This window comes from Chiloscyllium plagiosum, unplaced genomic scaffold, assembly GCF_037043375.1.
Source record: "Chiloscyllium plagiosum isolate Xiang-an unplaced genomic scaffold, Cpla_swu_hap1 HiC_scaffold_29, whole genome shotgun sequence".
NCBI classification, from domain to species: Eukaryota; Metazoa; Chordata; class Chondrichthyes; order Orectolobiformes; family Hemiscylliidae; genus Chiloscyllium; species Chiloscyllium plagiosum.
This window is the reverse complement of record NW_028270167.1, coordinates 16,181,192-16,325,370: the sequence shown is the minus strand read 5'-3', so window position 1 is coordinate 16,325,370 and position 144,179 is coordinate 16,181,192. Positions and strand designations below refer to the sequence as shown.

Here is a 144,179-nt window from a genome sequence, read left to right as displayed (position 1 = left end):
GTTAACGCATAATGTGAATGGTTGTGATTCTAACACTGACCCCTGCAGATCTCCACTAGTCACTGGCTGCCATCCTGAAAAAGACTCCTTTATTCTCACTCTCTACTTTCTCCCAGTCAGCCAATCCTGTACCCAAGCTTTTCCCCTAACACTATGGACTCTTATCTTACTCAACAGCCTCTTGTGTGGCACCTTGTCGAAATGGCTTTAAGGAAATCCAAACAGAGCATATGCACTAGGTCTCCTTTGTCTAACTTGCTCGTTGCGTCCTCAAAAAATTCTAACAGATTTGTCAGGAATGCTGAAGCCACGCTGACTCAGCCCTATTTCACCATGCACTTCCAAGTACCCCACAATCTCATCCTTAATAATTAGAATCTAAAAATCTTACTAACCAGCAAGGCTAACAGGGCCTTGGTTGCCTGTCTTCTGCTTTCCTTCCCTCTTTAACAGGGGTGTTACATTAACTATTTTCAAGTCCTCTAGGAATCTCCCTTATTCCGGTGATTACTGAATGATCACCACCAATGCGATTAAAATCTCCTCAGCTATCTCCTTCTGAACTCTGGTGTGTGGTCCATCCAGTCTTGGGGATTTAATCCACCTTCAGACCTTTCAGCTTCCCAGCACCTTCTCTGTAGTGATGGTCACTACACTCACTTCGGCCCATTGACTCTCTTGACGTTCTGGTATGCTGTTTGTGACTTCCACTGTGAAAACCAATGCAAAGTACCTATTCAGTTCCTCCAGCATTACTTAATTATTACTTCTCCAGCTTCATTTTCCAGCAGTCCAATGTCCACTCTTGTCCCTCTTACTTCTAAGATATCCAAAAAATCTCCAGCAGTTGTCTTTTCGATTACCAGTTAGCTTGATCTCATATTTCATCTTCTCTCCCTTGTTGATTTTTTCCATTATCTTCTGCTGCTTGTAAAGGTTTCCCAATCCTCTGGCTCCCCATGAATCATTGTCTGCTTTTTGTTTTACTTTTGTGTTGTCCCTGACTTCCCTTGTTAGCCAATGTTGCCTCATCTTCTCTTTAGTATGTTTCTCCTTCACTAGGATGAATTTCTACTGTGCCTCCTGAATTACCCCAGAAACCTCTGTCATTGCTGCTCCACCATCTTCCCTGCTAGGCTCCCCTTCCAATCAACTCTGGCCAACCCCTCCCTCATATCTTTGTATTTACCTTTACTCAATTGTAATGCCGTTACATCTGATTTCAGCTTCTCCCTCTCAAAGTGCCAGGTGAATTCTATCATATTATGGTCACTGCCTCCTTGAAGTTCCTTCACCTTAAACTCCATAATCAAGTCTGCCTCGTTACACATCACCAAATCCAGAATTGCCTGTTCTCTGATGGGCTCTACCACAAGCTGCTCCAAAAATCCATCTCGTAGATATTCCACAAAATCTGCCACCAACCTGACTTTCCAATTCCACCTGTATATTTCAGCTTCCCCATGAGTATTGTAATAGTGGCTTTCTTACATGCGTTTTCTATCTCCTGTTTTATTTTCTTGCCCACATCCTGACTACTGCTCGGAGGCCAGTACACAAATCCTATCATTGTCTTTTTGCCTTTGTAGTTCCTCAACTCCACCCACACAGATTTGGACCTTATGAATTTATTTCACTTCTTGCTATTGATTTATTTTCATTTCTTATGAACAATGCAACCCCACCTCCTCTGTCCATCTGCCTGGACATGTATACTTGGATATTTTGTTCTTAGCCCTGATCCCCTTGCAGCCATATGTCTGTGCCATATGTACGTATGTGCCAATTTCAATCTGCTCTACAAGCTCACTTACCTTGTTTCATGTAGTGTGTACACTTAAGTACAACACCATCAGTCCTGTGTTGACTGCCCTGTTCATATACTTGTCCCCTAACCTACTGCACCTGAAACTAGATTCCTGACACTTTCCATGCTCTCTGTCCTATTAGCTGTTCTGGAAATGTTAATACCTATGCTGAGCCTTCCCTCCTTTTTTCCCCATAATGTTTCATAGAATTGTATCCATTCCTCACTGTTTAGTTTACAGTCCTATTCAAAGCCTTAATAATGTAATTCATCAGGACTCTGGTGTCAGCACAATTCAGATGGAGCCCATCCCATTAGAACAGTTCTCTCTTACCCCACTATTGGTGTCAATGTCCCATGAATACAAACCAGTTTCTCCCACACCAAGCCACATGTTTACCTCTTTGATTTTGTTCCCCCCAATGCCAATTGCTCATGGGTCAGGTAGTAATCCAGGGAATATTATCTTTTTGGTTCTGCTTTATAATCTAGCACTGAGCTGCTCACATTTCCTCAGCAGAATCTCTTTCCTCTTTCGACCTATATCATTATTACCTACAACAATTGGAGCTTCCTCCTCTCACTGCTGGTTCCTCTGCAGCCCAGATGAAATATCTTGAACCAGGGCACAAGCCAGACTGCACAGCCTTTGGGACTCTGATCCTCAGAGAACAGTGTCTGTCTGTCCCCTGATTACATATGTTTTTCTTAATTTTTTTTCTTTCTCCACCATCTTGAAAGAGTTCCCTGCACCATGATCCCATGGTCGGTCTGCTCATCCTCAATACAACGCTTGATCTCATCCGCATAGGAAGCAAGATTCTCAAACCTGTTAGTCAAGATCAAGTACTGAGGCTCCTTCAACACTACCTCTTAGATCCCTCAACCCGCTTTGCTCATAATCACATCCTCCGAATCCGAGTTAGTTAACCTAAGGGATGTGACTGCCTCCTTAAACCGCATCTAGGTAACTCTCCCCCTCCCTGATGTGTCTCAGTGTTCAAACCTCAGACTCTAGCTCATCAGCTCTGAGCTGGAGTTCCTCAAACAACCAACACTTCTACAGATGTGGTCACTTTGAACCACATTGGTGGTCACCAGCTCACATCATGTAGGTACAACACATCACCTGACCTGGCATTTCTGTTTTGTTTACTTAGTTATTAATTTGAGTTTTAAAAAGTTCCCATTGGTCTTTTAGTTTGTAACCTGTAAGTATTTCCCCTATTTACCTTCAATCTGAAAGTAATTCACAGTAGCTAGTCAAATTAGTAGCTCACACCAGCCTTGCGGTTTTCCTGTGATGGCGCACTTTTGCCCTGATCCTGAGTTTAAATGTATTCTGTTAAGAAACCCTTACAAACCATGAGCCAAAAAAATCAAGCAGAAAGCTCCTCTTCCCCTCTGCACCAAATTTCCACTTTGCCTCCAAATTCCCCAAAATATATATGTCACTCAGGCTGTGTCTCAATCCAGATATGATCTTTCCTTTCTGACTGTGCAAAACCTACTGATCAGTAAACAACAGAGAATTCATCCTTCCTCATCTGGAAGGTTAATTTGGGATATCCACATTTTGGGACAGTCACACATCCAGTGTCTTGATTTCTAATGATGCTAACAGTCACTGTGCATGTATTAACATAGGTTTTCACTTTTTCTGATTATGGCACAGGATAATTTAAAAAGGAGGGTGGAGAAAAAGTAATAGAAACATGTATTTTCATCCAGAAGAACTCAAACAGCCCTCCATGGATTAAAGTGGGCAAAATGTGCCAATAAAATTTCCAACAATGGGATAATTAGTGATTTTTCTCTAAAGACCATTAGACCAAATAAATAGGAATAATAGGGAGGCAGAAATAGAAGTATACATTTTTTAATCATCTGATGAGATAGTATTATCAACATTTATTCTGTTAATGAAGCATTACTTCTGTACCAACACTTTGAGCCAATATTATAGAGTCAATTTTCTCTTTTTGGACAAGCTGAACTATACTGACATGTTGGTTTGCATGTACCAGTTGTGGGATGATTCACACCATCGCTTATATATTTGCACGTCGTTTCCAACTGTGGTTAGGAGCTAGCAGACTGTGGAAGCAAATTATATTGCCACACCTCTTCCTTTCCAAAAGCACTGAACCATTATATTGACAGCTCCCTGACCTTACTGTCAGAGTAATACAATCATGAGCAAGAAGAGTGTCTCCTATTAATGTTTAGTGTGTGTCATGAAAAAAAGCAGAAATGTGCTTTGCAGGGAGAGAGAATGAATAGATGGTAAGGAGTTGCACCACAAATTGGACAAATGCCCCTCAAACTGATGGTAAGCTGCATCATATTTATTTGAATCCTGTTTTGTGGGCTAGGGGTGGTTGTTTATTTGTGAGAAAGTTATCATGTCTGCAAACTGTTAAATGTGCAGAGGCTGCTGTTTTTTCACAACACTGAATCTTATTGCCACATTTGTGGATAATTATTACAGTGCTGGTAATATTAAGGGGCAGGGAAGACAGCATCTGTAGCTGATTAACCTTTTCATGCTTAATTAATCAATAATCAAAACAAGACATCATTGCCAGAAAACATGTACAGCTGTGTGATTGGTACATCATTACATCTTGTCATTAGAGAATGCATTACTAAACCAATGTTCGGTGCATAAATTGTTTTCTTGTGTTGATTTTAATCTAGTTAGCTGTTCAAAACACTGTCAAAAAGTGTAGTGCTGGAAAAGCACAGCAAGTCAGGCAGCACCCCAGAAGAAGGAGAGTTGACGAATTGGGCATAAGCCCTCCATCCTAATGAAGGGCTTATGCTTGAAACAGTGACTCTCCAGCTCCTCGGATGCTGCCTGTCCTGCAGTGCTTTTCCACCACCACACTTTTTGACTCTCATCCCCAGCATCTGCAGTCCTCACTTTCTCCTTTCAAAACACTGGTTATTGCCATTCCATCAATTGATTAGTTTTGCATGGGATCAGACAGTTGATGTTACAATAGAATCAAACAGTTGTTGTTGCCATGGTATCAGAGATACAAACAAAAGATTGTAAATTGGAGCATAAGTAGGTCATTCAGCCCTTCAAACCTGTCTGCCATTCAAGAAGGTCCTAACGGATCTGCCCCAGTCCTCAACTCAATTTTTAAGCCAGCTCATCATGGCTTTCAAAGCTTCACTATGTCAAATACCTCCTCTTTAAATACTTCCAGTTATTGAGCTTCTGCAACTCTGAGGTAGAGAAGAAATCTTTGCGTCTATGTTCCCTAGTTTGAGGTGCCCCCAATGACTAAAATATCTGCTCAACATCTACCCTGTCAAACCATATCAGATTTATGTATGTTTCAACAAGTTTATCCCTCATTCCTCCAAACTTTAATGAATGAAGATTTAACTTGTTTAACTATTCTTGATAAGTTAACCCATTCATCTCAGGAAATATTTGAGTGAATTTGTTTTGAAGTGTCTTCCCTATCAGTATATCCTTTCTTAAACATGGAGACCAAAACTGTGCACAGTACTCCACGTGTGGCCAAAACTCCTACAGTTGTAGCAAGATTTCCCTACTGTTAAACTCTAATTCTCTTGCAATAAAAACCAAGATGGTGGTTGTTGTCATGGCACCAGACAACTGATTTTGCCATTAGCATCACTGCCACTCTTTGGGCCTTCCTTTTCTTGCCTCTTTCTTAGAGTTATTGTTCTAGCTGTTCTGTGAAACATTAACTCTTGCTCTCTCTTCAATGATGCTGCTCTACCAGCTGAGTGTTGCAAATGCTTGACTATTTCCTCCATAGTTCCACAAATCCTGTGCAAAGTCTTGCACCTTGTCCATGTGGCTATTCATCTTTTGGTACAAACCATTTTACCAAGAAGGTCATGACAGTCAATCCCCAACAGCACCACTACAATGTTTATGCAGTGTTGTCACTGAATAACCAATTTTTAAAAGAAAAATAACATCGAGGCTCCCTCCTAATGCAGCAGTCACCATTTATTCTTGCAACTGGTGGTCCTTTCAGCATGAACACAAGTGTAGGATGCTTTGTTCTGAGTGAATTTTCCCATCTGGTGTTCCTTATCGCAGTTAACAGGAAGCTTAGGCAGAGAATGACCTATAGAGGAAATTCTTGAGTTTTCTTAAGATCTAACCCCAACCTTATGATTTGCAATCTTCCAAGCGGTTTTGGACTTATTTCTCCATTGACATTTTTGATCGACTTTTCCTGGCAGCCGCACTCAAAGTAAAACTCTATTTCCAGATAAACTAAGTTCAGTTTCAACCAGTTAGCCTTGCAATAGTAAATTGAAGTTCGATAAAATTGCCACGTCCGTGAATGAAAATGATTCAGTTGGCTTTCACAAAGGAGTCACGCTTTTATAATTGTTAGAAGTAAAGAAGCAGAAAATGCAAATGTCAACAATGATTAAAAATAAAACAACACTTCTCTAAGCTCCAGTATCTATTTTAAAAATTTGCCTTCGAAGAAAATATGTTTGCTGTCATTGTGAGTTTGCCAATAATAATATCAAATCTAGGTGTCAAGATGACAGAGTAATTTCCTATTAAAACATTTCAATAATTCAGAGACCATAAAAAGGCAGAGCCTGAATATTTAATATTTGTAATGAATCACAAGGAAATAGAGCTAACTAAATAGTAATGGGTCAATTCCTCAAAAATTAGCTAAAATTGACTACCTCAATAAAATGTCAGAATGTGAGGTGGGGATCACTGAAATGGCTAAGTGAAATTCTCTGTGAATTTCTACATTGACAGTGTTTTGCACAATTTGAAATCTCTATTTCTAAGATGATATTATAATCTGTAGAGGAACTTGCAGGTTGTAATGTTCCCGTGTGCTTGTTTCCATTTTCCATTTGGGTGGAAGAGTCGTTGGTTTGGAAGGTGCACTTAGAAAAGGATAAAGTTAAAAATCACACGACACCAGGTTATAGTCCAACAGGTTTATTTGGAAGTACAAGCTTTCGGAGTGCTGCTCCTTCATCAGGGTGCTCATGTGGTCCCCCTGTACACGAAGGGAAGTAGGGATATTCTGGGTAACTACAGACCAGTGAGCTTGACGTCAGTGGTGGGAAAGTTGCTGGAGAAGGTACTGAGGGATTGATCTATTTATATTTAGAAAAGAATGGGCTTATCAGTGATAGGCAACATGGTTTTGTACAGGGGAGATTGTGCCTTATCAACTTAATAGAGTTCTTTGAGGAAGTGACCAAGTTGATAGATGAAGGAAGGGCTGTTGATGTCATATACATGGACTTTAGTAAGACGTTTGATAAGGTTCCCCATGGTAGACTATGGAGAAAGTGAAGTCACATGGTGTGCAGGGTGTTCTAGCTGGGTGGATAAAGAACTAGTTGAGCAACAGGAGACAGAGAGTGGTAGTTGAAGGGAGTTTCTCGAAATGGAGAAAGGTGACCAGTGGTGTTCCAATATTGGGGCCACTGTTGTTTGTAATATACATAAATGATCTGGAAGAGGGCACTGTTGGTATGATCAGCTAGTTTGCAGATGACACAAAGATTGGTGGAGTAGCAGAAAGCATAAGGGGCTGTCAGAGAATACAGGAGAATATAGATAGACTGGAGAGTTGGGCGGAAGAGTGGCAGATGTTTTTCAATTCAGACAAATGTGAGGTGATGCATTTAGGCAAGACTAATTCTAGAACGAATTATACAATGAATGGAAGAGCCTTGGTAAAAGTTGATGGGCAGAGAGATCTGGGAGAGCAGATCCAATGTACCCTGAAGTTTGCTGCACAGGTGGATAGACTGGTCAAGAAGGCATATAGTATGCTTGCCTTCATTGGACGGGGTATTGAGTATAAGAGCTGGCAAGTCATGTTAAAATTGTACAAGACATTGATTCATCCGCATTTAGAATAGTGTGTACAGTTCTGGTCGCCACATTTCCAAAAGGATGTGGACGCTTTGGAGAGGGTGCAGAGAAGGTTTACGAGGATGTTGTGTGGTATGGAAGGTTCCAGCTATGAAGAGAGGTTAAGTAGGTTAGGTTTATTTTCATTAGATAAAAGGAGATTGAGGGGGGACCTGATTGAGGTTTACAAAATCATGAAAGGTATAGTCAGGGTGGATAGAGACAAGCTTTTTCCCCAGGGTGAAGGATTCAATAACGAGAGGTCATGCTTTCAAGGTGAGAGGTGGAAAGTTTAAGGGGGATACACACGGCAAGTACTTCACACAGAGGGTGGGGGGCATTTGGAATGCGTTGCCAGCAAAGGTGGTAGAGGCAGGCACCGTAGATTCATTAAAGATGCATCTGGACAGATGCATGAGTAGGTGGGGAGCAGAGAAATACAGATGCTTAGGAATTGACCGACAGGTTTAGAGAGTACATTTGGATCAGCTCAGGTTTGGAGGGCTGAAGGGCCTGTTCCTGGAATGTAAATTTTCTTTGTTCTTCGTTCTCTAAAAGCTAGTGTTTCCAAGTAAACTTATTGGACTATAACCTGGTGTTGTGTGATTTTTAATCTTGTAGCTTTGACATAGTGTAGCTATGTTACTTTGAGGGTGAATAGGGTACCAAGCAAGTGAGTTAATGTGTCTGGGATTGTTTTAAACTTCTTGACTGTGGTTGGATCTAACCTCATCCAGAAAAGTGGAGATTATGCTATCATGCTCCTGATTTGTATCTTGCATGTGGTGGAAAAGCTTAGTTACTTGACAAGGTACCAAGTCTCTGGCTGCTTTTGTAGCTTTCATTTTTAAATAAATAGTGTGACAAAGTTGCTCCTTTTCTAAGGTTATGAAATCTTTGGCTTTTTTTTCTAGAGCAGTCGTAAATGAAACAGGCTCTGAAAAGTCTTGGATTGAAGGGTTTTAGGGCCAATTTGATAATAGCTAACAGATATTGCCTCGGGCAGAAGGATTTCAAGTTTTAAAAGTGAACACTTGTCCAATGAAAGGGGAATGGCCAGTTCTCCCAGCTCAGCTTTTCTCTGGTTTGGTTTGCTTTTTAGCAATAGTATTTTGAAGCTTCTGGACCCAACGAAGCAGGTCTAGGCTGGTCCTCTCTCTTTGACTTCTCTCCTGTAAGAGCTTGTGTTTGATTTTACCTTCTGTGCCAAGGGAGTACCTATAGGGATTGTTGCAAATATTGAGAACAGCATCATTAAGTTGGGATGATCTGTTGGGTTATTGGAGAGGTTAAGTTATTCTGTATTCTCTTCTCTTCTGTTTGTGTTTCATTTGGTAATCTTGTAAATACATTCTGTTTTGTTTAAAACTAAGTGGTTTGACCAATGGCATCTCTCCTGGAATATCCAATTTACACCTGTTTAAAACCACTGGCAAGGTTAGGGTCTGGGCTACTTTCCTGAAATGTTTTGCAGGTCTGGTCTGGTCCATAACAATAGAGTGCTTACGTTTCTGGCAATGGTAATCTCCAGATTGTTGATGACTTCATAGTTTGTACAGTTTGGAAGCAGGCCATTCAGCCCATCAAGTCCACACCAAACCTCTGAAGAGCATTCCACCCAGACCCACCTCCTTATCCTATCTCTGTATTTCCCATTAATCTATTTAACTGACACATACCTGGATAATATGGACAATTTAGGATGGCTCATCCACCTAACCTGCACATCTTTGGACAGTGAGAGGAAACTGGAGCACACAGAGGAAACCCTTGCAGACACGGAGAATATGCAAAATCCACACAGACAGTTGCCCGAAGATGGAATTGAGCTCAGGTCCCTAGTGCTGTGAGGCAGCATTGCCAAACACTGAGCCCCCATGCTGCCCAGATTCACATTTTAGTACCATTGAATGTCAAGGGAAGATAGATTGTCTCTCGCTGGAAGTAGTTATTACTTGACACTTCTGTGGTGCAATTGTTTCTTATGATTTATCAGGCACGTCTAAATGTGGTCCATGTCATACCACATCCAGACCTGGACTGCTTCATTATCTGTCATGTTGCAAATGGAACTGAACACTCTGCAATCACCTGTGAACATCCTTATTTTTGATCAAAGGCCATTTTGAAGGAGCTGAAGATAGTTAGGTTTTGGACACCACTCTGAGGAGCAATTATGTCCTGGGGCAGTAATAATTGGCTCTAAAACCAAAGCCATCTTTATCTGTGCTATATATGACTCCAACCCAATGATAAGTTTCATTTGAACTCTATCTACTCCAATGTTATCAGGGCTCCTTGATGTCATATTCCATCAAATGCTGCCTCAATGTCTCAAGTCACCTCTGCAGTTCATGTCTTTTGTCTGTGGTTGGACCAATATGGTAATGAGGTTTCCAACATCAGAGGAATAGGAGAGTCGATGTTTCAGGTCAGGACCGTTCAGGAGGTTTGGGGCCAACTTGTCTAGCTAGAATCTAAACTGAGATAAAGAGAGGTGGATATTGCTGAGTAAGTGCCACGATAACACTATCAATGACACCTTGATCATGTTTCTAATGGGGCGGTAATGGGCCAGGTTAGATGTTCCCTGCTTAAGTTTTGCAGACAGTGCAATCCTGGGCAATGTTTTGTACAACTGGGTTTATGCTGGAGTTGTAGCAATACTGAAACAGCTTGATTCATGGTATGGCTGGTTCTGGAGCACATGTTTTTAGTACCAGGATGCTGGTGGGCTCATAGCTTCTGTTACATTCACTGCACTCAACCTTTTTGGTATTTTTGACTAAATATGGAAGTTTCTGAGCATGAGCCAGAGTTCCATCACCACTGGAGATGTTGATTTTCATGGAGCTTCTCCTCTTGTTAGTTCTTTAGCTGTTGAACAACATTCATGACATGATTGCGGAGCTGTGACCTGATGCTTTGTTTGTGCCTCTCTCTATAGCAAGCTGCTTCTGCTGTTTAGGATACAGCTAGTCCTGTATTGAAATTTTTCTAGATTATTATTCCAATTTTAACAGGCTTACTGCTTACTTGGCAGTATCTTCTTCACTGAGTTCAGGTTGGTCCCTTCCATTCTGCTTTCCATTGTGGTTTGAGCCAATACCAGTCAGGAGTAACATGGGCTGTGGTCGCTCGATATATAATTTCACTGAGGCCGCTCTCTCCTTTTCACTAAGTAAAGCTCCTTGACTCTTGGCGCAGCAACATTCCTTCATTTACATTTGTAACTAGCTGTTATCAAATACAGCCTCCAGAATGAATATGGAAAGGAGAGTTTAACATTGCACTGAAGTGATATCCTCTCTCTTACTGATATCAGAATCATGTGATTAGTTACATTATCAAGATTTAGATGAATCCCACTTTTCTAGTACAGACCAGAGTGTGCAGAACACTTGGCCATGAGTATTTGTTCGGAGAATGTGAGGATTGCAGATGCTGGAGATCAGAGTCCAAAGTGTGGTGCTGGAAAAGCACAGCAGGTCAGGCAGCATCTGAGGAGCTGGAAAATCAACGTTTGGGGTATAAGCTGTCATTAGGAGGGTGTTTTTATCCATCTATATAAATTCTTTGCTATGGCACCTGGAAACAGTGTAAGATACCCGGAAAAATCTTCTAATCTCAATCCAAGATCCCACCCTCGCGAGATCAGATGGATAGTCAAACATACTCATAATTGGAACCAAAACCCTCTGTCAAGTTTATGTTCCACCTAAAATATACCATGTTTTGCTTTATGCCTCATTTTCCTTGCGCAAAGTCAATGCCTTTTACATTTAAAGTTTTGACTGAAATAAGAACTCAAAGTTTGTGAGAAGATTTGTAGCTCGGGTGCTCGTTGTTGTGGTTCTGTTCGCTGAGCTGGGAATTTGTGTTGCAGACGTTTTGTCCCCTGTCTAGGTGACATCCTCAGTGTTTGGGAGCCTGTTTTACAAAACCAAGGATTGTTGAAGGATAAATTCATGTTTTTGAAAACAAATAACCTGACTTTCATGTTACCATATTTCCACATGGTGCACAAGCACTATGAGAAGATGGTACCAATGAGCTGGAGCCAAAAGTGTGTACAAATAGAGATTCAATTGGCAATCAGGTAGCTGTGGACTAATGATCAGTTATCAATGATGTCACCCAAGTGATTTATCTCAGGTGACTGAACAACTTTGGGATGTGAGCAAGTTAGAGAGGAGCCATCAGATTTCCATGACCTCAGTAACTCTCTCTCTGTTTGTTCCGTAAAATCTCATTTTAAGCCTGAAGAAAACTGATTTATTATTCCGTTGTGTAAGCCCTGACTTTTAATGAATAATCCTTTCACCAGTGTGACCTATCATCCTGTGCTTGTCGCAAACTGGTGAAAGTTTTTGGAAGTGAAAGAACAAGAAGCAGGATTCTGATCAGCACAAGAACCATCTCAGCAGACCCTGTGAACAGAGATCATTAAACAGCTTTCCCTCGCAATGCTCATTTTGTCTACTGTGTGTACAGTATAGGGAGGATATTGGAACAGCAGGCCCAAAAGGCCGAATGGTTTACTGCTCCTATTTTCTACAAGGACGTTTGAGGTTTAATCAGTAGAATTCAATGCTAATGATTCATGAATATTTACCTGTAACTCGATTCTATTTGTTTGTAATAAATAGTAATTTGTGTTCAGTACAGAGCCTGGTCCATGCTTTCTGTCAGTATAGGTCTGAAAATCAGATAAATTAAGGAATTTTGCGAACTTTATAAAATCTTTTCTCACAACGCGACACAGTAGCACAGTGGTCAGCACTGCTGCCTCACATTGCCAGAGACCTGGGTTCAATTCCCGCCTCAGGCAACTGTTTGTGTGGAGTTTGCACATTTCCCTCTTGTATGTGTGGATTTCCTCCCACAATTAAAAAATGTGCAGGTTAGGTGAATTGGCCATGCTAAATTGCCCGTAGTGTTAGGTGAAGGGGTAAATATAGGAGAATGGGTCAGTGTGGACCTTTTGGGCCGAAGGGCCTGTTTCCACACTGTAAGTAATCTAATCTAAACTAAAAACTTCAGGATTGCTTGATTTCCAGTGTGCTACCCCAGTGAAGTGTAACACTTTGATGTATAAAATGATACATTACTCAATGCAATACCAGCACAAATGCTTACAACAGGTTTGAGGACTCGATTTAAGACTAATCTTTTATCACAGAGGAAGGAAAACAAAGAATTTGTCTAATTACTGCTATTTCTACCCTTCAGGTTATGAAGGAAATCTGGGATTCCAATGCTGTCTAGCCACATGCTTTATAGTTCCTGGACAAGCTTCTACTTAATTTAAAAGATCTATGATCTCAAACAGTGATAGACATATTCCTGAGAGTCCCTTCTGTATTGTGTAATCTTGTTCTATTATATCATTAGTAGAAACAATACCATCCTCCCTGAGGTTAACAGTTAGAGCCTTTAACGCAGATGGGAGCAATTCAGTCAGACAACCAATAATGGCATGTCTTTTTCTCGTTACCTTTAAACTTAATTGCAAATTCAATATTTTGAAGAGTTACATTCTTTGAACATCACCGTTAAAAGCTATCGCTGTATTAGATTTTTTTTGACTGACTTTTAAGATCTCCTATCTAGCAGTGGGTAATTTATACTGGAATAATTAATCTTGAGAATAGCTGAAGATTAACTGATCCTCTTTTCAGGCGCAACTGTTCATTCCATTTGTATAAAACCTCCATTTAGGACTGTGATTTCCTGTGACCTGTTCATGAGAAACATTAATTGGCAGGGGAAAGCTTAGATTTGTCATAGTTCTCAGGGACACTGTGCCAAAGGAACCAATAGGTGTTGCACTTGTTTTGCTGACATAGTATGGGTGCTATATGTGCTTCCAATATAGTGGGCAATACACTCATATACATTTCATGGTAGAAGTGCCTCATTGAAAGCTGGTATATAAGCTGTGAGAAACTGTCTAATGCCTGTTTCAGGATTTTGTCTCAGAATTTGGTATTGGGTGCATGATGATCCCCGATGTATATGGCCTCTTACCAGGGATCTTTGAGAGAGATCACTGGCAGCTGCTGTTGTAACCATGAAGTTAAAACATTTGCTTGAATGTGGGGCCCAAAGGAGGAGGCACACTTTCACCGAATAAGAACAAAATACTGTGCATGCTGCAAATCTGAAACAAACACAGAAAATGCTGGAGAAACTCAATAAGTCGGGCAGCATCTGAAGAGAGACAGTTAATGTTTCAAGTCCAATTTTTCAGAATCCAATCTGGTGGATGCTGGAGTAGAATCATATTGGATTAGAAATATTAGTTCTAATTCTCTTTTGATAGATGGAGTTTTGAACAAGAGTCACATTACACTCAATGCTAACTCTGTTTTTCTCTCTCTACAGATGTGGCCAGACCTGCTTAAGTTTCTCCAGCATTTTCTGTGTGTTTTATGCCTTCAACTAAATTTTTAGTGTTTCAGAAGGCTATGGTTGAACTTGACTGCCTACCTCTTGTCCAACCCTCAGAAACAATCTGAGACCTCAACTGTAAGCTGCCTGGAGAATATGCAGCAGGAAACTGCAGGACAGTTAAATTTATGGAATCCTAATTAGATTAGGTTCCCTACAGAATAGAAACAGGCCCTTCAGCCTAACAAGTCCACACCAACCCTCCAAAGGATAACCTACCCAGATCCATTTCCCTCTGACATATCACCTAACACTATGGGCAATTTAGCATGGCCAATTCACCTGACCTGCACATGTTTGGACTATGGGAGGAAACCTATGCAGACACGGGGAGAATGTGCAAACTCCACACAGACAGTCGCCTAAGGCTGGAATCAAACCTAGGTCCCTGGTGCTTAGAGGTAGCAGTGCTAACCACTGAGCTACCATGCCATGTTAATATTGAGCCTGTTACATGCCTACCTTTGTGCTCCAGGATAGGGATCATTGACTAATCCTCAAGTTCATGGTATCCCATTTGTTTCCAGGCTAGGCAGTTAAATTTTGCAAACAAAATTCTGCAAGTCGTGAAAAAAATTATATCATCTCTTTTGTTAGTGAATATCCTGCCTTTCTTGTTCCATTGCCTTGTGTGTCTTCTCTCTGTGTTCTTGTTAACCATAATTTGGTGAATAAAAACAAATCTGAGAAAGTAACATGACTGCATGTCAAGCTAATAATGCACAGTCAAAATGTTTATATGCTTTATAGAGCTTGCTTAAATTCTCAATAATTAAATGCAATGTAAGAGATGTTTTGCAACCAGTTAGTCTTCCGTCACACCAATTTAGCCCTTTATCTTTTAAAGTGAATTCATAGGACAGGATTTAGTCTTGCAAAGGGGATTTTGCTTGCTGGCTGGAGGACTTACCAAATTAAGTGACAGTCAGGCACTTTAATGACTAGCAATGGGCCTTTCACTGGACATTAAACATTGTGGAATTTGCCATGATTGTCAATGCTGCCACCTCATTGTATGTGCCATCTCTGTCAGTCCATGGCACAGGGTGGGGCTGCTTTAGACAGTTCACTGGTACAAATGTCTCATTTGTCTGTATTATGTCTCAGGCCTGTCTAATTATCAGTGTTAGAGGATAGACCACAGTGAGTCCAAACTTCCCTTAGTTATAAAATGGATTGTTGTATGTATTATGACAGCAAGAAGCAGTTTAAATTACGAGTCTAGCATCATCACTAAGGACTTGCTCGAGCTGCCCTGAATACATCTGGTCCCTACAAAGTTTACTGCAGAGGTCCTGTCTCCACCCAAAAGCTGTGTGTATCATCATCATTTTGGATGGAGCTCATCCAAATTCAACATTAATTCTTTATAAACCCTTATCATATGCAACTAACCTCTGGACAGAAATGCTGCTCTATGAGCTGCCAGTCTGTTGGAGGCTGGCAGCTCTTTACTGAATGCAATGCCACCGTGTCAATGATGACATGTGTTGGCAATGCTTTCTGAATGGTGACATGTTCATGTGAGGACGTCGATGGAGGTGGGTTGTCCAGTTGAAGCAAAGTACAAGAGTATGTGGAAACTCTGGGATGGTACCTGGTGACCAGTTGGAGCTTGGGACTGAGGATGATCCACCGTGAACCATGTTCTTGACTATTGCTCACCATTTCCAGTCAGGGGCGTACTATTACAAAGTGTCTGAGACAGGCGAGGACAGAGGTCATGTTAACTGATACAAAAGCAAGCTGAGGAACAGCAGTGAACTAACACGGAGACTGGAGAACACATACAACCCAGGCAGAGATCACCATGCAGTCCCCCTCAAGATGCATCGGCACCAATGGAGGACCAGAATCTTCTAGCCTTTACTCTATCTCCTCAGGATGAGTGAGGTGCAGTGCTGAAACATGCTCCGTATGTCCTGGGAAACTGTGATGGAATTATCCCAGTAACTGAATCCAGATCTGAAGGCTGCAGGAATGGAAGCGATATTCTCTCCTGGAAGCTGTGAAGGTGACAGCTGCTTTAAACTTCTCTGTGACTGGCTCCTTCCAGGGAGTGATGGGTGACCTGAGAGGGGGTATCGCTCATCGTGCACCCACAAATACTGACATGAGTGATGCCGCCTGTGCAAGGTCATCCTGGTTTATATTGTTTCTCCATCATATCATCAGCCCAGGCAGGCAAACTGGGGACCATGGGGTGGAGGGGGGGAGTTTGGGAACTTTGCCAGGTGCAAGATTCCATTGACTGCACACACATGGCACTAAACAATGGAGTTCATCACTAACAAGGAATTTCCACTTAATTAATGTTCAGGTGATCTGGGATTACTGCTTCCACTTCCTTTGCTACCCTGGCAGCTGCCATGACTCCTAACCCCTGAGTGCTCTGCATACCTGTGCATTTGCTTACTGAATCCTTGCCTGTGTGCGATAGTCATCTCAGACCATAAGATATAAGAGAAAAATTAGGCTGTATGACCCATCATGTCTCCTTCACCATTGATGATATGTTTCCACCATGGGTGACATGTTTCTCAACCCCATTCCCCCGACTTCTCCTTGTAATCCTAGATCCCCTTACTAATCAAGAACCTATTTTATATGTCTCAATGCCACTTGATAACTTGGCCTCCACAGCTTCCTATGGCAATGTGTTTCACAGATTATTCACCCTCTGGCTGAGGAAACTCCCCCTCATCTCAGTTCTAAAATGTTATCCCTTCACTCGGAGCCTCTGCCCTCGGTCCTAGTCTCTCCTGTTCCTGGAAACATCTTCTACACATCCACTTTATTGAGTATTCTGTAACTTTTAACGAGATCCTCCCTCAACCTTCTAACTTCGATTGAGTACAGTCCCAGTATCTTCAACCACTCGTCACGTGACAAACCCTTCATTCCTGGGATAATTCTTGTAATTATGGATTCCCTCTCAGGCCAGCATACCTGTCCTTAGATACAAGCATCTGCAGTCCTCACTTTCTCCTAGTTTTATACGTAAGGCTGGCTTCTAGCATCATAGCCAGTGAGATCGGTAACAAATGAGAAGTTTGGGATAGTATAGTGAGAAAACTAGCTGGTCCTTGCAGAGGGAAACCCTCTTTGAAAGTTAACACTTAGGCTGAACTTCATCAGATTTTGGCTATGATGCTAGAAGCCAGCCTTACGTATAAAACTAGGAGAAAGTGAGGACTGCAGATGCTGGAGATCAGAGCTGAAAATGTGTTGCTGGAAAAGCACAGCAGGTCAGACAGCATTCAAGGAGCAGGAGAATCGACGTTTCGGGCATGAGCCCTTCTTCAGGAATTCCCCTGAATAAAGGGCTCATGCCCGAAACGTTGATTCTCCTGCTCCTTGGATGCTGCCTGACCTGCTGCGCTTTTCCAGCAGCACATTTTCAGCTCAGTTACGTATAAAACTACACAAACACTCAGGTGAATTCCATATCACTAGGAGATTTTGTTAATTGTTGTCATTTACCTGCTTTGAGGAGGTTGTAAAACTAAGATAGGTCTTATAGGTGCAAGGAAACTAATAGGTACATATTAAAAGAGATAAAATGCAATTTACAGCAATAACTTGACAAAGAAACTGTCATTTGTGGGTCAGAAAGGGTTAATACTGAGGAATGCCATAAGCCCCACCCTCTGATGATATATGGACTTGTGGGCAGATCAGTTTAGGATCTCAAAGTCGTGAGATACAACATCTGCTCCTCCTCAAAGTCTCTGTAACAATCTCTTTTAGATCCATATAACCTAAAACTAGTTGTTGATATACAGTAAACTATATCGTGTTCACTGCGAGAGACTCTTTTAGTTAGACCAGTTATTTTCCTCTCCAGCATTAGACAAGCAAGCCCTGCAGGTTCCTGTGCTTAAAGAAATAGTGACAGCAAACTTCATCATAAACAAAAGTGCACGCTGCATAGTGAGCTGATAGACCAATACAACATCGATTAATGTATCTCAAAGTAACTGGAAAGTTAATCTATAAATTTTTAAAAAGTCATTTGCAGTAATTTAATATGAGTCACTTACAAGTAATGAGTTGACACAATGATTAAAATATGATTTTTTTGCAGTAACTTTTTTTTGTATTAAGCAAATTTCACCCAGTACCTACTCTGAAGTATGTCAAGGAATATTTTTAAAATCAAAGAATGAAACACATTTTATGCAGCCCTTTTCACTAAGTGTCTCAAATGCCAATGACACTCTTGAAGCGTACTTGCTATTGTAGTGTAGGAAAACATGAACACTTGTGAAAGATAAAATTACATTTAAAATGCTGCATGAGCACAATGGTGCATTGGGTGGTATGCCAGGATGTAAGCATCAACAGTACATGGTTTGCACCTAAAGTGGAAACATTCACTCTTTATTCTTCATTAAACCTAGAAAGGAGTATTCAAGCTCACTTTGGCTGGCAGAATGTTCGTGGGACAAAATATTTTACATTAGTCGAAGCAGCCAATTTAAGTTCCTTCCTTAAGGGCTCCTGCCTGACTTCAGTAGAAGCCTCATGAATATATAAATAGAATGAGGGATAGATGAACACCAAGCCCCAGTGCCACAAGCTGTTGTACACTCTGCTGAACAGAAGCAGAAGGAAATAACTTGAGTGCTTAACACATAAACAGGATGAGGTAATGGTTTTGAACAGGTTAATGTTCAAGTTAGAGCTGAAAATGTGTTGCTGGAAAAGCGCAGCAGGTCAGGCAGCATCCAGGGAACAGGAGAATCGACGTTTCGGGCATAAGCCCTTCTTCAGGAAGAAGGGCTTATGCCCGAAATGTCAATTCTCCTGTTCCCTGGATGCTGCCTAACCTGCTGCGCTTTTCCAGCAACACATTTTCAGCTCTGATCTCCAGCATCTGCAGACCTCACTTTCTCCTAATGTTCAAGTTATATTGGCTCTACTCTCTACAGAGGCCTCACTCAGTATAGCCAGGGTGGAGATACGGAAGTTGACTACAGCTTTTGGAGGAAGCAATTCTATCTTAACCAGTTCCACAAAGTCCAGTTAATTATGCCTGACCAAGTATCATCATGCTATTACTATTGTCCACTTAACCTTCTTGTTATTCTACTGGTATTATCCTATGGTGGTTAGTTAGTCCATGGCGGTGTATCATGGGTAAGTCCGAGACAAAGCAAAGACAAGGGAGGATTAGTGTCAGTGAACTATCTCCAACAGTCCTTACCCAGTGTCACATATGCAAGTCAAGACAGTAAGGTACTAAGAGTTGTCACCTGAAGAAATAACACACATACTTCCAGAGAACAATCCCAAACTTACATCGATCAGACATCGGTGATAAGCCAGGATCCAAATTAGACTGTTAAGCGAGGAATACAAAACTTTAATTCAGAAGATGATTTTAATCTGCAATAGTTAAAAATTCGGCATGTTCAATACAATAGGAACCTCCTCTCATGGCTAAGGTTTATCTAGCTACCAGGATACTTTACAGAAGCAATCATTTATGGGTGAAATATGTTTTTGTTTAGATTTAATTATTTAATGGGAGATTAAGTGGATTGTGTGACAAAGTTATGCAAATTGATTATTCTTCTCTCGTGATCAAAGCATAAAATTGCTTGGCAATCTAGCTGTGCATTTATCAGAAATTAACTGTTATATTTGCATATTTATGCAGATTAATTAGGGGAAAATGTGCTATGGTTTTTACGTTACCATCAGTAGCTTCAAAATGCAGTAATATATCCAACTTTGCATTAAGTGCATTTTGAAACTATCATTATTTGACAATTATTTTGAAAAGTATAAAGAAGACTGGTTCTCATTATTTGCTTAAATCCTTCAGATTTGAAAGAGGTAACTCACTCTGGGACATAGTTCTGGGTAACAGGTACCACCTTGTATTTAGCCATATGTCTATGGCAGCAAGGAGTGTTGTTGTTGAGCTTCCACATGTGTGCTATAGCTGATCCTAACCTTGAATTTACTCATGCACATGCACACACTTCCCAGCAGAGGTGACAGAAAATTGATGTGAACAATAAACGCGAGCTGATTGTTTTCTCTCCTTGCTTTGCCTGGAACTACGAAGGTTGGTGGTAGTATCCATGCTGGGCTTGAGCTGCAATAAAGCAGGCACAGCGTGAGAAAATCAAAGTATTTTTCATTAACCTGCTCTGACATATTATGACCAACGTGGACCCGGACTTTCTGGCCCAGAGGTAGGGACTCAACCTCTACATGCTAATTGTCCACACAGCATGGCAATCAAATCTGAGTATATCATTCACTTCTGCACTGAACATTGCCTCTAGAGAACTGAAACATATATAATCTGTAACTTTACAGGAACTTCCAGTGCATATTGCATTCAATTTGATGTTAAGAAAAGGCAGAAAAAAAAACATCAGGAGGCTAAATGCTTCCATTGAGAATGTAAGAAAAAGTGCATAAAGTTTTTTGCCATGGAATAAGGAGAGGGGAGCATTTGTACATTTGGTACTGCCTTGGAATATCCCCTTAGGCTTATTCTACCAATAGTTTAGGCTGTGGTTGATCTACACCTTCGTTCCTTGTACCCAACCTGGGACTGGAGCATTCATAGCTCATGTTCAGAGTGTAAAACCCTGGGTGAATGTCAGTTTCCCAATTCAGCTAACAGATATGCACAATAGCTAATGTTCTTGCTTCAACAACATTTAACATAAATTGTATTTTTAATTCCCGACTAATCATACTGTGAAACCAAAGGATGTTATTTTATAATGCTATGTTGCAAAGTCAGAAGTGTACCTCACATATTTAAATTTGTTGACTTGACATTAACACCAACAGTCACAATGTTGGTTTGACATCAGGATTAATTGACATTACTCTCAGAAGTTTTAACTCTTCTTTGTAGTTTTAAAATATGAGATTCCTCTGCACATGTTAAGCACTTTTTAAAAGACTCAGTAAGTTCAGATGTATTAATATTAAATGGGCTTTTATTCGCAGCTTAATTATATAAGGCTTCAATGTTCACATTGTGGGCATTCTCTGTAATGCACTGTCTTTTGTACTTTACCATTGGAAATTTCCTTGATGAATTTTCTTTGGTTTTGCACTGCACAATGAAGAATTTGCCATTGCGTGGATTTAGTAGAGGCTAACTAATTTGATTTTTCTCAAAATTAGGATACATGATTGCTAACTCTTAGAGTTAACAGTAACCTTACAGTGTTGCCTGAAAAGGAATGGCCAGTCTAGGCTATTTGTAAGAGGAAGAGTGGGATTGATGCTGCGGGTGCATTGGGGTTGACAAACTTGTAGATTTGGTCATAAAAGCACGCCAGAAAATATTCACTACCCCTACGGCTAAAGGGATCAAAGAGTGTGGGCAACCCAGCTGTGCATTTATCAGAAATTAACTGTTATTAATAACAATTCTTGATATTTTGACACAAGAATTCAAGGTTGTATTTAAGAAATAAAACCAGTTTCCTGTGATTCTGCTGTATATCTTTCACTTTTTGTTACTCCTTATAAAATGCATTATAATTGTTGGGGTATGCTGTTGCATTGGCAAATATAAAAGCAGGTTTAAATGTGTGGAGTAGCAGCAATCTTCATGTTACTAGCTTCGTCTCATTTATCATTGTCACTTCCACAGAGATTTTATTCAACCCACTATTTCTTTCCAATTTACCTAATCTTGGTCTGAAACAACTCAGACAACAATGTGCAACTTCATTGCTTGCGTTGATGTGCCAACAATTCTTGTTTTTACAAACTCTCATCAAATTGCATCACAATGATTTGTCAGAGTGAAATCGTATCACCTGAAAAATGCAATGCTTGAAATTGTTTCTGATTATTTCACACTCTGTAATTTGCTGTGTTTCAGTCAACATTCATACCATTTGATTGTGATGTCCCTTCTACCCTTGATCTACAAATAAGCCAATTTTCAAACTAATGTAACTTTCGGAGATATGTAAGCAATGATCATCACAACTGTTCCATTTGGCACGCAATCCAATCTTGCAGTGACTTTGACTTAAAGGTCATTGATAAATTTTGTTCATGCTAGATTATTTCAACATAATTGTATATCAATTCTAATATGGGTGATAACGTGATTTAATAAAATACAGTTGGCCTTGTTTTATTGTGGTACTGTGAATCTATTTATTTCCTAGGCTACTGTTTATTAAACATTATTAAAAAAAAGATAGTTGAAAAATCAGCTTCTTGCTTTATTTATTTACAATGTGGTGGATCATTCCACCAAATCGAAAAATTAAGCAGGAATTGAAACTGCATTACAAAATTTGGGATTGTTCTCAATAGTTTCAATTTCTAAGTACACCCTGAACATGAAATGTTTTTGTTGTCTATGCTTCTAACTTTTCACATCCAGCCCCGATAGCGCTCCCCACATTACAGCCCAAAGCAGAACATTGGTGTAGATCATACTCGCTGGCAATGCACGAAACAGACACTTCATTTGCTCATCTGATTAAGGTGTGCTTGTGTGATCTCCTGTGTAGTACCCTGACTCACTGAGATGGTAGGCTGGAAGTCAGGTTTCCTGATTCTCGGAGTTGTCACTAAGTTAAAGATGTTAAAGTAAGTCTGCAAAATTCTCCAATTTACCTGTTTTTTAGACCCAGTTTGATAGAACATAAAGAGCAGGCTTCTGTGCTTAACAAGAATGACTTTTCATTGCAAGCAATTAGGCTCTAGCTGCAGGTAAACAGTTATAATTGTAGGCAGATAACATTGCTAATTAAATCTTGAATCCTTTGTTAGTACCCCTTTCACAGACAAGGGGAAAAATAGATAATTGGCAGAGGAAAATGGAGGCAGTTTGGTGATTCCTATTCATGTGTGGCTGAAATAATTTTTATGATTCTTGTGCTGGTCAGAACATTATTTTTCAGTTGTCTTTCTCCAGATGCTTCTGCAGGCTTGTAACAGACACATGGCGAGTGGTTCCCTTATAAAAGGTCACAGATTTATCAATTAGAAGTCACAGCTGATGACAACTGCTGGAAGAAATGTGAACTAGTTTTCTTCAGATCTGAAAAGGATTTTGACTGTAAAGAACAGCGAGAGAGCTTTTATGTTGGCGAAGATTAAAAATACTTTCCCTTGGCTTGTTCCCAGCCCCAAGCTGTTCAGTTACCTGAGAACCAATCACATGTTTATAGTAGGCAAAAGGCTTTTTGTCATTTATCACTTTTGGTCACTTGACCATTGTCCAATTAATTTCTTGTTGCTATCCAGTAGTGTCTGTACACAAAGCTTCCTGGCTTCAATTCATTTGCAATCAATTCAATCACTGCTTGTTCAAACAACTGTTTACATAGTGCGAACAATAAGTGTCTGGTTACTTACTTTTTAAAACATCCTGCAATACTTCAAAACACTGGTTTCAAAACCATTCTCATTAATTTCAACTCGCAAATTTAAAAAGCACAAAAATGCCTTTACACCAAGATCTCAGACATCAATTGATATGAGGTCTTGGAAGTAGCTCAGAAATATGTAAGTTGTACTTTTCTCATATCTCAGCCCATTTTTCTCTTTAACCACTTTGATTCTCCCGAACATGTGTGTCAGCTAGCACAATTTGTTTTTATCCACTTTACCACAACTTGGCATTTATGAACTTGTCACTTGCTGATGGATCTGTGAGAAGGAGCAAATATACAAAACATTTCTAGTTCGGTCAAGCTCCTTGAAAGATTTTCTGGGCCTACCCATCAGTATGCCGTTCTTCGAACAGTGAAGAAAATACATTAATTGACAAGCCATTAGTTCGATGAATGCTCCTTGTCTCCAAGCTAGGACAGCAGACCCAACAAGTTCATTAATATGAATAAATATATAAAAATCTCACTAACTTATACAGAATTATTTCTCAGAAGCAACCCAGTTACTATTTATCTTTTTTTTATTTTCATTGCTGGAAACACAGCATGTACAAGGTGTGAAGTATCAGTTTACATGCTCTTCTGCCTTTGCCAAGACTCCACCTGCTGTTTCGTGAAGTACCAACTCAGCAAAGATTGGAGGGAACAACCTTCTCTGTGTACGATTCATCATCAGGCTAAAGATCTAATGCATTGATGATCCTTTGTGCCCTGAAACCTGCCTCCTTCCACAAGTGTTGCAATATTGATTCTTCGGGATAATCCTGTGGAATGATTCAACACATGGGATTTAGCTAGTTTATTCCCACTTCAGCATGTGTTGTAGTCATTGAATGGTTACAGTATCAAAGGAGGCTGTTTGGCCTATCATATGTGTGTTGTCTCTTTGAACCAGTGATTTAAATGGTGTCACATCCCTGCTTTGTGTAGCCGTAGAATTTATTTTCTTTTAATTCTTCTATTATTCGAATCACTTTTGAAAATTTCCTCCAGTGTAGTCACAGGCAGTGAATGCTGGATCCCAACCTCTCATTAGGAGATAGAGGTTTTATTCAGCTATTGCTTCTTTTACCAATTACTTTAAATCTCTTCATTCATTCGGCTGTGGTGTAGCTTTACCAGGTTGACCATTAACTTTTAAATATGCATGGTGCTGCATCTGACATGTACTCTTGCACTACTCATTCAGTCAGAGCTGACCTCTGATGGTAATAGCACAGTATATGCAGCATGCTACTGTGAGGTTACAGATTGTGGATAAATACAATTCTGCTGATGGCCCACATAACCTCATGGAGGCCCATTCTTGATGTCCTTGCCATACATCATGATGGAGTAAATCCTCAATGTCGTACTTCATCTCTCTAATGACTGAGCAGTGGCCACTCCTACTGATGCTAACATGAATAGATTCGTCTGTAGTCGATAGATTGGTGAAGATGAGGTCAGGTCGATTTTTCCCTATTGTTTCTCTCACCACTTGCTGCAAACTCAGTCCAGCAGCCTTCTCCTTTAGGACTTAGCCAGTTCAGTCAGTAGTGGTGCTACCAAGCCAGTCTTGGTGATGGACATTGAAGCCCCCATCTAGAGTACATCTGTGCCTTTGCTGCCATCAGTGCTTCCGCCAAGTGGTATTCAACATAGCAGAATACTGATTTATCAGCTGAGATGGGGTGGTATTGGTAATCAGCAGGAAGTTTCCTTGCCATTGAGATTTTGTGTTGTCTTAGAGACATTGTTGAGGACTCACAGGACAACTTCTTCCTGGCTATATATCACTGGGCTGCCACCTTCAGAGACCCTGTTCTGCTGGTGGGACAGGACATACCGAGAGATTGTGATGGTGTTATCTGGAATTTTGCCTGTAAAGTATGATTCTGTGAGTTTGCCTATGTCAGGGTTTTGCTTGACTAGTCTGTAGGGCAGGTCTCCCAATTTTAACACTAGCCCCTATATGCTAACAAGGAGAAGTTTGTGGAGTCAACAGGGCTATGTTTAACTTTGTTGTTTCTGGAGTTCAGCCATTGTCTGATGGTCTGTCCCATGTCATTCCAAACCTCAGACTTGGTAGCAATATATAGAACTGAGTGGCTTCAGAGGGCGGTTAAGAGTCAGCCACGGTCTGGAGTCATATACATACTAGCCCAGGTAAAGGCAGCAGATTTCTTTTCCTAAAGAACATGTCTGATTCATAATGTATTTTTATCCAAATTTAACATGGGAGCAGCTGCTAAAATTGGACAGAAAGTGTGTTGATTTCTCTCTTTCATTTCGTTTCAGTTTCTCTCTTTATTCTCTCTCATCTCACTCCACCCCCATGCACCTGTGTATTCTGTTTCTGTCTTTCACTTCTATGTGTCTATCCCTTCCTCCTTTTACATCTATCTAACTCTTTCACATCCCTTTCCAAATGCCAAAGTCCAGGTTGCGTGCTCATATAAAGCAGCTTGCAGATTTTGCTGGAAAAGCTCAGCAGGTCTGGCAGCATCGTGAGGAGAAACCAAAGTTAACATTTCAGGTCTGGTGACCCTTCCTCAGACCCTTCTTCAGCATCTGCAGTTCTTTCAGTTTATAACGAGCAGATTGGCTGTTTTTAGGGAGGCATCAGAGGGTACATATTTGTGGGACAATTGGTGACTTTAAATTTTTCCTTGGGATGTAATTCTAAAAGCAAGGCAATATTTGGACAGTAAGAGATGAGTATTGGAGTCCCATTTCAGCCAGACCACCCATGAGGGATGCTAGTTTTCCTCCTGTCAAATATTGTAATTAACCAGTGGATATTGGCAATAAACCAGTTGCTTACAGAATCATCTAAATCTGACGATGGCCCACTAATTACCAAATCTATGGAATTCAAATTCACGATTGGCCAGGTGTAATTTGAGGCATAGAGTCAAGGCGATGTACAGCACGGAAACAGACCCTTCTGTCTAATTTGCCCATGCTGACCAGATATCCTAAATTAATCTAGTCCCATTTGCCAGCACTTGGCCCATATCCTTCAAAACCCTTCCTCTTCATATACCCATCCAGATACCTTTTAAATGTTGTAGTTTTAGCAGCCTCCACCACTTCCTCTCACAGCTCATTCCAAGCACAAACCACCCTCTGTGTGAAAAAGGTCCCTTTTAAATTTTTCCCCTGTTAGCCTAAGCCTATGCCCTCTAGTTCTGGATTACTCCACCCCAGGAAAAAAAAGCTTGTCTATTTACCCTAACCATGTCCTTCATGATTTTTTAAACCCCCTCAGCCTCCGATGCTTTAGGGAAAAGAGCCCCAGTCTATTTAACCTCTCAATCCCTGGGTTGCTATTTCCCAGTTGTTACTTTTATTGGCAGCTTTTCTTTGCTGATGTGGATGTGTTGCCATCTACAAGGATGTAATGTGACTCATGCAATCTTACTCAGAAGAAACAAAATGGCTGTATAACAATATGGATATGTAGATAACTTTACTGATTTTCCATTCTTCAAAAAATAAAATGATATTTGGCTTCACACTTTGTTAATACTATTCAATAAACGATATTGGATCAATGAATAGAGTGATTTGCACATGTTACAGGATAGAGGACATGCGGATAGAGTCATAGAGATGTACAGCATGGAAACAGACCCTTCGGTCCAATCCGTCCATGCCGACCAGATATCCCAACCCAATCTAGTCCCACCTGCCAGCACCCAGCCCATATCCCTCCAAACCCTTCCTATTCATATACCCATCCAATGCCTCATAAATGTGGCAATTGTACCAGCCTCCACCACTTCCTCTGGCAGCTCATTCCATACACGTACACACCCTCTGCATGAAAAAATTGCCCCTTAGGTCTCTTTTATATCTTTCCCCTCTCATCCTAAACCTATACCCTCTAGTTTTGGACTCCCCGATCCCAGGGAAAAGACTTTGCCTATTTACCCTTTCCGTGTCCCTGATAATTTTGTAAACCTATATAAGGTCACCCCTACCTCACCTGTGACTATTGATGATACAAATATCTCAGCAAGAGGCCCAGCAATCACTTCTCTAGCTTCCCACAGAGTTCTTGGGTACACCTGATCAGGTCCTGGGGATTTATCCACCTTTACCCGTTTCAAGACATCCAGCACTTCTCCTCTGTAATCTGGACATTTTGCAAGATGTCACCATCTATTTCCCTACAGTCTATATCTTCCATATCCTTTTCCACAGTAAATACTGATGCAAAATATTCATTTAGTATCTCCCCCATTTTCTGCGGCTCCACACAAAGGCCGCCTTGCTGATCTTTGAGGGGCCCTATTCTCTTCCTAGTTACCCTTTTGTCTTTAATGTATTTGTAAAAACCCTTTGGAATCTCCTTAATTCTATTTGCTAAAGCTATCTCATGTCCCCTTTTTGCCTTCCTGATTTCCCTCTTAAGTATACTCCTACTGCCTTTATACTCTTCTAAGGATCACATCTTGAAAATCATAAAGTACTTTAGCAATTGAAAAGGTAATATTTGAAGAAACATTTTGGAAGGAATTGGCATGATCTTTTTGGCGGTAAGACTGCAGAGACATCACTATCTTTGCACAGGAAACAACTTCTCGAACTCAAAGCTATACCACTAAGAAGGGCAGGCAACCACATTAAATGATTGAAACGTTGATGGGAAGGACCAACATCATGGTTTACATCATGCCAATCAGTCCTAGGATGAGGAAAAGCTACAGTGTTTTTGTCAAAATATGTAGTCAGTATAACATTTATGACCTTAGATATTTCAATTTCAAACCATTCTAAAGTTCAATGTGCATTTTCTGCAGACAGAGTATACTTAAAGATCATGAGGTCTGTGTGATGCTGTGGTAATGATGTGAAGAGGGAGGGTTCAATGTGACAGGATTCTGTCTGTCTACCTCTACCTTGGCTTCAGTTCCAGAGCACAGATAAGTTTGTACTGAACTTCATGCACTATGCACCAATTTACATAAATCATTATGCAATTTTCACCTTAGTTATATTCTTGCATTGACCTGCAATGAAGAGGTTAGTGATTCTCTTTTCTCCTTATGTTAATAAAGTAAATCACAGTTCAGTATCTGCTGAATACAGAAAAAAAAGATTTTTGCAGTTTGATTGCCAATGTCAGTGATACCCAAGGATCAACTATTATATGTAGAGTTAAGCAATTAATAAACAAGGCAGTACTTGCATGAAAGTTATGTATTTGTATTTAAGCGTGACAGCAATTATACCATTACTTTGATTTATGTGAAAAAGAAGGTAGCAATTCTTCTTCGTAAATCCTTCCAGTTAGGCGTTCACATAGAGCAGCAAGTCTGAGCAGAACAGTTTGCATTTGTTTAAATCTATTCAATGTGCACCTGTTGGATTTTCGAAAGATGCTATTCAAGACCTATCTCTAGTTAAATCAAAGGAAAGCAAAGTACTGTGGATGCTGGAGATCTGAGATAAAAACAGAAAATGCTGGAGAAACTCAGCAGCATAAGCGGAAAGAGAAACAAAGTCAAAGTCAAAGTCCTGAGTCTGATATCACTCTCCCTTGTAGCCCTCATTAAGTCATTGCATCCACTGTTCACATCTCATGTCTGACTTCTGTTGTGTATGTTTCATTCATTGTCTGGTCTGGATCATTTTTATTTAAGCTGGTTATTATTCTAATATAGAAATAGTTTTCTCTGTTGAGTTCCAATTATCAGGCTTCTGTAGAACTCATTGCACTCCTTTGAGGAACTTAACTGAAAATGTGTTGCTGGAAAAGTGCGGCAGGTCAGGCAGCATCCAAGGAACAGGAGAATCGACGTTTCGGGCATAAGCCCTTCTTCCTGAAGAAGGGCTTATGCCCGAAACGTCGATTCTCCTATTCCTTGGATGCTGCCTGACTTGCTGCGCTTTTCCAGCAACACATTTTCAGCTCTGATCTCCAGCATCTGCAGCCCTCACTTTCTTTTGAGGAACTTAAAACATACTCCTCCTTTGGTTGAGTATCAGACAGAATAGACACAGGAAGTAGAGGTGGAAGATTTTGTATTATATAACATTAAAAATAATATTACACTGTAATTACTGATTATACAGTTAGGTAAATAATACTATTAACATCATATACTCATTTGAAGCGCTTTATCTGGATTAAATAATCACATGGTGGAACTTTGAAAAATGTCTATGATTTTGAGGTGTCTGTCTTAAAGAGTTTCTTCCTTGATCACTTCTAGGGCGAGGAGTTGCTCTGGTGTTTTTTTTTGTGGCTTCATTCCTTGTCAGTTATTTCCAATTATTTCAGTTGAATACTGCTGATTGCTTTAAAGGCAAAAATAAATGATTACAATTGATGTGGGTTTGAGTTCTGTGTGACTTCATTTCAGGGTCATTGATTTCAATAGATCGCAATTAGCTATCAAAAAAATGACTGAATGAACAACTTGGAAAACAGATCATCGCGAATGATTGTAATTAAATGCTGCAGAGTATAGAATGATGTTAAATTTTCGTAATAGGGAATGCAATATTGGAAAATCTGTGTGCCTGCTGTCTCCTGTGGCATCCATTGTCATTTAGTGCACATCAACAGCACATTCAGTATCCACAATACATCATTCCTTTAAGAAGCACAAGTTTGTTCAAAGTCATGCTAGCAAGTAATGTAAGGCTAACCTGGTTAGTCTTGACGTCATGCAAATAATTATTGCACTGATTAAGTGGCACAGGGCTGACTGTTGCCTGTATTGTGTTGAACCAGCAGGGTGTAAGCACACATCACAAACTGCATGCTTATTATTTAGAGTCGTGTCTATACCTTTTTTGGTGTTCGGGCTGAAAAGAAAATTAGCCTAAGGATGAAAACCCTCTTCTGGCAAGTATTAATAACACCTTTCACCTTGACGATGTACTGCAAGGAAAGTCACATTGCCATAAATCAAATTATTAGCAATGCTATGTGATACATTGGCTGCAGGTCAATAACAGGCAGTTTAATTCCTATAATTCGATTCTCTGTAAAATAGATCGATAAAGTAATTTGCCAGGCAATACCCTTGAGTGCTTAAAAGGCAAGTGTATGTTACTGAATAATTACATGAAGCTAATTTTTATGAAACTATTTTTTGTGCACTTAATGATGGGTGGTCATCCCTTGCTTCCCCTTTAATGGTAATACTTTCAAAGGTCATTGAGTGAGACCTTGACTTTGTGTGAGAGGTTAATGGACAATATGCATTGGGGAAAGATGTTGAATTGGCTCTTAGCAATGATCTCTTGTGTTTGAGGCTATCTCACACAGTCACGATCCACTCCAATGAATGCACAGGTGGTGGTCACTCACTGATATCTTGCCCAGATTGTTTGTGTTCAGAGCTAAGTTCCAAGACCATATGTCATTCAGCTGTTACAATTGTTACAGCTGAACTGAAACTGTGCCACTCAGTAATTGTGAACTTATTTTCTAGCAGATTCACTGGAGCAGACAGAATTTTGATGCACAGAAAAGGTGATTCTAATTAATTTCTTGGAAAATCCAATAAAACCAAGCTGTTTTGAGCAAATTCATGGTTAGAAATGTGTCAATGACTTCACATATGTTTAGATAGCTACATAATGCACAGGAACCCCTGAAGGTATAAAAAACGTCTTGATCAATGTTACCCATCCCTTCAAATCTACCTAGATACTTGGCTCAGATCAATGGTAATGTAACACAAATGATTCAATGAATTACTTCCTTTCAAAGAATGTAGATTCATGTAAAGTCAGGAACATCTTGCCAAACCTCATTTCATAGAATTCCTACAGCATGGAAACAGGCCATTTGGCCTATCGAGTCCATACTCTCCCTCCAATGAACATCCCATCCAGACTCACCCAATCCCTGTAACCCTGCATTTCCCATGGCTGATCCACCTACCCTGCGCATCCTTGGACACTATGGGCAGTTTAGCATGGTCAATCCATTTAACGTGCACAACCTACGCAGACAAGGGAGAAAATGCAAACTCTACACTCACAGTTGGCCAAGGGTGGAATAAAATCTGGGTCCCAGGTGCCAAGAGAGAGCAGTGCTAACCACTGAGCCACCGTGCTACCTTTTGTGGGCTCAACTGCTCAAGTAGCAGTCTGAGAGAGGTTGTTGGTTCATAACTAGAGAGTTGAGCATATAATCTCATTTGACATTGATGGAATTGTATTCATGGAATGCTGCAATGCCTAAAGTGTCATCTTTTGGATACACTTCAAATTGTTAGTTCCAACTCCACCCCCCTCCCACCCCCATCCCGGGTAGACTTAAAATATCACATGGCATTGTTTGGAGAGGAGAGGAATTCTGCCTAGTGTCTTGGTGAATATATATTCCTAAACCAACAAGACTAAAAGTGTAGATTGCCTGGGCGTTATCTCATCCTTGTTTGTGTATGTTTGCTGCCAAATTCTCCTCACTATACCAATGATTACTGTTCTAAATTATTCAATTAATTGGAAAGCATTTTAGGACATTTTGATGTCATGATAAATTGCTGTTGAATTGCATTGAAAGTTGTTTTAAAAAAAAAATCATTTACATCCGCTAATACCTTCCTGCCTCACTTGGCCCCAGTTTTCTTTATAGCTGGTTATGAAACACTTTACAGTTTTCTTATAAGATAGGAAGTATGTAATTCCCGTACAATACAAGAAGGATTAAAAATCAATTGGGATTTGGCAGCTGACTAGGCCTCTTCCTCTTAAAAATAAGAAAAACAACACTGATAGCAAACAGAGAAAGCAGTATGAATGGTCAAGGGCTGATCTGTGAAACCCAGTGGAGAACTTTTGGCCTTGATTCCCCTCCTTTGTTTGGTAAGATGAGAGCAAACCAAATGACGCTGTGATTCACAAATAAACAAATAACAATTAAATCAAAAGGCAAACAAGCAATCACAGTCTGCGAGAAGATTATTTTTGCCATTGAAATAACAGTACCAACATTGGATATGTAAAAGTTAGCTGTGTAGTTAAGGAAAAGGTTTTTTTTAGGTTATCTCGTCAAGCTGTCTCCAAATGTTTTGATTCAATTAATAATGTTGTGAGTAGAAGTTATCACTTCAGTGGAACCAAAGGGATACATGAAATTTTGTCAGCCAGGAAGGTATGAATAAGTGTAGGTTCATTAAAAATCATTTTATGAGCTGAACATTGGTCGGTTGAATCACAGCTAACTTTTCATAATGTTATATGTTGAGGTCTGCATTGCAAAGGTGTGGTAAATTTCAAAAAATTGCATCACCTTTTAAGAAGGTGAAGATGTGTAACAGTCTGGGTTTAATACTGATCAATAATGTTTAATCTTTTGAAATATACTGTAGGGATAAGAGTTTATTAATTATTGAGCTATTTATTTTGGTAATGTAGTAATCCTACCTTACAGGATGAGATGCTTTTAAATCTGTTCAATGTAAAGAAATCCAATTCTTGGGTTTGGATGTGGTGATTTGTGAAAGATCTCTACCTAGACCAAACTCCATATACTCTTTAGCAAGAAACATGGTTCACTCTTAATAACACAACCTAAAAATTGAAACCATGATGTGGAGGTGCCGATGTTAGACTGGGGAGGACAATTCAGAAGTCACACAACACTAGGTTAAAGTCCAACAGGTTTACTTGAAATCACAATCTTTTCGAGCTCTGCTCCTTCATCTGGTGGAGGACTTGAGATTTCTAATAAACCAGTTTGACTATAAGCTGGTGTCCTGTGATTTCTAAAAATGGAAATGCCTTAATTTTGCATTTACTGTTTGAATTACATGGAAAAATAAATATGAAATGTCTGATTTGTATTCAATGGTTAATGCCATTTTGTTTGTTAACATTTGTAAATTTATTGTACATTCATTACATTCCGAAATACCACCACTGCATTTATATGAACAGTCTTATTGAAAATTACTTGGGCCACCTCATGTTTAACATTTTGCTTTCTTGCACTAATACACTAATAGTAACTTTGATTTATGTTATTATGTTTTGATTCATATTTATAAAGATCATCCGTTGAGCAGTAAGGGTTCAAAAACACCGAATAGCTAATTAAGTGTTTTTAAATTGTGTTTACAATTAAAATGTTGGCAAGGCAGCGATTTCTGCTCAGAAAGTTCCCACGATTAGAAATGTGACAATGAACTGATCCTCTGTTCGTTCATTGAGTCACAACTATTGTCAGGACACCAGGAAAAACCTGCCCACCTTTCTTTATAATAGTTTCTTATGCATCTACCTCAGACGGTAGTAGGGACTTCAGTGTAATGTTTCATCCAGAAAACCGCTCCTCTGACAATGCAGCACACCGTCGGTGCACTCGGACCCAAACCCACAACCTTCTGAGTTAGAGATCATTGTGGCACTAACTGAGCCTGGCTGACAACTAATATTAATGATATCATATTGCTACCTTGTCATTATATGATACACGCGTCATGAAATAAAATTAACACAAGGTTGAATTTGTTGTAGAAAGGCCTGAAAGGGTTAATACATAACTGAGTTCAGTAAACATCACTCACCATAATATTATCACTGGGGCTCCATCAGAGTGAGAAAGACGTTTGTAGGAAATAGACCTAAGACTGATGTGCTCTTTGCAGCCTCTGTAGTTATATAGCTCATATTCAAGTAATTTGTAGTTAGTTGCAATAATGAAATAAACTCCATGTTGTTTACCCAACAAACTCTTCTCATTAGATTAGAAAGATGATCTTATCCAGGCTGGAAGGAACTCAAACACAGCAGACTTTACATCTCTGATGTACTTCACCACTTCTTCCCTAGATAAGAGTTGAAAGATATTTCTTAAATAATTGCTTTTGAATTTTTTTCTGATACATGTGATTTCAATGTTTTATGATTGGCCATTATGTTGCTGGAGGAGAAAGTGAGGACTGCAGATGCTGGAGATCAGAGCTGAAAATGTGTTGCTGGAAAAGCGCAGCAGGTCAGGCAGCATCCAAGCAACAGGAGAATCGACGTTTCGGGCATAAGCCCTTCTTCATTATGTTGCTGGGTCAAAATCCTGGAACTCCCTCCATAACAGCATTGTGGGTCTCCCTATACCCAATGGACTGCAGCGATTCAAGAACACAGCTCATCACCAACTTCTTGAGGGCAATAAATGGTGGCCCAGCCAATGGCACTCACTTCAAGTGAACAATTTTAAAAAATTGGACTCAGCCTTTTGAAAACCTCCTCTTTGGGTTAATTTAACGTCCACCACATTTTCTCATTTAAACAAATATGACAAATTAAAAACACCTGGAATATAAAATATCATCATCTGCAGTAAAACCTGATCCTCTGCAATTTGATGGATTTGAGCTCAAGGAACAGTGACTGGGATGCAGTTAGTTTGAACTGACACAAAATAATGAACCAGTATAGATTTGCTGAACATGCCATTGCAGCTATTCTCCTGACTATGAGCACTTAGTGAATTATATTGGCAATTACCAAAGGGACAGCACAGTAACTATCTTCTACCACATTCACTGTCTGTTTCTAAACTTGGAAAAATTGAGTTCATACAGTAGGAAAAATGTTGAAGGATTAGAAACAGAGTATCAGGTTAAATTGGACTTTCTGTATTCAACTGAAATGGAATAGATCTTACTGTACAATGGAGCATGTTTCTATTTATACTGCCCTCTGAAGGAAATGAAAGATTGTAATTTATTTATTTTTAGACTGGGGTATGGAAAGGTTATTGTATTCCTTAAAAGGTTAAACTTGTATTTTTCAGGGCCTGCCATACCACATCCTCAGTGTGCTTTCAGCTATTGTCAGATTTTCTTTCAGAGTCACCCAGGTAGGATGCACAACTGCAAATTGCTAAAGCAGGGGGGGATAAAAAGGCTCTGGTTTCAGGACACATCAAAGCAACTTCAGTATTTTACATAATCTCCATGTGAAGGGACGTTTCATCCTTTGTTAAAAATCTGATTAATTGCTTGAAGGCTGCTTTCTAAAGGATTTATTCATCCACAGTAATTAACCAACATGGTAACGTTTAAAATACTAGGATGTCAACGTTTGCATGTCCGTTAGGGCATAATTGATCTGTTTTCATTCTAAACTGTAATCTCTCACTCACTTAACAACACAACGTGGCCTGCAAGGCTTTGATAGCCAGCATTATTATAACCTCATTTACACATTTGGGTGCTGATTATCCCATATACCCTGCTGTTTGCCAGGTTGTTATTCCTCACATAATATCTTCAAAAGCAATGTTCAGTCAATTATAATCCTGCATATTATGAAAGACATCAGAAATGGCACATAACCATTTTTAATGAACCTGTTGAGAGCTGAGGGAGGGAAGTGGATTATTTTCTAAAGGAAAGCATTAAGCTATATGAGTTTACTGATGTGAATTGTGCAAATAAACTAAAATATTGTGCATTTTTTCTTTGATTCTAACAATATTTTGAATATTTATTCTAATCTGTTTTCTTAGATATTTGAATAGTTTGCAACTGCTGAATTATAGAAAAGTACATTGTGCACTGTGGACAAACAAATCAACCTTGTTTTGGACTTGGTACCATCATAAACTAGATTGGGTCTAATTTTCCCCTCAGCTTTTTAGACATGAGCATTCATTGCAACACTATAACATAGTTGAATGAGGTGGAAACCAAGGCAGATACTTTTCTAATGTAGAGCATGAATAGAAATGGGATTGAACATCAACAATTTTCATTCAACCTAAGTTTTAAAGGCTAATGTCTCTTCAGAGAGTATACTCAGAAATACCAATCAGATTTTGGATTCTATTTTTTTTATTCCCTCTTCCTTTTTTTTCCTGGATGTGTTCATATTACTGTTCTCAAGGATTGCCCTTTGATATTATTGATGTGACACACTTAGAATGCCAGCCATGTTTTGCGCCCTGTGGACTACTTTTTTGGTCTCTCATGATTTGGGTTGAGGTGAAGGCTGAGAGTTTCTAGTGACTAGTAGTGCTTTGGAAACCCTTTTGCAAATGTACAAAGCTAACCTGCTCACTGCAATGTCAATCTGTAGTTCACTCACATACTCTCAGTTAAACCTTCAGCATTTTAATTATACCTTATCATTTCTACAATGTTGTCCTGCTAACAATACCTCTGATTCACAGTTTAGTCACACATAAGCCATTCAGTTCACAATTTCTTAATTGTATGCATCTGTAATTGTTCCATTAGTTGCACATTTGGAATGGAATTTAAATATTCCTCCACCCACCAGTGTTGGTTTGAAGGCAAAGGTGGGCATTTGATTGGATGGGGGAATATCCCATGACTTTCCTGCCTCTATCTAGCACAGCAAGCCTCACGGAGAGATCCTATCGTGAATGATGAAGAGCTGCATCATGGTCCAGCTGATTTTCATTCAGTGATCAGGATGCAATTCACCACACAGAGAACTCAAAACGCAAACCTGGTTTGCTTTGGGTTGTGGGTTTCCAAGTGGTGACTATTCAAAGGCACTTGTGTTTGATCAAGGAACCAACATCATGGAGGAGTTGGGCCACTAAGAACCAGCTTGGGAAGGGTACCCTTTTTTCCGTCTCCCATCCCCAGTCAGCCACGCTCCTTCCACCCAGTCCATTCCACAACTCCAAGTTCACTCTTGATCATGTGTGGCTATGTCTACTCTGGTGGGGGCAATGCCAGAAGTAGCCCTCACTCCTGACAGGCATAGGCAGAATCCGGCCTATGATTGGTTAGCAGCTCTCAGAGATCAGAATTTCGACCCACAGTGCCCTAATTGCCAGGAAAGCCCTGGTGCTGGCCAACAAATTGCCTGATGGACATTAAAGTATGGCAGACCTTACCCAAGTGATCCCATACAAGGCTGTCACCTATTTTCCCACCAGTGGGCAAGACACACAGCACTAACATTAAATTCCAACTTTAGATGTGTTTCCATTAATCTTGCTGCCTTGGTCTTCAGTTGCAAATAATTGCAAATACCCTCTAGTCCAGCAGAATTGACAGACATTTATTTTCTCACGTGGATACTCCAGAGAGAGTTAATAGCTACAAAAGAGCCCTTGTTCTTTTTTGTGGGATATGAGCATCACTGCTAAGGCAACATTTATTCCTCTATTTCATACCCATGAACTGAGTGACCATTTCAGAGGCCAGTTATGAGTCAATCCAATTATCCTGGATCTATTGTCATATGTAGGTCTATTCAGGTAAGGGTGGCAGATTTTGTTTCCTGAAGGACAAGATTAACACTAGAATGCTATTTAATATCTACATGAAACAGGATCAGTGATATGGCTAAGGACAAGACTGGGTAGATGTAGGAAGAATGTGCCTGATAACAGGGGGTGGGTCCAAAACCAGGGGGTCACAGTCTCAGGATACAGGAGTAAACCACTTAGGACTGAGATGAGGAGAAATTTCTTTACTCAGAGTGGTAAGTTTGTGGAATTCATCACAGAAAATAGTCGACGCCAAAACATTAGGAGAAAGTGAGGACTGCAGATGCTGGAGATCAGAATCGAGAGTGTGGTGCTGGAAAAGCACAGCAGATCAGGCAGCAACTGAGGGGAAGGAGAATTTACATTTCGGGCATAAGGTTCCCGATGAAGAGTTTATGCTCAAAACATCGATTCTCCTGCTCCTTGGATGCTGCCTGAACTGCTGTGCTTTTCCAGCACCACACTCTCAAGGCCAAAGCATTGTATGATTTCAAAAAGAAATCAGAGCAGAATTTATACACTAAATGGTAAGGTCCTGGGGAGTGTTGCTGAACAAAGAAACCTTTGAGTGCAGGTTCATAATTCCTTGAAAATAGAGTCGCAGGTAGATGGGATAGTGAAGAAGGTGTTTGGTATGCTTTCCTTTATTGTTCAGAGCATTGAGTGCAGGGAGATCATGTTGTGGCTGTACAGGACATTGGTTAGCCCACGTTTGGAATATTGTGTGCAATTCTGGTTTCCCTCCTATCAGAAGGATGTTGTGAAACTTGAAAGGGTTCAGAAAAGATTTACAAGGATGCTGCCAGGGTTGGAGGATTTGAGCTATAGGAAGAGGCTGAATAGGCTGGGGCTGTTTTCTCGGGAGTGTCGGAGGCTGAGGGGTAACCTTATAGAGGTTTATAAAACCATGAGGGGCATGGATATGATAAATAGACAAAGTCTTCTCCCTGGTGTGGGGGAGTTCATAACTAGAGGGTATAGGTTTAGTATGAGAGGTGAAAGACATAAAAGGAACCTAAGGGGCAACTTTCTCACACAGAGGGTGGTGTGTGTATGGAACAAGTTGCCAGAAGAATTGGTGGAGGCTGATACAATTACAGCATTTTAAAAGGCATCTGGATGGGTATATGAATAGGAAGGGTTTAGAGGGATATGGGCCAAGTGCTGGCAAATGGGACTAGATTAGGTTAGGATATCTGGTAGGCATAGATGAGTTGGACCAAAGGGTTGTTTTCATGCTGTACATCTCTATGACTCCATGACTCTAAGAAGTTGGATATAGCAGTTGGGTCCAAGGAAAACAAAGGATATGGGGAAAGGCAGGAATAGGATATTGAGTTGGAAGATGAGGAATGTTTGTCAAGGAGTGGCAGAGCAGGTCTGATGGGGCAAATGACCTACTCCTCTTTTTATCTATATTTTTATGTTTAATGGAGTAGTAATACATTGAATTAGCCCATTACTCTGCAAAACACTTTGAACCCATTTGAAGAATTCATTTCCTTTTGCAATTTGATACATCTTATTGTTCAAAGAATTGTTCCTGTTTTCAATGGAAATTCAGGAGTAATCAATTTATACTCCCAATTACCATAGCCAGGAATGCATGTTGAGCCTACAAAGACCACATCTGGAATATTGTGAGCAGTTTGTTTCCCATATCTGGAGAAAGATATACAGGCATTGGACACAGTCCAGAGAAGGTTAATTAGGTTGATCCTGAGTATGGATGGAATTGTTTATGAGGAGAAGTTGTGTAAGTTAACTCTGTACTCATCAGAATTCAGAGGCACCTTCCTGAAACATATAAAATTCTTTGAAGGCCTGACAGGAGATGCTTTGAGATGTTTTTCTCAGTGGGGGATTTTAGAATGAGAGGGCTCAATTTCAGAGAAGGGATCATTCATTGAAGACTGAGATGGTAGTGAATCTGTGGAATTATTTATTGCAACAAGTATACACTCCAGTAAACGTCACATTTTTTAAGGTTAAATTTATGGGTCGACTGATACATGGATACTACTTTTGAGGGGTTGAAATTTCTGCTATAGTCCAAAATACTATACTATTAGCAGAAGCCCAATTGATATCTAAACGAATAAAACAAACACAATGAATTACTGTAATTGCTGCTACACAGTTATTTGTCTTCTCTACAATTTCAATAACTTTCAGTTTAAACACTGCTCTATATCTTTTGCTTTTTCTGGAGGGCATTTTTACACTAAATGAAGAAGAAGTTTCAAAACCTCAGTTATGTATATGACTATATTCCATACGCGTTACAGGGAAACTGAACTCTGCTGAGCTGCATACATCTCTGACCTGATGCTTCTTAAACTTTCCCGCCAATTTTTTCCATTTCTCTCAGTTTTCTGACATCTGCTGTTGTTTTAGTTTTCCAAACTAACATTTTATTTCTGATAAAAACATTATCAGATATTTGATTCTCATGCAGTCACACCAATCATTGTCGCTGTAACATTTCTGCTCAGGACAATACCTTGACTCATAAATGTTGATGTTAGCTGTGAAGGACTACGGTCGATGTTTATACGAGATATGTGGAAAATTCCAGATTTCTTGGACAAACATAGGTGATCGACTTTTACATGAGATCAACTTTTACTTGAGTATATATGGTATTTCGATTCAAGGGTGAGTTGACAATATTTAATCAGTAAGGAAATCAAGAGTTAGGAAGTGGGGTTGAGGATTGTGAGACCAACTAGGAAAAGACAGAAACCTGAAATTTCCTGAATAAAGACTTTTCTTGTGTAAAATAATGGCTCTGAAACGGTTAATTTTCATGACCGTACACGTTCAAACTGATGTGACACATGCAGTTGACAAATACCACAAGGAGCGAATAAAACTCACTGGATGGCACAGCTAATTTGATGGGCTGAATGGCCCACTTCTGCTCCTACACTTTTGGCTTTATAATACATTTGAAATTTTGGAGCATATGTTAGGAAGGATGTGAAAGCTTTGAAGAGAATACAGAAGAGATTCACTGAAATGGCCCTCAGGACAAGGGATTACTGCAACTGTCAGTGAGGACATGTGTGGAAGGGGAATCGGGCTCCCTGTTTTGCAGACAGAGACCTCCGTTATGTGTATGGATGGTGTGGTTGAGTGGAGGGTAAAGCTGTTTCCTCCAGAATGCCAAAAGGGGCAATGCTATCAGACACAGCCAGCCTGGACAAAAATAGCGCCCAGGGTCAATGCAAAGTCTTCAAGGTCAAATGTAATGCACAGTAAGAAGAAGGTTCTGCACTCCGCAAGGATAAATACCACCATTTTCTCTCTGCAAGCTCATACACTCTAACTCTGCCATTGCACATGCCTCTCATCAATGATTGTTGACTGCAGCTCCTACTGCTGCATGCACCATGCCCATTCTTTGGCTCTCATTCATCTCATCCTCCCAAACTACTAACCACTTTTTACTTTGCACTTCCTATGTGTACCTTCAAGAGCACCTCAACACTCTACTGTCCCTATACTATGATCAATACTTCTCCAACTCTTCCATAACACTTCCATTATATTCAACATCTTCCATTGTGTCATTGCAGGAAAAAAGTTCTCATAATCAGTTTGAGAGGGCCAAGTCTAGTAGCAGACATTAGGCTCCTCTCTGCGTCTGAGGAGAAGATGCTCTAGTTGATGAGAAAAGAGGCTGATTGTTCATGTGAGGATGCCAGGAGCAACCAACAGAGTGGATGTCATTGTGCTGTGCTGCATTCACTCTGATTAGTGCCAGTGCTATTCCTATATTGAACAAGCATTTATTACTTTTTCACAACCAATTCCCTCTCTTCCATTATGCAGGTACCAGTGAGATTCTGCCTGTGATGCAGATGTCCATGCTGAGTGCAAGCCTGTAACTGGGCAGGGCACTCTAAGAGGACATGGATCCTCTGAGCCTAAATGGCCTCAGGGATGACCAGCCAAGTCTTCAGGCCATCAAGGTCAGCCACAGAGTAGGCTCCCTCATTCCAACTGCAGATTTTGGAATCACACTGAGACAAAGTAGGAAGGGAAAAGAAGACAAACAAATCTATTGTCGGTAGCATGAGAAGTACTTTATTGTAAATAATTTTACACCTTTGTAAGTATATGTCTATTCTTATTCTTATCTGACATTCTTAAGTCTGCTGTTGGGATGTTCAGGCTTGGTGGGAAGGTGGCAGGTGTGGAGGGTGGTTTGGTAGAGAACACGGACTTAACAAGGGAGTTGCGGAGGGAACAGTCTTTGCGGAATGCAGATAGGGGTGGGGAGGGAAACATATCCTTGGTTGTGGGGCAAAGGATAATGCGTTGTGTCCGGAGATTAGCGGGGTGGAAGGTGAGGACTGGGTGAGGGATGGTTGTTCTACCTTGTTGCAGTTGGAGCGGTGGGGCTCAAGAGCAAAGGTACAGGAAGTGGTGGTGATTTGCTGGAGGGTATTGTTGATCATGTGGAGGGGAAATTGGTGTGGTTTTGGGTGGAATGCCCTTTGAGGATCGATTTGACTCAATGGGTCAAATGGCCTGCTTCTACACTTTAGGGGTTCTCTGATTCTAAGAAATGGAATCACAGTGGGAAAGAAATGGGAATCACTGCATTGCAGATGATGTGTTCATGGTCTTAGAGTGTGTTTTGAACCTGCAGACCCTCAACACTAGAGAGAAGGAGCACCACTGAGTCAAAGCTGACTATTAATGTGTAAACAATGCCTACATTGTAGGCATGGGACTGTCATATGGGCATGTTATTGTTCACATGCTGCTATCCTTCACAGTAATTTTTAACATATAGTTTGCAATTTAGCATTTCTTATTTCCTCCATAGGCTGGAAAGCACAGTCAATTATGCTATTAGAAAGAAAAGAAAATGCAAAATTGAGTTATATATTATGGTCAAACAAATGGCCTCTTCAACCACCTGTAGTACTATCCAAACAGAAATCAAATTAAAAGATCACAAAGATTTAATGAAGAGTATTCAGCTGAGTAAAAAGAAAATTATACTGATTCTGTAAAGAATTTGTTGCATTTCCTACAGTTTTGATTATTAGAAATGGTAAAACATAGCATAAAACTGGCGGACCAGGCCAGTGAACAAACACATCAATTCAGACATAAAATGCTAATATTTCAGAGGGGAAGAAACATGTCCCATGTAAAAACTGAAAAGGTGATCTCTGGAGTGTAAAAACAAAAACAGAAGTGACAACTATGCTGCAGATTGATGATAGAACGGTAAAGTTAATGGTCAATTCTGAGTGTGTGAGAGATGTTATTGATGGCTGCAGTTTCAAGAAAATTGAGTGAAATGCTTGTTCAAAGCTAAGATACACATAACAGCAAATGATCAGGAAACTCAGGAAGCTGTGAAGTCTTGCTGGACTTATCAGAAAAATAAATAAAAATCAATGACAAACCTCCCTATCTCTTTTGACTGCTAGTTTTAACCCAAGAAACAGAGAGGCAGAATCATGGAATGAGAGAGCGCAGAAGGATGTCATTCAGCCTATTGTACCTGTGAAGCTCGAGCATAAGAGGTGGCCATCTTACTCTATGATATTTGATCAGCAGTCAAAGACAGTCAGTCTGTTAGTCTGATTGTGATTCTTCCAGTCAACTATTCATGTAACAAAATAGTACACCGAGGAAGCATACATCTGGACTGTTCAATTCCCACTTGCTCCAGAGGTGTACTATAATACATCTGAACAAGTTATTAAAATATCTGTAACTCAATTGCATATGGATGTCTGAGATGTCAGGTTTGTGTGTATAGTTGTTTGTTAATAAGCTTCCAGATATCTGATTCAATATGAATCCTGCATTCTCTTTAGTCTACATTCTGAGGATAAATTTGTCTGCCTCCGTCATATCTGCTCCCAGGAAGAGCAATTCCACTCCAGGACAACCCGGATGTCCTCCTATTTCAGGGACTGCAATTTCCCCTCCACGTGATCAACAATGCCCTCCAGTGCGTCTTCTCCACTTCCCGCACCTCCACCCTTGAACTTCACCCGTCTAACCACAACAAGGATAAAACCCCCCTGGTCCTCACCTTCCATCAGGCTAACCTCCAGATACAGCATATTATCCTCTGCCACTTTCACCACCTACAGACTGACCCCACCACCAAGGAAATATTTCCCTCCCCACCCCCAACAGCATTCCGCAGAGACCATTCCCTCCGTGACTCCCTCGTTAGGTCCCTGCCTCCCTCCACCAACTTCCCCTCCACAGTTTCCACCTGCCTTTGCTGCTGTAGGAGGTGTAAAACCTCCCCCCTGCCACCCATCTCCGTGCAAGGCCCCAAGGGATCTTTGCACATCTGGCAGAGACTTTCCTGCACATTCAAACACCTCATCTATTACATCCATTGCTCTCAGTGTGGTCTCCTCTACATCAGGGATTCAGAATGCTAAATCACGGAATTTTTCAGGGAACATCTCTGGGACACACACCAAACAACCCCACTGCCCTGTGGCCAACCACTTCAATACCCCTTAAACTCCGCAATGGACGTGCATGTACTGGGCCGTTTCCACTGCCAAACCAAAGCTACTTGCCAACTGGAGGAAGAGAGCCTGATCTTCCCCCTCGGGCCCCTTCAACCACCTGGCATCAACATCGACTTCAAATCTCCCCTTCCCCCATCTCAGCCCTCCAACTCAGCACCACTGTCATCCCTGTCCCTCTTCCTTCCCACCTATCCAGTCCACCCTCTCCATCGACCTATCACAATTATCCCCCACCTGCATCCACCTATTGCCTTCCCATCCAACTTTCCCACAGCCCCACCCCGCTATTTATCTCTCATTGCCCTTTCCCCTCCCCCCATAGTGCTGATGAAGGGCGACTCTCCTGCTTCTCTGTTGCTGCCTGACTGGCTGTTCTTTTCCAGTGCCACCCTGTTCAACTCTGATTTCAAGCACCTGCAGTCCTCACTTTCTCCTAACATATAGAAAGCCACAAAGAAGCATTTTCGAAAGCCCACTGAATTAATTTACATCACCATTCTGGCTGTGCATTTCAGATGCCAATTCCTAACTCTCGTGTCAACAGCCAGTCAAAGCTCATCAGCTCCTTGTTTTGAAGTGCATTAGAATAAAATCTTCTTCATGGAAAAGGGGGTCAAACAGCAACTGATCCTCCATCACTTAAAATTGAGGTTAATAGAGTTTGGTTTGGTAACGATGCTAGCAGATCTGGATTGAAGGTGGATATATGGCTTTGGGCATTGCAGATCATCTCCAATCTTATCCAATAGCAGAACAAGTTCAAGGGGGCTAAATGCAACTGTTTCTGTGCTGCAGTTTTCCACAGACACCACAAACTGTGTCCACATGAATACAACATGGCTATCACAGTGAAGATTAATATTTGTTTGACCATCTGCGATGAGAAGGTAAATTGCTGTAAGTTGAGACATCCTGCAGAATGGCTTGTCTATCCTTAATATCCACTGTCTCAAACCTGTGCTCTTTAAAATGGAAAAATGCACTTTGTTTTGAAATATAACCCTTAAACATATTTCAATCATAAAATTGTTTCTTGGAATAAAAACAAAACAATGTCAATAAAATCCTGAAGTACAGCATTGTCGTTAAAGCACAATGTAATGTGCAAAAGTTCAAATGTGTTATTGAATGTTCAAGATGAGGTAATTGGTAATTATACTGGTGCTTATGATACAGGCAAATTAGAAGTTTATATTTTACAACAGTATCTTATATTTATCTTATTAACTGATCAAGTTAGCACCTTTGGAAAATCAGTTCTCCCATTAGCCCCAAGCTGTGAGTTAAGTGCCTCATTAATGTCCACAATTGGCTGATGAGTACAAGTTTTTGTCATTAAATTCTCCACTATTTTCCACATTGAAAAGACACACAATTTGAGATGAGAAATAGCTCAGTGCTGGGTTTACTCTGTGACCAATTGTTATGTATGGTCATTGACCTGAACTCTCTCTCTGTGGGTGCTGCCTGACCTGTTTAGTGTTTCCATTTTATTTCAGCAGATTTGGCATCGAATGCCCAAACAAGTGACTTCTGCCATCCTTCACTGTGAAATATCAGATGACTATATCATTGCAGGAGTGCCAGTTTCCATTAGGCGACAATTGTATTTATTGAGAAACTTATTTTGTCATCTTTGCCGTCCAAATATGCAAAAACCATGGTTGGGGTGAGAAGTTCTGACCTTCAAACTTGCCAGGCAATCTAATGACCATTGTGCTGTTTGCTAATTTCTGACCCCCAATTGTACTTATGTATATCTATGCTTCAGGACAGCAACTATCATAACTGAAAGTAAGCAGGACAAGCATAGAAATCAAAAAGGTTACTGTGGAATTACAGAATCTTTGTGATGCTAAAGGAGGTTATTCAGTCCATCACGTCCAAGCTCACACTCCAAATGTATATCTCACCTCGTGCCATTCTCCTCCTCCCACCTTCCACCCATAACCCTGCACATTATTCCTTTTTGAATAAGCATTTACTTCCTTTATGAATAGCTTCATTGAATCTCCCATCACACTGTCAGACAGAGCCATCCCGATCCTAACCACTCATTGAGTAAAAAAGTTCATCCTCATGTTGCTTTTGCTACTTTTACCAATTTCTCTAAATTTGTGCCATTCCATTTCCAAACCTTTCGGTGAGTATTTTTAATATTTCAATCATATCTCCTCTCAGATTTTTCTTCTCCAATGCAAACAGTCTAAACTTCTCCAATCTATCTTCACAACTGAAACCTCTGATCACTGGAACAATTCTTGTAAACCTCTCTAAACTCTCTCTAAACCTTCACATTCTTCTAAATACGGGGCAGTCAGAAATGAACAAATTACTTCAGCTATGATTATTGTTACTACACAGGGTAAACGCTCCTGCTTAATTTAAACCTGCAACACAGAAACAATGTATCCCATGCAGTAATCTGTGAAAATTCGAGAGGCCAAGAACTACTTAAAGTAAAAATTAACAACTTTATTTCTTAATGTATAACCGAGAATAATTAACTTACAACTATTTACAACTCCTTCCTCTAACCTATCTTTTACTTTCCCCTCTACAATATTGGTCTGATAAAAATCCTGATTAAGATTAAAAAAAACAAAACTTCTTATCTCAAAATCAGGCAACTTTCAGTTCTTCTCTGTATTCCTGACTTCTTTTCTTCTTGGGGATTCTGCTTCACAGGTTACTGATCAATAAAGATACCTTTAAGAGAGCTATTTTTTTCAGGCAGTCCTTACATGCTGGAGACTTGGCAGTTCTCCTGCCAACTGTTCAATTTCCATCAGTCTTATACCCTCAAAGCATCATATTGTGTCATTGGCTTTTAAGATTGTCAATATACTAAATTCAAACTTGATTGGAGGTAGGTATTTTGAGGTATAATTTAAAGTAATTGGATGAATTTGAATTTGTTTTTGTCTCCAGGCAACCAACTGATAGAATTGTTCAATCAAATGTTGTATTATTTGTTCAGAACACTTGATGCTGTCAGGTAGTTCTACTAGCTTTTAACTTTCTAAAAGGTTCAGTGCACCAACATCTTCATGACATTATACTGTAAAAGTGTATTATGCAAGTTCAATGCAACCTTATAGCTGTTATGAGCAATGCCCTTATTCATAAAATACAGGAAATTCCATGCTTTATTAATTGTTCTTTCTATCATGTCACCTCAAATGAGGTTATGCACACATATGCCCAGACTGCTCTGTATCTGCGCCTTTATATTCTCTCCCTGTATAATTCCAAACAAAACATACCACCTCACACTTCTCTGATTTGACGTTTATCTGTCAGTTGTACATCCAGCCCACCAACTTGTCTGGGTCCTTTTGAAGTTCTAGACTCCCCTCTGCACTGTTTTTAATGCTTCCAGGTTTTGTATCTTGAATAATGGTTTTCTTTCATTAGTTAGTCGTCACTTTTGTTTAGCCTTAAACAATTAATCAAAGAAATGTTCACTTTTCTGTGATCAGTCAATAAAAAGCTCATAACACGCTGCAGTGAATTATTTATACATTCTTCAATTCTAAATTCAAATTGATGAGATTTATGATACCAAGGTCAACTAAGATCTTTTGGCAAGCCTCCAGTGATGATGTATTGATTCAAACTCTGTGTTGTTCATGATAGCTTAGACTTCAATGGTGTTGAAGATTCCTCACGATGCCTTGAATAACTTTTTTCTGCTCAAAATATATCTAATAGAAAACAACCTTGGGAATTTAAGAGTTTGTCCCTTGACACTACCCTTTTAAAGGCACCTCGTGGCTCATGGTTCATACGTTTTATGTGTACATAACTGTGCATGAACTGCATTTCCAAGCATGTTGGATTTCATCAGGACTGCTCCTCTTTTCAAGGATCGTTAGACAGGACAGTGGTCTTCTTCTGATGGGAACATCACACGGAAATGGGATATGTCCAGGCAGGACTAAAAACATGCCTCCTTTGTCATTGAATTCCTTTGAAAAATGCTTGTCAGCTCACTGTATACCTTAATGTTTTGATCGCTGATGCTGTACATCTATTTCTATAATGTCTCAGTCCACAGAGAAGAAGCTGAGAGCCCCACGTTCTCCATCCTTCTCTGCTTTCTCTCTTTGGCAGAAGGAATAACTTCAGCCCCTTTCCACAGCAATGAACAAAATGGATACCGACACAATTGACTGAGACATTCTATCAGGTATTACATACAAAAATGCAAAGGCCAAAAAGTGCATGCTTTGGTCATTGGTAATGCAAAGGAAAGACACACTTCCAAATCCTCCAGAATAATACAGTATAAAGATGCAAGCTTACCTATACGCTTCCAATTCTTCTTTTCAGTTACAGAGAACCATGTTTTCTGTTGCTGCCTGAGCTGGAAAATAAAACTTTGTCTAGTAGGAAGATCTTAATGTGGAAGAGAAAAGAAATAAAAATATAAAAAAGGCAAAAGGAAATATCTCTTTGTTATTTTCATTGAAGGTTAAACTACCAGCATGTGAAATGGTGCAAAAACAAAAATTGCTAGAAATTCTCAGCAGGTCTGGCAGCATCTGTAGATAGAAGTCAGAGTTAATATTTCAGGTCCAGTGACCCTTCTTCAGAACTGGACCTGAAACATTAACTCTGACTTCTCTCTACAGATACTGCCAGAACTGCTGAGATTTTGTTTTGTTTTCGATTTCCTGCATCCTCAGTTCTTTTGTCTTTTTTTATTTATATGAAGTAATACTTTGTTTCTGCTTTGGTTTCTCCATATTTGAAATTATGAGATCTCAGAGACCAAATGTATTTCAACTAATGCAATCCAATGATATCACACACAAGAAAGATTCCTTGACTTAAAGTGAGTCACTATTGTCTTCATTTCTACGGAGTTAATTGCTCCAATGTTAGAGGGACGGAGGTTGGGAAGGCAGAGACCTGGCCAGGCTGGGGGTGCTGTGGTCTCAATGAATTTGACAGCAGGATGTAATTGTTAGATTTTTTATTCTGTTCCTGTTTGACAATTAGCCAAATTGACAGTGAGTGAGAGGAGTAGGGGTAGGGTAGAATGAGGCCATGAAGGAGCTGGGTGAAGGGAAAGGCCATCAGCCCTGACAAAGTGTGCGCGAGAGAGAGAGAAGGGGGGAGAGAGAGAAGGGGTGAGAAAGAGACCATTGGGATAGAGGCAGAAAGGGGGAATTGAGAATGGGTTGATGCTGGGTTGACAGGTGAAAGGTCAGCTATTGCAGCAGAGTGGAGATTGAGGCTATCAGTGGCAGAATACCAGGTTTACTTGGAAACACTAACTTTCAGAGCACTGCTCCTTCATCAGGTGGTTGACTTTAAAGGAGCAGTGCTCCAAAAGCTAGTGCTTCCAATTAAACCTGGTGTTGTGTGACTTTTAACTTTGTACACCCCAGTCCAATACCAGCACCTCTAAATCATGGCAGAAGAGAAATACAGTGATTGGATTGGTAGAGTAAAACTTCCTTGAGGGATTGTGGTTGGCTGGTTGAGGGGGAGCATCCCAAACCTCCAGCCCTGCAGGGAATGCTGAGAATATCAATTAACTTGGGAACCAACAATATCTTATCTCCCTTTCTCTTTTGTTCCTGATACTTAATCTTAATCCACTTAATCAGACTCTTAATTGGACAGTGAGAGGGCAATTTAAATCTGTTAATATCATGACCCACCTCTTCACACCAGGATGCTAGGACTCACTGATCTCTAGCGTGATCACTTGTGTGGTGTACTGGGGACACGTTCCCAGAAGTAAAGCATTAACCTGCCCTGCTGACTTGCTTTCTTCATTGTATGTACCCAATATCAAGATACCTAGTTTGAAAAGGAACTGCTGCTTTAACAAAATAAAGCAGGAGTAAAGTTGCAAAGATTTCCCATTTGTGCCAATCTGGAATTGACTCCTTCAAGATTTCGAGGTTAAAAACAATGACTGCAGATGCTGGAAACCAGATTCTGGATTAGTGGTGCTGGAAGAGCACAGCAGTTCAGGCAGCATCCGAGGACAGGCAAAATTGACGTTTCGGGCAAAAGCCCTTCATCAGGAATAAAGGCAGAGAACCTGAAGCGTGGAGAGATAAGCTAGAGGAGGGTGGGGGTGGGGAGAGAGTAGCATAGAGTACAATAGGTCAGTGGGGGAGGAGATGAAGGTGATAGGTCAGGGAGGAGAGGGTGGAGGGGATAGGTGGAAAAGGAGCTAGGCAGGTCGGACAAGTCCGGACAAGTCAAGGAGACAGTGTTGAGCTGGAGGTTAGAAACTAGGGTGAGATGGGGGAAGGGGAAATGAGGAAGCTGTTGAAGTCCACATTGATGCCCTGGGGTTGAAGTGTTCCGAGGCGGAAGACGAGGCGTTCTTCTTCCATGCGTCTGGTGGTGAGGGACCGGCGGTGGAGGAGGCCTAGCACCTCCATATCCTCGGCAGAGTGGGAGGGGGAGTTGAAATGTTGGGCCATGGGGCGGTTTGGTTGATTGGTGCGTGTGTCTCGGAGATGTTCCCTGAACCACTCTGCTAGGAGGCGCCCAGTCTCCCCGATGTAGAGGAGACCGCATCGGGAGCAACGGATACAATAAATGATATTAGTGGATGTGCAGGTAAAACTTTGATGGATGTGGAAGGCTCCTTTAGGGCCTTGGATGGAGGTGAGGGAGGAGGTGTGGGCACAGGTTTTACAGTTCCTGCGGTGGCAGGGGAAATTGCCAGGATGGGAGGGTGGGTCGTAGGGGGGGCGTGGACCTGACCAGGTAGTCACGGAGGGAACGGTCTTTGCGGAAGGCGGAGAGGGGTGGGGAGGGAAATATATCCCTGGTGGTGGGGTCTGTTTGGAGGTGGCGGAAATGTCGGCGGATGATTTGGTTTATGCGAAGGTTGGTAGGGTGGAAGGTGAGCACCAGGGGCGTTCTGTCCTTGTTGCGGTTGGAGGGGTTGGGTCTGAGGGCGGAGGTGCAGGATGTGGCCGAGATGCATTGGAGGGCATCTTTAACCACGTGGGAAGGGAAATTGCGGTCTCGAAAGAAGGAGGCCATCTGGTGTGTTCTATGGAGGAACTGGTCCTCCTGGGAGCAGATACGGCGGAGGCGGAGGAATTGGGAATACGGGATGGCATTTTTGCAAGAGATAGGGTGGGAAGAGGTGTAATCCAGGTAGCTGTGGGAGTCAGTGGGTTTGTAGAAAATGTCAGTGTCAAGTCGGTCATCACTGATGGAGATGGAGAGGTCCAGGAAGGGGAGGGAGGTGTCAGAGATAGTCCAGGTAAATTTAAGGTCAGGGTGGAATGTATTGGTGAAGTTGATGAATTGCTCAACCTCCTCGCGGGAGCACGAGGTGGCGCCAATGCAGTCATCAATGTAGCGGAGGAAGAGGTGGGGAGTGGTGCCGGTGTAATTACGGAAGATCAACTGTTCTATGTAGCCAACAAAGAGACAGGCATAGCTGGGGCCCATACGTGTGCCCATGGCTACCCCTTTGGTCTGGTGGAAGTGGGAGGATTCAAAGGAGAAATTGTTAAGAGTGAGGACCAGTTCGGCCAAACGAATGAGAGTGTCGGTGGAAGGATACTGTTGGGAACGTCTGGAGAGGGAAAAACGGAGGGCTTGGAGGCCCTGGTCATGGCGGATGGAGGTGTAGAGGGATTGGATATCCATGGTGAAGATGAGGCGTTGGGGGCTGGGGAAACGGAAGTCTTGAAGGAGGTGGAGGGCGTGGGTGGTGTCTCGAACGTATGTGGGGAGTTCCTGGACTAGAGGGAATAGGACAGTGTCGAAGTAGGTAGAGATGAGTTCAGTGGGGCAGGAGCATGCTGAGACAATGGGTCGGCCAGGGTGGTCAGGCTTGTGGATCTTGGGAAGGAGGTAGAACTGGGCAGTGTGGGGTTCCCGGACTATGAGGTTGGAAGCTGTGGATGCGAGATCTCCTGAGGTGATGAGGTTCTGTATGGTCTGGGAGATGATGGTTTGGTGATGGGGGGTAGGGTCATGGTCAAGGGGGCAGTAGGAGGAGGTGTGCTCGAGTTGGCGTTTGGCTTCAGCGATGTAGAGGTCAGTGCACCAGACTACCACTGCGCCCCCTTTATCCGCTTGCTTGATGGTGAGGTTGGGATTGGAGCAGAGGGATTGGAGGGCTGCGCGTTGTGAGGGTGAGAGGTTGGAGTGGGGGAGGGGGGTCGACAGGTTGAGGCGGTTAATGTCCCAGCGGCAGTTGGAAATGAAGAGGTCGAGGGCAGGTAATAGGCCAGCGCGGGGTGTCCAGGTGGATGCAGTGTGTTGGAGGTGGGCGAAGGGGTCCTCGGAAGGTGGGCAGGAGTCCTGATTGTGAAATTAAGCTCGGAGGCGGAGGCGACAGAAGAAGTGTTCGATGTCACGGCGTGTATTAAATTCATTGATGCGTGGACGGAGGGGGACGAAGGTGAGTCCTTTGCTGAGGACTGATCGTTCGTCCTCAGTGAGGGGGACGTCTGGAGGGATGGTGAAAACTCGGCAGGGCTGGGAGCTGGGAGCAGGTGTGAGTGTGGAGCTGGGAGTGGGGTCGGAGCCAGTACCTGGAGTGGGTGTGATGGTGGGGGGAATGGGGTAGAGTCATGAGCAGGGGTAGTAATCCCCTTGGGGTTCTGGGGGGTGGGGATAGTGACAGTGGGGTCTGTGGGGGGCGTGTCAGCAGAATGCAGGTGAGTGGCGCTGGTGGGGGCGGAAGTGGTGGCAGACACGGCAGTAGGGGTGGTGGAAGTCACTGAGCTTGTGGCATCAGCGACGATGTGAGGGGCGGAAGTGGCTGTGGGAGTGGCCATGATGGGGGCAGAAGTGACATTATCAATCAGCGTGGGGGTGGTAGCTGCATCAGCCGCATGGCTAATGGTGTTTCCGAGGCCAGGAGAATCTTCTGGAATGTTTGAGGAGCGCTGGTTATGGAGGTGGGTAGATAAAAGTTTGTTGTACTTACAGTTTTTGATGTTTGAGATGGAGTTAAAATACTGTTTGTTGAGAGTATGGATTCTCCTGAGGATGTAGTACAGAGTGGGTCCTTTGCAATTCTGAGAGAGTGTGACCCTCAGCTGAGGCAGGGATGACTGTAGAGAGGTTAGGTGCCGGCGCATTGCTGCGAGTGTGGAGCGGAGGATCTTGAAGGAGAACTGTTGCTGGTGTTTATGAATCTGTAGTCTGTACTGTTTGTCCTGTTCGGGTGTCCTGTTCGGGTCTGGACTCTGCTGGTTTAAAGGTGCTCCGGAGTCCGTGTGGGGTGAGTTGGTTACGGAGGCAGGTACTGAGGAAACAAATGTGGCTGTTGTAGCGGGTTTGTTTCAGGACATGGTTGAAGAGCTTCAGGGCAGAGGAAATGACCTGGGAGTTGCAGTGGGAGAGAGACTCCCTGAGATTCTTGTAGAGAGAGGAGGAAAACTTCTTCAAGGCAGGCATCCTTGCAAGAGGATTCGCAGTAGGGTTACAGTATGTGATATTTATAACTTGACTGGGATTTTTCATGACGAATCCCCTCGTCCATTGGTGCTTTCATATGGACCTAGAGCACACTAACTTCTCCAGCGAAAGGTAATGACAATATGTTGTCTGTTTTTATTTTCCATGTTTAATTGTTTGACTATTCCTGAACTTCCAGTCACACACACTTAAAGAGTAATTGATGTGACCTGGAAGCATTTTGTTTACATGGCCATGACTACAATGAGTGATACAGCCATCTATAAAAAATATCGCAAGAAAATAGAAGCCATAGCTATTAATTTAACCTAGTGCAGTGCTTGTAGAGGAATAAGACAGTGTTATTTTCTGGGTCTGTACACTGTGAAGGAGCAAAAATGGCCTTTGCAGTGATATGTACTTCTTGTCAGATGTGGGAGTTTAAAGAGAATTTAAGGGTTACTGCGGATTATATCTGCCATAAATGCTGTTGGATGCGAATTTTATCAGATCGAGTGGATCGGTTGGAGAGACAGATAGAAGCGATGAGGAATTTGCAACAGCAACAGTATGTGATTGATGGCGGTTATAGAAAGGGGGGAAAGTCTCAGATACAGTCATATAGATGAGTTAACTCCAGGAAGGGCAAGAGAGGTAGGCAGCTAGTGCAGGAGTCTTTTGTAAATATACCCATTTCAAACAGGTATGCTGTTTTGGAAAATGTAGGGAGTGATGGATTCTCAGGGGCACGTAGCACGAACAGCCAAGTTTCTGGTATTGAGACTGGCTCTAATGCACCGAGGGGTACGTTGGCTTCCAAGAGATCAATTGTGTAAGGGGATTCTGTAGTCAGAGGTACAGACAGACGTTTCTGTGGCCAGCAGAGAAAAAGCAGAATGGTGTGTTGTTTCCCTGGTGCCAGGATCAAGGATGTCTCAGAGAGGATGCAGAATGTTCTCACGGGGGAGAGGGGCCAGCAGGAGGTCATTGTCTACATTGGAATCAACGACATTGGAAGAGAAAAGGTTGAGATTCTGAAGGGTTAGAGAGTTAGGCAGAAATTTAAAAAGGAGATCCTCAAGGATAGTAATATCTGGATTACTCCCAGTGTTATGAGCTAGTGAGGGCAGGAATAGGAGGATAGAGCAGATGAATGCATGGCTGAGGAGCTGGAGTATGGGAGAAGGATTCACATTTTTGGATCATTGGAATCTCTTTTGGGGTAGAAGTGACCTGTACAAGAAGGATGGATTGCACCTAAATTGGAAGAGGACTAATATCCTGGCAGGGAAATATGCTAGAACTGCTTGGGAGGATTTAAACTAGTAAGGTGGGGGGCTGGGGCCCAGGGAGATAGTGAGGAAAGAGATCGATCTGAGACGGGTACAGCTGAGAACAGAAGTGAATCAAACAGTCAGGGCAGGCAGGGACAAGGTAAGGCTAATAAATTAAACTGCATTTATTTCAATACAAGGGGCCAACAAGGAAGGCAGATAACTCAGGGCATGGTTAGGAACATTGGACTGGGATATCATAGCAATTACGGAAACATGGCTCAGGGATGGGCAGGACTGGCAGCTTAATGTTCCAGGATACAAATGCTACAGGAAGGATAGAAAGGGAGGCAAGAGAGGAGGGGGAAGTGACGTTTTTGATAAGGGAAAGCATTACAGCTGTGCTAAGGGAGGATATTCCCGGAAATACATCCAGGGAAGTTATTTGGATGGAACTGAGAAATAAGAAAGGAATGATCACGTTATTGGGATTGTATTATAGACCCCCCCAATAGTCAGAGGGAAATTGAGAAACAAATTTGTAAGGAGATTTCAGCTATCTGTAAGAATAATAGGGTAGTTATGGTAGGGGATTTTAACTTTCCAAACATTGACTGGGACTGCCATAGTGTTAAAGGTTTAGATGGAGAGGAATTTCTTAAGTGTGTACAAGACAATTTTCTGATTCAGTATGTGGATGTACCTACTGGAGAAGGTGCAAAACTTGACCTACTCTTGGGAAATAAGGCAGGGGAGGTGACTGAGGTGTCAGTGGGGGAGCACTTTGGGGCTAGCGACCATAATTCTATTAGATTTAAAAGTGATGGAAAAGGATAGACCAGATCTAAAAGGTGAAGTTCTAAATTGGAGAAAGGCCAATTTTTCCGGTATTAGGCAGAACTTTTGAAAGCTGATTGGAGGCAGGTGTTTGCAGATAAAGGGACGGCTGGAAAATGGGAAGCCTTCAGAAATGAGATAACAAGAATCCAGAGAAAGTATATTCCTGTCAGGATGAAAGGGAAGGCTGGTAGGTATAGGGAATGCTGGATGACTAAAGAAAATTGAGGGTTTGGTTAAGAAAAAGAAGGAAGTATATGACAGGATAGATCGAGTGAATCCTTAGAAGAGTATAAAGAAAGTAGGAGTATACTTAAGAGGGAAATCTGGAAGGGCAAAATGGGGACATGAGATAGCTTTGGCAAATAGAATTAAGGAGAATCCAAAGGGTTTTTACAAATATATTAAGGACAAAAGGGTAACTAGGGAGAGAATAGGGCCCCTCAAAGATCAGTAAGATGGCCTCTGTGTGGAGCCAAAGAAAATGGGGGAGATAGTAAATGAATATTTTGCATCAGTATTTCCTGTGGAAAAGGATATGGAAGATATAGACTGTAGGGAAATAGATGGTGACATCTTGCAAAATGTCCAGATTACAGAGGAGGACGTGCTGGATGTCTTGAAACAGTTAAAGGTGGATAAATCACCAGGACCTGATCGGGTGTACCCAAGAACTCTGTGGGAAGTCAGAGAAGTGATTGCTGGACCTCTTGCTGAGATATTTGAATCATCGATAGTCACAGGTGAGGTGCTGGAAGACTGGAGGTTGGCAAATGTGGTGCCACTGTTCAAGAAAGGTGATAAAGGCAAGCCAGGGAACTGTAGACCGGTGAGCCTGACCTCGGTGGTGGGCAGGTTGTTGGAGGGAATCCTGAGGGACAGGATGTACATGTATTTGGAAAGGCAAGGACAGATTCAGGATAGTCGACATGGCTTTGTGCGTGGGAAATCATGTCTCACAAACTTGATTGAGTTTTTTGAAGAAGTAACAAAGAAGATTGATGAGGGCAGAGCAGTGGATGTGATCTATATAGACTTCAGTAAGGCGTTTGACAAGGTTCTCCATGGAAGACTGATTAGCAAGGTTAGATCTCATGGAATACAGGGAGAGCTAGCCATTTGGATACAGAACTGGCTCAAAGGTAGAAGACAGAGGGTAGTGGTGGAGATTTGTTTTTCAGACTGGAGGCCTGTGACCAGTGGAGTGCCACAAGGATCGGTGCTGGGCCCTCTACTTTTTGTCATTTACATAAATGATTTGGATGCGAGCATAAGAGGTACAGTTAGTAAGTTTGCAGATGACACCAAAATTGGAGGTGTAGTGGACAGCGAAGAGGGTTACCTCAGATTACAACAGGATCTGGACCAGATGGGCCAATGGGCTGAGAAGTGGCAGATGGAGTTTAATTCCGATAAATGCGAGGTGCTGCATTTTGGGAAAGCAAATCTTAGCAGGACTTATGCACTTAATGGTAAGGTCCTAGGGAGTGTTGCTGAACAAAGAGACCTTGGAGTGCAGGTTCATAGCTCCTTGAAAGTGGAGCCGCAGGTAGATAGGATAGTGAAGAAGGCTTTTGGTATGCTTTCCTTTATTGGTCAGAGTATTGAGTACAGGAGTTGGGAGATCATGTTGTGGTTGTACAGGACGTTGGTTAGGCCACTGTTGGAATATTGCGTGCAATTCTGGTCTTCCTATTGCAAAGATGTTGTGAAACTTGAAAGGGTTCAGAAAAGATTTACAAGGATGTTACCAGGGTTGAAGGATCTGAGCTACAGGGAGAGGCTGAACAGGCTGGGGCTGTTTTGCCTGGAACGTTGGAGGGTGAGGGGTGACCTTATAGAGGTTTACAAAATTATGAGGGGCATGGATAGGATAAATAGACAAAGTCTTTTCCCTGGGGTTGGGGAGTCCAGAACTAGAGGGCATAGGTTTAGGGTGAGAGGGGAAAGATATAAAAGAGACCTAAGGGGCAACTTTTTCACGCAGAGGGTGGTACGTGTATGGAATGAGCTGCCAGTGGAACTGGTGGAGGCTGGTGCAATTGCAACATTTCTGAGGCATTTGGATGGGTATATGAATAGGAAGGGTTTGGAGGGATATGGGCCGGGTGCTGGCAGGTGGGACTGGATTGGGTTGGGATATCTGGTTGGCACGGACGAGTTGGACTGAAGGGTCTGTTTCCATGCTGTATCTCTATAACTCTATGCTGCAGCTGAAGTCCAAAACTGATGCTTTTTGAATTCTACGAGGAATTCTTGGTTTTTAATATTTCTTGCTGTTTAGTTATTTGGGTTTTTGCTGAAATATGTGCTTCAGCTTCTTTTTAAAATCTTGTCCGTTCAAGTATACAATTACAGGATTGACATCTGCTCTGCTTTAAGCAGATACACCCCAGTGGTTTGGCTGTGGAATTTAAGTAAAGCTAACTTGCAGTTCCAATAAAATGCTATTGGGAAGCCAGAAACCAATGATAAGACGGGGAGAAGAAACTGACATTACTGAGCTTTCCGTCTGGAATAATCTCAGATTCGGACCAGTTCACATCATTTTCCTACAGTGGAAATCTCCTCTTGGATGTTCGTCTGAAGCCTAATGAAGTGCATTGGACCCTACAGGAATTGATTCAAAGTTTTGAACAAACCTCAGCGGATGCTTGCAGAGGATGTGATGTGGCAACAAAAGAGGAAGTGCTCTTTTAACTGATCTTTCATGAGGGCCTCCTAATCCTTTTGTCACTTTGATAACTTTATTGAAACATAACCAGGAGAAGACTAATCAGCATAATGTAAAAGCATTATATGAGTTCCTTATTAAAAACTGAAAGAATTTGCAGTTCTGAGGAAAGGTCACCGGGCCTGAAATGTGAACTTTGATTTCGCTTCACAGATGTTGCCAAACCTGCTGAGCGTTTCCAGCAATTTCTGTTTTTGTTTCTGAATTCCTTATTAGCAATCTTGAAAATAGGCCCTGGGCATTTGTACACCTTGCAAAGTTAATGCAGGAATGAAGCATATCAAAGCTATCCTGTAGGACAATGGCAAAACTGATCAGATCATTGTTAATTGTGAATTGTGCAAATTTGCAAGTGAAAAGAAGATCAACACTTGAGGACGAGAAATGTTCCTGATCTGTTGTGATGCAAGTTTATAATATATTTTAATTTTAGAAGTTGGTTTTAAAGTAAACTTACAATTGATTGTTGGTTTTTATTCCATGAAAGTGACTTAGAAAAATCATCAGAAGGTTATTTTTTGAACAAAAAGTTTAAAACAAAGGAAGTATGCAAATTAAATTAAATGACTAGCAGGTTATTTAAAAGTTTACGAAGTGACATTTTTATGACCTACTGAGACAGATGGCCAGGAACACTAACAGATTATATTCTGAAGAACAGTTTCATCCCAGCAGAAGACCAGTTTAATTTTGGCAGGTCAGGTCACCGGAGCTGGAAATAAGCCTCTGTAAGTCTATTTCTAAGAGTTGAGTGAAAAAAGTCAGTGAGTTTAGATTCTTTGGCTCAAGGAGAGACCTGAAGGATCACGTGGTGAATATGCAACAATTCACATGAAAGGAAATGCCTGCATTCTTGTCAATTGAATAAAAACATTTAAGATAAAAATAGGTGTGGTACTTTACGAGTTGAGTGTCAGTGAAAAGTATTGCTGGGATAAACATGAAATCCGAGCTACAAATCTTTATTCAAGTCTTGAATAAACTTGAATCTTTTTTGGTGTTTATGAAGATATTTTTCAAAACTGTCAGATATATATCACATTGTCTTTTTCTGTTCAGCGTCATAAACTTTTGTTCTTTTATCAAAAGTGCACTAGCAACCTCATGTAAACATGGTCAGTGACTGACCACAAGGATAACCAAATTGCAAAACCAAAATGTGTGGTCTATCAAGACAAGTTTTCATTCTGGAATCTGACTTGTCCATTATTACCATCTGATGGGATCATAACACCACTTCAAATTACCATGGAAAGATAAAGGTATCTCAAATGTTTGAGCAATAGTCATTTCATTCTGCTGCAGTACAGTGGCTACATATGTGATATTTCTGCAGACAGGATAATGATGGACTACCAATTGGCTTGTTGAATCAACGTTCTTTCCTTTTGGTTGTTTGTAAAAGGCTGCAAAACCACAAAGAAGAACTCTTCTGTTACTTGTGATTGTGCACCTGGCAGAACTTGCTGAACAATCCGAAGTGTACCAAAAAGCAACACCGTCATCCAATTTAAGTAATCAACTGAGGTCAAAACATGGCCAGTTTACATTTGCAAGAAGCAACATACATTCAGAAGCAAGGACTTGTCCTGTACTAATCAAAGGGATATGTTGAAGCCTTGTGAATATTTTGGAATTGCCCAATAATTTTGATCTTTTAACTCCCCATTGTTTTCTCCATGACAAATAAGAAAAATGAGAGAGACAACTTGCCAAATAATCAACACCCTATTGTTGTGAAATATACCATTCTGGCATCTATCCTGATGAGTGGAAGATATTAACATTCAGCAACATATCTCTGGTTTTGTCAAACTGAATTACATTTCATGAAGTATTTCTGAAAAAATGTTGCTGTAGAATATAAAGATTGTCTTTGCTAATGCAGTAAGATGATAATGGATACAAGGTGTGGATGCTTGTTTGTAAAACCATGAAATTCCCCTACTATAATCTAAACTAATTGAAGTTAAAACTAAAAGTTCAATTACAATTTGATAATTTCATCTTTTGGTCTTTGACATTAAAAACTCCTTTAATCCATTTCACACAATGTTTAATTGTTGAAAAGACCTGAATAAAAATCTGTAATGCTTGACTGCAATCAAGACTAGGAGAAAGTGATGCTGGAGATCAGAGCTGAAAATGTGTTGCTGGAAAAGCGCAGCAGGTCAGGCAGCATCCAAGGAGCAGGAGAATCGACGTTTCGGGCTTGAGCCCTTCTTCAGGAATGAGGAAAGTGTGCCAAGCAGGCTAAGATAAAAGGTAGGGAGGAGAGACTTGGGGGAGGGGCGTTGGAAATGCGATAGGTGGAAGGAGGTTAAGGTGAGGGTGATAAGGTGAGGGTGATAGGCCGGAGTGGGGGTGGGGGCGGAGAGGTCAGGAAGAAGATTGCAGGTTAGGAAGGTGGTGCTGAGTTCAAGGGTTGGGACTGAGACAAGGTGGGGGGAGGGTAAACGAGGAAACTGGAGAAGTCTGAGTTTATCTCTTGTGGTTGGAGGGTTCCTAGGCGGAAGATGAGGCGCTCTTCCTCCAACCGTCATGTTGCTATGGTCTGACGATTACCTGCCTACGGAACCGACTGACCCCGCATGGACTCCGGACTACATTCAGACCAACAAAATTTGGACCCAACCAGCACAACCAGTGCCTACAACAAATCCGAAGCCTCCAGCCCTCCATTGCCAGACCATAGCAACACGACGGCTGGAGGAAGAGCGACTCATCTTCCGCCTAGGAACCCTCCAACCACAAGGGATGAACTCAGACTTCTCCAGTTTCCTCATTTCCCCTTCCCCCACCTTGTCTCAGTTCCAACCCTCGAACTCAGCACCACCTTCCTAACCTGCAATCTTCTTCCTGACCTCTCTGCCCCCACCCCCACTCCGGCCTATCACCCTCACCTTAACCTCCTTCCACCTATCGCATTTCCAACGCCCCTCCCCCAAGTCCCTCCTCCCTACCTTTTATCTTAGCCTGCTTGGCACACTTTCTTTATTCTTGAAGAAGGGCTCATGCCCGAAACATCGATTCTCCTGCTCCTTGGATGCTGCCTGACCTGCTGCGCTTTTCCAGGAACACATTTTCAGCTGCAATCAAGCTTAGTCTTTATATAGGGATTCTTTAAATCATTGTTTTCTTGCCAATGGACTAACCTAATTTAAAAGGCAGCTAGATGGGTATATGAATAGTAAGAGTTGAAAGGGAGATGAGCCAAGTGCTGGCAAACGGGACTAGATTAGGTTAGGATATATCTGGTTGGCATGGACGAGTTGGACCAAAGTGTCTGTTTCTGTATTGTACATCTCTATGACTTTATGACTCTAGTTCAAAACATTTCAACATTTTTGGTGAGTTATTATATCTGTCAAGGTTTAAATATTGCTGCCTCATTAGTAACCTTCTCTTCATCTCATTGTTGTTCAACATATTAAAACATACATTATCATCGATCATAACAAAACATTTAGCTGTGGCAACGCCAAAATGGGTTTGTAGCAAATTGCCTGTTTTTCATTGATTTGGCAAATATTGAGAAGATTTTAAACCTCTAATCAGGCAAACAGGACAGTGAGGCCTGGACATGAGTTTCCAAAAAGAATTTTTAACTATCATTTAAACGTCTGTGGAAAGAAAACTGAATTTGATGCAGCGAATTCACAACAAAGCTGTTTCACACAACAAGCATTGACTATTCTATCCTCTTTGTTGCCCAGTGAGTTGATACTATAGAAGGACTCTAAAGGAATAAATATATTGAGGTCACTTTAGTGACATGGGTGATAGCATACTGCATATGAAATGCCATATTTCTTTCAATGTTATTGTTTGCTCAATTCAGCTGTTTGTTTGAGTCCCTGTGCAGACCAGAATGCAGCTGTTCCAGAGTGATGTCTTACCTCATGGACTGTGGAGTGATGTCTGTGTTGAGAGCCTGTTGCAACAAATGGAAGCAAGAGGACAATGTGTATGTAGGGAAATGGGTTCTGCTGGAACCATTGCTCCTCTTGGTCAAACAGGTGATCTTGGTCAGTGCCGAGCAGCTGTGTGGACCAGGGGAAATCGACTGTTTAATTAAAATAGAGCATCACAAACGCCACAGGCAGATTTGATGTGATGTGATTTCTGCCCAGTTCTCTAAATGTCAAAGAGAATCAATTCATTCTGTGTTCTTTGAGTGCAAAAGTGGTGATATTGAATTAAGTGGTTAACAATGTGTGGGGACGTGGGTCCAGCACAGAAGGAGGCAATGCATTAAGATCACCAGGGATTAAGGTGGCCGACAAGTCTGCATACCATAGAGTGCATGGGTCTCTGTGGAATGTTGTTGTCCTCACATTAGTGCATTTTGCAGCCCCCTTCCTTACAGCCTCCTCACTTACTCTGTCCACTCTGGAGATGGTCACAGCCATTTTCTTTCCATTGCATAATTTCAAGCAAAATGGAAAGCAACAGCGAGTGCTCATTAGGGACTCGTTTCCAGCTTCCATCCCTTTGTTTCACTGAGGCTTGAACATCCAGATTCCCTTCCTGATAGCCCTTTCCATTAATCTCCCAGACCTCACACCTTCCCAGACCTCCACCCAAATTCTCTACATGTGCTTGCAATCATCCACAAGTCCCTACTGTCCCTGGCATTTGCGACAGTCATACTCTGTCCACCCTTTAGAGTCAGGCTGCTCCTGGCCACAGATAAACTCCTCTCCTGCATTATCCTAGTCCCATCCAACTGCGTTTCTCCCTTACAAATACAGTTATCCTGTTTCACAATTGTCATCACCCCCTCCTTCCCCTACACCTGCTACCCCCAATCAGGAAGAATTGATTCCAGAGTCTCCTTCCCATATCAGCAGACTCTTTGTCTCCATCTCCCCACGCTTCCCCCAATCCTCCTTTCCCATCTCGTTTCTCTGAATCTAACTGACAAACGGGTGGTGACGCACACCGTTGAATGATCTAACCAGATAGCCCTGGAGGAGAAGTGCCCAGTCCATTGTCTGATCATTGTACATCTCCCCCTGTGTTAACCTTAACCCTTGGACTTACTGTTATGAAGCCACAGGACTGACAGATGTAAAGGTGTCTTGCTACAATCATTTAGAACTTTGATGAGACCTAACCTGGAGTATTATGTGCAGTTTTGGTCTCCTTATATATAGAAAGATATAATTGCCATAAAGGGCGTGCAAAGGAGATTTTCCAGATTAATCTTTTAGAAGGATCAGCGGAGCAGGTAAGGGCTGTTTGGCAGTGGCTGCTTGAAGGCTTGGTGACGTTTGTTTAACGGTTTAAATTTGAAAGTTTTTTTTTAAAAAAAGTGCGGAGCGGACCCGGAAGCTGGTGTAGCGCAAGCTTACCTGGGTAGGCTTTTTTTCCCCCTATAAAAGCACGCAGGAGAGGAACCCGAGGCACTACAGAGGTAGTGCCTCCCACCCGCCCTCCTCCTCTAACCTAATAATAAGACCCGTTGTGTAAAGTAGGTAAGTGCTGCATTTTGCTTGTTCTATTCTTGGACCTAGTTTTTTTTTAAAAGGTTACTTTCAGAGGGATGGCAGTGAAGGCAGTGCAATGTTCCTCTTGCAACACGTTTGAGGTGAGGGATGCCATGGTCGACCCTGCTGATTACACTTGCAGGAAGTGCACCCATCTCCAGCTCCTCCAAGACCGTGTTAGGGAACTGGAGCTGGAGTTGGATGAACTTAGGATCATTTGGGAGGCAGAGGGGGGTCATAGATCGGAGCTTTAGGGAAGTAGTAACTCCAAAGATTGTAGACAGATGGGTGACAGTGAGGGGGACTGGGAGGAAGCAGCCAGTGCAGGGACCCCCTGCGGCCATTCCCCTCAAGAACAAGTATACCGTTTTGGATACTTGTGGGGGGGACGACTTACCAGGGGTAAGCAATGGGGTTCAGGCCTCTGGCACAGAGCCTGTCCCCGTTGCTCAGAAGGGAAGGGTGGAGAAGAGCAGAGCAATAGTTATTGGGGACTCGATAGTTTGGGGCACAGATAGGCGGTTTTGTGGGGGCGAGAGAGACTCACATTTGGTATGTTGCCTCCCAGGTGCAAGGGTACGTGATCATGTTTTCCGGGTCCTTAAGGGGGAGGGGGAGCAGCCCGAAGTCGTGGTCCACATTGGCACCAACGACATAGGTAGGAAGAGGGCTGAGGATGTTAGGCAGGCTTTCAGGTAGCTAGGTTGGAAGCTCAGAGTTAGAACGAACAGAGTTGTTGTCTCTGGTTTGTTACCCGTGCCACGTGATAGAGAGTTGAGGAATAGGGAGAGAGAACAGTTAAATGCGTGGCTACAGGGATGGTGCAGGAGGGAGGGATTACGGTATCTGGATAACTGGGGTTCTTTCTGGGGAAGGTGGGACCTCTATAGACAGGATGGTCGACACCTGAACCTGAGGGGCACCAGTATTCTTGGGGGGAGGTTTGCTAGTGCTCTTTGGGGGGGTTTAAACTAACTCTGCAGGGGCATGGGAACCTAGACTGTAGCTTTAGGGTGCAGGACCTGGAGTATAGGGAGGTTAGGAACATGGCATCAATCTCAAAGAAGGGTGCCTGTAAACAGGAAAGTGGCTTGAAGTGTGTATACTTCAATGCAAGAAGTATATGAAATAAGGTAGGTGAACTTGCAGCTTGGATTGGTACCTGGGATTTCGATGTTGTGGCTATTACGGAGACATGGGTAGAACAGGGACAGGATTGGCTGTTGCAGGTTCCAGGGTTTAAATGTTTTAGTAGGGTCAGAGGTGGGGGTAAAAGAGGAGGAGGTGTGGCATTGCTTGTCAAAGATAGTATTACAGCGGTGGAAAGGACGATGGATGAAGACTCGCCATCTGAGGTAGTTTGGGCTGAGGTTAGAAATAGGAAAGGTGAGCTCACCCTGTTAGGAGTTTTTTACAGGCCTCCTAATAGTCCTAGAGACGTATAAGAAAGGATTGCGAGGATGATTCAGGAGAAGAGTGAAAGTAATAGGGTGGCTGTTATGGAGTCTTTAACTTTCCAGATATTGACTGGGAAAGCTATAGCTCGAGTTCGTTAGATGGGTCAGAGTTTGTCCAATGTGTGCAGGAGGGTTTCCTGACACAATATGTAGACAGGCCAACAAGAGGTGAGGCCATACTGGATTTGGTTCTGGGTAACGAACCAGGCCAGGTGTTAGAATTGGAGGTAGGTGAGCACTTTGGGGACAGTGACCACAATTCGGTGACTTTTACTCTAGTGATGGAGAGGGATAAGTGTGCACTGCAGGGCAAGAGTTATAGCTGGGGGCAGGGAAATTATGATGTTGTGAGGCACGACTTAGGATGCGTGGCTTGGAAAAGTAGGCTTCAAGGGAAGGGCACAATTGATATGTGGAGCTTGTTCAAGGAGCAACTATTGAGTGTCCTTGATAAGTATGTACCTGTCAGGCAGGGAGGAAAGGGTCGTGTGAGGAAGCCATGGTTTAATAAGGAATTGGAATCCCTTGTTAAAGGGAAGAGGGTGGCTTATGTAAAGATGAGGCGTGAAGGTTCAATTGGGGCGATTGAGAGTTATAAGGTAGCCAGGAAGGACCTGAAGAGAGAGCTAAGAGCAGCAAGGAGGGGGCATGAAAAGTCCTTAGTTGGTAGAATTAGGGAAAACCCTAAGGCTTTCTATAGGTATGTCAGGAATAAAAGAATGACTAGGGTAGGAATAGGTCCAGTCAAGGATAGTAGTGGGAAGTTGCGTGTGGAGGCTGAAGAGATTGGGGAGACACTGAATGAATACTTTTCGTCAGTATTCACTCAGGAACAGGACATTGTTGCCGATGTGAATACTGAGTCACAATTAATTAGAATGGATGGCTTTGAGGTATGTAGGGAAGAGGTGTTGGAAATTCTGGAAAGGGTGAAAATAGATAAGTCCCCTGGGCCTAATGGCATTTATCCTAGGATTCTCTGGGAAGCAAGGGAGGAGATTGCAGAGCCATTGGCCTTGATTTTTATGTCCTCGTCGTCTACAGGAATAGTGCCAGAAGACTGGAGGATAGCAAATGTGGTTCCCTTGTTCAAGAAGGGGAGTAGGAATAACCCTAGTAACTATAGGCCGGTGAGTCTCACTTCTATTGTGGGCAAAGTCTTAGAGAGAATTGTAAGGGATAGGATTTATGAACATCTGGATAGGAATAATGTGATCAAGGATAGTCAGCATGGTTTTGTGAAGGGCAGGTCGTGCCTCACAAACCTTATTGAATTCTTTGAGAAGGTGACTAAGGAGGTGGACGAGGGTAAAGCGGTAGATGTGGTATATGGATTTTAGTAAGGCCTTTGATAAGGTTCCCCATGGTAGGCTATTGCAAAAAATACGGAGGTATGGCATTGAGGGTGAGTTGGAGGTTTAGATTAGGAATTGGCTGGTACTAGTTGATGGGTAGTAGTTGATGGTAAAGGTTCACCTTGGAGTGTAGTTACTAGCGGTGTTCCGCAAGGATCTGTTTTGGGACCATTGATGTTTGTCATTTTCATAAATGACCTGGAGGAGGGGCTAGAAGGATGGGTGAGTAAGTTTGCGGATGATACGAAAGTCGGTGGAGTTGTTGACAGTGAGGAAGGATGTGGCAGGTTACAGCGGAATATAGATAAGCTGCAGAGCTAGGCAGAAATGTGGCAAATGGAATTCAATGCAGGTAAGTGTGAAGCGATTCACTTTGGTAAGAGTAACAAGAAGATGGGGTACTGGGCTAATGGTCGGATACTTGGTAGTGTGGATGAGCAGAGGGATCTTGTACATGTACACAGATCTCTGAAAGTTGCCACCCAGGTAAATAGTGCTGTGAAGAAGGCATATGGCATACTGGCTTTTATTGGTAGAGGAATTGAGTTCCGGAGTCCTGAGGTCATGTTGCAGTTGTATAAGACTCTGGTGCGGCCGCATCTGGAGTATTGTGTGCAGTTTTGGTCGCCATACTATAGGAAGGATGTGGAGGCACTGGAACGGGTGCAGAGGAGGTTTACCAGGATGTTGCCTGGTATGGTAGGAAGATCGTATGAGGAAAGGCTGAGGCACTTGGGGCTGTTTTCATTGGAGAAAATAAAGTTTAGGGGTGACTTGATAGAGGTGTACAAGATGATTAGGGGTTTAGATAGGGTTGACCATGAGAACCTTTTTCCACGTGTGGAGTCAGCTATTACGAGGGGGCATAGCTTTAACTGAAGGGGTGGTCGGTATAGGACAGATGTTAGGGGTAGATTCTTTACTCAGCGAGTCGTGAGTTCATGGAATGCCCTGCCAGTAGCAGTGGTGGACTCTCCCTCTTTATGGGCATTTAAACGGGCATTGGATAGGCATATGGAGGATAGTGGGCTCGTGTAGGTTAGGTGGGCTTGGATCGGCGCAACATCGAGGGCCAAAGGGCCTGTACTGCGCTGTATTCTTCTATGTTCTATGTTCTATGTTCTAAGGTGAAATTGTCTTATGAGATAAGATAAGGACTTTATTCTCTGGAGTTTTGGAGAATAAGAAGTGATCCCATTGAGACTTACAGAATTCTTACAGGACACGATAGGGTGAATATAAATTTGATATTTCTCCTGGATGGCGATTTTAGAACTAAGGGGCATAATTTCAAGATAAGGGACAGGCTATTTATGACTGAAATGAGAAAGACTTTCTTCATTCTTTGGAATTCCCAACCTCAGCTATCTGTGGGAGATCAATCATTGAATAACTTCAAACTGAAATTGATAAGTTTCTGGAGACTGGTTAAGTATCTGGGGATAGTGTGGAAAATTGATTGAGAAAAAGATCAATCACAATCTTGATTGGTGGGATAGTCTCAAAGGGCTGAATGGCCTTCTCCTGATCGTATGCTCCAATTAGGCTTTTAAGACAGTACACAAAGAAGTATAAAATAGAAAGCGACACATGATATGATAAAGAAAGGAGTCTGAATGTCTAACATTAACCTCAGCAGTAATTTCAACTCTAGTTTCATCATTTGGAACCTTTTATGCTGTTCAGATTTCTCAGTTGTCACTCTTGATCTTAATATTTATTATGAATTGATTCCCAAGAATTTGCTGACCTAGTTTTTAATCTATGGCATTAGAATTCAATGTTTCAAAGCCAACATGTCTGCAAGGCATCTTCCTCATGTGTGTGGTCAATGTTTTGGATGATAAGGCAAATACTTGTATGCCGGCACTTGAGGCCTGGTACAACATTTCTCCTAGTTTTAACAGATAGACGTTACTGTTGTAAAAGATGCTTGATTGCAGCTCCTGAATATTATTGCAATCACATAACAGCATCTGATTCTCCTTTTCCATTAATAAACATATTTCAGATTATCATTGAACCTCAATCTAATCTCTTCTCTTTTCAAGCGCTGCCTAGCTCCTTCGCGTGCTTTTTACTCATATAATTTTTAAATGTATATGTATGCATAATATATTGACATTGGTACATAATGATATGAATGTAATTCCTCTTAATTTGTAGACATTCTAAATAGCTTAATGTTGAGTATACATTCAGTAAATTTACATTTTGGTAATGAATGCTTTGGAGATATGCCTTGACACAGTGCGAGCGCAGCACAAGACACTACTTAATTATCTTCTTGCTGTTCCAGTTGAATTGCGACCTACACTCACTGTCTGTGGATCAAATTCAGTGCAGTCAGTGGAGTGTACTTCCATATAGAGCATTGACTTTTCTGCAGCTTTGCACTATTTAGGTAACCCTCTCATGGCTAGTATTTCATAGCAAGAACACTCAATGTTTCCCAGTTAAGCTTTCAGATGCATCAATGTTAAGTTATTAATTAGATTGATGTTCATAAATTAATGAAGCATAATTACTGTCAAAACATATTGTCACCTTTAATATTCAGACCAAGACTGAAATAGGCCATAGATATTTTACTAGATTTAGGACTGTCTCACACAGATCAGTGATGGTGTTCATTTTACTCAACATGCTGCTCTGCAAAGTAAAGATTTTATGCAGATACCTGTGAACCCAGGAGACTTTATGTGATAGAAACTTTGATGCTCAGCTTGTACTGATATATTTCTTTGCAAAATGTCTTCTATAAGAGTGAAGAGGATCCATAGTAGAGTAAATAAAAGAGATACTGTGTTAACATTGAAATCAAAACACTTGTGAGTGGCTTCCTGCAATTTACTTTGAGTGTAGTAGCTTGCTTTACATCTCAACTGCAGTTCTCTTTCTCAATTGCAATCAGATCACCATTGTATCCAAAGGTTTTCTGTGCTTTCATACGTATCTTCTGTCATTTTTTTTTGTCAACCTAGTCCTGAAGTTTGGTCATAGATCATATTGACTCCTTGTGCCTGAGCCATAAAGACCGGAAAGCCGACAAAGCTCCATTTCCTGTTTATTATCGATACACGATGTGCACTTCTGTAATTGTCTGTGAGTCCAGTTTTCAGTCATTTTCACTCATTAGTTGAGCTACATAGAGCACAAACAGTCTCTGCAAAAAATACAAGTCAACTTACAGGTAAGATCTGTTAATTGGCTGCTCTTACTGGAAACCAAGTTGTTTTGCTTATTGTTACAGATGACCTTTCAGAATCTATCTTAGTTTCTGGATTCCAGTTGACTTATTTTAGAGCTGCATTAAATGTCATCTGTCTTACAAAGATTTGCACACAGCAGTGTACAGACATTAAACTAACTGGAGTCCAAATAATCGACACAGTTAAACACAGTAAAACAATGTGGTGATCAAAGTCATTGACTTGTGCACAGTCTGCTTGTCGAAAGCTAATGGATGAGTTCTGCAAACAAGCTTTATTCAGATAATGTTCAGTTATTCAGAAATTACAGACTGAGTCAGAGAATGGTCAGATGAATCTGCTGCTCAGCATGAAGTACCCAGGGCATTCTTTTTCCAGTCCAGGAGCAGTGGGAAACAGAGCGGAGGTGATGTTGGGGACCAGGAGGTTGCCGGGAATGCAACGACTAAGTATATATTTGGGCAGCAGCCAAACCTGAGATACTACATGTGTCTAACATGTCTAACCAGAAGAAAAGAACTATGTAAGGTAAGGATTTTTCTTTTCATATATCTTTTTAAGTACATTTTTTGGTATTAGTTGAGTTAAAGCTAAAACTAAGGCTTACAATGGCAGGGGACCTCAGACCTCAGGCTGACATCCCTGACTCTTACACTCGCAAGAACTGTGTCCAGCTGCAGCTCTTGTTTGACCGCATGATGGCTCTGGAGCTGTGGATGGACTCACTGTGGAGTATCCACGATGCTGAGGAGGTTGTGGATAGCACGTTTAGTGATTTTGTTATACCGCAGTTTAGAATTGCTGAAGAAGACAGTGAATTGGTGACCAAAGGCAGAGAAAGAGTAGGAAAGCAGTGCAGGTGTCCCCTGCGGTGTTCTCCCTCCAAAACAGGTATACTGCTATTCAGAAAGACAGGAAAAAGACTCGTAGGGCTGTTGTCATCGGGGTTCTATTGTAAGGGTATTAGATAGGCGGTTTTGTGGCCGAAAATGAGACGTTCGGATGGTATGTTGCCTTTGAGGTGCTCGGGTCAGGGATGTCACTGATCGGTGGCAGAGCATTCTAAAAGGGGAGGGTGAACAGCCAGTTGTCATGGTGCACACATGCGCCAATGATATAAATAAAAAATGAGATGAGGTCCTGAAAGCAGAATTCAGGGGGCTAGGAGAGAGGTTAAAGAGGAAGACTTCAAGATAATGATCTCAGGATTGCTGCCAGTGCCACATGCTAGCCAGGGTAGAAATGAAAGAATAAGCAGGATGAACACATGGCTTAAGGGATGGTGTTGGAGGGAAGGGTTCAGATTTGTGGGACATTGGGACCAGGGCTGGAAAAGGTGGGACTATTACAAATTGGATGGTCTACACCTGAACCAGACTGGAACTAATGTCCTTGGAGGAGTTTTTGCTACTGCTGTTGGGGAGGGTTTAAACCAATGTGGCAGGAGGCTGGGAACCAGAAGAGAAGACTAGTAGACAGTGAGGTGGAAACCAGAGACTGTAAGGAACAGGATCATGAAGTTAGCATTACCAAGGGAAGAGTAGACAGAGAGCAGATGAATGCAAAGGAACTGGTGGTCTGTCATGCATATGCTTTAATGCAAGGAGTATAGTGGGTTAGGCAGACAAACTTAGGGCTTGGATTGGTGCCTGGGAGGATGACATTATTGCGAGCACAGAGACTTGGTTGAAGGAAGGGTTGAAACTTTATTGCTGGAACAGCACAGCAGGTCAGGCAGCATCCAGGGAACAGGAGATTCGACGTTTCGGGCACAGGCCCTTCTTCAGGAATGAGCAGAGAGTGTTCAGCAGGAGAAGATAAAAGGTAGGGAGGAGGGACTTGGAGGAGGGGAGTTGGAAATGTGATAGGTGGAAAGAGGTCAAGGTGAGGGTGATAGGTCGGAGTAGGGTGGAGGAGGAGAGGTCAAGAAGAAGACTGCAGGTCAGGAAGGCGGTGCCGGGCTGGAAGGATCCGGCTGAGACAAGGTGGGGGGAGGGGGGATGAAGAAACTGGTGAAGTCCAAGTTCATCCCCTGCGGTTGGAGGGTTCCCAGTCGGAAGATAAGACGCTCCTCCTCCGACCGTCGGGTTGTTGTGGTTTGGCGGTGGATGAGTCCAATGACCTGCATATCCTCGGTGGAGTGGGAGGGGGAGTTGAAATGCTGTGCCACAGGTTGGTTGGGTTGGTTCGTCCGGGTGGCCCAGAGGTGCTCTCTGAATCGCTCCGCAAGTAAGCGGCCTGTCTCCCCAATATAGAGGAGGCCACACCGGCTGCAGCGGATGCAGTAGATGATGTGGGTGGAGGTGCAGGTGAATCTGTGGCGGATATGGAAGTTTCCCTTGGGGCCTTGGAGAGAAGTGAGGGGGGAGGTGTGGGCGCAAGTGTTGCACCTCCTGCGGTTGCAAGGGAAGGTGCCGGGAGTGGTGGTTGGGTCGGTGGGGGGTGTGGATCTGACAAGGGAGTCGCGGAGGGAGTGGTCTCTACGGAAAGCTGATAGGGGAGGGGAGGGAAATATATCCTTGGTGCTGGGGTCTGTTTGGAGGTGGCGGAAGTGACGGCGGATGATGCGCTGTACATGGAGATTGGTGGGGTGGTAGGTGAGGACCAGTGGGGTTCTGTCCTGGTGGCGGTTGGAGGGGCGGGGCTCAAGGGCGGAGGAGCGGGAAGTGGAGGAGATGCGGTGGAGGGCACCGTCGACCACGTCGGGGGGGAAATTGCGGTCCTTGAAGAAGGAGGCCATCTGTGTTGTACGTATTTTGAACTGGTCCTCCTGGGAGCAGATGCGGCGGAGACGAAGGAATTGGGAGAATGGGATGGCGTTTTTACAGGGGGCAGGATGGGAGGAGGTGTAGTCCAGGTAGCTGTGGGAGTCGGTAGGTTTGTAGTAGATGTCCGTGTTGATTCGGTCGCCTGAGATAGAAACAGAAAGGTCTAGGAAGGGGAGGGAGGAGTCCGAGACTGTCCAGGTGAATTTGAGGTCGGGGTGGAAGGTGTTGGTGTAGTGGATGAACTGTTCAACCTCCTCGTGGGAGCACGAGGTAGCGCCGATACAGTCATCAATGTAGCGAAGAAAAAGATGGGGGGTGGGGCCAGTGTAGTTGCGGAAGATGGATTGTTCCACATACCCTACGAAGAGGCAGGCATAGCTGGGGCCCATGCGGGTGCCCATGGCTACTCCTTTTGTTTGGAGAAAGTGGGAGGATTGGAAAGAAAAGTTGTTCAGGGTGAGGACCAGTTCGGTCAGTCGAAGGAGGGTGTCGGTGGAAGGGTACGGGGTGGTACGGCGGGAAAGGAAGAAGCGGAGTGCTTTGAGTCCTTCGTGATGGGGGATGGAGGTGTACAGGGACTGGATGTCCATGGTGAAGATGAGGCGTTGGGGACCGGGGAAGCGGAAATCCTGGAGGAGGTGGAGGGCGTGGGTGGTGTCACGAACGTAGGTGGGGAGTTCTTGGACTAATGGGGACAGGACCGTGTCGAGGTATGCCGAGATGAGTTCGGTTGGGCAGGAGCAGGCTGAGATGATGGGTCGTCCGGGGCAGTCAGGTTTGTGGATTTTGGGCAGGAGGTAGAAACGGGCGGTGCGGGGTTGTGGGACTATGAGGTTGGAGGCGGTGGATGGGAGGTCCCCTGAGGTGATGAGGTTATGGACGGTCTGGGAGATGATGGTTTGGTGGTGGGGGGTGGGGTCATGGTCAAGGGGACGGTAGGAGGAGGTATCTGCGAGCTGGCGTTTGGCCTCAGCGGTGTAAAGGTCAGTGCGCCAAACTACTACTGCGCCTCCCTTGTCAGCTGGTTTGATGGTGAGGTTGGGGTTGGAACGGAGGGAGTGGAGGGCTGCGCGTTCCGAGGGTGAGAGGTTGGAGTGGGTGGGGGGAGTGTGGGAGTTCAGGTAGCGGTTAATATCGCGGCGGCAGTTTGCTATGAAGAGGTCGAGGGCAGGTAGGAGGCCAGCACGGGGTGTCCAGGTGGACGGGGTGTGTTGGAGGTTGGAGAAGGGGTCGTCAGAGGGTGGGCGAGAGTCTTGATTGAAGAAGAAGGCACGGAGGCGAAGGCGGCGGAAGAATTGTTCGGTGTCACTCCGTGTATTGAATTCATTGACCCGAGAACGTGTGGGAACGAAGGTGAGACCTCTGCTGAGGACTGATCTTTCATCCTCAGAGAGGGGCAGGTCCGGAGGGATGGTGAACACACGGCAGGGCGGGGAGCTAGGATCTGGTGTGGGGCTGGAGCTGGATGTGGGGGCGGGGTTAGGCCTGGGGGCGGGGACAGAGGTCGGCTTGGGGGCGGAGTTGGACATGGTGATGGAGACCGGCGGGGGGGCGGGGTTAGGAAGGGCATGATTGGCAACTAAATGTTCCAGGATATAGATACTTCAGTCAGGAGAGGAAGGGAATTAAAAGTGGAGGAGGAGTTACATTGCTGGTCAGGGATGATATCACGACTGTGCTAAAGGAGGACATGATGGAGGGCTTGAGCAGTGAGGCATTATGGATAGATCTGAAAAATAAAAAAGTGCAGTTACATTGTTGGGGCTGTACTACAGGCCTCCCAACAGTGAACATGAGGTAGAAGAACAAATTGATAAACAGGTTATGGGAAGATGTGGAGGAAATAAGGTGGTGGTGATGGGAGATTTTAATTTCCCAACATTAACTGGGATACACCTAGTGTCAGAGGCCTGGATGGGGCAGAATTTGCAAGAAGCATCCAGGAAGGTTTTCCAGAACAGTATGTCAATAGTCCTATTAGGGAAGGGGCCATATTGGACTGGTGTTGGGGAATGAGCCAGGCCAGGCAGTGAAAGTTGCAGTGGGGGATTTCTTTGGGAATAGTGACCATAATTCTGTAAGTTTTAGAATACTCGTGGACAAAGATGAGAGCGGTCCTAAGGCAAGAGTACTAAACTGGGCCAAGACCAATTATATCAAAATTTGGCAGGAACTGGGAAATGTGGATTGGGGGCAGCAATTTAAGGGAAGTCCACTTTTGATATGTGGGAGGCTTTCGAAGATAGGTTGAAGATCGGGTAGGATAGGCATGCTCCATTGAAAAGGGATAGAAAAGGCAAGATTTGTGAACCGTGGATGACAGGAGAAATTGTGCAACTAGCCAAGAGGAAAAGGGAAGCATACATAAGATCCAGGCAGCTAAGAACAGAATGGGCCCTGGAGGAATATCGAGAGAGTAGGACCAATCTTAAATGAGGAGTCAAGCAGGCTAAAAGGGGTCATGAAATAACTTTAGCGAGCAGAATCCCAAGGCCTTTTATTCTTATATAAGAGGCAAGATGGTAACTAGAGAAAGAGTTGGTCCACTAAAGGATAAGGAAGAAAGGTTGTGTCGAACCTGAGAAAATGGGTGAGATTCTCAATGATTACTTTGCATCAGTTTTCACTGAGGAGAGGGACATGATGGATGTTGAGATTAGAGATAGAAGATTGTTAACTCTGGATCACGTTGACGTAACGAGGGAGGATGTATTGGGTAAGGCTAAGCATATTAAGGTGGAAAAATCCCCAGGACCGGATGGGATCAATCCCAGGTTGCTGAGGGAGGCAAGAGAGGAAATAGTTGGAGCCCTGACAGATATCTTTGTAGCATCCTTAAACACAGGTGAAGTGCCGGAGGACTGGAGAGTTATTGATGTTGTCCCCCTGTTCAAGAGGTGCAGCAGGGATATTCCAAGTAACTGCAGACCAGTGAGCCTGACATCAGTGGTGGGCAAGTTGTTGGAGAAGGTACTGAGTGATAGGATCTATTTATATTTGGAAGAGAATGGGCTTATCATTGATAGGCAACATGGTTTTGTGCAGGGGAGATCGTGCCTTACCAACTTAACAGAGTTCTTTGAGGAAGTGACCAAGTTGATAGATGAAGGAAGGGCTGTAGATGTCATATAGACGGACTTTAGTAAGGCATTTGATAAGGTACTCTGTGGTAAACTAATGGAGAAAATGAAGTCACATGGTGTGCAGGGTGTTCTAGTTAAGTGGATAAAGATCTGGCTGAGGAACAAGAGACAGAGAGTAGTAGTTGAAGGGAGTTTCTCAAAATAGAGAAAGGTTCCACAGGAATCAGTGCTGGGGCCACTGTTGTTTGTGATATACATAAATGATCTGGAAGAGAGCATTGGTGGTCTGATCAGTCAGTTTACAGATGACACAAAGATTGATGGAATAGCAGAAAGCATAGGGGACTGTCAAAGAATACAGGAGAATATAGATAGACTGGAGAGTTGGCGGAGAAGTGGCAGATGGAGTTCAATCGGGCAAATGTGTGAAGTGATGCATTTTGGAAGGTCTAATTCTAGAGCTAACTATATTGTACATGGAAGAGCCTTGGGAAAAATTTGATGAGCAGAAAGATCTGGGAGTTCAGATCCATTGTACTCTGAATGTGGGTATGCAGGTGGATAGAGTGGTCAAGAGGGCATATGCTTGCCTTCATTGGACAAGGTATTGAGTATAAGAGCTGGCAAGTCATGTTAAAATTGTACAAGACTTTGGTTCGGTCTCATTTAGAATACTGCATACAATTCTGATCGCCACATTACCAAAAGGGTGTAGATGCTTTGGAGAGGGTGCAGAGAAGGTTTACAAGGATGTTGCCTGGGATAGAAGGTGCTAGCTACAACGAGAGGTTGAGTAGGTTAGGATTGTTTTCATTAGAAAAAAGGAGATTGAGGGTGATCCTGATTGAGGTCTACAAAATCATGAAGGGTATAGACAGAGTGAATAGAGAGAAGCTTTTTCCTAGGGTGAGGGATTCAATAATGATAGGTCCTGCTTTCAAGGTGAGAGGGGAAAAGTTTAAGGGGGATACATGCGGAAAATACTTTACACAGAGAGTCTTAGGTATCTGCAACGCGTTGTCAGCAAATATAGTAGAGGCAGGCATGGTGGATTCATTTAAGGTGCGCCTGGACAGATGCATGAGTAGGTGAAGAGCAGAGGGATACGGATGCTTAGGAATTGGATGATATTGGATTGGCATAGGCTTGGAGGTCTGAAGGGCCTATTCCTGAGCAGTAAGTTTTCTTTATTCTTTGTTCTTTAGTAAAGAAGGTCACCACGTTTTGAAAACACCCTCTTTTTCTGGTTAATGCCTGCTTGTTTTCTTGCAGGTTGACATTATTAATCTACACTCTGAAGAGAAAATGATTGACCATCATCATTTGATGAGAGTTGCTGATGACGTGCGGTGGGGGTTGGTTTTAAAAGTGAAGTTAATCTGCCTAAAATGAAATCCAATAATATTGCAGTGAAATGGCCTGAAATCATTCTGAGGTGTTTGCAAGCTAAAAAACGACATTGCTTTGATGAGCAAGACAAATTTGGTTTCCTTGACTAAGCTATACTGAGTGATGGCAGTGTCATGTGAACTTGAACATGTTTAAATAAAGATCAAGCTCAATCCTCCTCAAGAGGAATCAAGCCTGAGGAGGCTAGATATCAAAATTAACTCCCAAAAGGTATTACATTTCCACAATAAAAAAAGATTTGTTCTGTAGAATCCCTACAGTGTGGAAGCAGGCCTTTGGCCCATGAAGTCCACACTGACTTTCTGAAAAGCATCCCACCCAGACCCCATCCTGCAACCCTCACATAGCCTGCACACTATGGGCAAGTTAGCACAGCCAATTCACCAAACCCTTTGGACTGTGGGAGGAAATGGGAGTACCTGAAGGAAACCCACACAGACATGGAGAGAACATGCAGACTCCACACAGACAGCTGCCCTAGGCTGGAATCAAACCTGGATCCCTGGTGCTGTGAAGCGGCAAATGCTAACCACTGAGCTACTGTGCCATATTGTTTTCTTTATTGCTTTCTAATATGACCATTGGCAGGGCCTAGCATTATTTTCTCTCAGTCTCAGCTGCTACCTTGAAAAGATAAAGACACCAATAAAAAGCAGAGGCCACACAGCATGGCAATGAGATGTGTTGTGGATATTGTGATAACCTCATTTATTTGCAGTGCTCTCGTGCTATCTCACATGTGAAGGAGAGAATGACACTGATCCTTACATTACTGACACCATCTCACAGTTGGGAGAGTAATCAAAAGAAATGATGAGAAATACACGGAATTGAAGGTTATCAGTGAACAGTAGATAGACCACAAATTGTCTAAATAATGTGTTGTTTGTACTGTTGCACTAAATAGTGAAACTTTATATTTGGAAAATCCAAAATCACTTTCTGTAATTGTTTCCTGAGGGATCCTATCTTAACAAGCCTCCTAGGGTAAGGTTTAATTGCACATTGAGTTGTTTTAACCTTGGCTGAAATTTGGCCTGAAACAATGCATTCCTTCCTGAGGTGACCTGAAATATAAGAGTTCAAAAGCAGAGCTTGGGTACTCTGCTTAATAATGTTGTAAAGCAGTGTTCTTCTAAGCAGATTCTATAAAACTCCATGAGCTGTCAATCATAATTTACAAGCAAGCAGGAAACAAATATTTGTATTTTTTTCTGTATATGTACACATTTGAACATTGCGCACTATAAACAGTGGTGTTATTTTAACATTATACAGAAAATGCCGTTTCAATATCAGTTATACCTCAGAAAGAAATTCTGTATATATCACACATAAAATTGCATTTTGTTTTTTTTTCTCACTGCAATTTGGCCTGAAACAGTGTAATCTAGTACAGAACAAAAATTCTACAGCTCCAGACAAACTGAAATAAAAGCTGAAAGTATTGGAAATAATCAACAGTTCAGGTAATGCCAATTTCAGGCTGATGACCTTGCATCAGAACAGGAAAAAGTCAGTGATTTTGAAGCAGGTAGAGAGGAATTGAGGAGTATTGAGTTTGATCTTTACTTAAAAAATGTTCAAGCTTCATCAGAAGCAGGTTAAGCTGGGTGGAGCAAAAAGAAGAAGGGCATGTGTATGATCATGTGAAAGGCAGAATGAATGACCAGTAAATGACTCGTCATTGGAAATCACTTGTATGATTGTCTCCCTAAGAAACTCCGTTTCACTGCTGATGTGTTCTCTGGGTCCTGGTGTGGCTGATTAAGCCACATCTCCAACCACACATTTGGTGGATGTTTCTGGGAGGTGGAAATGATCCTTGCCTTGAGATCATTCGCACTCCTTTCTCCAATTCCTTTTCCATACTTCCTTTTGTGGAGGGGTATTCTTAAAAAATTGTGACCCTTAATACAGGAGTTTCCTCCAAGTCAATTTCTTTTGAAAGAGGGCCTCCCATATGTTGACATTTATGTTCTGTTCTTTGAGGGAATCTTTCAAATGCTTCCTTCATTCTCTTTTCATTCGAATGTCTTCCTTAAGAAGATTTCCTTTGGAAGTTAGAACTCAGCATGCTGGGATGGCCATATACTGAGTAAATGACTAAAAGAATGATGGTACAAGGCAAAACAAGTTATAAATCTGAATACTAAATTTAAAAAATCCTTTGCTGTTCAATGTCATTTTGAAAAGATCCATTTAAGAAAGCCACTCGAATGCAAAGGAAATATCTCATTTACAGTGATTTTAAAGATGTCCTCTTTGTCTGATTTCCATGTAAAGATATTTGCTTTGGAAATCAGGGCCATTAAAGGCACAAGGACCTGATTGTTTAATTGACCAAAGTGAGGGCTTAAATGGGGTAGGGTTGCAATCAACCAGACAAGGTAACGGCAAACAGGGCCAGGTAATGGGGCAGGTAATAATCCAAAGAGAGGTCTAGTGAAGGTGCCAATGGAAGAATGTAAATGGGAATAGGAGAATCATTACCACCAGTGAATGTGAGAAATAAATGGGGCAGTGGTTCAGATCTTTTCCACATTTTCTTCCCTCCTTACATTAGAAACATAAAAATGTAATAAATAGAACCAAGATTAAACAGTTGATCTATTGAGTGTGCTACACCTTTCAGTAACCTCATGACTAATCCAAGACCTTCCAAGCTTGCACTCTATCCTTAAGGAGTAGCTCTGGTTATGGTACATGTTCATAGATGTAGCCTTTGGCACAATAGAACCAAATTACCATTTTCTAATGCCTCTCTACTAATGTCCAGTTTAGTGGGACTACTCTCACTTTGTTTCAATCTTATTTACCTAATCATAGTCAGTGTATCATTTACAATCGTTTTTCTTCCTGCTCCTACAACCTTACAATGTTCTATCATTGACTTCGTCCAATTTCTCATTTACATGCTGGTCAGTAACATCATCCCAGAACAAAGCATAATTGTTCACTTGTATTCTGAAATATCCACCTCACTATCATATCTCCTGACTCCTCCACCATTGCTGAATTAACAGAGGTGCTTATCTGACATCCAGTGCTGGATGAGCAGATATTTCTTCCTATTAAATATTGAAAAAGTAGACACCCTGGTATTTAGTCCTCACACCAAACTCATTTCCTTATACTGCAGGCTCCAACCTTTCACCTAACTAACTGCTTTCTGAGGCTAAACCATTGCAAACTTTGTGTCACATTTGAGTCTGAGATTAGTTTCTGATCACATATTCATAGCTATGTCCATCTCTGTATCATCACCTGATATTTCATCCTTATCTCTTCTGCTTTTGAAATCCTCATTCATATCGTTGTTACTTCTACTATTGACTATTCCAATTCATTCCTGGATAATCTCCCATATTCTCCCCTTATGGTCATAAAAGCTCTGCTGCCTGTATCCTATTTTGCACCAAGTCTTGTTGATGCCTTGTGTTCACTAATTTACACTGGCTCATGATTAAGCAACATCTTAATTTTAAAATTCTTAGCCTTGCCCTACTCATATCCCTATACCCTTCTCTAGACCTCCTCTCGGCTTGAGATACCTGTACTTACCAAATTTTAGCCTCTGAAGCATTCCTTGTTTTAATTGTTCAGTTTTCTTGGCCTCAAACTCTGGAATTCCATCCCTACACCTCCCTACCTCATTATTTCACTTCCTTCACTTTAACATGCTCCTAAAGCTTACCTCCTTGTCTAAGTATTCGGTTCTCTGATCTAAGAAGCTGGACTTTTCAAAGCAGGAAAAGGCAGTCGGTGTCTGGAATAATTCCAGGTCTTTGCCTCAGTGAGGTGATATTACTTTAATGTGAAAACTCTCAGTTGGGCTGAGGTGAATGTGGTGGTCAATTAATGACACTAGACTCTTGCTGAAGGTAAGAACAGGCTCTAGAGTGGAATCCTGAATTGCAGACAACAGCCATGTCTGGATTTGCCATAAATATGCCAACTGGAGCAGGCAGAAGAGTAAAAGGCCAACGTCCTTGTGGTGTTTGGAAGCTGCAGGTTATCAATAGGTACTTGGCCCACTTCCCTAATGTAATGGTAACTTGACCACCTCAGTTTCAATGATCCTGTCTTTTTAATGCTTTCATTCAATAGTATTGTCACATTATGAGTCCTAACATGTGTTCACTAATGTGCCCAAGACTTGAGCTCTTCCCTTTCATAGACATGAAGATCCTATTCTGCCATTTCAAAAGAAAGCTCACCATCGGGCCAGCTAAGTGGAGGTGAGTGAGTTGACAGTCTCCCTCTCATGTTGTAAATTGTGAAAATCTCAGAAAACTGACATGACATCTGAAAAGTCAAAAAGTGAAGCGCTGGAAAAGTATAGCAGATCAGGCAGCATCCGAGGAGCAGGAGATTGATGTTTCGGACATAAGCCCTTCATCAGGAATCCTGCCTGACCTGCTGTGCCTTTCCAGCACCACGCTTTCCGACCCTGATCTGCAGTTCCCACTTTCTCCATGTCACCTGAAAACTCAAGTGTCAGTTTGACTGCATGGTTGTTATTAAATCTTTCCGCATATCTCTACCTGATGGTTTGGTGTCATATTTTGTCTTATATACTCCTGTAAAGCACCTCGTGATTTTTAAATTTTTTTATGGAGGGGGAGGCTATAGCAGTGAACTAGTAAATCCAGAAGGCCAGGTTAATATTCTGGATACAGGTATTTGATTCCCACCATGAGAAATGGTGAAATTTGAATTCAAATTTCAATTAAAAATTCAAATTTCAAAAAATTTCCTTCAATACAAATAATTCAATACAATAAAAAACTGGAATAAAATACTAGTCTAATGGCACTGTTGATTGTCATAAAATTCCTTCTGGTTCACTAATGTCCTGTAGGGAAGGAAATCTGCCATCCTTGCCTGGTCTGGTCTGGTCTGTGTTACTCCAGACCCACAGCAATGTGGTTGACTCTTAACTGCCCTCTGGGCAATGAAGTATGGGCAATAAATGTTGGCCGAGCCAGCAATGCCCACATCTTGTAAGCTAATATATTAAAAAAAACTGTGCTAGAGGAGATATATAAATGGAAGTTCCTAGATTTGTTGTCATTTTTGTTGTTGATGCTGTTTAATTATACAACCATCTGTATTTCTTGAGTGATTCCAGAGGTGATGCAGCAAAAGACAGTTCGACCACAGGAGCATCACAGCTCAGGGATTGATATACAAGCAGATAACTCAGCAGAGATAAAGACAGTGATCTTTATCTGTTAGTCTGTCTGACGCAAATTGCTGCATCTATTTTACTGAGCCTTGTTTAGCTTAGGTCACACTGCAATGATTAACTGGATGTTTCTTGGTTTGCATGACCCAGTAAACCACTGCTGCCTTGTTGCAAGCTTCTCTAAGGCCCAAATGGCTGGACGTTCCTGTCTGTTGTTGCCAGAGACAAATGTAATCAGATTTAAAGCAAACACCTATTATAAAGTGATTGAGAAAACTACAGCTCAGGTATGTTATACTCATAGTGACTTCGCAATCAAATTTAATTGTCTTTTTACAATGGCTAATTTCTGCACTGCAACTCAATTTGGTTCATTACCAAACCAGGTAACATGCAAATTTCCAGCGATTTTGATGGCTCAAATTAAGTGTAAAATTAAGTTCATAATTTTAGATGCAGCAGGAAAAAGTGTTATATTTCTGGTGTTAGATCACAAGAATGTGATGTAAAGTGTGTGTTTTCTATAAATTACTATCACTGATTTTCGAGCTTAGAGTTTTCACGACTGGCATGTACGTTTTGGTTTTCGTGTATAAGAGGGTTTAATAATTAACCTGTCAGTCTTTTGGGGAACCATAATTTTTAACCCAGTAAGCAGGTGACTGAGTGCTATTGTAGAGTGACAATGTGAACATGTTTGCATTTTGAGAGCTTCATGGCTGTCAGGAGCCAATATTGAAAGGAATTAACTTGCTTTTGGTTTAGAATAAAGTTTTGTGCTTGGGGAAAACTCCACAGTTTGGAAAGCATTTGTTTTTCAGTTTTCAGAAAACCTGGCTGAGGTTAGATGTAAGAACAGTTTCTCCCAGGGGAAGGAATTGTTAAGAAACAATTAAGAAATTGATTACCTCAGTTTAAGAGTTAACTTTGAAAATTTCAGACCAGCTCTATTTGGTGAGAAACCAAAATGAATTATTTGAAGCTGAGAAATTCGAGGGTCAGTTTATGAATAATTAAGGAAAGCTATGATTTGGAGATGCCAGAGTTGGATTGGGGTGGACAAGGTCAAAACTCAAGCAATAGCATGTTATAGTCCAATGCGTTTATTTAAATTGCAAGCTTTCAGAGCTCAGCTCCTTCCTCAGGCATGGTGGTGATAGACACAGTATTTATAAGCAAGAAGTTAGCAACTTTAAAACTAGCTGCCCTTATTGAATTTTCTAATGTCTGTCTCTCACACACCCTCGCTCTCTCTCTAACACATCCACACACACAGACAAATTATTTCATTTAAGATTCTTTTCAGTCAAAAGAAATTTAAAAACCTGAACTCAGCTTAAAACATAAACAGATTTGAAGTGGGATCTCACATCTAAACTACATTGTCTAACCTGTACATTGATAAAACCTTTAATTATCTCAGGACAAAGACTTAAAAAGAATCCGGATTTTGCATTTTAATCATCAGTCTACCTCCCAACCGATTAAAGGATTCAACAAGGGCAGCGAGTTTCAAAGTTGTTAACAAAAAGCTTATAAGTATTGTGTCTTATACCTCTCCATCATACCATGCCTGAGGAAGAAGCTGAGCTCTGAAGGCTTGCAATTCTAAATAAACCTGTTGGACTATAACCTGGTGTCATTTGATTTTTGACCTAATTAAGAAAAGGCTGCCAATTTCTCAAGATTGGACATTGAAAGAAACAATCAAGTCAAGCTCATGTGTGGGATGGAGAAGGAAATTCTCTTTCATATTTGAGAATGGTAAAGTGATAGCATTCAGATGGATGGAATGTTATTCTGCCTTGTGGTTTGATATCTCTCAAACTGTATTATCTGTAAATGGTTTTGTTGTTTTCTTTTCTTAACTTCTTTTGTTTAATACGATTCCTTTTATTGTTAAAACCATATGTAGAGAATTATGTGATTATGTTTCAGTGTAAGACCAGATGGGCCAATGGGCTGAGAAGTGGCAGATGGAGTTTAATTCAGATAAATGCGAGGTGCTGCATTTTGGGAAAGCAAATCTTAGCAGGACTTATACACTTAATGTTAAGGTCCTAGGGAGTGTTGCTGAACAAAGAGATCTTGGAGTACAGGGTTCATAGCTCCTTGAAAGTGGAGTCACCGGTAGATAGGATAGTGAAGAAGGCATTTGGTATGCTTTCCATTATTGGTTAGACTATTGAGTACAGGAGTTGGGAGGTCATATTGCGGCTGGACAGGACATTGGTTAGGCCACTGTTGGAATATTGTGTGCAATTCTGGTCTCCTTCCTATCCAAAAGGTAATGTGAAACTTGAAAGGGTTCAGAAAAGATTTACAAGGATGTTGCCAGGGTTGGAGGATTTGAGCTATAAAGAGAGGTTGAATAGGCTGGGACTGTTTTCCCTGGAGTGTCAGAGGCTGAGGGGTGACCTTATGGAGGTTTATAAAATTATGAGGGGCATGGAAAGGATAAATAGACAAAGTCTTTTCCCTGGGGTGGGGGAGTCCAGAACTAGAGGGCATAGGTTTAGGGTGAGAGGGGAAAGATATAAAAGAGACCTAAGGGGCAAGTTTTTCATGCAGAGGGTGGTATGTGTATGGAATGAGCTGCCAGAGGAAGTGGTGGAGGCCGGTACAATTGCAGCATTTAAAAGGCATCTGGATGGGTATATGATTAGGAAGGGTTTGGAGGGATATGGGCCGGGTGCTGGCAGGTGGGACTAGATTGGGTTGGGATATCTGGTCGGCGTGGACAGGTTGGACCGAAGGGTCTGTTTCCATGCTGTACATCTCTATGACTCTATGACTCTAAGTCAGATTTCAACTGGGGTCTGACTTGTCCAGTGGAAATATCAATTGATTTTATAACCGTTTGAGTTTTTAATATCCTTACTAAGTGATGCACTGTATTTTTTATTCATCTGAATTCATTTTTATGACATTAATAATTAATATATTGATTAAAACATTTGAAATTTAAAATATAAAGCTTCCAGGACTGCATGTTCCGAAGCATCCTGATGCATCATTTCTGCTTTGGTAGCAATTGCAAACTGGGCCATATTGTGCTTGAAATTGCAATGTAAACCAAAAAGTAAGCTATAGTTCAAGTTTCTACTCAACTAAATGCAAAGGTGCTAACATATGTCTTACATCTGTGTAAATGCATTTGCTTTCACTGAGTTAAAACTGAGCAACAAATTTGAGCAGTTTAATCGAATGTAATTGCTTATTTTACTTTCCTTACATTAAAAAGGATCTTCATTGAAAAATTTAAATTTATAAGCAGTTTCAGCTTTACATAGCTAAGAGCTAATTTTTCAAAAATTGTTCTCCCAGCATTTTAGAATAACTAAATTTTGTCAGTAACTAACATTTATTAGTTCCATCTGTACTCTCGGCAGTTTTATAATAAACTAGCTATTTTTCCATACTTGAAAGCATTTAAAATTCATCTTGTGGTGCCTCTACCTAAAAAAAACACTTAATTTGGACACTTAATCAATTCTGAAGAAGTGTCATACAGGATTTGAAACAATAACTCTGTTTCTCTCGAGAGAGATGCTGTCAGAGCTGCTGAGTTTCTCCAGCATTTTCTGTGTACTTAATGTAAAGAGCCTTCTTGAGTTGAAGGAAATTTGACACATTCATTTTTTGATTGCCATGCAAGTAGAGATTCATGGCAGGGCATAGCATTCATTACAAATCCAGTTTCCTTAAATTGATGTTAAAGATTGCACTATACATTTTGCACTGAACGTAATTCATGTTTAAAGTTCCTCAACCTTTTATCTTGATTTTGCTAATTGCCAACATGCTCATTGTGTGAAGTGAAGAAAAAACTCTAGTCTGCATGAATGATCATTAAATGGCTTAAAATGCAACTTAAACACTTCAGAGGCAAACATAATGTGAGTTCAGAGTTCAGTCATTGATTACTCACATCAATATTCTGATGTTTGCATCCATGTTTATACTCCCACTACCCACAAGGATAATCAGAGGATTAATGATTTTCTAAGGAAATGTTTGTAAATTAATTTATTCATAGGACGTGGGTGTTACTGGCTGGGCCCAGCATTTATTGCCTATCCCTAGTTGTCCTTGGCAAGGTGGTGATGAGCTGCCTTCTTGAACTGCTGCAATCCACCTGCTGTGCATTGACCCACAATGCCATTAGAGAGGGAATTTGTGGGAACTTGGAAGGAAGTAGAGCGGGGATTGGTTGGGAGAATATTTGATTTGATTTATTGTAGTTACGTGTACCTGAGTGCAGTGAAAAGCTTTGTTTGCAAGCAGTACAGGCAAATCATAGTGAACTAGGATATACAAATCAGAGGGTGCTTAGACAAAGTGAGGCAAGTTAGACAAAGAGCTGTGCAAACAAGATCAGTATTAACATGATCAACACAAGTTGAAATTAAGGAGTCCATTCATCTGTCTAATAGTGGCAGGGAAGAAGCTGTTTTTGAACCTGTTGGTGCATGTGTTCAAGCTTCTGTATCTTCTACCTGATGGAAGAGGTTGTAGGAGAGCATGTGGGAGTAAATGGATTGCTCCATCCAGCCAGCACTGAATTGAAGGGTGAATGGTCTCCTTGTGCAGCTTGAATGACTCGATAATTCTACAGACAGGAAATTTGGGAGTGCTTGGCAAAATTAGGGCAATTGCAAGTGTAATTATTTGATTTCACCCCGACAGTAAATGTGTTGCTCAGTGCCATTATCCTGCCTGACAGACTTTTATTTAATAGCACAGATTGATGTTAGCCATTCCAGGAATTGAATTGGAAATGCTGCCCCCCCCCCGCCCCCAAATTGTGATGCTGTGCTTTCATCTGAGACAGCATGAATTTTAATGACAACGGCAGTCAAATAATGTTACAAAGAAATAGAAATTTCAGAAGAGGAGGAGATAAGTTGCCATCTGTGAATGTGTGATAAAATAACTGGAATTTAGCAGCTATGTTCCAATGCATTCCATGCCATGCAGAAATTTAGACTCTGTAAGAACAATCATGTTACATTTCAATAAGGCTTGTACTTTCACCTGCTTCTTCTCCAGCCCCACAAGGGATGTGCCATCATACTTCACCAGAGCAAGCTCTGTGATCTTGTTTGCTGACGTGTTTGGTAGCTATATGCTGACATTGTTGCAGCAAGCAATTTTGCTGCCTTCTGATGCTTTATGCCACGGAACTGTCATATGTACCAACAAACAAATAACAAAATGAATTATTGGTGCCTGACACCATCACAGCAATTTTATAGTAAGCTGAGTAATTTCCTCTTTTAAAAGCTTTCAATTGTTCTGCAGAAGTTAGTAGCATGTTGGCAATATTAAAATATCTTGAACTGCAAAATGTGGCTGAATGCCAAGGAACAATGCAGTCGACCATGTTTTTTTTTCTTGCTAGTTAATTGGAATTAAAATTTCTGTTTGCCTTCAATTCAACCAGTAGATGGTGTAGTTTGTACAGGATAAGACCTTTTTTGTCTCTAATTGCGGTGCCAGTATTGATTTCCACCTACAATTAGGGGCTGCTGCTGAATCTACAAATATATATGATCCCTTTGATTTTACCTGTCTTTGTGTTGTTTCAGTTTTTATCTTGCCCTTACTGTTGTAAAGTGTTACCGCAAAGCTCGGATTGCTGGATAGTTTAAGATGAACACAAGTAACATGATTCTTTTTTTAAGACAGTTGTCCACATTGTCTTCCCAGGTTTCTTTATTACTTCTTCGGTTTCAGAATGTTTTTTGTAAGTTGGTTGAATTTCCAGTACAAAGTTAAAAATCACACAACACCAGGTTAAAGTCCAACAGGTTTAAGTGCAAGCACACTAGCTTTCGGAGCGACGTTCCTTCATCAGGTGACACTATCACCTGATGAAGGAGCGTCGCTCCGAAAGCTAGTGTGCTTCCAATTAAACCTGTTGGACTATAACCTGGTGTTGTGTGATTTTTAACTTTGTACACCCCAGTCCAACACCAGCATCTCCAAATCATGATATTTCCAGTAGTATGTTTACTTTTAATTTGCTTATGTCAGGTTCCAAATATGACACTCCCAGGAATTCTGACAGGTTTGGTGTTCTTGCTTTGGTCACTGGGAAGTTTCGGGGTACCGTGGGTTGTTATGTAAAAACCAGACCACTCTGCTCCTTGAAACCAATCCACTATTTAATTAGATCACGACTGATCTGTACCTTGACTCTTTTTACTGACCTGAGATTAATTTCCCATTGATTCCCTTAGCTAACAACAATTCCCTTCCATGGTTTTGCTCTTAAATTATCTTTATCCCTATTTTTCTCTGTTCGACGCAGATATTCTGTCATTCCATCCTCCAGTGAAATGTTCTGGGGCGTTCTGCTGAAAATACCTCTCCAGGCCATTAGCTGGTGCAATTTCTGATTGGCACTAAAGGTGCAAGTCATTAAGTATATGTCTTGGTCTGAGCATTAATAAACGGACTGTTAGAAGTTATTCATTTTCAGACTTTGCTAACTATTTGATCAACCTTGCAAAGTCAACAAAAGGAAAAGGAGCTCATGCTGGCATTATTAAAGGCAGTGATCAGTAACAGAGTCATAATAGTTATTTTAAATACAGATTTCAGAATTGTTTGAATTTTTGCTTTCTTTTAGATTGCATGTAGAAGTAAATAAATTTGCAATTCTGATGTTGAGTAAGGTAGCTCAGTGCCTTTTCTACAGTGCTGCTTGCTTTCAGTCTATGTCTGAGACTGAATATAAGCAGAGTTGCGCATCACATTTCATTGTGCGCAATATTCATAACCATATTTGATTTGCATTGTGGTGCAAAAATGTTTTAATCACTAAGTCAATTAATAACTGTTATTGAATTCTTTACAGTGGAAAGTGATCCTATTACCAAGAAAAGTGTGGTAATTGCTATCCTGTCATATATCAATGATGGAACTGTTGATGTACTGATTTCCAATCAATTTAATTACAAACCTTTGTCTGGCATATTTCACCAGGTGCAATTCTGTCCAAGAAGATAAAATATTTCATTATTTGTTATGAGCACCAGGGAATTGGTTTGTGCTTATTCTGATGATGTGGAAAGGAAAATTTAGAATTGATGGAAGAGAGGAGAGTTGGATTGTACTAGTAACAAAGTGATATTGTTACAACATTTAGTTCGTCTTTCATTGGTTTTAATTCCTTTCCCTCCACTCGAGTCTTTGACTCTTTCTTTGGATATATTTAAATATATGATTGAGTTAATACAGTTTGGACACTAGTCTTGAAGAAAATTGTTCTAGCTATTTGATCAGTTCCACTCCAATAACTCCCAAACCCAGAGAGAAAGAGAGATCTGTAATGGGACATTTAAACTCCATACATATAATACAGGAGTTCAGAGACCAAATAAAGTATTGTTAGCTCAGAAAGACTAACTCAGCACAACGCAGAGATTGAAATTTTGACCACCTTTGTTGGTATGCTTCATCTATTTGCTGGATAACCGCACAAAGTAATTGTAGTGTTTCTCAAATTCATTACCCCTCAATTGAGACATAATCCTTAGACACCTAGGGTCAGTGTGGAGTCAATGGGCCGAATGGCCTGCTTCCATATTGTAGGAATTATATGATTTCTATGATCCATCAATGCCAATTGTTTCAGGAAGGTGACAATCTGATGTTATTTGGAATGAACACACTAATATGGTTGGATGAAGAGGGAAGGGAGGAACCTTGTGTAACCACTAGCATGGATCAGATTGGCCAAATAACTTTATGTACTCTTTCAATAAAGTACAATTGCGAAATATTTGACATAGAAAAGCACAGTTGATTTTTTCCCAACATGAGACTATAATCTATTCATGCTCCTGCGTGACCACCATATCCTTCATTATTTCACCCTGTCTTTCGCTTGGTTTTATGTTAAAAAGTACATATGGATTCTTCATTAATTTCAATGGAAACATACCCACAGAATATCAACAAATTGGTTCTTCTCCTACTCACTAAAGTTTGACCCTCTCATCTCCAGTGGAAAAACATTTTGATTCTAAGATTCCCATTGGTTTAAGTCATTGTTTTGATCTGTGCCTGAAACTATGCACACATAACACTCCAGCTGCAGCTTAACTTCAAACTTTGTGCATGTCCAATGTTAGTTCCTTGTTCTTGTGTTCTGTATCTCAAGCTGAAAGATTCCACTTTATGCCTGTCATGTAAAGCACAGTATCTTTACATGAAGATGCCTCAGTTCCTTTCTGTCTTCAAGCACCATGCCCAAAGAGGTAACCAAGGACATCCATTTAATTTACTCGTGATTATGCTTCGCAAGGTTTGTGCAGTGATTCACTGATTCTTTCTGCAGGATAGTTGACCAGGGGACTCTCTCACTTTTATGGCCTGCCATTGGGTAAAACAAATGATATGTATACATGTTCCATGGCTAATAAGTCCAGGAATGGGAATTGAACCCAGAACCTCTGGCCCACAATCTGTTCCGCCACGCCTTTCTCAATTCCTGCAGTTCTCTTCAAATATGAGTCCTTAAATTGTACTTCCATTCCTTCTTCTTGGTTTCAAGATGCATTGTTTAATATTGCTCAAAATTGAACTGCAGCCTGCCACCTATTTGCTCAGCCTGCTAGGCCACCCTTGCCCTGCTGCTGCATCCTCCCCCAATTTTATATCATTATATTTTAAGCCTCCATTTTAAACCGGAGACAAATTCTTTATGTTTTGAGGGGCATTGGTGCTGGGAGAGTGTTGGGAATCTCAAAAGAATAGATTTGTGTGAAAATGTATCAACAGATCTGAATGAGAGAAGTTTTAATGGATGGGGGACACAATGTGTGCAACTTCACACCTGATGGACAGGCATTTTATATTTATTCTATTTTTTGAGAACATTTGATGCTGATAATTATTATTTCTGGGCATAAAATATACATGAAGTGCCGAGCAGCCTGTGGTGCAGTTTTAGTCACATAGCTACATAGGTTGGTCGGATATAGCTGGACAATCAGGAAGTCAATTGTATATGTAGCACTTCAGAGTGATTCATATTGCTTTCTTTTAAAAGCTCTATCTTTGTGTCTCTCCTTATTTATCTTGCTTGCTGCTGCTTTCTCTTGGGATCGTCCCAGATCTGTGGAGGTTCAAGAATGGAACCAGAAGCAAGATTGGAAGTAAGGGGTGGATACCTAATGGGGCATCGTGGGATTTATCAGCTACCTGGAGAGCTGGCATTTTGCCTTTTCCATGGAAGGCTTGCCAACTATAAGCCAATCAGGCAGTCCCCTGCCAATAGCACCAAGACCCCAGTGACAGAGGCTACCCTCCACCTCAGCAAGAGCTAATTGGGCGTCAACAGCTCTCATGGGAAGACCGTAGCCACTGCTGGGAGGGAACCCTTGAAGTGTTGTAGAGTTGTGAAGGACATAGGATAAAGCTCAGAGATAGAGGTAGGTTTTCTGGTTATAGGGAGATGAGGGGCAGGGCCCCCTGCCCAAAGTCCAGTCCCTCAATCAAGCACACACTGACTGCCCTTGATGGAGGGGATCCCTACCCACAAGGAAAACTGTGAGTTGACTAACCATCAGCAGGACTGCAGCTGCATCACATTGTCTAGACCAACCAACAACTGCATTAATCCACTGGTGCTGGAATGAAGCCCTTAACTGGTCATTTAAGGACCACAGTTGGCAGGAGGATGGTAAGGTTGCCCATAGACCTACCTGTCCAGAATGTAACTCCACTGGCATATCAAATTGAGTGCCCTTGCCCTTTCAAGCTGAAAGCTCTGTAGGAGCAGTAGATTCTGTGGTATCCTGGTCTGATCTTAACTCTTGGGAGTCTTGCCGCAGGTGAATGAACATTGGCGGCAGTGGCGAACAAATGATGATCAACTTAGTGACAACTCAGAAGGGGCCGAGATTTTCCAGGAGTCAGAGCATGCTGAGTACACAGCCGAGCAGATTATTGGTAGCTCCTAGTCCAATTGGTGCCTCTGTGAGGCTGAAGGAATGCACCTACAGCTGCAATAAATCCTCTGGAGCTCCTTCCACTGCACTCCAGTGGCGTTGCTCGCTTTGGATTTTTTTACCATCGTGTTTTATTCCTGTTTCCATTTTGAAGCATTGCCCGTCCTGCGTGATTAATCCTCACCTCCCCCTGGGAGGTGCCAACCATTCATACTATCAGGGCTGACAGTCCCTTCATCCTTAACTGGATGGCAAACATAGAAGACAGGCTGGGACCTTTTTCCCTGGAGCATACAAGGCTGATGTGTGACTTACAGAGGTTTATAAAATCATGATAAGGTAAATAGTCAAGGTCCTTTCCCCAGTGGAGGGGAGTCCAAAAGTAGAGGACATAGGTTTAAAGTGAGAAGGGAAAAATTTAAAAGGGACAACTCTTTCACGCAGACGGTGGTGCATGTATGAAATTAACTGCTAGACGAAGTGTCAGAGGCATGTACAATTACATCATCAAAAGACATTTGGACTGGTATATGGATAGGAAAGGTTTAAAGGCCAATTGCAAGCAAATAGGATTAGTTTAGATTAGATAATCCACAGTGAGGAAACAGGCCATTTAGCCCAACAACTGACCCTCTGAAGAGTAACCCACCTAGGCCAATTTCCCTCTGACTAATGCACCTAGCAGCATGGGACAATTTAGCATGGCCAATTCACCTAACATGCACATCTTTGGACTCTGGGAGGAAAACTGGAGCACCCAGAGGAAATTCATGCAGACACGACAAGAATGTGCAAACTCCACACAGTCACCCAAGGTTGGAATCAAACCTGGCTCCCTCACACTGTGAGGTAGCAGTGCTAACCACTGAACCATCTTGTCGCGCGCCCCCCCCCCCCAATTTAGGAAACCTGGTGAGTATGGATGAGTTTGGCCTGTTTCAGTGCTATGTAACTGCATGACTTTAAGTGGTGAATTAGGAGGCTGTCTCACCCCCACCATCCCCAACACCAAGCAACGTATGTTGGTGTGTGCACACTTTAGATTCTTGCAGACTTCCAGGACTCAGAAATGGTCTTGACTCCTGAAAATCAACGTTAGTCAGAGATTTGAGCCCTTTGTTTGCATGATAATCTGGTTCTAGTTAAAAATCACACAACACCAGGTTATAGTCCAACAGGTTTAATTGGAAGCACCAGCCTTCAGAGTGCTGATCCTTCATCAAGTGGTTGTGGAGGACACAATTGTAAGACACAGAATTTATCACAAAAGTTTGCAGTGTGATGTAACTGAAATTACACATTGAAAAATACCTTGTTTGTTTGTTGAGTCTCTTATCTGTTAGAATGACCATGCTAGTTTCACTTCTTTCATATGTAAATCACGAAACTCTTTTTAAAAGTTACTTGTAACAATTGGTCTCAGCCCAGATAGGATGTTGAATGTGTTAACCCCCTGTGTTCTGTTGTCTGTGCCATAATGTTTAGACTGATTCTAATCTAAAAAATGAGCTAACAGAGTCTTACATGGATTCATGCAGTTTTTGAGCATAGTACAATGTAACTCTGCAAGTACAAATTCACCCCACAAATGTATATGTGTAAATGTGCATGTGGGTTCTGGTTGATTGCTTCTCTCTCTTGTGTCTGTGATTCTGTCTTTCTCTGGTCTTTCTACAGGTGTGTGTGTGTGTGTGTGTGTGTGTGTGTGTGTGTGTGTGTGTGTGTGTGACTTGCACAAAGTCAGAGGAACTCTTCCAACTGTATGTCATTATCTTATTGTAAACATTGTCCACGATTTGGTTAGTGCTTCAAAGGTGGGTTTACTCTGGCAGAATCCATCTCAACAATGTGATAACAATGCTCCACAACCAAAATGTCAAAGTGAATATGATGGCTGGAGCACACAAATTGGGCACAGTGTTCTTACTTTCGGAAGAAAATATTCGACACAGTTTAACTGCCAAAACGCCAAAAAAAAGTCGCATCAAGTTTGGAAAACATACAATTTCCTGTTTCACGAACACTTTGAAAGTATAACTTCTGGATGAGCAAATGAAATTTTTGGATTGAAACTATTGTTCAGGCAATTGATCTGAAGCCAATGTTGTTTTCTGATTAATAGTAAGAGAGTATTGCAAATGCTGGTTATCTGAAATAAAAACAAAAAAGCCCTGGAGAAGCTCAGAAGATCTGGGCAGCATCTGTGAGAAAAACAGAGTAAACATTTCAAGTCCGAAATGCTCTTTGGAGCAGAAAAGTGTTGGTTTTTTGTGGTAGAAAAATGGGGAAGGAACAAAAGTTCCCTGAATGAACGTGAAAGGGAGTCTTATTAATAGTTGTCGAACATACATATAAATTAAAGATAGATATTAATAGCAGAAAATAGATCAACAAAAGTATGCAAACAAGACATTGGGGAGGTAATGGGATGGTTATGGGGTTCTAATCAAAATGGAGGACAGTCGTAGCTTACGTTCTCACTTTGAGTTCTGAAGGCTGTAAAGTCGTTAGATGGAAACAGTGAGGTTGTTCCTCCAGCATTCATTGGTCATTGCTAGAAGACTACACAAGATTTGGGGCAAAAATGGCAGCGAGACGTACTTAAATGGCAAGTTGTAGGAAGATCATATCCATTTCTGCATGCAGCGTTTAGGTGTCCTGCAAATCAGTCATGCAGTCTGCATTTGGTTTTGCTATTGTAATTAGGCTGCACTGTCAGTGACAAATATTGGAGTCCAGATTGAAATAAATACAAGTAAATCAATATTTCCCTGAAAGATGTGCTTGCGGCTTTGGACGAGTTAAGAGGCAAGTGTTACACTTCTTGAGTTTGCATGGGAAAATGCCATAGAGGGTGAGGAAGTGTTGGGAGTTTACAGTGGAGGTATCGTGATGGGAACATTCTCAGCAGAATACTTACAGTGTTTGGTGGTCGAATCTTGCTTGAGGTGATGGAAAAGGCAGATGAAAAACCATGGATTGCAGAGGCTGGTGGAACAGAAAGTGAAGTCAAGAGGACTCCTATCATTGTTCTGGGAGGGAGCTGTAAATGTGAGGAAAGAAGTATGCGAAATGGGTCAGACGCAGCTGAGGGCCCTGCAAATCACAGCAGTGGAGAAATCTTTGGTTTAAGAAGAAGGAGTACATTGTCAGAAGGACGGCTGTGGTTGATAGCATTATCAGAACAGATGTGACAGGGATGGAAAAAAATGGGAATATAGAATGATGTTCTGATGGGAAATAGAATGTGAGGAAGTCTCATCAAGGTAACTGCAAAAGATGATGCATTTATTGTGGATATTAATGGAGAAACCATCCCTAGAAATGGAAACAGAGAAGTAAAGGAAAGGAATAGGCAGAGATAGACCAGAAGAAGGTCGGAAGGATGCTATTTTTGTTGTTTTGTCAGTCACTAAACCAACAAAAAACCAGAGAATTCCATTCTTGAGCTGGCGTGTTCACAATAACAAAGTACTTAATAAAAGTTTAAGATTGGCTGGCCAGGTGTGAATGAAAGGGCCATAAACAATTTCACACCTCAATCATGACAGAAACCTGAGGAGAATCAAATTAAACTCATCACCTGATATCTCAGTTTAATGCTAAGAAAAGTGAAGGAACCCTTACGGTCCCCTCAAGTATCAGGAGAATCTTGGGTGAATGTGAAAGTAGAACAACATTCTACTGAGATCTTCAGACTTAAAGATTAAGTGTTTACAAAATATAGTGTAAGGTTGATAGTATTTGCTTTGTTTCTATCTCATAGACTAAAGAGTATTTCGTTAAAAACACAACACCTCATAGCATGAATCTTTGCATTGGTAATAAGAAGCTGGAATTCCTTATAAAAGTTCACTTTTATCCTTGAAGTCATAACACTTTGTAGATGAAGGACCTCCATTTAAAGAGCACCTTCCACACCCTTTCACAGTGTGTTACTGTCAGCATATTTTGTTTTCCAGAGCTTGAAGAATAAACATATGATAGATACCCAATTTGAGAACAGTGAACTCCCACAAATGGCAATGTGATAACGACCAGGTAATCTGTTCTTGTGCTGTTAATTGAGAAATAGATGTTGACCATGACACCAGCAATAGTTTCCAAGTGTTTATTCAAAATAGTGACATGATACCCTTTTACCATGGTACCCTACTTGGGTAGGGAGTTGAGGCCTAGGGTTAACAGATCATCGGAAGGATTGCTAAAAAGCATGAAAAGCATGAATAGCTAGTATTATAAAATTTCACAGCTAGCCACAAGAGGAGACATTGAGTTGATGACTGAGTTTTAAAGAATTAGGATGTAGACAAAGATCTGGGGAGGGAATCCAAACATTTATGACTTTGGATGCTGAAGACAGAGTGGCCAACAGGCTGAATCAGAGAAGTGCAGAGATCACAAATGTGTGCAGGTCTGTAAGATTACAGAATAGAGACAGTGAGAGATAGAGAGATATAGACAAGGAAGAATATCAACACAAGGAAAAGCATTTTGACTCGGAGGTCCACATGGTCTGGACACTGACATAAGGTCAGCTTAGATTCTTGTCTGTGATTGTTGCACAGCAGTGCCTGGATATGCACTTATGTAGAGGTCAGGTTGGACAGCATTTGTATTGGTCTCAGGTGTGATGTCTCCCTGATTGAGCACCTTTCTAATATTTGCTGTCAGGTCTCCAACATGAATAATGGCCAGATGGCTGAGAGAGCAAATGGAGGCCAATATCTACACAAGCTTCCTCCATAAAAGAACTTGCAGTTTAAAGAAATTAGGGCAGATGCAAAAATCTGTAACAGAAAGAAATTATAAAGAAAATTTGGAATTATTTCTCTCTGACGTAATAGCTGAGGTCAGTCTCCTCCAAAGCATGCTTCAGAATATTGTAAGCTTCTGCTTTGTGGCTCAGTCTCTACTCCACGATAGACCAGGAGCTAACAGCAAAATATGTTCCTCACCCTAGACTAAGAGGGCTAATGCTGATTTTTGAACATTCCTATCACCACAGTATATGATGTCAGCTTTTATTTTATAAAAAAATGAAAATTTATTGGTGACAGATCACAACAATGAATGTGGTTTGCTATAGAGTTTGTTTGTGAGAACGTGAAAGATGCTATGACTTAAACTTGTTTTCTTGTTTACAAAATATGATCTGATGCTGAACTTCGAAAATTTCAAATCTCATGAGACATTACATTCTTGACTCTTTAGATAGCTGTTGGATATTTGATAAAAGATAAGCAATGTGTGTGTGATCTATGATGTTCCTGTGTTAGTATCCTTAATGAGTAACTTGAGTACTAATGAGTTGGGTTTATGTCTTCACTTTACTTTCAGTGATCCAAAATGTCCTTCTCAACATATAGATCAGCACAAATATGATTCTTTGCAGCAGCACACGGATATTTGAATGCAATATTTTTGTATAAACTTTAATATTTAGACTTAGTGTGAGAATGTTGCATTGAAAGTTGGTTGCACACCTGAAGTATCATTACTTCATAATAATTGCATGACCCCAAGAGGAACTCCAACTCAAAGAGTTAATACAATCCACAGGTGAACTATTATCCTGTGGAAAGGTACAGACTAATCACTTGCTTAGCAGCTGGTTGTGTTTTATTAATCTGTATGCAATAGATTTGTCTGTGTTAGAGGCTATTTGACTCAGTGCCTTTTCATCATGCTACAGTTCCAGCTTTTCTTTGTGTTGCTCCTTCTCTAATAGAGACAAAACTCTGAGGAAAAATTGCAGAAGTTGAAAAAAAAAATCAGTGTTGAGGCAAATTAAAGACCTCACAACACAAGACAGGCATCAATGGACAGGTTAACAAGTCAACCTTTTAATCGCACTCTCCTACAGGAAGTCAATACAAATTAAGACTTGTTCTCTACCTGTACTGTGCAGTTTGCTTCAACTAATGACAGCTGAAATAACTGATCAAAATAGCTTGGTGTCAACAGCAACAGTGGAAAATAGAACAATTTTGAGATAATTTTGACTGGAGATGATTTATTCTCCTGAATCTTTTAGAAGCGCTGTCTGCTTATACCAGAAAATGGATACTGCTTTCCTGTAATTCAGCACCAGTTATACAAGGCCTGAGTTCAAGATATATGGGCCCACCTGCTGGCTTTTAGAATGTCTATGCATGTCGGCAATTTACCCCCCAGGCTACTAATTATTTTGTACCATAGGAATAAGAAACTGTTGATGAGAAACTGTTCCTTTAGTATTTTCTTTTGGGCTTTAAGAGTTCACAAGCTGGTGATGTGATTCTGCTACCATTCTTCAAGTCCCTTTACACTGCCGGAGAGCTTGGATATTGTTCCTGCATTAGGAAACTGAGGCATTTTGTAGTATCTGGCAGGCATTGAAATTCTCCCATGCAAATTAAACCCTGCCAGGAAGAAAGTATGCTGACTTGGCCTGTCAGCCAATAAGAGGCAGATGCCTGACACCTACTGTGGTTCCAGCAGTAAGCTTGCCATGATATTGACGTAAGGGGAAAGGCAATTGCTCTCTTACAACATTACATCTTTTCAAGACTGGCAGCAATTTTTGAAGTGCAAAACAGCTTAAATCCAAATTAATTTTGAGCTTCCAGCTTGCAACTGAGTGTTTATAAGTTTTCATTGCAATCTTTTTAAGGCATAAATGTTTGTGTTATCATTACAGCAGATAAGCCATTTTCTAAGTATGCTCCCGTCTATACACAAATGCATCCTGATTTGGATATACATCACTATTCCATTGTCATTATTGTTTACATGTTTTGGAAGTTCCCTTCAACAATGTTGGGGATTATCATTGCCACAAGGGCTATAGTGAGTCAAAAGAGAGACTCGCTGTTGGGTTTTATGGTTTTCCATGCAGCATATATCACAGAATCAGACTTGCAATGAGTCAGATAGCTAGAAGATTTCAAACAACTATGTACACTAATACATCATCTTAAACTTATGTATACAGTCTGGAAAATATCAATTGCAAATTTGCAGAAAGAATTTTGTGTGTGATGATAGTTTCTCTTGACTGTTGAGTTGTTGGAATTGACACAAGTTGAACAGTTGATCAAGGTCCTTATTGATGGTAGGCCAACAGACGGATTTATGCCAATCTGTTTGCACTTTTCTGCACCCATGCGACTTGTGAGTATGTGATCAAGCAAATCTCAATGTGATCGTTTGGGAGAGCTGCAAGATTGCCTTTCAAAATTACATTCATATTGAGTCCTAGTTTGTCTTTGAATGACCAGAGACTGTGTTTTGCTCAGAGGCTTGTTGAATGTGTTCAGACCGTCCACTAATGATGATTTTCTTGAGACATAACTAAGATGAGGTAAACATCATCAGATGTAACTTGTTGAATTTGCTCTGCTTTGCTGTGACCAAAGTGAATGAGATTCATGCGGAGACTGTCTTCAAACCCTGTTTTACCAAGATCCAGTTGTAAGCCTGCAGAAATATCTCTTTTCTTAGCAGGATTTGGAAATCAGCTAAGACCATCAGCAATAGTCATTAGTGAGCCTGGCTTTTATTGAACTTCAAAATCCTATCCCTGGATCTTTAAACTGAGGGATATAGTTAATGAGGTGGACCTGTGAGAGATTTTTGACATGGCGTTTCCAACAGTTTGAAGACAGCACAAATGAGTAAATACTTGATGGATAACTGTGTGTGGAATCTTTGAATTCCATAAACAGAGGTGAAAGTTTCCCTTCGCATGTTGGAGTAGTTTGCCTGAGCTGTCGTAAGGACTTTTGAACCAACTCAACTGGTTTCTCATCGTGTAACAGGCATTATTCAAAGCCTTTATCAGATGCATTTATTTCTAAGTGAGTAAGCATGGGGGATTATAATGCGGAGGAATATATTTGTTGGAAGATAAAGTATTTTTGAGAAGTTGAAAGCTATTTTGGTGATCTTCCTATCACATAGTATATATTTGTGGAGCAAATCTCAAAGAGGTGACATTTTGCTTGCAACATTTGGAATTCCAGGATTTTGACCCAGCAACAGTCAAGGAATAGTGATGTGTTTCTAAGTCAGGCTGGTGAATAGCTTGGTGGGGAACTTGCAGGTGCTAGTATTCCCATGTATCTGCTGCCCTCGTCCTTTGACATGGAAGTGGTAGTGGGTTTGGAAGCTGCTGTCTGAGGATCTTTGGTGAATTTCTGCAGAGTATCTGGTAGACAGTATACACTGCGGCTACTGGATATTGGTGGTCAAAGGAATGGATGTCTGTGGATGTGGTGTCAATCAAACAAACTGCTTTGTCCTGGATGGTGTCAAGCTTCGTGAGTGTTGTTGGAACAGCAACCATCCAGGCAGGTGGGAAGTATTCCATTACACTCCTGATTGCATCTTGTAGATGGTGGACAGGTTTTGGAGAGCCAGTTATTCACTTAAGTATTTCCAGCCTCTGACATGCTCATGTAGTCACTGATTCCATAGCAGATCATGTCAAGTTACTGGTCAATGGTAACTCTATTAAGAGTCAACAAAGATAACACCATTGAATGTCAAGGGGCAGTAGTTGGATTGGCTCTTATTGGAAATGGTCATTGCCTGAAATTTGTGGGGCATGAATGATACTTACTATTATACTTGGATATTGGCCAAACCTTGTTGCATTTGGACATGGACTGTTTTAGTATTGAGGACTCATGAATGTTGCTGATCATTATGCAATCATCGGTGAACATCACCTCTTCTTACCTTATCATGGAGGGAAAGTCATTGATGAAACAGCTGAAGATGTTTGGGCCTAGGAAACTAACCTGAAAAGATCCTGTAGAGATGTCCCAAAGCTGGGAAAATTGAATTCCAACAACCACAACCATCTTCCTATGAGTCAAGTATGACTCCAACCAGCAGAGAGTTTTCCACCAATACCCATTGATTTCAGTTTTTCTAGGGCTCCCTGATGCCACAGTTGGTTGAATGTGGCCTTGATGTCAAGGGCTGTCACTCTCACCCCACCTTTATATACATTGTTCAGTCTGTCTGTATATGTAGAGTGCCACCTTTCTTCGAACTGTATGTATTGGAGTTGCACTTGTCAGTGTAATGCTCAACTTTGCAAATGATGTTGTTTTGTGTGAAGGAATCCAGTTCCAGTTTAAATTCATGCAATCGTGAATTCTGTACTTGTGGGAAAGTTGGATACTGAGTTGGACATGATTTTTTAGATGTAAGATTACATTGCCTTTAAAGTTAATAATAGAATCAAACCTATCAGAGTAAAAACTAATCAGGTCTTGAGTAGACTTGTTGCTTCAGTCGAGAGTCTTTAGTGATAGAACTGATGTATTGGTTACCTTATGGATTGTGATGACATTTCTGTGATGCTGGTGAATTAATGATGGAAGGTCTCACATGTAAATGGTTTCCAGTGTTCATCCTCAGGTCCATTTAAAGACAAATACTGCTAATACATGGAATGTTGCATCTATTGCAAATAAATTGGTATGACTGGACTGCACCATGTTGTCCTGGTTTCCTCATGTAAGTCTTATGAAAAGTGTATATTTGCATTTGTAACAGTGTCAGTCATAGTATGTATCCCATGTTGTCTATTCCTCTCTGAGTATCGCACTTGGAGAGAAGTGAAAACTTTAGACTTTGTAATAACATCCTTGCGGCATGTCATGCTGGTTGTATGTATTGTGCGATTGCAGACTGCAAGCACTGTTGCAGTTATCTCTTGTACACTATTGACATGCTTGCCTCCATGAATGGATATTTGAAGCTTCTTTAGCATTGTTCCTTGGTGACCCGACTTCACATGATGTTGTAGAGCATTATGTTGTAGTTGGGGTTTTTCTGAGCACTTGGACTTCTTACACATGTTAATCTAATATCTTCTTGTGAACCATAACTTGCATGTGTCACAAAACACAGGACAATGTTTTGGTAGATAATACAACCAACATTTTATACAAGTTTTAGATATTTTACTGGCCTCATTGCTCATTACACTAGTTGCTGCACAACATCAAAAGATGCTGCTCTCTTGCTTTGATTGCTTTGAACTTGCATACTTCTTCTAACAATATGTCAATGGTATATTCTTCAGGTTTGTCCAGAAGTACCTTATGGAAATATTTGATCAGTGCTGAGGCAATGACCATATCCATCAATCTTTCAGCTACATGGTGAAGTCACATTAAATACTTGTTTGATGTCTGTTTATGAACGGATCAATATGGTTACCTGACTATCACTATGCACTCAAGCCGGTAAGTCCTGAATTTCATTCTGACTTTATTTTCATTTTCTCGGACTTAGAAAATCTGGATCTTTGCATTCATCATTGAAAATGCTACAGAATTGAATTCTTTATCCCTCCATAGCCCAAAGCTGCAAGATGTTTGACAACCTATCTTGACATGATGTTTTGGTCAAGGAAGTAAGGATTCGTTCTTGCCTGAATAATTAGCGTTCAGATTGGAGGTCACTGGAATAGCATGCTAAGTTCAGATATTTGCTTTCCATTCTTATTGTGCTGCTTTGTGTTCTTAGACTTTATTGGTGTACAGAGTGTCTGTATTCTGGTATAATGCTTCATTTATTTTGTGTTCTCTTCTTTTTTTTGTTTCTTTTGTAAGTTTAAAAGTAACACGTTCATGCGTGTGTGAGAGTTTCAGTGAAATAGAAAGAGTCATGATATAATCTAATTGTCTTTTAGACATTTGCTCAATAAGATGACACCCACCAGTACCTTCTCATGGCAGCTAGGATTGGGCAATATATGTATTTTATTTCTATCATTGTCAACATCCTAATGAACGTTTTTTCAAAAATCACAGAAACAAAGTAAGTGGAATAATTTTCAAAATGTTCTTTATTCCGTATCACAGATTGAGACAGAACATCACCTTGCAACTTATTAGTTGAAAATATGGCCTGAAGCAGATTCTATCCCAGATCTTCCCCGAAACCTTCAGTTTGTAGAGGCTTATGTCAAAATCTGATCATTTTTGACAGAGTTAGTCAGTATTTGTATGTCTCATCTAACTTTATCTCTAGATCGAGACAAATTTCAGATTCTATGCATTTGTATTCAGATCAATATTTTCCAACACTAGCTCTTTGATTATTCAAATCTTCTCTCTCTTTGCTTGAAATCTACTGCTTTAGTTACAATTAGATTACTCGAAAAACACCACTGCTATCATTACCAGCACTAAGAAGCATCAGCTCTTAACATATGCAATTCTAATTATATAACAAGATGTGGAAGAAACACTTGTTAATCCAGTAAGTTTTCAGTGCTTTATTCTAAAAGAATAGTCAAGAGGCATTGCAGCTTTGTGTTAATTAATCCTAAAGAACAGAGTGGAAAATGTAATTGGGTACCAAGTTGGCCATATTGAACAAAGGAAGTTGCATTATAAGAAAAAAATAATAACGGAAAACTGAAAATGGATAATCAGTTCATCAGCATTTCATTGAGCCATACAATCCCTACAGTGTGGAAACAGGCCATTCAGACCACCAAATCCATCCTGACCCTCCCTACCCTATCCCTTCAACCCTGCTTTTCTCGTGGCTAACCCCCCCTAGCCTGCACATCTCTGGACACTATGGGCAATTTAGCATTGCCAATCCGCCTAACCTGCATATCATTGGACTATGGGGGGACATCCACCCACAAAGATAACCTCCACAAAGACAGTTGCCCAAGGGTGGAATCAAACTGGCCTCCCTGCTGCTGTGAGGTAGTAGTGCTAACCATTGAGCCACCATGCAAGCCCTTATTTGAAGGCTGAAAAGAGAGTTCACTACTTTATGTGTGAATTCTTTATCAGAACTGGAGGACAAATAATTCTTTAGGCATGGTTAAAATACAGGAGAAGGGCAAACCAACAATCTCATCAAGACTCCAATTGTGACCTCTTGAACATTTCTGATGTTAATCGCTCCACCAGTGGAGATCATGGCTTCAGTTGACTGGTCCTCGATTTTGGAATCCACTTCTTGAACCTCACTGCCTCTTTCCTGCTTTCTCCTCATTGAAAATGTTTCTCAAATCCTATTTCCCTGACCTTGTGAAGTTCATGTAAAGTGTTTTGCTGTAAAAGGCACTACGCAAATGCTTGGTTTTTTTTGCGACAGATTGTTTTATATCAAGGAAGTAATGTCAAGGCATTAAAAAAAGGAAAATAACTGAAAACTAAACAGGCATGGTGACTATAAAACACAGGGAAGATACACAAACAGAAGCACACTAAAAATGGGAAGTGATGTAAGGGTGAGTGCGAGACGATGAAGATTCAAACTTCAAAAGACAATGTTCAAAGTAGCAGAGTGTCCAGGAGGAAATGGAACTTCAGGGCTGAATTGCTCATTCTATTGCCTAAGCCCAGCACACTAAACTTTATTGGAGGGTCTGTTGTCATGAGGCCTAGTAAGATTTTCTGACATTTCATATCAAAATTGCAGCATTGATTACCAGTCCCACCTCTATGGTAGCAATCATTTCAAATTTCTACCCCTTCTTACTACCCACCCTTTACCACATTCAGTAGATATCCACCTTGATGATGCACCACACTTAACACATCACAGTGCACCCTGACAAGCATTGACATTCGCAAGTTGACTTGCTCATTGATGGATGTATCCGCATGATATTGTAGAAGAGGATGATGACACTGTGATTCACTGCCAGAAGTGACCGCACTATCAGACTCTGTCAGCCTGGTCTGAGAATGCTGTCTAGTTCAGTTCTGTGTCTAGAGTACAGAGGAATGACCAAAAGCAAGATCATTGACCTTCTCTGACAGAATAAACATCATCTTCTGTCCCCTGTGACCTCACATTTACTCTGTTGGTTTTGCTGTGCACACCTCCCACTAATACTCAAGTCCTAACACTCTCACTGTTGTTTGCACCATCTTCACTCACCCACTGTCCCATCTCAGCCTCTCATACTACTCACCCTACATGCTCTCTGTGCTGCCTCCTCAGTCCATTGTTGCATCTCATCACCCAAGATTAGCACAAAAGGTGGAGCAAGATGATTACAAGATTGAGATGGGTCTTTCTACACTCATCTTCTGACTGCCACATATCTTGCCATAGACGATGTCATCCACTACCCTGTGAGAGTCCACCCACACTTTATTATTTATGTTATGTTTAGTTTGGAAAGACTGTTCAAGCATTATTGTGGAAAGATCACACAATCTCATTTGTAGGGTTCTCAATTCTTTGACGTCCTAACTAGAAGAAAGGGAATGGTTAAAGTTGTTGAATATTTATCAACATAACTACAGGACCTCTCCTCAAGAGTCCTCAGGGTAATGTCCTAAGTCAAACCATCTTCAGTTGCTTTATCAATTTCTTTCCCTTCATCATAAGGTCAGAAGTGGGGAAGTTCGGTGATGATTGCACAATGTTCAGCACCATTTGCAACTCCTCAGATACTGAAGCAGTCCTTGAGCTCAAACAGGAATACCTGGACATTATTCAGGCTTGGGCTGATAAGATGCAAATAACATCTGTGCACACAAGTGCCAGACAATGACTACCTCTTAAAAGAATTCCTCTAACCAATGGCTTTGATATTGAATAAGATTCGTATATTGCTCTGCCAAAAATCAGCATCCTAGGAGTTACCACTTGCCATAATCTTAAATGGATCAGCTGTATAAATACTGTGTCTTCAAGAGGCTCAGAATTCTGCAGCAAATAATTCACCTCCTGACTGCCCAAAGAGTGTCAGGCAAAATTGAGGAGTTTGATAGAATACTCTCTACTTGCCAAGATGAATGCAGCTGCAGAAATGCTCAGGGCACCATCCAGAACAAAACAGCTTGCTTGATGAGCACCTCAATCCCTTTAATACCCTCCAAAACCAAATGTTATGATAGCAGAGTGTACTATCTACAAGATATGCTGCAACAAATCTCCAAGGCTCCTTCAGCAGCACCTTCCAAACCTGTGAGCTCCTAAATGGACAAGGGCAGTAGGCATATGGGAATACCACCATCTGAAACTCCTTCTCTGAGTCATTCAACTTCCTATCAAAGATTAATATCACTCTCCCTTCAGTTGTCACTAGATCAAAATCTGAAAACTCTCTTCTGAGTTGCATTGTGGGAGCATTTACATCAGATGGATTACTGTGGTTCCAGAAGGTGACTCAGCACCACATTCTCAAGGGCAACAAATGCTGGGCTTGCCAGTGAGGTCTGCATTCCACGAAAATGATAAAATAAATGTCTTCCTTGTAATTGTTAAGTTAATGGAATCCAATGAGACTGACCAGTCAATGAGAATCCTTTAGCATCTTAAAATGTACCTGAATAAATTTGGACAAGGAAACCAATTCACACAAGAGTGCACACCAAACAGCAGTCGCTTGAGCATGTGGCAGTGAAAGGCTTGAAAGAGTTTGGCAATTGAGCCTCATGTAAGTGCTTGGTATGAACAGCTAGTGCTCATTGAACAAGCAGAAGTAGCTCGGCACTATGATGAGTGGGTGTGAGGGAGAGTATTAGGAGGATCTGGAGCTAAGACAGTGAAGCAGAAGTCCAAGGTGTGCCCAGTTTTCAAAGTGCAAGTGTTTGTAGGCCAGACAAAGCACTCATGCACATCAAATCAATTCGAAGGAGTGACCTTGAATGTTTATAGCTAATATGTTCCATTATAAAATAAACTAATATTTATTTATGGCAATTTTTATCAGTGACATAAAGGCATTGTGATGGGTAAGGATCAAATCATTGTGGATTTATTATTATTAAAGAAATCTTCTTCTCTTGTGAAATTGCTGCTCAGTTGGAGTCTGCAAAAGAACATGAATAAAATAGGCCACCTTTGAGCTTGACTGTCTGATAAACTGGGACCTCTGAGGGGAAAGCCATTTTTTTGCTTGCTATCATTTTAATAGAGATCAGATATAAAACAAAGTATCACTTTATAAGCACACTTTATGAATGTTTCCTAGTGAGAAAGGCTTTATCGAGTGGGGCTATCAAAATATTGTGTCTTCCATTGCATCAAGACAGAACCAGTTTTCACATAACCCATTGGCTGTCTGAAAATCTGTTCTTTCCTTCTGCTCACATATTTATCCATAACATAGATGGGACATTGATGTTGATTTTGTTGTCTAAATTGACGGAACTTATATTTTACACTCTACCTGTTTATACTGCCATTGAACAGACAGATCAATAGTCCTTAAAGGGACTGTCGCAGGCCACTAAATAAATTTCTAATCTTGATTATTACTGTGCTCATTAGGAGTAAGTACACACCAGTATCATACATGGAGTAAGTACACTTCGGTATCATACATGGACCCTGTCCCTGGGAATACCATCCCTCTTCAGCACCTATTGTGTCAGAAATAGCTGCTTCCCGCTCCTTTCCAGTGGATGAGCTGCTTCCGGACACTAGGTCGATGATGCATGGCCTGTCAGCAGCACACACATGAGGTCAGTTCGCAAATAGCGAAGCTGCTCGATTGTTAAACTAGGCTGGTTCTTGGCATTGGGTTCAGCAACTTTGAGTGCCAATGTTAAAATTGTCTGTCTTTTTGGCAAAGAATGATGTTTTGAACCTTTTTTTCCTTGTCAAATTCCACAGTTTAATATATCATTGATTTCATGGACAGTGACAGCTCTTTCTTGTCACAGAACTAGCTCAGTCAATGGTAAAGAATAGGTTATTAGTTTTAATTATTGTGCTGGCATTGGAAGAATGTTTTGAAGAAAAAAAGTCCCTGGACTCTCCTTCTTAGCTACATTCCACTTTTTGAAGTTTTCTTGCTTACAGTACCATATATTGTGTATATTAACATCATTGACATTTTGAATTGGAAGATCAAGCTGTAGGTAAACTCAGAGAATACTTAGAATTGAGACCAGAATGGTTGAGGTCAATAGTATTGACACATATCAGGGGAAGCTAGATTAGTACATGAGGAAGAAAGGAATAGGTGGGTATGTTGATGAGTTAGCTTAACTAAGGTGCAAGGAGGCTCACATAAAGTGTAAATGCCCCTGTAAACCAGATGGTCTGTCATAGTTACATTCACTCTAATTTTCCCTAGCTGCTGTGAGGACATTTAAGGTCTATGCATGGCAATGGTTGGAGAAACCAGAAGTGAAAACATCAGACAACTAGTGTGCATGAACCCTCAGTGGCTGCACGCCCATGCAGCTTAGAGGGAGCATTGAGTCTCAATATAGTAAAATTCCATGAAAGCCTTTTGACCATCGAAAAGTTGTTGTGTATGGTGTTAGGCTCTGAAAGGGTTAATATTGTGGAATACATTAAGCATTACCTTATATGGTGATAGCATTTGGATTTGGGTGGGAGATCAGTTGTGGATTTTGATCTTAGTTGCAATGTCTACCAAAACAACTCCTACTTGATTGCGCGCATGCAATAAAATACAACTAGTTTAAGATGGAAGCCTTTTCCTAGTAGGCTACCAAATGTTTTTCCTTGACCACGCTGGGCGAATCAGACTCTTTAGATCCCAATCTAAAAGAAGGATTGGGCATAACATGATGCATCTCTCTCCAAGGTCCCTGTGGTGAGGAGCCATTATACTATGTTCAAGTCAGGATTGTGATGTAATATTCTCTTTCTTGATTAATAAGGATCTGTTGCTTTTTACACTGATCTGTGAACTCCCAATTTCAGAAATGAGCCATTCTTCAAAGAGATCAGATTTGAATCTGAATTGTCTGGTTTTGAATTGTACAATTATTTGAACAGGTAAAATTTTATTTATTAAGGAGGAATCTTAATTTATAAAACAAAACTTTGTAGAAACATGAAATGCCCTTTGTGTAAGTTTTTATTCAGTAAGTATTATTTGGTCAATCACATGGGCATCTCTAATGTGTTTTGAAGCTGAGAATATTTTGACTGTGAGCCTTGCAGCTGAACTTAGAATCACAGCATTTTTATAGTGCAGATGAGGCCATTCAACCCATCATCTCTGCACCAGCTCTTCTAATGAGCAATTCACTTTGTGCCATTATCCCCCTTATCGTCCACACCCTGCACATTCGTTCATTTCAGACACCAGTCTAATTGCCTTTTGAATGCTTCGACTGAATCGTCCTCCATCACATACTCAGGCAGAGCATTCCAGACCTTTACCACATACTGTGTGAAAAAGATTTTCCTCAGGTCGCCTGTGCTTAATTTACCAATTATTTGAAATATGCGCTTTTTCTTTCTTGATGTTTTCATGAGTATGAAGTTTCTCCTTCCCTACTTTGTCCAGACTCCTCATGATTTTGAACACCTAAATCAAATTTTGGCTATTTTATGTCCAAGGAGAACAGTCCTAATTACTTCAATCTATCATGAAAACTGAAGTTCCTCATCCCCTGGCACCATTTTCATGAATGTCTTCTGCATTGTTTCCAATGCCTTCATATCCTTCCAAAATTGTGGTGCCTACAACTTGCTGCAGTACTCCAGATGAGGCCAAACAAGTCTTTTCCTAATTCAACATAACTTTCTTGTTCTTGTACTCTGTGCCCCTATTAATAAATCTTAAGATCTTTTTCCTCGTATGGAGTCAGCTATTACAAGGGGGCATAGCTTTAAATTAAGGGGGGGTAGGTATAGGACAGATGTTAGGGGTAGGTTCTTTACTCAGCGAGTCGTGAGTTCATGGAATGCCCTGCCAGTAGCAGTGGTGGACTCTCCCTCATTATGGGCATTTAAGCGGGCATTGAATAGGCATATGGAGTAGGTTAGGTGGGCTTGGATCGGCGCAACATCGAGGGCCGAAGGGCCTGTACTGCGCTGTATTCTTCTATGTTCTATGTTCTATGTTTAATGAATTATTCTCTTAACATAGAGAACAATGACTAATGCATATGTACATACAGGTCCTCCTGCTCTTGCATTCCATTTAGAATTGCACTCTTTATTGTATATTGTCTCCTTATGTTTTCCTATAAAAATCACTTCTCATTTCTTCTCATTGAACTCCATCTGCCAACTGTCCACCAATTCCAACAACTTGTCTGATTTCTTTTGTACCTCTATAATACCTTCCTCACAATTCATAATGCTTATAAGTTTTATATCTTCCACAAACTTTGAAATTATGCCATGTACCTCAAGGTCTAGGTCATTGATATATATTGGGAAAAGCAAGGATTCCAGTACTGACTCCTGGGGAACTCCATTATAAATCTTCCTCCATCTTAAATTGATCCACTAATCACTACCCCCTATTTGCAGTCACTCAATGAAATTCTCTATCCAAGTTGCTATGATCCCATTTATTCCCTCAGCTATAACTTTGCTCACAGGTCTGCACGTGTCGAATGCATATTGCAAGTCTGTGTACACATCATCGAGTGAATTTCCCTCATCAACCCTCTCAATACCTCGACAAAAATACTTGGCACCTTAGTCAGATATGACGGTTTTCTTTAATTCTTAAAATTAATCCTTAAAATGTCCTTATTCCCCAAATTCCCAAACTTTGCATCCAGCTGTACTTAGAATCAAGGAACTCACTTGGTGCTTGCTTACTGTAACAGTCAATTTCATTAGATTTTGGGCAACAATCCAATAAGAATTATGTTTCCATTGGATAATGTAGGTAGATCCCTGATTAGTTCAGTTGTCTTCGGGGATTCTTAAACAGTGTAATGGTTTGCTGCGCATGTTTGAATCACAACTGAGCAAACTGTAACTTATATTTTCAATAACTTTGGTCACTCAACTCTTTATGTGCTACCTGACAGAATGTATCAAATACTTACAACCCTACATTCAATTTATCATCCGTTGTAAATGTGATTTACCTTAATCATGTGATTTACCTTCCTCAAGTACCTTGCTACATGGGAAGCCTTTTAAGTCTTCCAATTCTAAATGTGCTTTTGACATTTTTATTGAAAAGCAAAACTTTTGAGTTCTTGTTTTACTTTGGAGTAATAATCTGGGTTTTTTCTCTTCCATTTTATGTATTTGGGTGGAGATCTCCCCCTTTGCTGAATGACTTTATTTCTCATCTTTAAAGCACGAGTCTATTTCTTTTATCGCAGTTCAGCTACTTGTCACAGGGAATCAAATTTGCATCATGTTTTTGCAAGGATTTCGGTTTTTTTAAAAGAGGTGCCTCACTAAGATTGAACCTGATATTTTCTGCAATTCTGCAAAGCTCTTCTATGTATATCAAAGCGGGCATCTTTATAATTATACACTGATCAAATCACGAATGAGGACCAGTTGGGAAGTAGTCGAGTGCAGTGATGCAGAACCACATGCTGTGCAGGTCAACAACTGTTCACATCCAAGCAGTCCCGCTGGCTTGATTGACAAATTAAGTCTTTCAGTGGAACACAGCTGTAGGACGAAGTGTATGAGAGGAGAGGAAATTTGACTGATCTTCATTTTTGTGACCTTACATTGCACCCAAAAATGGAGGAGCCACGGTTCCAAAATTACAAGTGGAATTGAAGCTTTAACTATCAATTTTCAAACAATTATCATGTGGACCTCAATATAGGTACCCTAATTTTTCTCTGGATATTGGCAAGAGTCTCACCAAATCACCATATAATCACTAACATGAGATAATGCATTGTTGTCCTTTTCTGTATTATCACTGCCAGTTCTATCAACACAAGAACAAGAACATGCAATTATAAAACTTCCTTAAAATAGTAAATGTCCCAATTTGCTTCAAAAGGAATATTATAAAACGCAATTGGAGTCTGAGTTGCATAAGGAAATCTTACAACAGATTATCAAAAACACGATCAAAATGGTATGGGGCAAGAGGTAACAAAGTAACATTTTAAGGGAGGAAATTTCAGAGCTTAGGATATTAGCATTTGAAAGCCAGCTATCAGAAGTAGAGTGGTTAAGATTGGGAGTGTGCAAGAGAGCAGAATTGGGGAACAGTGATCTTAGAGGCTTGAAGGCCTGATTGATGTATTAGAAGTAAGGGCAGGTGGTGGAATTTCAACCCAATTAAAATAATTTCAGAATTAACTGTCCATGAGTTGACCATCAGGAAAAACTTGGTTTACTGATGCCCTTGAGGGAAGGAAACTGCCATCCTTAACTGGTCTAGCCCACGTGTGAATCCAGACCCACAGCAATATGGTTGACTCTTAACTGACCTTGGGGCAATTGGGGATGGGGAAATGAATGTTGGCCAAGCCAGCGATACCCTCATCCCGTGAATGAATAAAAAATGCTTCAATAAGCAAAACTGTTTTGTTTTTATTCATGCACAGGATGAGGGTGGGACTGACCAGACAGCTTTTATTGCCCATCCCTAATTGCTCAGAGAACAGTGAAGAGTCAACCATGTTGCTGTGGGTCTGGAGTCACATGTAGGCCAGACTGGGTAAGGATGGTAGTTTACCTTCTCTGAAGGGCATTAGTGAACCAGATGGATTTTTCAGACAATCGATAATGGATTCATAGTCATCATTATACTCTTAATTCCAGATTTTTATTGAATTCAAATTCCACCATTGGCCATGGACTGGATTTGAACTCAGGTCCCTGAAAGATTATCTGGGTCTCTGATTAACAGTCCCACAACAATCCCACTAGGCTATCACCTCCCCAAGGCAGCTTAACTGATTAAAAGATAATCAGTGGAAATGATGGCTACAGAGTAAGTGAATTCTCACCAACTTAATATGAGTGTGAAACCAATGAAAATAATTCAGAGTTAGTTGAGTCACTTACATTTAAAAATACACATGAGCATTCTCAGCATGTTTTTGCTGCATAACATAGTTTATATTCTTATAAGTCTGACATGATCCTGGGAAGCCAGTTAGCTTATTTCTTTTTCTTTTCAATATCAGAGCAAATGAAGTTTACATTTATTCCATAACATTGCACAGAACATGTAAAAAATGGTTTAGAAAAGAATTACAGGTATTTTTAAATGACTTGTTTGTGCATTGTTATAATCTGAACACTGAGTTTCTTTTAGATTTTTCCGTTGCAATTTTCATTGAATGTGAATTTTTATGGTCACTGTATACAAAAATCATCAGATTGAAAGTTTTGCACGGTGAACTAAGTAATATAATCCATTCTTGCTAAAAGAATTGGGCAAAACGCAATCATTTCATATTGCACCTTATTCGTGTTTCTCTACCACAACACTGGGGAATGTGTCAGGCAGTAAATTGGTACATTGCCTTGGGCAGCCAACTTCTGCAGATATACATGATAAACTTGCAGTTGAAAACTAAACAACATTGCCAATTTATTGGGGAATAACTTGTCACTGCAAGAGAATATTACCTATGGAAAGAAATTAGTTATTTATGTTTGAATACATTTGATATTTTCCTCTGATAATAGACAAAAGAAGTAGTCTCAAGCTAAGAATGGCTGCATGGGTGGTTAGGGGAACAGTGTCAAATGATTAACCCCATTACCCCTCCTCCTACTTTGAAAATATGTTAAAATGGATTAGCAGAAAGTCAAGTTCGTTGGCTTTAAACTAAGTTATGGTTATTAGTGATGACCTGGTGTAACTGCCTGCAGCTGGACATTCAGATGATTTGAAAAAATGCAAGTCATAACTGACATTTAATGGGCTTAATGAACAGGAATGTTTCTGAGTTTTACCAATATGATGCGTAAAACTCTCTTGCCCAATAGCTTTATGGTAAGAAAAGTTGGCATTTTTTTTCAAATGTCTGCAAAAGCTATAGTTGTCTCTGAAAATATTTTAAATTATATTCAATGACTTTCATCAATTGACAATTGATCAGTTATCAGTTTCTTGGATGACAAGAAGCACTCCTAAATATGACCTGTTAAACCTTGACCTGGAAGCAGTACCGGCATGTAAACAAGATGCAAAACCATATGGCCAGTCACAGAGAAGATATACAATGAAACTACTGGTGTAACAATCGAAAGAAAATTCAGCAGTGAGGAAAAAAGAGAAGCCGCATGTATAAGCTGTGTAAATATCATGTAGTTAAACCAGGAAAAACCGGAAGACCATATTAAAATTGAGATTGTGAAGAGACAATTTTACAGCTGTGGTTTAAGGTTTTACAATACTAACTAAATCGCTTAATGGCATTTTTTAAAAGGTTCACCAATGTGAATTTCAGGAGAATTTATGTCAGAAAGACTGCTGTGAAGGCATATTCTGTTTAGGTGATGACTAACTCTGGGCCTCAGATGGAATACATCTGTTATTGAGTGTGACCCGATAATTGAATCAATTGCCTAGAAAAGGTTATATTATCAAAGGCCGAGTTGAGGAACTTTAGAACTGCATGCATTGACACATGTGGGGAGTGATGAGAGTGTTTGTGACAATGTGTTTCCATGGGGTATTGACTATTAACATGAAATTGATCTTTTTATTTGGAATTTGTTTTGCCATTTAATTAATCTTTAACTTATCTCGAGTTCAATTTATATGGAAATGCATATAACAAATGAAATCTTGTCCACACATTCCTCATTTGTTGAATCAGTTGGAAAATTTGGTTATTTTACTTTTCTGTTCCCTCACAGGATCATAACAAAGAAATAAATATGTGTGATTTTTTTTAAATTTCAGTGTATGTTGTAGTGATTGTGGTAATGTCAGCCAGGTGGACCTCACATAATATGAGTTCCCTGATTGGGCTGTTAATCTGGTCCAATCAGGGACACCTGGCTGACATATCTAAACAGGAGTGTCACCGGATCAGTGTCTAGCACTTTCCACATGTAAGTAAAGGGTGACTTGGTGTAAGGATATCATTATCTGTGGAGTAATTTCAATCCCGATATTCCAAATAGGTAGACCACACAGTTGAGAAAGCTATTGAAATCCTATCCTTCATTATAAGAGGAATTGCATGTAAAAGTAATAATGTAATCCTTCAATTATACAGTGAATTGGTGCGACACATTTCAGATTCTGTGTGCAGCTTTGGAAAAAAAAATAAACAGGAGTGTCAGAGGTTCTGGGGATAGTAAGGACTGCAGATGCTGGAAGCCATCATCGACACAATGTGGAGATGGAAGAGCACAGCAGCTCAGACAGCATCAGAGGAGCAGGAAATTTAACATTTCGGGTTGGGATCCTTCATCAGAACTCTGGGTCAGAGGTTCTGTTCACTCTTAGAGATGGCTCCAAGGAAGCTGGATCAGTGTCAAGGACTTTGCTCAAGGACGTAAAGGATGACTTGGAGATGGGATACTCTGATGATAACTCTGTTGAATTATTTCATATGTGTATGGCAAGATTAAGTACTCCATGAAAAGCAAGATGACATGAGAGTTGACTTGGTAATGTAGCAGGAATAGAAAGTACATAGAGAATGCCTTACAGTAAGCTTTGTTACCAGGTACCATGGAGAAGGACCACAAGAAGCTCTACATTGTGAACTGAAAAATGTCTCTTAAATCTCAAAGATCAATGACATCTGAAATGTAAAGATCAACAACTTTCTCAACTTGTGTATGTCACAGATGGGTGTAGTTTGAGAGTTAGCCTCTTGATAATATGTGCAAACGTTTTCTTCAATGAGAGAAAAGATATGTGTGTGGTTCCAAGACATAGTGAAAGTGGTGTCATTCTATTCAGAATCGATATATTCAGTAATACAAATAAAGATGTTGCTGGGACTGGAAGGCTTCAGTTAGAGGGAAAGGCTGAATAGACTGGGTTTCTTTTTTTCTGAAGCCTCAGAGGCTGAGGGGTGACTTTACAGTTTTATAAAATCATGAGCAGCATATATAGGGAAAATAGCCAAGGTACTTTTCCTTGGGTGGGGGAGTCCAAAACTAGGGGGTATAGGTTTAAGGTGAGAGGGGAAAGTATTAAAAGGGAACTGAGGGATAGTTTTTTCATGCAGAGAGTGGTGTGTGTGCATGGAACGAGCTGCCAGGGAGGTCATGGAGTCAGGTATGATTAAAATGCATCTGGATGGGTATATGAATAGGAAGGGTTTAGTGGGGATATGGGCCAAATGCTGGCGAATAAGATTAGGTCAATATGGGGTGTCTGGTTGGCACGGATGAGTTGGATCAAAGGGTCTGTTTCTGTGCTGTACGACTCAATGACAAAATTTGATTTCTTTGTGACATGACATATGTTGACACCAGCAAGCTTGGGAGGATCAGGAAATTTTGGATCTATGCTTCCCACAGCTTTTCACTGATAGGTTTTTCTTGACTGGTCTCTGAGCCTGTTGAAGACTTATTGATAATAATAGTTGGCCATGATCAGTCAACAGGTCGATTGCTGTGGATCCCTGGGATAGTTAAAGCTGAATTGAATGGTCTTTATTTTCTTTTTAACCTAATATTCCTACATTCACAGTTCTTTTGTGGGTTATTTTGTATGTTAATTTATTATGTCAACATGTTCATTTGCAGTTCTCACTACATTTCCTCTGTCTATTCTGTTGAGTGGAAAATGTGGTGCTGGAAAAACACAGTAGGCCAGGCAGCATCCGAGGAGCAGGAGAATCGACGTTTCATGCATAAGCCCTTCATCAGGAATCCTGAAGAAGGGCTTATGCCCGAAACGTCGATTTCCTGCTCATCGGATGCTGCCTGGCCTCCTGTGTTTTTCCAGCACCACATTTTTCAACTCTGGTCTCCAGCATCTGCAGTCTTCACTTTCTCCTATTCTGTTGATTGCTGTGTATGCTCATGAGCAACTAATTAAAATAATGTCCCACGGTTTGTAAAACAGGGCAGTTTGTGCTGCGTGAACATTAATAGAACTGAGTATTAAAGAGAAGGTTTCTGTATTTGGAACTATATAGAATGCTCACAGCGAGCAGATCTCGGAAAATTGCTGTGATACCAATAATTTCCCTCAATATGCTCCTGACAATGACTGAATTCCCAGTCAGAATCAAAGTTATCAAGTCTCTTAAAGTTCAGTTTTTCAAAATTGGACATTAAAAATGATATTAGCACAAACACTGAAAGTGATAACCAACTAAAAGGCTCAATGACTTTATTGTAATCATTGTATTAATAATGTGTCCTAATTTCACTTAACAGTATCAAATCCAGTTATATAAAAAATAATTAATTCAAGGGATGTGGGTTTTGGTGGCTGGACCAGCATTTAACACCCATCACTAATTTCCTGTGGGAGTGTGGTAGTGTGCTGCTTTCTTGAACAGGATTCTTTGAAACTTGCATCACAGGGGTGGCATGGTGGCTCAGTGGTTAGCACTGCTGCCTCACAGTGCCAGGGATCTGGGTTTGATTCCAGCCTCAGGCAACTGTCTGTGCAGGTTTCCTATTGGTGCTCTAGTTTCCTCCCACAATCCAGAGATGTGAGGGTTAGGTGAATTGGCCATGCTAAATTGCCCATAGTGTTCAGGGATGTGTAGGCTAATGCATTAGTCAGAGATAAATATAGGGTAGGGGATTGGGTCTGGGTGGGCTACTTTTCAGAGGGTCGATCTGGACTTGTTCGGCTGAAGGACCTGTTTCCACACTGTAGGGATTTTCTAAGAAAAAGGTAGACAGGGTGTTTAGGATGCTTGCCTTCATTGCTCAGACCTTTGAGTGTAGGAGTTAGAACATCATGTTGAGGTTGTGTAGGACTTTGGTGAGGCCTCTTCTGGAATATTATGTGCAGTTCTGGTCACCCTGATATAGGAAGGATAGTATGAAGCTGGAGAAGGTTCAGGAAAGATTTACCGGGATGTTGCTGGGAATGGAGGGTTTGAGATATAAAAATAGATTGAAAAGTCTGGGACTTTTGGACTTTGAGGCATGACCTTACTGGGGTTAATAAAAATCATAAGGGACATAGATAAAGTGAATAATTAAGGGGGGGAGTGTTGACTTAGTGGTACCGTTGCTGGACTGTTAATTGGGTGAACCAGATAATGTTCTGGGGGCCCTGGTTTGAATCCCACCATGGCATATTAGTTTAGTTTGGGAACATGGTTGGACTTGATTGTTTGGACTGAAGTGTCTGTGTCCACGCTGTCTGACTCTCTGACTGCTAAAGGTTTAGGAATACCCACAGTGTTGTTGTGAGAGGGAGTTACAGAATTTTGGACCAGAGCAGTGAGGGAGACATGATATTGTCAGGATGGTATGTGGCTTGTGGGGGAACTTGCAGATGGTGTTGAAGGAGATGGAGATGGTAGGGCCTAGGACACTAAAACCTGTGGAATTCCTTCAGAGATGTCCTGGGTCTGGGATGATTGACCTCTAACAAACACAATCAACTCCACAACAGTGGAGAGTTTTTTTTTCCACCCCTGATTCTCACTGACTCAAATTTTGCTGGGGCTCATGGTTGTCACTTTACCTCTGCAGTTCAACTCTTTTACTCGCTTTTGGTCAAAGGCTGTATTGAGGTCAGGAACAGAGAGACCCTGGCTCAATTCAAACTGAGTGTCAGTAGATAGGTTATTCCTTTGCAAGTGCTGACTGATAGCAATGATCTCTTATATCATTTTTCTGATGTTTGACTGATTGGATGTTTAGGAGAAAGTGAGGACTGCAGATGCTGGAGATCAGAGCTGAAAAATGTGTTGCTGGAAAAGGGCAACAGGTCAGGCAGCATCCAAGGAGCAGGAGAATCAACGCAGGAGAAGTGATCGGATGTGTATATGGACTCAAGGAGCTTTATCAAATGGTTCCCAAAAGCAATATGACTTCCCTTGTAGATTCAACAACAGACAAAAGCAGTCAATCAGACTATGGTACCCGAAGAGTTAATCATAAGTTCAAGGAATCTAGGAGTGCTGATTGAATCCTCAAAAGTTGTGAAAACTGAGCCCCCAAGGGTACAAAGAATTCCAGCCTAATAGACTTTGGTTTGTTGGACAATGCTTCATTGAAGTAACATTCACATCCATTTTATTTTTTGATGACAATTGGTTCTGCTATAAAGTGTATTTCTTCAACACAAATTGGCTTTAACGCGATTGTTATTTGCAGAATGTGAACTTTCTTTACCTGTATTGGCTATAACACGATTCCGTCCCCATTAGTTTAAATGGCGCGGGTATTGTGCAATTTTCTTATTACGTGAGATTGCATGCGAATGGTACTATTGCGTTATATCAGAGCTGACTGTATTATAAAGATGGCTGAGGTCTGCAGTTTCAATGAATGATCTAAACACTATGAGGGAGAAACAGGAAATATTTCTCAATGGGGAGGTAAAGAAAGGCATACAACACAAAAATAAAAACTACTAAAGACTGCAGCTGCTGTACAAAAAGAACTGCAACCTGTGCTACCATAACTGTTGAAACAAAGCCGCCTTCACTTACTCCTAGAAGCTGTTCTGCACACTGAGTCTACCGATGGGTGCAATGTCCAACTACTTGACCACAGGAGCAATCAAAATACTAAATCTAACTTCATGTCTTTACTTCAGGAAGAGTAACATCAAGCAGACAGGCCAACAACCAGAACAGAGATTGATTTCATTTTCAGTTTAAAATGAACTTTTCTGTTTGTCCATTTCAAATCTTTATCACTGCATTTAAGTCAATAATGTTCCCACATTTTCACTTGAGCAAATTTTAGCAATCATTGGCAATAAACTAAACTTTTATCGTGTTTGAGGCATAGTGCTATGCTGCTGGATATTTTAAGATCGAAACACTCAATAAATAAATGGTAAAAGGAAAGGATAAATAATACTTGATTTTACAATTTCTTAGTTTATGGACCACTCAGAAGACTCACCTGGTTTCTGATTGTGACAGACATGAGAAATGCCCAAGAGAGAGATAAAATGCTGTTGTTAAAATTTGCATTGAATTTGATAGATACAGTCAAGTGGGTTGTATGCTTTCCCTCTAAAGTGTTTTTAAATTCTCCTGAACTAAAATATATGGTTTAAATTCATTGAGGATTCCCTGTTAAAAATTTTAATGTGTTAAAGCACAGAAAGAGGCCACTTAACCCAATGTGGTCCACTGCCAGTTCTTTAAAAAAGCTACCCCACTACTCCTTGTTCCCTGCACTTTACCACTGCATGTCAATAATAAATAGAGGCATGTTAAATAATAATTCTGCAAATATATAGCAAGATAGTCAACAACCACAGGGATAAAGGCATGTAAACATGATGGATGGAAACTACTAGCTGAACTGATATGGTTCAAAGATGATTGCCTTTTAGCGGAATTGCCAGAGAACATTGGGTCAACAGGTAATGAAATTGAAAATATGTAACAGAAAGAGGGGACATTGTCATAGGGCTTTAAAGTTGCTTTCATAAAATAAGTTGCACCCTCCTTCATTCTCCATTTTGCCAATGTAGCGACTTCCTGTGTCATCAGACTGTCACACTTTAGATTTGAAGGTGCACTTTTAAAAGTGCTAATACGACTTTGACTGAGGCAAGGCCAACAACTTAAAAATGTGAAGGTGGAGATGATAAAATAAACAAGTTGTCCTTGGTTTGGGCATATCTGATCAAAGAAAGTCCCTGTAATCCATAAACCACTGAGACCTATCACAGTCTCAGATAGATGTTATTAAGTACTGGACATTAAGACAGTGTCTATCACAGACAGACCCAGCAATTCAGAAATGTTTGGAAATATGCAATGGAACTAATCTTTCAACGAAGGTTGCAAGAGTGTATGTTAGACTATTGAGAAGGAAGCTGCAGTCTGTATAGTCTCGAAACAAAGCTTGGAAACATTCAAAAGAAGAGTCTTGAGAGTAATGAGAAATATCTGCACCATTTGGTCTTGCTGACAACAATTAAGAAACCAGCTCACTAAGTTCACCAACAATTTAAAACCTCATAATTCAAAGACAACCAAAGGTCTGTTAACATTTTATTATTTACCTTGCTTTGTTACGGACACTACCTATTAACCTGTGTGTGTGTGTCCATGTGTGTGTGTGTCCGTGTGTGTGTGTGTCCATTTGTGTGTGTGTCCATGTGTGTGTGTCGATGTGTGTCTGTGTGTGTTTGTGTGTCTGTGTCTGTGTGTCCATGTGTTTGTTTGTCTGTGTCTCTATGTGTGTATATATGTGTATCTTTGATGTATGGTAAGGTTGTTAGGGTTTCTGGCTGTGTTTGGTCTGCTTGTCGTGGTTTGTTCTTGAGGAATCTGCGGACTGTATTTTTTGAGTATCCGTTCTTCTTGAATATGTTGTATAGGTGGTTCTCCTCTGTTTTCTGAAGTTCGTCTGTGCTGCAGGGTGTGGTGGCTCGTTAGAATAGTGTTCTGATACAGCTTTGTTTGTGTGTGTTGGGATGGTTGCTGCTGTAGTTAAGTATTTGGTCAGTGTTTGTCGGTTTTCTGTATACGCAGGTTTGTAGTTCTCCGTTGTCCTTTCTTTCGACTGTGACGTCCAGGAATGCGAGTTTGTTGTCGGTTTCTGGCATTCCTGGACGTCACAGTTGAAAGAAAGGACAATGGAGAACTACAAACCTGCATATACAAAAAACCGACAAACATTGACCAAATACTTAACTACAGCAGCAACCATCCCAAAACACACAAACAAATCTGTATCAGAGCACTATTCCAACGAGCCACCACACACTGCAGCACAGATGAACTTCGGAAAACAGAGGAGAACAACCTATACGACGAATTCAAGAACGGATACTCAAAAAACACAGTCCACAGATTCCTCAAGAACAAACCACGACAAGCCAGACCAAACACAGCCAGAAACCCTAACCACCTTACCATATATCAAAGAAGTTTCAGAAATGACAGCCCGACTACTAAGACCCGTCGGAATCCTAGTAACACACAAACCCACCAACGCTCTCAAACAAAAACTAACAAACTTAAAAGACCCAGTACGACCCATGGACAAAACCAACGTAATCTACAAAATTGCACAAACACTACATAGGACAAACAAGAAGAAAGTTAGCCACCAGGATACACGAACACCAGCTAGCCACAAAAAGACACGACCCTCTCTCCCTCGTAGCCCTACACACGGATGAAAAAAAACACCAATTCGACTGGGACAACACATCTATCCTGGGACAGGCTAAGCAAAGACATGCCAGAGAATTCCTAGAGGCCTGGCACTCCAACCACAACGCCATAAACAAGCACATAGATCTATATAACATCTATCAATCCCTCAGAAAACGAACAGGAAATGACATCACCACAAACCCCAGGAACCCCATCCAGGACAAACATATAAATAGAAAGCAGGAGACAACAGCTTCATTTCACTTGGAGGTCACCACTGATGATGTTACCTAGCCAGGTAATGAAACGTCAGGATATCAAACCTACAGCTCAGCGAGCAAAGCTAAACCCTAAACCTCAACCTGAGCTACAAATCTTCACAAACCCTGCATAATTCATTACATTTCTAACTACATGCCTGCCACTCCACTTCCCACTGGAGATCCACTACAATGGCAAACCCAACCTCTCTTGAAGGACCATCATCTCAAAACAAGTTGGTCTAATTTCTGTGTGAAGCCTTGCTTTTACACCCCAAATGTACTGCAATGGATAGATTGAAGTCAATGCAATCGTGGATGTATTATCGATTTAAAACACATCTTGTTTTAGTTATGGGAGTTCTACTGTCAAAACACCAAAATAGACTGAGTCCAATTTAGTGCTAATACACCAAAGCTTAAAAAGGTGTTGATAATCACTTTCATGCCTGGCTGTGAAGTCAGCTTGGAGAAACTGGTGGCGTAAACATTGGTAATTCAAGTAGATCACAATGGCCTAAAATACCTTTTACAATTTCTATTATTCCAGCCTGTGCACCATGCACATTAACCACGTGTTAGTTTTCACTCTTTATCTTTTTGCTCTTTGCTTAGAAGATCAATTTGCTTGAGAGCTTCCTCCCCCCATCCCCGGTGTAAACCACTTCTTTCCAATGAGCAACCTTTCTCTTTCTGTGAGAGTAATAACCTGTACAAAATATCTGTACATTATGTAAACATTTATATTAAGGGATTTCTCTGAGTGGACATTAAAGTGATTGATGTGGTCTCATAAACAGCCAGTACTTCCAGAGAGTGACAAATAGTGATGAGTTCTCTCTTGATGCTGCAGTGTTTGTTTGCAGCCATTAGTTTTAATCAGACTGGTTTTAGTTCTCTGACATATTGAGCCACCTCCACGCAAAAATTAAACAAGTAATTGGAAGAAAGGAAGCCCAGAAAGCATTAGTAAAATAGTCTTGTTTTAAAATACTGTTGTCAATCAGTGTTGGCCCTGAAATCTGCTTGAACAAAAAGAAAAGAAAGTTTGCTGTATTATATCTGAACAGGCAAGCTAATGTGTATTCATGTTACCGCATGAATAATGCATTTTTCACTCTCCTACTTCGCATCCAAAGTGGACCGGTTCTGTCAGTGCTAATGACTATCATAACCCTTTTTCTCTTTGTCATCACATAGCTTTTAGCAAAAAAAAAGCATTGTACATGTTTGACCACTTCTCAAGTCAGAAGGACACCTTGCTCTCAATCTCTGATTTACACAAGATAATACCGCCTCACCTTTCAGTGCCCTTCAGAGCACTGACTAGTTATTACCTTGGCTGAGAAGATAGCCTTGAAACTAAATTAAAATTAGTTTGAGTATGCTATGCAGACCCTCAAATCATGATGATTTTTCACAGAGGAATATAAATCAGCTATAGTGAGAACCTCATTATTTTTGAAAACAAACAGGAAACCCTGCGGGGCAGGATTGACCCTAATTTAACAATGATTGAAGCAGCTATAGAGTCAAAATTAACATTTGTTAGACTGCCAAGGGTGTTGTGATAATTATATTATCCAAAAGCATAGCAGAAAATTATACGTTGGAATAGAGACTTTATGTTTGGATAGTCTCAAAATTTTAAATTGAGTTCAAATTTATAATTTTGATTCTAAAATATTATTTACACACCTGGTAATAAATTCTCATCCTGCACTTAACTTGCCGCAGCCTAAACCCTTAGTGCCACTGATCCATTCATTCTCTTTTTTTTAACTTGTCTCTGTTACGTATTAGGTACCCAGACGCAGCTCTTCAATTAGCTCTGACCTTGTGTGCTTTATCCAAATGCTTTGTTATTTTCAGAGACTTTTTGCAGTTCTTCTTTGTTTTTGGTTAGATTTCAAAGGTTATCCAGGATGTCTGTCTGTTTGTATGTTCCCAGATCATCAAATCTTCTTTCAAAAAAGTCTGCCAAAAAGAAGTTTATTGTGGAGAATTGATGAAACATCCAGGTAAGATTATTCATAATAAATCTTGTAATTAAATATTTTTTAATGTCCAGTTTAAGCCACAATCTGTCAGAATGTTAGTTCTTCTGCTTTCCAAATGGGTGGAGACCAGGAAGATCTTTCTACTTGACCCATACTACATTATTAAACTTTGGGCATATCTTCCGATTGGGAAAGTGAACCATATACTTCAGTTAATTAGGAATGAGAATTTGCTTATGGGAGTGTTTGGGTAAAGCAGAGCATGAAGAAAGTTAGCTTCTAAAAGAATGAAGTGGGAATGATGCACATCATTTTCCCTTTGCTTCCTGAGTTCACTGCATGAAGGAGGTCTGACTCATAGTGCCACGACTCCTTCCACAGGGAGGGAAAGAAGATAGGTCCTGCATCTAGCAGCCTGGAATGGCAAAGGGGTTCAGTTCTTTTGGCACCAATCTGATTCAAACTGGCTGTCAATCATCTGCACATGCCACCTGCAAGGTGTCAACAATGCTTCAGCTACATTGATTTAGACTTGCAGGTTACAGTCTGGAGCAATGGTTAGTAAGGTTAGGAGCTTACTTTCCATCACAAATACTGTCATCAATGTGTAAATTAACCAAAAGTAAGAAAATATCATTGTACCCAATTAGCCTCCCTGTAAAAAATTGATGGTATCAGCCAAGAACTTTCAAAAGTTAATTGGAAGCAGATGTTCGCAGGTAAAGGGATGGCTGGAAAATGGAAGCCTTCAAAAATGAGATAATAAGAGTCCAAATACATTATCTTCTTGTTAGGGTGAAGGGCAAGACTAGTAGGTGTAGGGAATACTTAATGACTCCAAAAATGGAGATTTTTGGTCAAGAATAAGAAAGAAGCATATATCAGGTACAGTTAGCAGTGATTGTGTGAATCCCTAGGAGAGTATAAAGGCTGTAGGTGTATACTCAAGAGAGAAATCAGGAGGACAAAAATGGGACATGAGATAGCTTTGGCAAATTCCATTAAGGAGAATTCAAAGGGATTCTACAATTACTTTAAGGACAAAAGAGTAACTAGGGAGAGAACATGACTCCTTAAAGATCAGGGACCCCTTATGTGTGGAATCGCAGGAGATGGGGGAGATACTAAATGAATATTTTGCATCAGTGTTTACTGTGGAGAAAGGTATGGAAGATAGAGAACGTGGAGAAATAACTAGTGACATCCTGAAAAATGTCCATATTATAGAAGAGGAGGTGCTGGATGTCTTAAAATGCATAAAGGTGGATAAATCCCCAGGATCTGATCAGGTGTACCCTAGAACTCTCTGGGAAGCTAGAGAAGTGATTGCTGGGCCATTTGCTGAGATATTTACATCATTGATAGCACAAGTGAGCTACTAGAAGACTGGAGGTTGGCAAACATGGTGCCACTATTTAAGAAAAATGGTAAGGAAAAGCCAAGAATCTATAGACTGGTGAGCCTGACATCTGTAGTGAGCATGTGGTTGGAAGGAATCCTGAGGGACTGAATTCACATGTATTTGGAAAGGCAAGGGCTGATTAGGAATAGTCAACATGGCTTTTTGCATAGAAAATTGTGTCTCACTAACTTGATTGAGTTTTTTGAAGAATTAATGAAGAGGATTGATGAGGGCAGAGCAGTGGATGTAATTTACATGGACTTCAGTAAAGCATTCAACAAGGTTCCTGATGGTGGACTGGTTAACAAGGATTAGATGACATGGAATTTGGATATAGAACTGGCTCAAAGGTAGGAGACAGATGATGGTGGAAGAGGGTTGCCTTTCAGACTGGAGGCCCATTATCAGTGGTGTGCCACAATGATTGTTGTTGGGTCCACTACTTTTTGTCATTTATATAAATATTTTGGATGTGAACATAGGAGGTATAATTAGTAATTTTGCCAATGACACCAAAATTAGAGGTGTACTGGAGAGTGAAGAAGGTTATCTCAGAGTACAAGGGGATCTTGATCAGATAGGCCAATAGGCTGAGGAATGGCAGGTGGAGTTTAATTTAGATAAATGTGAAGTGCTGCATTTTGGAAATGCAAATCAAGGCAGCACTTTTACGCTTAATGATAAGGTACCGAGGAGTGATGTTGAACAAAGAGACCTTGGAGTGGAGTTTCACAGTTCCTTGAAAATGGAGCCCCAGATAGATAGGATAGTGAGGAAGGCATTTGGCTTGCTTGCCTTTCATTGGTCAGTGCATTGAGTATAGGAGTTGGGAGGTCATGCTGCAGCTGTTAGGCCACTATTGGAATATGGCATGCAATTCTGAGCTCCCTGCTATAAAAAGGATGTTGTGAAACTTGAAAGGGTTCAGAAAAGATTGATAATGATGTTGCCAGGTTGGAGTATTTGAGCTGTAGGGAGAGGGTGAACAGGCTGGGGCTGTTTTCCCTGGAGGGTTGAAAGCTGAGGGGTGACCTATAGAGGTTTATAAAACCGTGAGGTGCATGAATAGGGTGAATAGACAAGGTCATTTCCCTGGGGTGGGAAATTCAAAAACTAGATGGCATAGGTTTAAGGTGAGAGAGGTAAAAGGGACCTAAATGGCAACTTTTTCACACAGAGGGTAATGTGTATGGAATGAGTACCAGAGGAAGTGGTGGAGGCTGGTACAATCAACATTTAAAAGGCATCTGGATGTGTATATGAATAGGAAAGGTTTATGGTGCTTTAGGCCATGCTGGCAAATGGGACTGGATTAATTTAGGGGATATCCAGTTGGCATGGATGAGTTGGACGGAAGAGTCTGTTTCCATGTTGTATAGCTTCATGAATCTAAATGTTTGCATTTGTATGTTATTTGCATTTTTGCCTAACACAGAAAGCTAAGTCGCATAATTGATGGGCAAGGGCTCTTGTGGTATGATGGTGGTGTCACTACCCCTGTGCCTGGAGACCTGGGTTCAAACCCCGCCTGCCCTAGAGGGATGCAATATCCTGAACAGCACATCCAATAACTTACAAGGAAAAAAATACTTAAAGCTAAAGGAAAATATCTCAATAATGGGTACATGTAGCATATCCCAATTCAACAGATTCTAGCCCAACATCTGATTAAGAACCACTTCATATAATGATATGCAAATTACATTTTTGCAAAAGTGTCAGTCTATTCAGGATAGTACACTTGATTGCAAGGTGATACATATTGGTGCTTGAAGCATATCCATGGCAGGTACATGTCCGTTAGCACTGTGGTCTCATTACTTAAAGTTTCACTCAATATGAAGTCATTATCAATAAGGCTGATGATTTTTTGGATGTGTCTTGAGAATCTTCAATTGTAAGTTAAAAATGTTATTGCAACTGAGTTTAGCTTGGTGGTGAGAACATAGCTGGAATGGTGTTCTCATTGGAATTGATCCCAGAAATAAGTTGAATTCATATTTTTAATTCATAAGCCTTAAAGTGGGTGTTAATAACAGCCAAAGTCCCAGAACATCTGGTTATACATAATCTACTTGCTGAGATTGCCAACACTTCACATACCTCCCCTATGTCAAATTAAAGGCTGCCCAATTGCAATATAATTTCCATTCAATTAAATTTGTTATGTATGCTATGCCCTCCTTATCTGGATATCACCATTCTGTCACATTGTTTTCAATAGCGCATAGCAATTATAAAGCTTTCTGCCACATGAGCATGCCTGCAGATGTTACTTGTGAGATGGTCTTTCTGTTAATTTTTAAATAGGATGTGAGCATCGCTGGCAAGACCGGTCTTAATTGCCCTTGAGAAAGTGGTGGTGAACCACTTCTTAGAATTGATGCAGTCTATCTGGTGCAAGTCTATCTGGTGTAATCTGATGTTAAAAATAGAGTTCCAGGAATTTGTTTCAATGACAGTGAAGGAACGCAGTATATTTTGAAGTCAGGATGGTTTGAACGGGAACTTGTGATGATACAAAGTTGAATCTTATGGGAGCAGAACTCTTCCAGCCAAGTGGAGAATATTCCACCTCTTAAGTATGGTGGAAAGCTGGAATCCTACTGTGTTGTGTCAGGTTAAAAAAATGTTTAATAGGATCCTTGTAGTGAATTGAAGATAAATATCAAATACACATAGACAAGAAAGGTTCTGGACAGATCTGGTCAAAATTAAACACCTTGATTGGAATGTGATAAGTAAAACAATGATACGGCGTCCATGAATTTGCATGATTGAATGATGGAATTTTGATATTGATTAGTGATGGTTAGTATGTTTGATTGTTTCTTACCTATAGAATAGGTATATGAACAGGCCACGTTTGTGTTTTTGGGAGGGAGTGGGTAATGTTGCTGCCTGTATAGGCAAAGGAAAGGATTGCACATGTAATTAGTTTAACATATTCACCCCAGTATCCAGAGTGGGTAAAAGGTACATAACCAATATTAGGTAGAGCTTTCAAAGACTTTGATATTACAAATCCCATACCTGCACTTCTATCAATCTTAGGGAAAACTGCTTTCTCCTAACTCCTAAAGGCAATGCTCTGAACAATTGATGATATATATCATTTTAAAAAGTCAGGTTGAGAGCAGGAATATTACATTGCTGCTAATTCACTATATAAATTTCAACCTTTATTGTGTGTGGTATGATTGTTTATACTTTATGCAGAGAATAAATGTATTTTTGGGAGTCATCGAAATTTTGATTGAAAGAAGATTTTTGACTTTGTGGACTTAATACAGAGTTTTATTGAATTTCTTTATCAAGATATTGTCAAGTCCCTGTTGAGCCATTGAGTGCAAGGTCAGTGATTTATTTTCTTGATTTGTAATCACATAATAGTCCAGCATATCAGTTCTTTGAAATAATTTTGTTTCATGCATGTTTGTTTTTACCACAATGACAATGACTGCAGATGCTGGAAACCAGATTCTGGATTAGTGGTGCTGGAAGAGCACAGCAGTTCAGGCAGCATTCAAGGAGCAGCGAGATCGACGTTTTGGGCAAAAGCCCTTCATCAGGAATAAAGGCAGAGAGCCTGAAGCGTGCAGTATTGTACTCTATGCTACCTTCTCCCCACTCTCACCCTCCTCCAGCTTATCACTCCACGCCTCACTCTCCTCCAGCTTATCACTCCACGCTTCAGGCTCTCTGTCTTTATTCCTGATGAAGGGCTTTTGCCCGAAACGTCAATTTCACTGCTCCTTGGATGTTTGTCATTGTGCCCAGTGAACATATATTACTTCACTAACTTTTGAGATAAAACATTTATTCAATGTGGGTCCTTTGAAATTGGCCAATTTTTAAAAGAAAAGTCATTGAACTGCAAAGATGTCTGTTGAAGGTCAGATCACTTAGCTTGTGTATTCAAAACAACATTGCTGTCTCAGAGGGGCAAAAATATTTCACTCTAAGAGGATGATGTTCTCATCCTGAGAGCATCAAACGATATTCCTAAACTGAATGTTTTTTTTCTGAAAGCAGGACAGTGTTTGCCTAAAGCTCCTTAAAATGAATGTCTTTTAACAATAATCCTCCGTTAATCAACCTAAGACCACTACCATAATCAGAGAAGGAACAGAAGTTATGTTATATCAGACTTTGAAATCTTTAATTGCTAACTTCAAAAAGTAAGACACAGCATCAGCAGAAAGAAAAGTAATACCTATTCCTTAAGAATTAGAAGCTTTAAATATCATAAGATCTCCAAAACTATTTTTTTTCAGATCCAGCAATACAAGAAACTGCCCTCCTGGTAGCAAGACAACAAGTAACTGATTTTGCAACCTGCTGAAAACTCACCTCTTTGAGTGAATCCTGAAACAACATTGATATATGACTTTGACTGGCGCATTCATTTGATTTGCACATCATCAGGTATGCAACACGTGTTTTCCAGACCAAAACAATTTACATGAATTATTAACTAGTCATTCTGCTTAAAAACAATAAAACAAAGTGCAGATTCTCTTCTATTGTACTTCCCTTGAGTGCATTTGTATTTTCTGACTGTGTAGGTGAGCACACTAGAATTAGATTTTGGGTTGAAGGCATAAATAAACAGTTTTCTGTCTTATGTAAAGCCTTAACAAAGCTTCATACTTGCTGTCCAAATTGCCCATGCACATAAGAGTTAAAAAGAGCACACAACTTCCTCTCAAAAGATTGCTGATTATTGACAGTTGGGAATGAACAGATGTTTCAGGAGTTCTCTTTTACTCTGCCTGTAATGTTGTTCATGCGGCAACAACGTGAGGTTTTTCTCTGTCACATGAAACTTTGTCTATTTCATTTACAATGGCTACATCGCAAATTTGCCTAGTCTTTCCTTAAATTGAGACAGAGGTCATTTGGATTTCCAATATTCTATTGCACATAGTGCCACAACCCAGATGAAATGTAATACTGATTTGCCCATAATATCATGATCAAAAATTTTTGAACTGGTTAATTCTTATCATCCACTGTTTCAGTCGTGTCCATTTATCTGCAATGAGTTCCTCGTTTACCTCTTCAAAATAAAATTTTGTTTCTTAAGAAAGTAGCCTATAGATTGAAACACACCATTTGTTCATTTATTAGGTATTGGTTCTCATCCTAAGGATATTCTTTTCTGCAATGCCACCACTTCTCTTTACTCAGTCTGGTCTCCAGTTCCTTCTACTTCCCACTGAAATGATAGAATCATTGAATCCCTACAGTGTGGAAACAGGTCATTAGGCCAAACAAGTCCAAACCAACTCTCCGAAGAGTATCCCACCCAGACCCATTCCTCTACCCTATTACTTTACATTTATCCCTGACTAGTGCACCTAATCTACACATCCCTGAACACTATGGGCAATTTAGCATGGCTGATTCATCTAACGTGAACATCTTTGGATTGTGGGAGGAAACTGGAGCATCCAGAGGAAACCCATGCAGACACACAGGGAGAATGTGCAAACTCCACACAGACAGTCTCCTGAGGCTGGAATTGAACGGGTCCCTGGCACAGTGAGTCAGCCGTGGTAACTACTGAGCCACCGTGCTGAAATGTTTGGTCTGGAGCTGGTTTTTATGTTGCAATTTCATTTGTCACAAGCTTATTTATCTATACATTTCTTATGTTTTTTTTAAAAGAGCTGCAGCTTTCTCCAAGTTGGCTATCTCAGTAGACCCTCTTCCTCTCATGGCCTTATTACTGACACCAAAAACACATCCATCATGAATCCATTGTTCCTTTGATTCCACAGGAATTAAATTAATCACAGGGTTACTCAACATTACAACTAGATCATCAGCCATTTCTACACTTGTGGTTTCAACAACAATAGCACTTTTTAATGCAATGAAATTTTCCAATATGTTTCACATGAAAGAAGGTGTGACACATGAAGAAACATAAAGAAGTATTAGGTCAGATGACCAAAATGTGTTTAATGACATAACTCTTATAGAGTGTCTGAAAGTAGCAAAGTGAGGTGGAGAGGTTCGGGAAGGACGTTCCATAGCCTGCGGTCAAAACATCTGAATGCTCTGATTCTGATGGTGGAATAATTATGGTTTGGAATGAACAGAATACAGAATTAGAAGAAGTGCAGAAGGGATTGCGAATTGGAGAATAGAGAGATAGGAAGGCTGTGGATTTTTTGAAAACAAAGTTTAGAATTTTAAAATGAAGATACTTCTTGGCCAGTCCACATCAGCAAGCACAGGGGCAGTAGGAGGATAGGGCATACTGTGAGGTAAAACATCAGCAGCAGTGGTTTTTTCAATTAAAGACATTTCCTCTGGTATTTACTCTTGGCTGGCAAAATTTTCAAATTTCTTCATAATATTCTGCGGTCTCGTCACATCATCTGTCTTCATATCCGACTTTTAAGTAGATCACACAAATTAATACATTCATTATCAATCATGAATGGAGTGTCTTATCCTTCTTCCACCTTCTTTGTAAGAACAGTAACAAAATTACAATGCCCACAGGTTTGGCTAAATCCCTTCCAGTTCTGTACTGAACATCAAGTTAGAAGTTGTACTTATTTTTGGTGTGTAGTTGCTTTGTGATTATATTTGGTCTATTTAGCTCAAATTAATCATTTTTTTCAGACTTGGATTGTTTACAAATCTTGCTTTCACTATATTTCATTGTCTGTTATTTCCAATGATTATGCTTCTTCATAAAATTTATATGAACAAATTTTAAGACAATTCAAAAGCAACAACACATGAAGTGCATTACCAATAAATTATTTTCAGCACTGTGAGTTCATTAGCATTCAGATATGCCTTACTTTATTTATAAGTTACATCTACACTTTATTTCGTCCGTTCTCTGGTCTGCATAATCTGTGAAGCTGAATAAGGGCTCCAGCCTCTTGCTGTACAATGGTGAGATGACCTAAACACCTTGACCTTTCTTCACTGAACCTTTATGGTGGATGCCCCAACTTTCATGCATCACTCAACGTACAGTTCTGAAACTTGGAATGTATCAGTTTGTAACAACCAGTTACAGACAATTGCTTGCACAGGAAGCCAACAAGGTTCTGGCAGACCAAACAACATCTTTCTCAGAGAAAATGGCCTTCAGCACTGGCTGCTTGTCCTCTCAGTGTGCACCTCAGGAACAACCCATGTAGAAGTATCCTTTTCAAAAGCACATTCTAAGCAGAGGGGGTCTTTTCCCTGCCACAGTGACCCTGAGGGCAGCATGCAGTGACACTGAGATTCCAAGTGTGCATGAAAGATGTAGTTTCCTACTGTTAGCTGTCATCTTATTTCTGACCACCTGATACACACAGCAGGCGCAGTTAGGTTTTGTGGAGATTGTTGTATCTGTCTACTGTCCTGATCACATTGAAAACAATGGGTGGTGGAGGAAAGAATGACCCTGTTGACAGTTCCTTTTCTGAGAGTTATTTATGCTTCACTGATAGCTAATAACATAATGAACTCAGGTTCATTACAGTGTAGTTAACATTCTTGTGACTTTTCAATTGCTGTTCTTTTACTTTATTCGGCTCATACTTTACCTGTCAGATCAGACTCGTTACTTCCCCCGGGTAATTGCATTTGGTGTCGCAGGTCATGAGGTGTTGAAAGTCACCTGTGGAACTGTATGCAGAATCCATAAAAGTAAAGATGAAAGAAAGAATTGCACGCTTTGATGTGAAAATGAAAGCTGCACATATTCTGTTGCTGAGTTGTGAGCAGTTCTAACTGTACATTGTTCCATTCTCACTTTGTTTTGTTCTGTGCAATACTGAATTTGACAAAGATCAAGGAATGTTTCCTCAACATGCATTTAACCAAGTAAATGCAAGGAGATTGGGCTGGTGCCAAGAAGATGGTTTCCTTCTAATAGTCTGTTAGCCAAGGTTGTAGAGGGAGTTAGAATCAAAATGGTTATAGCACTGAAGAGGCCTTTCAGCTCATTCAACCACATTGGTTCTCTTTAAATCAACTTAGTTTGCCCTATTCCACACCTATTCCCTTGTTCCCTCTGATTTATTTCCTCATTTAGATGCTCATCCAATTCCCTTTCAAAAAACACTTTAAATCTCCAACGAGGTTCTTAGCTCCTTGAAAGTGGAGTCGCAGGTGGATAGGAGAGTGAAGAAGGCGTTTGGTATGCTTTTCTTTGTTGGTCAAAGTATTGAGTACAGGAGTTGGGAGGTCATGTTGCGGCTATACAGGACATTGGTTAGGCCACTGTTGGAATATTGCATGCAATTCTGGCCTCCTTCCTATTGGAAAGATGTTGTGAAACTCGAAAGGGTTCAGAAAAGATTTACAAGGATGTTGCCAGGGTTGGAGGATCTGAGCTACAGGGAGAGGCTGAACAGGCTGGGGCTGTTTTGCCTGGAGCGTCAGAGGCTGAGGGGTGACCTTATAGAGGTTTTCAAAATTGTGAGGGGCATGGATAGGATAAATACACAAAGTCTTTTCCCTGGGGTGGGGGAGTCCAGAACTAGAGGGCATAGGTTTAGGGTGAGAGGGGAAAGATATAAAAGAGACCTAAGGGGCACCTTTTTCACACAGAGGGTAGTACGTGTATGGAATGAGCTGCCAGAGGATGTGGTGGAGGCTGGTACAATTGCAACATTTAAGAGGCATTTGGATGGGTATATGAATAGGAAGGGTTTGGAGGGATATGGGCCAGGTGCTGGCAGGTGGGACTAGATTGGGTTGGGATATCTGGTTGGCATGGATGAGTTGGACCAAAGGGTCTGTTTCCATGCTGTACATCTCTATGACTCTATGACATCTACACAGTGTATTCCAGATCATTTCAATTGATGTGGACATTCCGCATGACACATATGATTTTATTTGCCAATCCTCTAAAATCTGTGCTGTCTTATTCTTGGCCCTTCCAGCAATGGGAACAGTTTCATGCTGCTCTGTTTAGTCCTCTCGTGATATTGAACACCTCTGGAAATCAGTCAATACTCTCTTCACTCAGCACAACAATCCCAGCTTCTCAAATCTCTCCACTTTGCTGAAGTGTTTCATTACTGAGACTATTTCACAAAAGGTTGGGTTGCTTCTGAACTGGAAAGGAACAAAAGGACTGTCCAATTTATGACATTAAGAAGTAATTTAAACTCAGGGAAAATTGCAGCAATTATTTTAGCTTGTAGAGAATCTACAAATTGATGTATTTCCTTTTAAACCAAAGCCTGAAAGATGGATTGCAAAAACAATGAACAGAGAGGAATAGGAAGAAAAAAATAAACAAGTTATGATCAAAGGAAAAAATCAGATGTTGATTTGCTCAAAGTGATCACAAGAAAGATTGGATATGCATTGAAACAATGAAAGTAACTAACATTAATGACAATGTTCAGGTTATGGGATGAATACAGGGAGTTGGAAGAAATCGTATGATGAACAGATAATAATGTTACAAGAAATTTACTGTAAACTAGGCTGGAAAGTGAAGTAAACATATTGAGTGTTCATATTTTTTGGATGGACAGAATGGGTAGAAAAGGAGGCATGGCAATTTCTCCGCGCCCCTGGACCTTACAGTTTGTCGCTTAGTTTGACAGTTGAAAATCCATTGATTTTAATCATGGGGAGCTGACAGCCTATTTTAAACAATCACCCAGTATGTAGTTTAAATTCTACATTGAACCCTTTTGGTTTTAGGATGATAACCCTGAAGCACTGTCTTCACCTGAAAATGGCGGTATGCTTTGCTGATCATCATCGCTGATTGCTGGGACCATCTCTTTTTCAACTGATTTTTCTTTCTTAGGATTTTCTCTCTTGGTGGGAATCTCTAGTTTTGTGTTGATGCAATATTTGCAAAACTGCAGTATTATCTAAAATGTGGCGTTCTTTAACGTTGATAGCAATCAGCATCCGACTCCCCGTCTCTGCTCTACTGATGTCGGAGTAGCATAATAATTGACATCATCAAGATGAATATTATCATCACTAATATATTGTGATGTAGACTGTGTGATTTACATTTTTAAAATCTCATTTGTTGCAGTTTGGACTTTTAGATTTTTGAAATAGTGACAGAGTTTTACTGTCAGTCTAAAGAAATGAATAATTAACTTGAATGTTTCCATAGTCATAGTGATTTAAAAATAGTTTATGATGGCTCATTTTCAGAACAAATGGGCTTTTAATTTACCTGTAGAGGGTTTACAACCTTATAAGTTAAATAATTATGCCTTAAGGTTTCCTAAGGTTAGGAAAAACATCGGTTGCTTAGATAAAGAGACCTTTCCGGATTTACTTTCAGTTTTGGGCAATTCTGCAGAGATTTTCATGTGGTAAAGTTACTCCTGAGAAATGAAGAAGATTGCTTGGTTTATTAACACTTGATTGTGTGACAGAATGAGTTAGTGACAGTCTCAGAGCAGAAGGGTTTGAATACAACCACAAAGCAGTTACTTGGAACTAAGAATGTTTCAGTTCAGGTACAATAGCTCCAGAAATTTGGATTTTTCAGGCTGAGAGCTGAAGTCAAATGAAACTCATTGATGTTTTAGATGCTTTGGTGTGAGTACTGTACAAGAGATGCTTTGGATACCATGCAGGTTTGTTTTGAGATCTGTAAGTGAACATTTTTGAGATTAAGAAAATTGTATTTGACCATATGTTTCAAAATCTTTACATTTGTGTTATCAGTAATTAGTCTCGGTTATTCTGTTTTATCTTCATTCCTTTAGCTTAATAAACATCTGCATTATTCTTAGGAACAAATCCGAAACATTGTATGTTTATGTTTCAATAAGGGATCACCTCACTCACACCAAAGTAACACAAAATATGATTTATTGAGCTGGATTTCAGTCTGGAATTTGACAAGTCCAGTCATAACATCAGCTGGGATCATGTGTGTGTCATCATAGTCTTACCAGACCATAGGAGCTGCTGTCTTACTAGAGAGGTGTGACTGGTGGTGATTTAACCCTGAGGGCTACCAGACCTCAAGCGAGGGAAGAGGTTGAGAAGGAGAATCCTTCATTGTAACCTCAAACCAGTGCTGGGAATTGAATCCATGCTATTGGCATCACAGTGCTCTGTAAACCAACAATCCAGCCAACTGAGCTAAACTGATTCCCAGCTGAGATCACACTGATATCAGAAAGACAGTATCTTTAAATTTTTCTGTATTTTTTTATTATGGGCTGAAATGGGTAAAATATTGTTTCATAGGCAAGGGTTGAGTATGCAGTTGCTGACCTTGGTAAAAAAGCAAGTTACTGAAACTCAACACAAGTCGTGTTGACACTGATGCTTTGTTCATGCAGTGGGGGAAAGCTGTTTGTAAATGGGCTGGCACCAAGGGGTATGTAGAAAGTGAGATTTGGCCAGCATCTGGTTACTGATTGGTTTATGCACTTGCAACCAGTTGTGAATCACAAAGGCCATCAGCCTGACAACAGGTTTCTGATTTGTTCCAGAGTAGCTGAACAGCCTGTGGGTGTGCATGATGCATGCAGAAGATTTCAGACTTCTGCAAGATGCAGATAGTATGCCTTGCTTTCTGAAGTAAGCCAGTATGTTTACCCTCATCAGTTGCTGTAAGCAGTGGCTTTTTACCAGTGACAAAGTGACTCTGTGGTTAGCATGTTAACCATCTATGTGGAAGTGAAGACAACCTGAAAAAGAGGGATTGAAAACTAGTAAATCCTGCCAAGCAAAATGATTATCTCAGTAAGCCCTATAAATTAGAGCCTGAACTATTTCCCTAGCTTTTTTTTCCGTCTACCCGTAACAAGCTAATTTTGTTTTGTCTGTATCTGTATGCATGTGGAGGGACTTTTATATAACGGTTAGACTTTGACATGTACCTACAATTTACGTTTGGTTACCTGTGTTTAGTATCTATTTATATGTAATAAATATCAGTTCTTGTTAAGTCCAGAATCTCGATCTTATTGTTCTTTTGGGTATAATCACCAGGAAAATCAGACACCTTTGAACACATTGATAAAATGTTTAACTTTTGTGAAGAGTCCAGGAATTGTGGAGCTTGATTTCCAGTGAGGCATGACAATATTCACTTCCCATTTATTTAACAATATATGGAAGACTCCTTCCTCAAACAATATATTGACATACCATTAAGGGGATGGGGTTTCTGAGACCACGTGATAAGTGACAAATTAAATCAGTTCGGTGAGTTAATTGTCAGAGAGCATTTTGGGATTAGTGACTACTTTGTGAGAAGGGCTTAACTTATAAATAAAATAAAGAACCAGGAGTAAATCCACACCATTCAATTTACATTGGCAAGATTAGATGTAGTTAGCTGTGGTGAAATGTAAGGAAATAGTGACATACATAATGGTAGGAGAAAGTGAGGACTGCAGATGCTGGAGATCAGAGCTGAAAATGTGTTACTGGAAAAGCGCAGCAGGTCAGGCAGCATCCAAGGAACAGGAGAATCGACGTTTCGGGCATAAGCCCTTCTTCAGGAATGAGGAAAGTGTGCCCAGCAGGCTAAGATAAAAGGTAGGGAGGAGGGACTTGGGGGAGGGGGGTTGGAAATGTGATAGGTGGAAGGAGGTTAAGGTGAGGGTGATAGGCCGGAGTGGAGGTGGGGGCGGAGAGGTCAGGAAGAAGATTGCAGGTTAGGAAGGCGGTGCTGAGTTCGAGGGATTTGACTGAGACAAGGTGGGGGGAGGGGTAATGAGGAAACTGAAGAAATCTGAGTTCATCTCTTGTGGTTGGAGGATTCCTAGGCGGAAGATGAGGCGCTCTTCCTCCAACCGTTGTGTTGCTATGGTCTGGCGATGGAGGAGTCCAAGAACCTGCATGTCCTTGGTGGAGTGGGACGGGGAGTTGAAGTGTTGAGCCACGGGGTGGTTGGTTTGGTTGGTCCGGGTGTCCCAGAGGTGTTCTCTGAACCGTTCCGCAAGTAGGCGGCCTGTCTCTCCAATATAGAGGAGGCCACATCGGATGCAGCGGATGCAATAGATGATGTGTGTGGAGGTGCAGGTGAATTTGTGGTGGATATGGAAGTATCCCTTGGGGCCTTGGAGGGAAGTAAGGGGGGAGGTGTGGGCGCAAGTTTTGCATTTCTTGCGGTTGCAGGGGAAGGTGCCGGGAGTGGAGGTTGGGTTGATGGGGGGTGTGGACCTGACGAGTGAGTCACGGAGGGAGTGGTCTTTTCGGAACGCTGATAGGGGAGGGGAGGGAAATATATCCCTGGTGGTGGGGTCCGTTTGGAGGTGGCGGAAATGACAGCGGATGATCCGCTGTACATAGAGGTTGGTGGGGTGATTGGTGAGGACCAGTGGGGTTCTGTCCTGGTGGCGGTTGGAGGGGCGGGGCTCAAGGGCGGAGGAGTGGGAAGTGGAAGAGATGCGGTGGAGGGCACTGTCGACCACGTCTGGGGGGAAATTGCGGTCCTTGAAGAAGGAGGCCATCTGGGTTGTACGTATTTGGAACTGGTCCTCCTGGGAGCAGATGCGGCAGAGACGAAGGAATTGGGAATATGGGATGGCGTTTGTACAGGGGGTAGGGTGGGAGGAGGTGTAGTCTAGGTAGCTGTGGGAGTCGGTCAGTTTATAGTAAATGTCCGTGTTGATTCGGTCGCCCTAGATAGTAATGGAAAGGTCTAGGAAGGGGAGGGAGGAGTCTGAGACGGTCCAGGTGAATTTGAGGTCGGGGTGGAAGGTGTTGGTAAAGTGGATGAACTGTTCAACTTCCTCGTGGGAGCACAAGGCAGCGCCGATATAGTCATCAATGTAGCGGAGGAAAAGGTGGGGGGTGGTGCCAGTGTAGCTGCGGAAGATGGACTGTTCCACATATCCTATGAAGAGGCAGGCATAGCTGGGGCCAATGCGGGTGCCCATGGCTACTCCTTTGGTTTGGAGGAAGTGGGAGGATTGGAAAGAGAAGTTGTTCAGGGTGAGGACCAGTTCAGTCAGTCGAAGGAGGGTGTCAGTGGAAGGGTACTGGTTGGTATGGCGGGAAAGGAAGAAGCGGAGGGCTTTGAGTCCTTCGTGATGGGGGATGGAGGTGTACAGGGACTGGATGTCCATGGTGAAGATAAGGCGTTGGGGACCGGGGAAGCGAAAATCATGGAGGAGGTGGAGGGCATGGGTGGTGTCCTGAACGTAGGTGGGGAGTCATGGTAGATAATGGTAGATCAAGAATGTGAAGATTTTGCAAAGTTACAGAAAAAGCCTTTTACCATTTCTCTCAAGTAGAAGATGAATGCAAGCTTGAAATGCTGGAGATAAATTATATTAGAATTAAGATCAAATTGAAGAAGATAGCACAGGTACAATATAAATCAACAAACGTGACAACAGAATGAAAAAAAAGGGTTAAGGAAAACAATGAGGAGTTGTGAAAAGATTAATATCAATAAAATGTTAGACAAATACTTCAGTAGTAACTAAATTGTGGAATGTGATGGTGAATGCTTGAGAAGAGAATTATGATTTGGTAAAAGATAAGCAACGTGGGAGGGAAAACTGAATAGAACATTTCTTCAGCACTTACAGAAGAAAATGTTGCTAAAATATTACAAATATACATATTGTATTAGAGAAGTTAGTTAAGTCAAAGGACAATAAGGAATTGAGGCCTGTTAGAAAACATTTAAGGAATTGAGAAAGATGGACAAGGTAATAGTCCGAGAAATTATGCTTTATGATTATATTGAGAATTGGTATATACTGGAGGATTATTGAATGATCAACTTGAAACCCATTTTCGTCAGCAATGGGAATTTACACCCACGTTTGCCAAGGTGGAGAACAATTTATTTACCAATAAGTATAGAGTGACAGCTCTACATAAACACCAGCCAGACCAATTTGGAGTAATGTGTGCAATTTTAAGCTTTTCAGAGGATTTTGAGGACATGTGAATGGTACATACAGTTGTAGAGTCATTGGGTTTTACAGCACCAAAAAGGCTCTTTAGCCTATCAGATCTGCATTGACCATCAGACATTTAACTGTTCTAATTCCATTTTCCAGCACCTGGACTATGTATATTTTGTATATTTTGACTTTCAAGTACTCATCGACATATGTCTTGAATGTCTTAATGGTTCTTGCCTTGACTATCCTTTCCGGCAGTAAGTTTCAGATGCCCTAACCGTTTGTAAGGGAAAGGATTCTCCTCAAATCCCCTCTAAACCTTCTGCTGTTTATCTTGAAACAGTTCATCTGAAGTCTTGAATATACAGCTGCATATGAAGATGTATAAAGAGAAAGAAAAAGCTGCCATTGTTTTCATTATAATGGTAAAATCTCAGATTGATTTTCACATGAAGAATTAAGAACAGTGCAAGTGATTGGATATGATGTAATTTTATAATGTTTCATAAAGATGAAATTCTGTTGTTAGTGCTCTGAAGCTCACATTTCTGGTGCTCATGAGTGGCATGTAATTATCTGGTGATGTTTTGGACATTTCTTTCTCCTTCATTAAATACTCCTTTCATAAGGTTACATTGTCCTTGGTTTATTTTTAAGGATGTCGTAAAGACACAGAAATGTCTGGGGTTGATCTACTTGGAGAAGCTTTTAAGTTTAAAATAAACACTTGTACAATGAAAGGGGAGTGGCCAGTTCTCCCAGCTCGGCTTTACTCTGGTTTAGGTTTGGTTTCATTAGCAGGCAGTCAGTTGTGGAGCTGATGGACCCAAAGAAGCAAGTCCATTCTGATCCTTGCTCTCTCTGACATCTCTCCTATCGGACCACACGTTGGACTTTTCTTTTTTTTTGCAAACGAGTGTTTGTGGGGATTGTTGCAAGCATTTGGAATGGCATCATTAAGTTGGCATAATCTGTTGGGTTTTCGGATAGGTGAAGTTATTCTGTTTTCTGTTCTCTTTTGTTTATGTTTCATTTGGTAATCTTGCAAATAAATTCTGCTTTGTTTAAAACTAAGTGGTTGGGCCAACTGCATCCCTCCTGGAATATTCACATTACACCAGTTTAAAACAACTAGCAATGTTAGGGTCTGGGCTACTTTCTTGAAATGTTTTGAGGGGGTCTGGCCTGGTCCATAAGAAATAAAATTGGGATATTTGACATCCAATGCTATTTCAACTTTAGAACAGAAGTTGATTAATCTCTCAACTTTATTGCAGCCCTTTAATGTGTCCTGACTCTCTGTACAATGTTTATTAGAATATTTGTCTGGTTTGTTCTTATACATATCATTATTCTACCCATGACCAGCTTCTTCATATCTCTGCATTACCCTGTGTTGGCCAGTATAAATGCTGACAGTCAGCATATTTGTAGGTGCAATTCTTCTGAAGTAAGTAGTCGTATTTCTGCAGAATTATCCAGTTGTTAAACTATTCATGCAACACGCTGTAATAATGCAATAATACCATTGGAGAAATGGCTTGTCAGGTATCCCTTATAATGTACACCGTTCTGAATTCTGCACAGAATTCCACTTGTTTCACGCTTAAGGTATGCTTTGAATATCACATCAACCCAAAATCCTATCATGGAAAAGTCAGATTAGTATTAATGTCAGCTTACCAATTTTGTGTCAAGCTCTGTGAGATTCTGAAATATACCCACATAATTTCCCTCTTACTATACACTACACCAGCTAATTATATCATAGCTGCTGCCACATCAGAGGGCAGATTTGATTTTAAGCTACCATTTATACTTCAATCAGTCCTTTCTTTCTATTACTCCAGCTTTAAACCGAACATTTTCTCTTCCATTCATTAACAGAGATGTACATATTCCTGTGTGTGTAAAGGTGATTTTTCAATCTTTACTTCCCACTTAGTGTAATATTTCAAGAATATAACATTATACATAGCTTGTGAAGTTATTGATAACATGACATACTTGACTAGTCATTAAGTGGCAGCTGAGAGAAAGTTACAAACTCTTTAAATTTCCTGACCAAAGCTATTTCTTTCCAAGTGTTTACTGAATTGGATGAAATCAAACTTGCAATATGAAAGGTTTTCCACCATTAGGAAGGCACCATTACTTTTACTTACAGTCATTTTTGTTATGATTACAAGTTAATTTGGACTTGGTGGCAATGCAAAATTTACATAATAATCATTGACATTGAACAAAGTCCTTCATACTATTAAGTACTATGACAAAATATGTAACAAGTTTGTATGAGCTTACTTTGATGTTTTTAAAGTTGCATTTATTGGCATTAAATGAGGTGGCATGGTGGCCCAATGATGAGCGCTGTTGCCTTACAGTGCCAGGGAGCAGGGCTCGATTCAAGCCTCGGGCGACTGTCTGCATGGAGTTTGCACATTCTCCCCATGAGTTCAAGGGTGTGCAGACTAGGTGGATTGGTCGTGCTAAATTGATTCCGGGGCTGAGGGGTTTGTCTTATGAAGAGAGATTGTGCAGTTTCGGCCTATACTCTGGAGTTTCGGAGAATGAGTGGAAATCTAATTAAGGTATATCGATGCTAAAGGTGATTGACAAAGTGAATATAGAAAGAATATTTTCTCTTGCACAGCAATTTAGAATGAAAGATCATAAATTTAGAGGAATGGATATTAAATTTAATTCAGATTTAAAACAGAGATGAGGAGGAATTATTTCTCTTCAAGGGTTGTGATTCTGTGGCATTCATGATCCCAGCAAGCAGTGAATGCTGGGACATTGAGTAAATTTAAGGAAGAGATAGACAAATTTTGGGAACCTTCAACCACACAGCATCAACATCAACTTCATTAGTTTCCTCATCTCCCTTCCCCCACCGCATCACAGATCCAACCCTCCAACTTGGCACTGTCCTCTTGAACTGTCCTACCTGTCCATCTTCCTTCCCACCTATCCACCCTCCCCACTGACCTATCATAATCACTCACCAGCTGCATTCACCTATCACCTTCCTACCTACATTCTCCCCAGGCCCATCCCACCCCCCCATTTATATCTCAGCCCCTTTCCTCCTCCACATTCCTTATGAAGGGCTTATGCTTGAAACATCGACTCTCCTGTTCCTCGGATGCTGCCTGACCTGATGCGCTTTTCCAGTGCCACCCTTGACTCTGACTCTCCAGCATCTGCAGTCCTCACTTTCTCCAAATTTTTAAATAGTTATAGGTTGAAAGATTATGAGAGGGGC

The 144,179-nt window shown here is 41.0% G+C and overlaps 1 long non-coding RNA gene across 3 annotated transcripts; it reads left to right on the top strand.

Moving 5' to 3' along the window:
- The first annotated feature begins 69,989 nt into the window (after positions 1–69,989).
- On the top strand, positions 69,990–141,505 carry LOC148142254 (uncharacterized). Of its 3 annotated transcripts, none has more exons than XR_015752042.1 (5): positions 69,990–70,061; positions 102,582–102,744; positions 124,615–124,684; positions 130,343–130,493; positions 137,536–138,054. It is a non-coding gene; the product is annotated as an uncharacterized LOC148142254 (long non-coding RNA). The 3 variants fall into 3 exon arrangements; XR_015752041.1 differs by lacking the exons at positions 69,990–70,061; positions 137,536–138,054 and adding exons at positions 82,704–82,819; positions 141,255–141,505; XR_015752040.1 differs by lacking the exon at positions 69,990–70,061 and adding an exon at positions 82,704–82,819.
- Positions 141,506–144,179: the final 2,674 nt, after the last annotated feature.